At 44.3% G+C, this 144179-nt stretch overlaps 2 protein-coding genes and 1 long non-coding RNA gene across 4 annotated transcripts in view; 1 reads left to right on the top strand and 2 right to left on the bottom strand.

Annotated features, from left to right (window-relative positions):
- Positions 1-17940, bottom strand: part of GDAP1 (ganglioside induced differentiation associated protein 1) — a 20328-nt gene extending 2388 nt beyond the window's left edge. Inside the window, exons 1-6 of the mRNA XM_036263988.1 lie at positions 17784-17940; positions 16307-16499; positions 4202-4375; positions 2923-3017; positions 1690-1804; positions 1-720 (exon numbers count right to left, since the gene is read on the bottom strand). The exon at positions 1-720 is cut by the window's left edge and continues 2388 nt beyond it. Of these exons, the coding sequence (XP_036119881.1) occupies positions 338-720; positions 1690-1804; positions 2923-3017; positions 4202-4375; positions 16307-16499; positions 17784-17900 (1077 nt within the window). The 5' untranslated portion in view covers positions 17901-17940 and the 3' untranslated portion in view covers positions 1-337. The remainder of the gene's footprint in view (positions 721-1689; positions 1805-2922; positions 3018-4201; positions 4376-16306; positions 16500-17783) is intronic.
- Positions 17941-37928: 19988 nt separating this feature from the next.
- On the bottom strand, positions 37929-45472 carry LOC118631605. The gene is made up of 3 exons (XR_004959866.1): positions 45417-45472; positions 40957-41181; positions 37929-39214 (listed from the first exon to the last, which is right to left on the bottom strand). It is a non-coding gene; the product is annotated as an uncharacterized LOC118631605 (long non-coding RNA).
- A 2817-nt stretch (positions 45473-48289) lies between these two features.
- JPH1 (junctophilin 1) lies at positions 48290-130099 on the top strand. 2 transcript variants are annotated; one of them, XM_036264379.1, is made up of 6 exons: positions 48290-48928; positions 55185-55944; positions 109568-109686; positions 119654-120297; positions 127546-127641; positions 128096-130099. In XM_036264379.1, the coding sequence occupies exons 1-5, from the start codon at positions 48550-48552 to the stop codon at positions 127624-127626; spliced, it is 1983 nt and encodes a 660-aa protein (XP_036120272.1). In that variant the 5' UTR covers positions 48290-48549; the 3' UTR covers positions 127627-127641; positions 128096-130099. The 2 variants fall into 2 exon arrangements, with proteins under 2 accessions (XP_036120272.1, XP_036120273.1); XM_036264380.1 differs by having other exon boundaries at positions 48474-48928; positions 128093-130099.
- The last annotated feature ends 14080 nt before the right edge of the window (positions 130100-144179 follow it).

Genomic DNA, 144179 nt, shown 5'->3' with positions numbered 1-144179 from the left:
TGCTTATAATAGTAACCTCCCCCACAACAAAATCCGGAACTTGAACTGGCATTTTGAGTTCAAGGGCTATTCTCCACCTATCAGCCTCGACATACCTCGACCTTGGCGTGTGTTTGAAGGACGGATTAGTTCAGGTTTGCAAATCAGGAATCTCAGTGTTACCAGCCCATAAAAAAAAAAAAAAATGTCATTGCCTCCTCTCCCCACATAAACTACTCGAAGAGTAAAGTAAAATATGGTTTTTGCTAGTTTCCCAGGGACATTCTTCCCTGGCCTGGCAGAGTGGACAAGGTCGAGCTAAAGGTAGGATGAGTTCCTCCACTGGATCCCCGCAAGCCTAGAAATAATGCCGTCTGGGTCTAAGTGCTAATATCATGCTTCCAAGTCTCTTTCTGAACAGCGTAAAAGCAAAATACCCCACGCCCGCAAGCACGCCGAGCACGAGGGTGGTGCCCAGCACTTTGGGCGCCCTCTTCCGGGCCACCCGGAGCGCCGTGGGCAGCACCGCGGAGATTAATATATTGTTGACATGCCCTAAAACCTTGTTGAACGTTTTCCTCTTCAAGACACGCTCGTAATAGGTTTCCAAGTTGGGTCGCTTTCCATTTCCCCAGTTCCTCCTGGCAAACCCCAGGAACTTCAGTCGATGCAGCGTGACGGCCAGCGAGACGTCGGCCAGGGTGAAGGACGCTCCGCAGAGCCAGGGCGGGCGGCCCTCGTCTGGTCAGAGAAAAGGACACGGAGTTAGGGCCAGGCCGGCACAGACCGGCTCAGTCTGGAGGGCCGGTGTGAGTGCCCCAGAAGGCCAGGCCGAGGTACACTTTCTCGATCGTCACGCTCAGAGAGTCATTTTAGGCTAAACACAAAGTCCATGCAAACGTACCCCAAGCTAATGGAGACTTGACATCTGCCAGCCACCCAGGTCCCTAAGTGAAACCGGGGTCGCTGGAGCTGGGAGCCTGTCTATCATTTTGTAAACAGTTCTGAGAAGCTGAGAGCCTCCAAACCGGAGGAGTTAGCAGATATTTCCTTCTGGTTTATGAAAACAACAGGTGAGCTTTAGGAATATCCATGAAGTTGGGCCCAAAATGCCACTTAGTGAGTGCTCTCGGTTACTTATTGAAAGCACAGCAGAGTCGCTATTGTGAAGCAAGTTCCTGGTAACACGCTCTTGGACTTGGTTGTCCATTGGAACAGTGCAAGGGGACGTGGCTTTGCCCCCGGGCCTGGGCTGCACCGGGACGTCAGGTCCACAGGCACAGAGCGCGGATGCTCACCGCCGGCCTGCACGTCTCTGCCTGCTGGCCCCCCTATATACTTGACTGCAGGTGACACGTGGTCTCCCTGCCTAAGGAAAAAATCAGAGGGAGCAGTCAAGCAATGACTCGGGTTATTCAAGTTATTCAACCAAATTAACTACTGTAACTACACATTCGTGGAACAGGCTAGGTTGGAACTTTGCAACCAGAATTTAAATTGTGCAGAAACATTCTTCATCAGCCATATTTCACATAGGAGCAGACTGACTGACAATTAGACATCTGGGTTTTGCTGCATTCAATGTTGCTGTTGTTTTCCTAACTCAGACTGCCCATGGAAACAACACTTACAGAACATTTTTATTGACGTTTAAGACTGCTTCCATAAATACTCCTGGGAAAGAGAAAAAGAATACAAACAAGAACCTACCTGGGGTTTCTTCATTTCTTCTTTGCAACTCAGTTTCAACCTGATCCAAGACTTTCTCCAACTCATCAAGAATTTTCTTCAAATATTTGACATTGTCGTGGTCAAGTAGCTTGGACTAATTAACAGAAATAACTCAATAGATTATTGACGCCTATCCAAACAAGCGATGTAGAGCAAAGCAGATATAAGCTATTGCAGAGTTGGGAACTGTTTATTCTAGACAACGAGAAGAATCAGAATAACTTCGTTAAAGCAAGAACACAGTTGGGGGAAATGCCCTGGCTGTGGAAATACCCAGGGACCGAAGACTCTGAGGGGCGCAAAGAGACTGCTGTCAGCCCTACTCAGCATGGAATTCCGGCAGGGCCCCCTGAAGGAGTAAGCCGAGCAAGGGGAGGCTCGGGGAAAGGGAGAGACCTGGATGCAGCGAGGGAAGGAGCTAGAGGGAAGTGAGGAGCGCTGTGTGTGCGGGTTTAGTTTTTTCTGAGAAGCTCATCTAGCTAAAGGAGGTGGCTGAGGGAGGGTGGAGGTGTTGCTGTTTGCTTCATCTTTAATATGGAGGAAGCCCTGGCCGATTTGGCTCCGTGATTAGAGTGTCAGCCCGTGGACCAAAGATTTGCAGGTTTGAGTCCAGCCAAGGGCTTGCACCTCAGTTGTGGTTTGTCCCCAGCCCTGGGCAGGGTCGTGCAGGAGGCAACCAATCAATGTGTCTCTCTCGAATCAATGTTTCTCTCCCCCCACCCCCACTCTATCTGAAGATACTTGAAAAAATATCCTCAGGTGAGGATTAAATATATATGTACATGGGGGAAGCTCGCAGGCATTACTGGGCCATAGGAAAGGATCAACAGAAAGAGAGGCTGACAGTAACTGATGAAGCGAAGCCCCGCCCCCTAGGAGGCCGCCGAGCCTCACACAGAGCTCCGCCTAGGCCTGAATGTGGCAGAGTACCTGAAATGACAGATTCCTCGAATATTTTATTAACCTGCTTTTACCTTTTATAAATTTCCTTGGCCACCAGCACGCTCAATACCTGCTTCAGAAGCAATTGCCATCAGGTTTGAATAGCAAACCTAACAAAGAGAACTTATTTCTAGAAGCACGGCATAAGCAGAGGCAAACAGTGGCTGGTGACTTGCGATGGGTAACAGGTGCTCTGGCAATAGTGGTGCTGGGCAAAGACAGAAGGTCAGCGCGCAGTGCGGGTCAGGTGAGGACACCTGGTCTACTTACTTTGAGTCGCTTCTGTTTTGCGATGTAGGCCTCTTGTAAGTCTGGGTTTTCTTCAGCAAGTTTCCTCAGTTCAGACTCCGTGTTACCAATTTGGCCTGATAATGAAATCACGTTTGAAACAAAATTATTTCCTCCCTTCTGTGTGAGAAACCAGGGGAAGCGGGAAATCCGATGGTAAGAGCGTGAACTCGGGGTTCCTGCCCTGCCTCGGGCTTCCCCTCCCTGGGCCTCGCTTGCTCACCTGGAGCTGGGACTGGCAGAGCATCTGCCGCTCCGAGGCGCCATGGGAAGCACCATGGACAGCAGCCAGGGCGAGGCCAGCACCCCCTACTGCTTGGTGCGTGGCACTTGGTCAACTTTCAATACCTTTCAAGTTTTCTGTAAGGAACTTCGAGATGAAGAGAAGGAAAAAGCCTCATTTAAAAAATATATAAACTCTAGGTGATAAAATCCTATCTATCGGGATACTTGTTTCAAACCATATGTGAGTGCTTATAAAGAGAAGGAAGGGACCCGAAGAAGGTGAGGATCGGGGAGAGAGAGGAGAGGAGTGGAGACGAGGAGGGGAGGGAGAGAAGACCAGGAGGAGAGGTATCAGAAAGAAAGAGAACAACATGAGCGTGATCAGGCTGAGGCATGGTTTTGGAAAGAATGTAGTTTCTAGATTTAGAAGATCTAGGTGTGTGGTCCTCACAGGGTCTAACCACAGCCACCATCCCAACCTTCCTGTCCCCAGTGATGGTGCCACCGAGCACCCCTCCCTCTTCTCCACACCCTCCTCTATCCTCAGGACAGGACAGGAGAGAGCTGGATATCTCAACTCAAGCTCTGTAATTCTGCAGTCGCTGACTCTGGAGGTAAAGGGTAGACAGCTGTAGTTCAGCTCCCTCACACAACGAACAGAAGGGAAGAACCAGATGTGCACTCAGCTGCCTATACTCCCCACGGATCCCAGCTTTCCTGATCCCCAGTCCATCTGTCCCTAAGAACATGCTATGGTCTTTACTTTTCCACAGGCCACTCTTCTGAATTTTATTCAAACGTGGCCCTCAAAACCAAGAGCTGAAAAATCAGGACCTATAGACAATAAAGGTCCAGTTGGACAGCTGAAGCACAGATTCATCTGGGTGCAAGGACCGGCCTGTACCATGCACGCCCGTGAAGCAACCTCAACAACTCTCTTCCTATCCTCTCTCACTGGTTATGAAATATGCTAGGTCTCAAAATGAATTAAAAGAAACTCAAGACCGAATTGCAGGTCTTTAAGATGTTTACATACTGCGAATCCTTGTTGTTGCATAAGCTGGGATCATGGAGTCCACAGTCAGCTCAGGATGTAAAATGCAGCCGTGGGTATAGGCATCCATCGGCAAGGAGTCGAGCAGTTCCCGATAGTGCTGTACCCGTGGGTAATACATGCTTCCTTTATCAGGCATTAACCTGGGTGTTTTTTCTAAAGTTCATATAAAAAAAAACACATACACAAACATTGAAGGAAAAGTTACAAATGAAATATTACATCGAAAGCAAAAACCAAAAACCCAACCATCTCATCATTAAAATCTTCAATATTACATCAAGGCATTTAGAAGATATATCCCCAGCCCAGACATTCGAATTTCAAAATGGCCTGATGTACCAGACCGGATCCCAAATCATGATCATGATTCTCGCACTTCCCGCCTTACAAATTACTACTCAACCCTCAAGGTCTGGTTGTTAATGCCAGCCTCCCCGCCCTGAGCATTCCCTGACCCCCTGCAGCTACCTGCACCGGACAGGGGCAGGTGTGCCTTCCTCTGTACACACAAAAGGCCTTGTACATACTCCGTCAGAGCCCTTATCACCTAATTACTTGTATCTTTTTGCCCCATGAAGCTCTTCAGGGTAAGGGAACTGTGGCCTGGGGCCCAGCACAGTGCCTCACACAATTTGAGCCCTTGGTAAAGGTTGGTTAAGAATGAACACTCATCATTAAAAGATGTGCAAGGGCTACTCTTCTCTGGGTTCCAATTAATACCAAGAGCAACCCTGTTGGTGCTGATGTGAATGTGAAATGACAGTCTCACGGAATTTCTAATATTTTATCTCTGGAATGTGGGTTCTACCGAAATCCTCATTTGCTGGTTAAAATCTAGACTGTAGACTCCTTGAGGGCAGGGACCATGTTCTTCGTCGCACCCTCAGTACCTAATACCATATTTGGCTCATAGTAGGAGTACAGTAAATTTTAATAAATGAATTAACATACAGTCCCAAATTTCTAGTTATTATAGAATACAGCAGACCCACATATCCAGTCCAAAAATATTAAATGAAAAGTTCCAGAAATAAACAATTTATACATTTTAAATTGCATGCCATTCTGAGCAACATGATGAAATTTCAGGCTGTCCCCTCCTGTTAGTCACCTAGTGGCCATCTCAGTTACTGGATCAACTGTCCTAGCATCACAGTGCTTGTGTTCAAGTCACCCTTTTTATTTCAAAATGGTCCCAAAGTCATTCACATAATGTTTCTTATAGTATATTGTTAGAACTGTTCTATTTTATTATTTTTATTGTTGTCAGTCTCTTTCTGTGCCTCATTTATAAACTTTATTGTAGATAGGTTTATATAGGAAAAAACATGGTATATAGGGTTTGGCACTACCCACAGTTTCAGGCACCTGCTGGGGGGGGGGGGGTCTTGTATCTATCTCCCAAAGAAAGGGGACTAGTGTATTTGAGCTGGAGAAGCTCTGTAGTATGAAGATACTGAGATATAGAAACCAAGAAATTCTCCCAAGATCCCACAGCTAATTAGAGGCAGAACAAGAACTAAAGTCATCTATCCCTTAATACAGTGTTCTGTTTTATTACATCATCAAAAGGCTCATGTTTCAGAGACTAGCCAAGAATGATAAAGATGAACCAAATGACCCAAAGGCCAGGGCAATGCCCCTTCAGAATCACTTTACACTTCTGCCTCTCAAACTGCCCTAAAAAAAAAAAAATGCCAACTACCTTATTTCAGCAAGTGAAAAGAACAGCCTCAACTTTATTGATTGATTTCTTTGTTTGGGTTACTTATTGAATTTAGAATCTTTTTGAGGGTCGCTCATTCATTCATAAATGTTGACAATACGAAGTCGATTACAGAGCATTTCTGGCAAGATCTCATAATGCCAGACCAAGTAGAAGAAACTTTTGAAGCCAATAGGCTATTTCTAACTCTCTAAGAAAATAGAAGATGTATCACTCTTCAAACCTGCTGGGTTGTCCAGTTCTGAAGTTCGCATTAGAATCATCAGGAATGAAGTGTCAACTACACACTGCCTGTCAACAGTGGATTTACCCAACTAGGGCACATTTCCTTGCTGACCTTTCAAGATCTCTTGATCTCAATGTAGCCCCAGGATGCCAACCAATGCGTGGTAGACACATCTTGCTTCCACGAGGACAACATGCTGAAGGCCTTCTGAGGTCCTTGAAATTCTGAGTTCTTAACTTTTCATGTGCCTCTGCCCTCTTCTCAAAATATTGTTCTTAAGTATATAAAAGGCAAGCTGTGTTAGTACTCCTTGTGGTCAAGCAATCCACTAGGAAAAGAACTAATTCTGAGCAGATGCTCCCCCTTGATTCTGAGCCCCAGTAAAAGAAGACCTGAACTGACCCTACTGTCCGGGGCTAAGGCCAGGCTGTATGAGGCAAACTCCAGCAAATCTACAAGATGTGGGATCATGAGAATAAATTCTTGTTGTTAAAAAGAATGTATAAAATACAAACATGGGATTATATAGGAAATTGATTATATTAAAATATAGTTATGAAAGTAATTTTAAATGATGAAATACTAATATGTTTGTTAATACACAACAGTGGGTCTACCATATTTCAAAATACTATGAGCATAAAGGATACTTTAAAATAGCTGCAACAGCCCTGACCAGTTTGACTCAGCAGTAGAACATCGGCCTGTGGACCAATGTTGCAGGTTCAGTTCCTGCTAAGGGCATGTACGTTGGTTGCAGTTTATCCCCAGCCCTGGTTGGGGTCATGAGGGAGGCAACCAGTCAATGTGTTCCTCTCAGATAGATGTTTCTCTCTCTCTCTCCCTCTCACTCTATCTAAAGATAAATAGAAAAATATACCCAGGTGAGGATTAAAAATAAATAAATTAAAATAACTGCAATAACTTGATATCCTATGAGCCCATCCGTGATTTCTTTTGGTAACAAAGTTGCAGGCACTCCTGCTATTGCTGTGGATTATGCCTACACTAGAAATGAAAGGAAATAATATATTTCTACTGGAAATTAGTGAAAATAAGACACACTATTTCCCCCATCCAAGTCCTCAAATCTCCTGAAATCTAGTCATCGACCACGAAGGGCAAGGTGTGGTCTGAGCCTCCCTGAGCTTCCCCAAGATGCTCTCAGGGGCTCCACAAAGTCCAGCTGTTTTTATAGTAATTCCAAGATGTTGGTTGCTTTTCACTCTCCTCTCTGGAGTGTACAGCAGTGTTGTCCAGAGGCTACTGGACACACACTGACTCCTTCCTCCCACAGTTCCTGGCATGCAAATGCTTGTGCATTCTTGTGTTTTAAACTTTTCTCCACTTGAATTTCCAATATGGTAGATATTTATAGATTTGGTCCACATAAACTAATGCCCTCAGGTATTCTCAATAATCTTTAACACAAAGGAGTCCAGAAACAAAAACGTGTAAGAACCACTGCTGAGGAATCTAAGAACTTCAGGTTAATAACATAAATGGTCCAGGATTATAAAAATTCCAAACGGTTCAATTTCTGGCCCCAGGCACTGGCTGCCTCCCGGAACCAGGCCTGAGGCTCGTGTCCAGCACAGCCTGCCAAGGTACCCAGGAAAGGGACCGAGGGCAGGAAAAAGAAGTCTGGCTGCTTTCTGGGGAGGTTCCATGTGGCCAGGCCTAAACTCTTCCAAAAAGAACATAGGTTGAAATGCATGAAAATAACGTTCTTCTACTCGGAACAGCATTGCTAGGTAACTATCTCCAGAAATGCTGTGTCAGAGCAGAAAACAGCCAGGGTCCCGGGTTCTCTTCCAGTCCCAGCCTCTCCTGAGGAGGCCCTGTCCAGCCCCACAAGCGCCACCGTCCTCCTCCCACCAGAGCACAGTAGTGTCCGCTGCCTCCGGAAACAGTTTGTCAAATCACGACTGGGAATTTTCTTTGAACCATACAGATCTTCCCTCCCACTCTCATCATATTTCCTTTTCCAGTCCGTTCATCTTTGTTATACTGTGAAAGGTAATAAACAGAACCCTCATTTAAATGCAGTCAGGAGGCCCTGGCCGGTTTGGCTCAGCGGTTAGAGCGTCAGCCTGCGGTCCTGAGAGACCCGGGTTCGATTCCCGCTAAGGGCGCGTATCTCAGTTGCAGTTTGTCCCCGGCCCTGGTTGGTTGTGCGGGTGGCAGCCACTCGATGTGTTCCTTTCACATCGATGTTTCTCTCTCTCTCTCTGTTCCTCTCTCTCCCTCCCACTCTACCTGAACAAGAAATGGAAAAATGCCCTCGGGTGAGGATAAAAAAATAAATAAATAAATAAATAAATGCAGTCAGGAGACTAGAGGAGAGAACTCTCCTGCATGTGTCTCTCAGTGCTCACTACTGACCCTAATGGGAAGAGATGTACCTGCACCTCCAACAGGAAGTGACACTACTACCTCAGCTGGAGGAGGGAGTGGTAACAGCTTGGCCAATGAAAGGCTACCAGCACTCAGCCAATGAGAAGTCACTATACTCTGAACTTTCAGTTTCCTCCAATGGATTCTTTGTTTACAACAGCCCCTCCTACGTCCATCCAAGAGTGTTCCTCTTCTTTTGTTTCTCTGGTCTTGTACATGGTTCACCATTAGCCCACACATCCCGAATTGCAATTCTTTGCTGTTCCCAAGTAAACATATTGTGCTGGAAAAATATCTGGCTATTTGTTAAAGGTCAATAATATTTTTTTTTTTAAAGGAAAATATTTTCTTGGAATTGTACTCAGTCAGGAGTGGGAAAGCAATAGAAGGCTTACAAGGACAGGACAGGGAATAGGGGCTTTTAAGAAGCGGGCAGTGAGCCCTGGCCGGTTTGGCTCAGTGATTGGACCATTGGCCTGTGGACCAGAGAGTCCCGGATTTGGTTCCCACTAGGAGCACGTACCAAAAAAATTAAAAAGAAAAAAAAGAAGCAGGCAGTGAGAAGAGTCCCAGGCACTGAGGATAGGGTTGCAGCAGTGGAAGCCACCATTAGTAGTCAGTGGACGAACAAATAAGGAGAAATAAATAGTTGGCATAAGATCTGACTCCCTAAAAAATTGAGTAGAGGACAAGACAGGTCTTGTATTGCATCTAAATTTAGGCAGCAACTTAGAAACAGGCAAGAGAGAAACGAATTTTCAAAAAAAAAAAAATCAGGAGGAAACAATAAAAGCATTCTGCAGTCATTTAATAGGGCCAAACAACTCTGTACATTCTCAAGTCCTTGTATTGCTGGTTAGAACAAAGGCCTTGAGCTATTTTTTAAAATTACATTTAGTTCCCCCAAGAGCAAAATATTAAAGGGATCTAAGGGTTTAAAGGTATAAGCTCCCATTATTTTACTGAATTCACTACTCTGATTTCCTCCATTCCCTGGTGATGGCAGATAAAAGAGGCATTATTATGACTGTTTTCAAGAAAGACTCCCCTAGGTCTATTTGAATAACTTTTAGGTCTTCTTAATTAGCTCAGTGAAAACAGATTAGACTTCATTTATAACTTGGTCCTTTTGTTGATTTTTTTATTCTACTTAGATCATTTAGTGATGATATAAGCACATAAGATGATATGCATCAAGTAGCTAAACAAGATTGTACCTTTCAACTCGTTATACACTCAGCCATTTGAAAATATACTAACAGTAAACAATTAAGTTATGACCCGAAGCAAAAGGTATGGTTAAAAACTAACTGTAATTCAAAGCTATTTTAACTTTGGTGCTAGAAAGATCAAATCTGGCCCTGGCCGGTTTGGCTCAGCGGTTAGAGCATTGACCTGCGGTCCAGAGAGACCCGGGTTCGGTTCCCGCTAAGGGCATGTACGTTGGTTGCAGTTTGTCCTCGGCCCTGGTTGGTCGTGTGGGTGGCAACCACTCGATGTGTCCCTTTCACGTCTATGTTTCTCTCTCTCTCTCTCTCTTCCTCTCTCTCCCTCCAACTCTATCTGAACAAAAAATAGAAAAATGTCCTCGAGTGAGGATAAAAAAAAGAAAGATCAAATCTGAACACAAACAAGAAAAATTACATGGTGTCAAATTATACAAATTCACTCTATGCACCTAGGATTTTCTGAGACGGCCAAATTTAGAGCATTATTTTCAAAAACTGTACACATTAAATGTTTAACTACTTTGTTTAATTGGTATTCTAGTTAAGACTTTTAACAAAACATTCATAATTGAGGGCAAAGATTCTTTTATCAGACAGTTTGTTCTGATTATAAGGTACACATAACACAGAAGTAGGACCTCTGCATTTAATACCCACACCTGTCCACAAAAACTGGACAAATCACAGAGTTAAAAAAAAAAAAAAAGTTACTTTTTAAAACCACTTTCATTGGCACAATCATGAGTTTTAAATTCATTTTCTTTTTCTGACCATATGCTATATTTTCTCCACCCTGAGTTAGAACCTTGCTGCTAAGTCTGCAATTTCAGTGATGGGCTAAAAGGCGCACACAGTTGTTCAGCTATATGTGAGAGCTTTATATGGATAGGAATACAATTTTTTATTCTATGACTCTTAAACAACAATTTGAAATTCCTTACATAATTAATTGTATTTTCTTTAATGTGGCAGTAACTTCAGGATTAATGTTCTTTCAAAAATCTGATACAGTTGATTTTCAACATATATTGATAAACCTGTATCTATAATATTATATTTCCAAAATTATATTTCCTATAAAATTATATTTCCTGTGATGCTTTACTATCATACCACTGTTAAAGTACAAAACTCAACTGAGTAAATTTGAAAATATAATTGGCTTTATTAAGCAGTTCATGAATCGGGCAGCATCTGAACTAGCAACGGCTAGAAGGGCTCTTGGAGAGATTGTACAAAATGGAAGGTGTTCATAAGAATAAGGGTGGGCAAGGGAGCTATTATCAAAAGAAAAGGAAGGATTATTTTAGGCCAGCACCTCTCCTTTTGGGGATAATGGACTGGCAAGGGTTTTATCCTGCAGATTTCTCTTCTTCCTTTGGAGGATGGAGAGGGCGCATGTGACAGATTACCTTACTGGTGCTTAACCAGAAAATTCTAGGCTGGCCGATCAAATGTATATATATACATTTCTGGTGAAGGTTGGGACAGCAATTAGGCAGATACTGAATATCATGGGCTTTACAACAAGTGACACCATCTTAGACATGTACTTTTCTCTTTAATACCAGAATACTTTGATTATTTTCAAACCAAATCCTATTTCCTAATCATACTTTATTTTTTTACTTTTTATCCTCACTGGAGGACATTTTTGCATTTTTATCCTCAGATAGAGTGGGAGGGAAAGAGGGAGAAAGAGAGAGAGAGAAACATCGATGCAAGAGAGACACACTGAGTGGCTGCCACCCACACAACCCCAACCTAGGCTGGGGACACACTGAAACCAAGGTATGTGCCCTTAGCGGGAGCTGAACCCAGGACTCGCTGGTCCGTGGGCCGACGCACCAACCGCTGAGTCAAACCAGCCAGGGCCCTAATCATACTTTAAATGATATATATAGACATAAGGTATGGGACATAATCTTCAGAGAACTGTTATATATTAAATTACCAAAATTCAATATTCACCATATCACATCCTTGTTTCCAGGTTATCACTGGCAGTAATAAATAATATATGTTCTAGTATTTTGTAGTTATTTCATGCCCAAATCTTATTATCTAGTGGCCAAATTAAAGTTCACTGAAAGAGATTATGAATAGTATAAGAAATATTTAGATTTTTAAATCCATATTATGAGTGTATATTTCCCTTGTCATACCCATTGTTCCTGAGTTCTCCTAGTTCCTTACTATCATACCTCGTCTAGATTAATAAATTTCTTGCTTTACTATACCTACTCTTCATTACCTGCCCAGGCGGGAAAAGCTGCCACTCACATGAAAAAGCCTACAGAACTGAGTGGTAGTAATAGCACATGTATGCACTGCAGACAGGTTTGGCATTATCGTCAAGTTTACAGAATGAAATTATCTTTGATGATTAGTTAGGTTTTTAATGATTTGGGTGTTTTAACTTGGGACCTTGTACCAATTAATACCCAATAAACATCTACTGAAAGAACGAACGAAGAGATTGCTCTTGGCCAGCCCTTGATTGAGCAGCCACAACGGAGTCCTTCTAAATTCTTCCTTTGACCCAAGTTCTGACCCCCGGAACATCACTGATGTCTACACCAGTCTTCCATGTAACTGCTTTTTAAAAAATCAAGCATAGCCATCACTCAACTTAATATTCACTATCTTCGGCTAAGACTTGGAAAGAATTGTCTTGGCAATCAAATTTTTCTCCCCAAAGTAGCAGTTATTTAATGGATTTATCCCATAAGAATGTAAATATGGAAATACTGATTACATAGACAGGTTTTCAGGTCAGCAAGTCATCATTTTTAGTGCTATAATCCCCAACTAATAGACTAATACATGATAGCAAGTAGTAACAGTGAAGGAGGTTCCAGTTCACTACACTCTGTTCTTTAGATGAATGGATACACTTAAGTAAAGTCTCCTATTATAACCATGGGCAACTATATACCTCATGAAATCCATTTACTTATTATCATTCTAATTTGCCAACTCCTTCAGAGTTCCATCCATAATTGAACAAAATGCTACATATTCTAGCCAGTTAAGAATATAGCAAGTTACAATTCACCATATTCTGGATAGAACCTATACTTTTGAAACAATTTGAGATTACACTAGCCTTTTGTTTTATTATTGGCTTTTATCAGTAAATTATTAACCAGCCTGGTCTCCCATCCTTCTTCAAGAAGATGATTTTTAAAAACAAAATTCGCATACTATATTTAGCCTTGTTACACTTTATCATAGCTATTCTTCCATTTTATTGTTCCATTAGAAACATTTCAAAGTTAGTCATATTAACCATTCTGTCATCTACAAATGTAATAGTGTTTCTGCTATGTCTTTATTCGGGTCATTTATGGAATGTCATGCTCCTCGGAGAACAGAAGCCTGTAAGAATACCAGTAGAGATCCCTGTCCAGGTTGACATCTCTTTTCAATAATTCATTTATTTTAATCATTCAAATGTATTCATTAAGTTCCTATTAAAGAACAATCACCATAGAAAGCAGTGGGAATACAGTTGTTAATGAGACAGACACTGTCCCTGACCTTATGGTGCTTACAGTGGTCTATAAGCAATTGAAATAATTAAAATAAAGTGAGATAAACTTATTATAGGATAAGTAAAATGACATTCTATAGCTAAAGGAGCAACCTGGCATAAGAAATCTAAAATGAATATCCTTCAATTTGGTGGTTTATTCATCTGAAATGTACATTTTATCTAGACATATTTCCTCCTTTGATCCATAAGGGTATCATATGAAGTCGTCATAAATGCTCTACTTAAGTCAAGATCCACTATATCTAGAATTATGCCTGGCACATAATAGACTCGTTTTTTTAAGTGTTAGTTAATGACATTTTCCAGTAATGTAAATTTAAGCTGCTTCCTTTTAACTTATTCAAAATTTATATATATATATATATATATATTTCTTTAAATTTTTGACAATCCATTTTAGAACTCTGCCACCATTAAAGATAGTTATTTCTAGCACTGCTTAAAGCTTTAAAAATTATTTACTGCACATTAATTTGTACCAGTGTTTCTCAAACTTTGATATAAATTTGAATCACTTGGGAATCATGGTAAAATACAGATTCTGAGATTTGCATTTAAGTCTAGGACTCTGCTTTTCTAATGAGCTCCCAGTGATACCAGTGCTGCTGGTCAATGGAACACACCTCTGGCAAGAACTGGTAGAGTTCCCCTCCCCCTTCCTTGACAATTGGAATAAAATTTGTCTACCACTTGTCTGGCTCTTTTCCTAATCTCCTTGAGTTCCTAATGATAAATAAAATATCTTAATGATGACTGTGATAACACTTACATGTTTTTTGTTTTTTTAATTTAATACTTTGGGATAAACTTCATCTGTAGACTAGACTGGCCTTTTTATGAAACTAATTGTTCTCATGCTGTTTTGATATCTACTATGGGTTTTAGGTCCTTTAATCTTAATCTTTTTCAACCCTTTCCAATTAAATGACTCCTCTCCTAGGAAAAAGGAAGGAGTAAAATAGGAACCAACTGAAATGTTTTATGTTTGCATTGATAAAACTACATCACCCAATCCAAGAGAACAAACAGAAGTCAAGTCACCGAGAACATAAGTCAGGGCCAGCTTCAGACTCAAAGCTAGGATTCTTGATTGCTTACTTATTCTGTTGGTACAACCAGAATTAAAGTCCTTAGTTTCCATATTTTTTATCTTAACACTTAATCCACAATTCTTTCTCCTCTGATTCAATAAATAGTAATAAGAACCTAGTATTTCCCTCGTTACAGCAGGACTCGGAATGTTTTAGTTTTGTTGTTATACAGTCAAAGGAAAGGGAAAAGCCTAAGGAAATTTTTAAGAAAGGCTAATAATCATTAACATTACTATGTTATAAAGTAACATATTTCATGTTACTCAATATCTTAGAGGAGAAACAATGTAAGAGGAAAGCAATAAGGAGAGAGAAGAAGAGGGGAGAATGGTAATAGTAGTAGTTCAAGAGATACTAACAAAATATTTATATATGATTTTTCATTTACTATATCTTTTGAAAGTTTGTGATTATTTAAAACAGAATTCTCATACAATTATTTTTGTTTCATTCACATTATTATAATCACTTCTCCCAAGAAATACAAATTATTATTTAACAGACTTGTCCATTTCCAGAAAGCTCAAAGTTGAGGAAAAAATGTATTAAGTCAATTAGCCACCATTTTCAGTACAATCCCCAGTATATAGACTCAGAGGGATTGCAAGTAATGGTGGAGAAAGTTGTTCATTAAGTTATTTGGTTTTGGTCAATGGCCACCTTTAATGAAACCTTCCATCAGAATCCCACAGAACCAAACACTTGGGTTAAGAGCAGAAGTAGCCCATTACTCATCTACTTCCCTGGGATCCCTGCTCCATTCAGGCCCCATGTCTATTTTCCTCCAAAGTAATACCTTGGACATTTTTCTGGCTAATTTCGTTTCTCAGTTTCCAGTGATTTAAGGTTATTTTCTGGTTTTAATCTGCCCAGTTAATATCAACACAGCTGGTGGGAGATGAAGAGTAACTGGATCTCACACAACTTTTTTTGCAGAAGAGTACTCAGCTGAGAGCTAGGAGCCCTGTGTTCTCTCTCAGTCCTGCCAGTGGTCAGCTGTGGAATCTTGGGCAAATCAGCGAAGCCACAATTCACCTCAAAGGGTTGTCATGAAGAACAAGCAACACATGTATAAATGGCAATGACTATGGGAGACAGTTGGTAAACTATGAAGGTCTGGATCTGACAGACTTGCATTTCAGCCCTACCCTGGAATACAGCTATGTTGCCTTAAGTAAGCTTTCATGTACAAAATGGGCATAACTAAACTACCACACCTGTCTCAGGTGGGTTCTTTGATGACTGAATAGAACAAAAATTATTAAATGTCTGATATAAAACAGGCTATTAATAAGTGATTAGTACTTAAATGCAGTATATAAATTTAAGCACTATAATTCCTTACAAAAGAATGTGAACTATACAGGAGTAACAGGAGCCAAGAACTCAAAATATACCAACATTCTGTTCTCCCTTGTCTGTACGTTATTCCTCTTTTTCCCTCTTATTGTTTTTAAGGTGGAACCATTTGGTAGAACAGATAAAACTGATTTTCATAGTCTACATTTAGAATCAACATTATGAATGTCACTTCAAGGCAACTAAATTACCACCACAAGCCACCTACCTGCAGGGTTTTTTGCAAGTAAATTTGAAACATTAAAATTTGTCATTTACATGAAATTCTTTTAAATGGAGTTATACTGGTTTATACAAAATGTATGTCATTGACCCATTTTATTTTTGTATGCTTATGGAAATGGAAAAGTTTTTAATCACTAAACTATCATCATGAAATCAAAAAGAAGGAAAGAAGGGAAGGAGGGAGAAAAGAAGGAAGGGAAGAAGGGATGGAGGAAACAAATACATTTGTGTTAAAAGTAAATCTAAGAAATCACAAATAGCCTTAACATTACCATCCAGGAAAGTCTGTTCAAGATAATCAATGATCTGAGTGGCCTCACAAATAATGTTTTCCCCGTGGATAAGGACAGGCACTTCTCCGGTTGAGTTCAAACGCATAAACCAAGGCTCATTGTGCTCACTCAGGGGCAGACTTACATCATGTTCCTCGCACTTCAATGCCTTTTCAGCAATTACCAAGCGCACCTGGAAGAGTTCACATTGGTTACCACAGCACATGTAGGCTTTCAATTAAATGACATCCCTGGATACCACTAAGCAGCTTTTCTGTGCTTACCTGAGCTATCAGTATTTTCAATATCCTTTTTAACTATAGTCATGCTCAGTATAGCTACCTTTAGGTCAACAACAGACTGCATATAAGATGGTGGTCCCATAAGATTATAATAAAGCTGAAAAATTCCTGTGGCTTAGTGATGTCACAGACCGATACATCACCATCATAGCATAACACATTACCCAGGTGTTTGTGGTGATGCTGATATAAACAAACCTATTGTGCTGCCAGTCATATACAATTATGTACATACTATTATGAACAGTAATGATACTTGATAATGATAATGACTCTGTTACTGCTTTATGTATGTACTATACTGTACTTTTTACCATTATTTTAGAGTACACTTGTTGTAAAACAGCATGTCATGTTAACACCAGCAGCAGCCGTGTATATTTTGTTTTTACATATCTCTGATGGCATCATTTTCTCTTGCACTTGATTTAATCTTGTGTAGTTTTGTGCAGCAACATGCTGTACAGGCTCATAGCCTAGGAGCAGTAGGCTATCCCATACAGCCTGGGTGTGCGGTAGGCGAGATTTTCTAGGTTTGTGTACATGCATTCTGTAATGATCACAGAGCAACAAAATCGCCTAATGATGCATTTCTCAGAGTGTCCCTGTTGTTAAGCTCTGAATAACTGTATTCCTATTCTAGAATTAACAAATCAGATATACTCTAGCATCTTGTTCTTATAAATTAAAAAAGATAAGTAATGAAAATTATTCTGGCTACAGTAATTTACAGTCACCTTCCCCATCACTAGTACTTTCTTGTTCCCTAATCCTAATCATATCCTCCCTAGACAAGAACCTGAAATACAGATATGCTCGGCCTTGTGAAAGACAGTAAATGGGAACAAAATAGAATAAAATCAGCAAATGTAGATGCTTCGGCTGTTGGAAGGAGCTTTCCTCTGCCTCACTCTGCAAGGCCCAGGGCACAAGGCCTCCAGCCCAAACACCGAAAAGTGATGCTTTTGGTCTTATTTCATGAGTGGCAATGCCTAGGTCATAGCTTTTTCATCTCAGGCTGATTCTCCCTGCTCCCCCTACCCTCCTGGGAGCGCCGGTGAGGCTGGGGCCTTGGAGTCACTTTCCAGGTGGGCTGGCGGCTGGCTGGCCGGGAGGGAGCTGTCCGGGTGCTGAAACCCGATCCTCACCGACCGACCGCCGCCAAGGCCTTTTACCTTTTGGGAGCTGAAGGAATGCGTCCAGTGGTACAGAATGAGCTTAACCTCCGCCTGCGACTTGCCTTCCGCCATCAAGGGCGCGCCCCCTCTCTGCTCGTCCTGCATCTGAGCCATTTCGAGGAGCGCCCTGTACCTCTCCCACCCGCTCAGCCCAGTAGAGCGTGGGTAGTTTTTCCGCGATGCCTCCTGGAGCCCGGAAAGCGAGTTTGGCGGACGAAAGGGCGGCTGGGAAGTGTAGTTTCTGCGGCCAGGAAGCTGCAGCAGCCCCGCAAAGACTGGGTGTCCGTGCGCCAGGAAGTCTCTGAGAGGTGCAAGTGGACGTTTGTTAGGGGAAACAATCTCAAACGAATTCCTAATTATTAAAGTGAGTAATGAATAATGTTGATAGCAAATTACTCGTTGGTTTTGATGTGAAGTAGAGGTTGCTTAGGCATAAAAACAGCAATTTTCCGGGATACTTAGGGTTCCTCTGGAACAGCCGGTACCTTTGGCGGAGGGGAAATGCCAGTTGTCAGACAAAGCAACAGGCTAAGGATCTGTGTGTTGTCATTAGAAGAGGCTACTATGGAGTCATGCAAAATAATGATAATAATTATTATTATTACTATTATTATCATAAACAATATACACAATGGTGAGGAAAAATAGCTTAGTTGTTAAACACAGAGATTTTAGAACAGATCTGCCTGTATTCTTGTCCTGGCTTTTCAATTTTTCCCATTTTTGTAGTAGAGATCATAGATTACCCTAATAAGGTTTTTGTGACAATTAAGTTGCAAAATTCAATGTTGAACACTTAAAACATCCTGGCATGTTGTAGGCACTCAATATTATTCACAGGTTGAGTTGCCTTATATACATTCTCTTTATAGCCATGGTCAGAATCATAATTTTATACTAGTCTAGTTATTATTGTACACCTCTTAAAATTTGGTCTCAGTAAATTAATAAAAGTCCTCTCTTAGTAAATAGTATTAATATTACCATGGATGCTTGTATAATGCATTCAGCAAATATTTATTGAGTACCTACTATGTTCTAAGCATCATGCTGGGCCCTGGGAATAATACAAAGATGTGCAAGACCTGATACAAGTCTGGCGACAAGACAACAAAACAACCATAGCAGCTAAAAGACCTATATGTCTTTGAGTGTGAACAGATGTACTATGAGAAAAGAGGCAGGGATCCAACTCAAGTCAAAAGAAGGCCCCTTCCAAGAGAAAAATTTCCTATGGTCCTTCTCCCTTTTACACTTCATACCCTTAAGTTAACTCAAATGCTACAGCAAAAGTGTTTCTTACCAAATTTGTTTTTTATCAGTTTATGCTTCAGAATAGAAGGGGAAAAAGCAAAACTTTGAAATCAGACAAAGTGTGATTAAGTTCTAGCTCCATCCAATGACCTCTCTTGAGCCTTCACTCCATCGTGTGTGAAATATGGATTCGTAGAAATAAGTGACTGTGGGGGAAGTTGGATGAGAGCCTATGTAAAGCACTTAGGACATTGCCTCCGCTGTGGCGGTTGATGAAAGCACACGGGGACAGCCCCCGGGGACATTAAGAGGATATCATATTACACTCGCTCTTCTCTCTTAGGCCTCAAAATGTTTGCAGCTACTTACATAATCCCCCACTCCATTGCTGTTCAGAAGAACTTCATTTTTAATTTTCCAGCTTCAGGTTACAACAGATACTATACCTCAATGTCTGAATAAACTCAACATTTTTTATAGGTTATCTGTTACTCGCAGCTCAAAGAGTTCTGAAAATAAAGCCTAGGTCTGTCAAACACAGCACTTTCTCTGTCACATCTTCCCCCCAGCAAAGCCGTATAGTAACCATCAAATGAATTGATTGATTCCTGTGTAGGTGTTTAATATGAAACGTTCATATATATCCTTGGGAGTGTAAATGTATACAGAGCTTCTGAAGGGAAATTTATCATTATGCATCAAAAACCTTGAAAATGGTTATACATAACTTTTAACTTTCTAATTTCTCTATTTGCACTTCAACTATGAAATAACTGTAGCAAATTGTTGACCCTAAAAATCCATTTCTCCTTCAATGGTAATAGAAATTTTAGCTAAGCATTTGGCTGCTAAGACTAAAGACTGCATTTCCCAGGCCCCATTGCAGCTAAAGGTGGCCCTGTGACTCTGTTCTAGCAAATAGGATGTAATGGATGTGCCAAAGGGCAAGTTCTAGGAAGCCTCCTTAAAGAGACAGCTGTCCCTGTGCCTCTTTTGCATCCCATTCTTCATCCCAGGAGGGCGAATGCTGACCTGGACCATGAGGAATAGGCTCAACCCTAGGAATGGGCAAGCCCTGAGCTGGAGGGAAATTGAACCCCTGAAGACAGGACACTGTGGACATTACTCATTCATAGGGTCACCAGGAGTCAGAGCTGACTCAATGGCATGTAACACACACAGGGGCATTGGGAAGCAGAGCCACCACATCCACTTGAGTCTGCATACCTCCTAACTTTTACTTGAAGAAATGAAGCACCTTGGTGGGTAAACCACTGCTATTTGGTACTTTCTAAGTGCTATTATCTTAACCTAACTTCATTAAGATATCAACCTTGTAAATATCTGTGGCTTTTGTTTCTTTATGCTTCTCTATGTTGCATTTTTATAGTGAATATGTACTATTTTTACATCTTAAAGATTCAAACATCCAAAGAATATCAGTAAACAGATGAGGCTTTAATCACAACAGGGGCAGAAAAGAACTGAGCATCTATTTGCATTGATCCATAATCCCTGGTATTTTCCATCCCACTGAAAGCCACTGGTAGGTAATAGAAAAACCTTATTATACATACACATGTTTGTTCAGAGCTACTACTAAACCATGCATGTATTCTGCTGCTGTGAGTCTTGGTACATCACATTAGATTGTGGGTTCCTGGAGAATAGGAGCCAGAGCCAGGTCAGTTTATTTCTTCAGTGTGCACTTGCTGAGCTTTTCCTGGATCAGTGCTAGATACAGAAGAGATGGTGTTAAAAGTCACAGTAACTGGCCTCAGGAAACGCAAGTGTGGAGGGAGAGAAGTGAGCTTATAACATGGTGTGGTAATTGCCTAGACATCTAGGAGCTTATGATAAGAGTATGTAGAAAGGCTCCTTACATAGTGTCTTGACTTTTACCGTAACTAGTACCATACCAGTGCAATTACAAACATGTCTAGTGTTGGGCCACCACTGGCTCACACAGGATTATAAGAGCTGATTGCTAAATTTTCAGGAATTTTGCAAGCTGGATGTTCAATATAGCCAATATTAAAAATCAAATAAAATTGAATTGCATTTAAATAATTTTAAAATAGAGCTAGTAAAGACTTATAACTGATTACTTCCTGATCATTTTGCTATGTTTATTATTGTCTATACTCTTGAGATTATTTATGTCTATTATTGTCATCTGATGGAAATCATATATAAGGGTGTGCTGCTCTGCATCTCTTCCTAACTCCTGTTCAGTGATGTCACGTTAGTAGCCTGAAATTGGCCATGATAGGAGTATTTACATTACAGAAATTGGCCAGTGCTATCTATCATGTTTATTTTTCTCCAGAGAGTTGGTTGTTAAAGATTTACCCACACACCATGGAATGTATGACTTTCATTTAATGTTCAGTAAATTATTGTGATGATGATGATGATCAGAATCAGGAGAACTCTGGGTAAAATTGTGAATGAGTGAGTTTGTATGTGAATCTGCTTTTGGTACCTTTTCCTGTCCTGATCAGCTTAGTTCTGCTTCATTCTCCATTACTACGACACCCACTACCCTTATGATGTTTTCGTTCTCTTCACTGTACTTAGGGAGAAAGTGGGTATGTACACAACTATGTGCTCACCATCAAACACGGCACATTCTCCAGCACTTCTTCCCAGCAGCAAACAGCCAGAAACCCAGAAACACTGAGTAAATTGATTATTACATTGGTGTTTATTATTTATAACACCCTATAAACAAAGTATAATGTAGAACTTTATCTCAAGATCACAGACCAGTTTCTTACAGTCTCATTTGATCCCATGATAACCTGAGGTATCTACCATCTCTAATTTATAATTGAGGAAAATAAGGTTTCATGACGGAAAGACTGGTTCAAAATCCTAGAGCTGATAAGTGGAAGAGCCATATCTCAAACACGACTTTTCTGACTACTAGTCAAGTATTATTTTCTACTACGCTATGCTAGCTTTAAAAACCAAAGAGAAAAAGTTGTGGACTTTCTAGCTGTACACAGTATGGGGTAGACTTTGAGGAAAATACAGCCACCTTCTTGAAAATCAGTCCACAGAGGTATACACGCTTCTATGAAAGCACAAACGACCGTATCAAAAACTACTGTTTATATGTCTTTCTTGTACATTAGACTCAGAGCTCTCTTTTTTTGTATTTTTTATTGTTGAAAGTATTACAGATGTCCCCCCTTTTTCCTCCATTGACCCCTTCCTCCCCACTCCCACCTCCCTCCTGCTTTCTACAACCTAATGTCTGTGTCCATTGGTTGTGCATATATGCATATAAGCTCTTTGGTTTATCTCTTCCCACCCCCCTACCCCCATCCCTCTGAGGTCTATCAGTCTGTTCCCCACTTGCATGACTCTGGCTCTCTTTTGATCAACAGCTTATGTTGTTCATGATGTTGACTTAGAGCTTCTTAAGGTCAAGGCCCAGTATTATTCATTTTATTATCCCCAGGAATCCAAAGTAGTGCCTGGTATGCAAAAGGTGCTCTACACGGTTTATTAATTAATGGAGAGAAAGAGTAGATCACCAACAACAACAGCGACACCAAACAATGACAAACAACAACTAACAATAATAATAAATTACAGCCTGTGTAGTCTACTGCCCTCAAAATTCTATGTGCAGAAGTATTTTCATTAGACAGAATTTGGTATTTACAGATCTGGGCCAAGGATCATGGCTCTGTAAATTGACTGCCTTTTATATTAATATTTATTGAAATTCTTTATTTAAATATTTCTACATAAAGTTAAAATTGATTTGATTTGTGTTATGAAATAGCAGACACATAATTTCTCTGATCCTAAGCCATCTTACCTATAAAATTAAAATTAAAAAGTCTATCAGATATACTGGCTACACAGAGAGATCCAGTTTGGGAAAATTCTTTGAGCTAAACAATTAGGATTTGTTTACTTTTCTTTATGTCTTGTGCTTCAATCAGCTTTTTTTTTTCGTACATGCCCCTAGTGGGAACCGAACCAGGGACTCTGGTCCACAGGCTGATGTTCCAACTGCTGAGCCAAACCGGCCAGGGCTTTTTTTTTTTTTAGTTTTTAAATAATAATATAGAAGTGTTATGGGTGACGGATGTAAAGTCCTAAAATCTTATTACTGATCTTCTTATCTATTTTTACAGGTATTAGGATATATACACATATATAATTTTTAAATGTATTTCAACGAAGTGGGAGATCTAGAAACCTCTTGACAAACTGCAATACTCTGGGTTTCATTTTTTTTTTTTTTTTAAGTACTTTTATGAATGACCACAAGAGGTCTCTATTTATTTTTTAAAGAAAAATCAATCCCCTGTTATTTTCTCTCTTGACAATTAGAAAGTAGAAATGTCTGTCTCTAAAGAATATATTTAATTAAGCTATCTAGTTCAAAATCAAATTTTTCAAAAATTAAAAAAAATATATTTTTTATATATGTAAAAAGAATAGAATTTCCACTTTCTCCTGAGAGTAGCAACATTAACACTAAGCACCCAGAAGCTACTTTGCCTGTTCCGTCCTGACCCATGCTAGTTATGTGATTCGAAGGATTTGGAATTGGTACACGTATGCGTAAGAACAAAAGAAGGGTGCTATTTAGGAATTATTTTTTAGAGTTTCTGTCTCAAAGATGAAGAGTTCTTACTATCTGATGTTCTCAAGCATCTACAAAATTCTAAGTATTACTGAGTGGATGCGGCAGTTCACGGCTCACCTGAGGACACCGATTTATTGGTAGAAGAGTTGTGATGACTCACGCTGGCTGACAGGAGCTGTAATCGGCTTGACTCCCTGTTCGATGTATCGCAGTGGTTTTCAAAGTGTGGTCGCTGAACAAACAGCAGCAACCAGGAACTTGTTCCAAATGCACATTCTACTGAATTGGAAACTTTAGAGGTGGACCAGCAACTGGTGTTTTAAAAAGCTCTCCAGCTTTTTAAACTGATGGGGAAAACATCCATCAGTGTTTCAGATGCATATTAAGCTTGAGAATTAGCACTGTAGGGTAGAATTTATGAATCATCCCAATCCTCAGTCCCTAGTTTGCCCCATCGATAAAATCTGTGGAGCAGAATGGTGTATGGAGGTCAAAGTCTGGCTTATGGTACATGAAAGAAAAGGTCAAATAATTTTCAACCACTTCCATTAAACAGCCTGCTAAAACCTGTGGTGCCAAGCCACCAGCATGCAGGCTCAAGATGCCAAGGCTCCTCCCCTTTTCTCTCCAAAAAAAATGTAGATTACCCCCTGCAGGCTTCTAAGCAAAAGCCTCATGACCTTAGAGTAGCCCAGACTTGCTTCTGAGACTCAAATATTTCCTCTGGTCTTTCTCCCACCTCAGAGCAAATAACCATGCGTACTACCGAGTGCAACGTATTAATTCAGGAGGCACTGTAGATTTACAGTCATTTGATTAACTTTCTAGTTTCTCAAAGAATGGCTGCTAATGGTAATAGTGCACTAAATTCTTTATTTTTTGGTAGGGAATTCATGTATTTCTGGTGGAGAGGATTGTACGTACTGTCCACCTTCTCTCATTCATCTCTGCTATGAGGAAGGGTGTCCATTTCAGAGTACGGAACCGTAAACAGTTCCAAGATGTGCTTGTGCTACAGGGTTGCTAATGTTTTTTGGAGTGTTTAGTGTGCGCCAGGAACTATTTGGAGGAGTTTATATGGATATTGTATTTAACACTTGCAAAATCTCCTTAGGCAGGGAGAAATATCCCCATTTTATAAATGAGGCTATTGAGATATAGAAAGGTCAGGAAATCTCCCAAACTCACACTATTATTTTTAGGTATCAAAACTGGGACTGAACCCCAGAGCCTGGTTCAGAGGTCACGTTCTCACCACTGCCAGAGCCAGCCTCAGTCTGAGGGACAACCACAGGGCTGTCAGCGGGGATGTCACTGGTCACGGGCAAATGTTACCGATTTCCTCCCGTCCACTCGTTGTTCTCCTTGAGGGATCTTTTTGCCCAAGGTTGTTTAGAATTTGTAGGGAAAAAAGCCAGGAGGAACACAGTGGAAAAAATATCCTCCTAAAACCAAACCAACATTTACTACAAATTTGTACCGACAATCCCCTAATGATATCTAATTTCCTACTAAAAGTTTGCAGATGTTTTAAAAAACAGTCCTCATTTGCCCTGGCCAGTTTGGCTCAGTAATTAGAGCGTCAGGCCACGAACCAGAGAGTCCGGGTTTGGTTTCCACTAAGGGCATGAACCTAGGTTGTGGTTTGTCCCCTGCCCCTGTTGGGGTCATGTGGGTGGCAGCCATTTGATGTGTCGCTCTCACATTGATGTTTCTCTCTCTCTCCCTCCTGCTCTATCTGAAGATAAATGCACTGAGATATGACGTCAACTGCCGTACTAGTAATCGGTAGAGAGGGAACCAAAGCACCAGGCTTCTCGCTGCGCGTTCTGTGCGCCTTCCACCGCATCCCACGGCTTCTGCGTGGCCTACCAGTTGCGGGAGCGTAGATCTGAGCTAACTCTAGAGCCTTCTATTGTTTATGTATTGCATTGCAGTCTGACTTCTGTTCAGTTTCTTGACTTTACAACTACAATTTGCACACGATGACCCAGTCCTGCGGGATCATGTCACCATCTGAGAGCAGGGCTGGGCATTGTACTTCCCGTTCGGTTCCTCCACGTAACTTAGCCTTACCCTCCACTCCAGGGCATGCAGCCGTAAGCGCTCAGGCTCCAAAGGCAGAACTGCATTCATGTTACCTAGAGGAAGAAGTCAGTCTGCATAGGCTACATACTGAATGATTCCAACTGTATGACATTCTGGAAAAGACAGACTGGGGACAATAAAAAGGTCAGGGGCTGTGGGCAGGGAGGGATGAACAGTCAGAGCACAGAGGATTTTTAGGTCAAGGAAACTACTCTGTGACAGTACAATGGTAGATGTGTGGGATTATACATTTGTCAAAACACAGAGTGCACAAGCGAGCACTCTATTTTAGACTATGGACTTTGGGTGATTATGATGAGTTATGCCGGTTCGTCAGTTGTAACAAATGTACCACTCTGCGCGGGCTGGTGAGAGAGGAGGCCATGCATGTGTGGGGGTGGGGGTCTGGGCACTCTCTGTACCTTCCACTAAATTCTGCTGTAGTCCTAAAACTGCTCTTAAAGAGGTCTGTTGAGTATTCACAGAAAGAGAAGTCACACTGCATTCAAACACTGGCTCACTGATGAGCGGCCATGAGGTCAAGGGCACAGCCTGCTCACCTACAAACCTGGTCAAATGATCCTACCACTGTCATTGGGACATAGACTTAGTGACCCTTGAACAACATGGGGGTTAGGGGCAATCAAAAATCCACATATAACTTTGACTCCCCCAAAAGTTAGCTAACGCTGTCCCTCACTGTGTGTGTAGGATTGGTTCCAGAACCTCACAAACCCTTCTCACCCGCCAGATACCAGAACTCATAGATGCTCACGTCCCTTTTATAAAATTGCATAGAACAATACATGCAGTCCACCCTCCACATCTGCAGACTTTCCACCACAGATCAATAATACTAGTTTCCATCCTCCACTGGCTGAATCTGCAGATGCAAATCCGTGGATGCAGGAGGCCAACTGTATTGAAAAAGAAATCCAAGGATAAGTAGACCTGCACAGTTTCAAACTGTGTTGCTCAAGGGTCAGTCATATCAAGGATTAATCATGATTTTTTTTTTAAGGCCATCAAATTTATGGTTGCCTCCCACACAAAAAAAATGGGATAGAGAATATTAATCATGATTTTTTTTAATGTCAAGTATCTTACACAATGTTTAGCACAAGGTATATATAACAATTATAAAAGATAACAATAGAACAGTAAAAATAATTAGTATTTTTTAACACTCTGGGTAAATGAAAACTACTAATATAACAAGTTCTATAGTCAGAGGAGCTTGGCTGTACTTTGGTACGTTGTTTCAGCAATTCTAATAACATAATGTGAATTTTAGCCATTTATACTTCAAAAATACACATGAAATAATCAGTACTAGATAGAACTCGACTATTTCTAAAGAAAGAACTAATAAACTAATAAAAATCCTCAGACTCTACTCATAGCTGTGTTCAGGTTCATTTCTGGACTTCATGCTGTACCCACTGGAGTAGATCACTAAAAGAACATTTGGTGATTATGTAAATAGTATGCAAATATCACTTCAAATATGAAGGTTGGAGAAGTCAAGGAGAAAAAGAAGAGACCTTTCCCAGTGTGCTCTCCTGGTATATGAATAATATCACTTGGTCTTCTTTCATTAATGTAACAATAATGAAGAGGTCTACTAATAAGCGATTGCAACCATAAAAGCCTCTAGGATAGATTTAGATTCAATCTTGGAAAAAGCAAATTCCATATAAGATACTTAATGCCTAGGTCTGAAATTGCAGCTTTTTTTAAGTTATATTTCCTAAAGTTAAGTGCTTTCTTAAATTAAATGTGCTTGTTTACAGTTCATCCTTTACCATAACCACAGAATGCCATCCTCAGAGCAGAAGGTGACTTTTTCTTCTTGTTTCTCAATAAATGACTCGGGTAGTCTTTTCTGTTCCTCTTCAAAGGAATCATTCCATGGATTTAAGAGCATCTTTGTGATTCAAATTAGAATATTTAAGTATACACTGGAATTTGTTTTTCCGACGCCCTTATTTTTGTTTTCTTTTAGTCACTAAATAACGAGTGGAGAAGCTAATTTATTGTCTGCGGTGTCTTTGGGCATCTGAGAAAAACGGCATAAAAACTCAGAGACGTAAGTTTTGAAGAAAGAAACACTAATGTTGCAAGGGTTGCTCTGAGGAAGAGTCTGCTTTGTGGATGTATAAATAGGACAAGATAAGGTTCTGGGCAGCAGCAAGTCCCGGGCACTGAATAGTCATCTGTGTCCCTTTGGCACCAACTTCAACACACTGGCATGGCTTTTTTCTTAACCATCCAAAGTCACCAGGGACGTGTGGAGAACGAACATGAGAGCTAGTGCTATAAAATCTACTTCCTTTATCTCAGTGGTCTCAATAAGATCCTGAAGAAGTGAATGGTGAGAGGAGAAGAGAGTGCTAACTTTTACACTGAGATACCAGTCGAAAGCAACATTTGCTTTCATTTTTTACATAACGCCACTTTTTAAATAAGAGCAATGTTGTGGTTCATAGAGAAGAGTCATTTTGTATGTAACGAAGACATGTAACTGAGACAAATGAAAATGTGGGGTTGAATCCGCGCCTGTTCAAGCTACAGGATAGAAATGGGTGACGTCTGGCCCCCATGAACCTGTTTCCAGTGGCTTTATGCGTGACATGGGGACCAGTGGGAGAGACCAGTGATCCACAAAGATAGGAGAGAGGAGGAGCTTGGCTTTGTAAGGAATTCTATTCTTTTAGAGTAGGGACATTTCACAGGAAAAGGGACACTGGCCACATTCAGGTAAAATACCCACAAGGAAATCATATATTAGCTTGAGAACGGTTCATCCTGCACTGCGACTGCTGTGTGCAAGTTCTGTAGATGGAAAAGCCCAGTCTGCCAATTCCGGGCGGCAAGAGAATGTAAAGATGCTAAAACCAGGCCTGGCCGGTTTGGCTCAGTGGTTGGAGCATCAGCCTGCGGTACAGAGAGACCCAGGTTCGGTTCCCACTAAGGGCACGTACCTAGGTTGCAGTTTGTCCCCGGCCCTGGTTGGTCATGCGGGTGGCAGCCACTCGATGTGTCCCTTTCACATCGATGTTTCTCTCTCTCTCTCTCTTCCTCTCTCTCCCTCCCGCCCTATCTGAACAAAAAATGGAAAAATGTCCTCGGGTGAGGTTAAAAAAAAAAAAAAAAGATGCTAAAACCACCACCACCCAGAGACGTGGCCATGCCTTCGATGAAATTGAGATATGGAGGGAAAGGCACAAAAGAAAGAGCCCAGGAGGCTCCAGTCCAGTGGCTCGGTGTGCAAAGGAGACTTGCAGAGTTCCGAGGGGAGAGGGATGCCCCTTTGTCCAGAACCTTCCAGATCAAACGTGCTGATGCTGTACACCGAGGGGCTGGAATCCAATGACCCCCCTTTAAATAACCAGTGACCGTGGAGAGCCTCCGTTCACCTCCCTCACTACGCATGTGCCGTGATGGCCGTAGCAGCTGCAACCAACAAGTTCTAGGCAGATGTGCGGGGAACTTCTCGGCCCAGCTCCCAGGAGCCCGAGCCAGCTGTCCCAAAGCTGATTTGGGGCGTGCTCCCTGTGGCCAGAAGGGTGCCGAGCACCCCCAGCTCTACGGAGGGTCCTGGGCAGTCCCCCTCTTTGCTCGCTTAGTCACAGCTCCGGAATCAAGCGTGTCCTCTCTGTCAGCATGACTTTTGTACGTGTTTCCTCCAAACTCCCGAGCCAGGAGGCCTGTCGGGTGCCACCAATGTGATCCTGTCTGTCGTCTCAGCCTCAGCAGAAGAGCTCCATGACCATATTTATTGCTGTTGCTATTCTGGGGGCTGGATGACGTTTTTCTCCCCTTGTGGCTGAGCACTGCCCGTTCATCTTTCACCACCCCCTCCAAGTCTGCAAGGCTAAAACCAGGGATACAAATAGATTCTACCAGGAGGAAAGTTAAAATGAGCAGTTCTTAAGTATTCTCAAGTCGGTTTGCTGCATGGCATTAAAAGCTTTGAATTCTGCAGTCCTGTATTTGAAATGCGTGCTGTTAGCATCCCGCTATTATCACCCACAGCGGTGGATGGTAACTTTGCTCAGGAAAGAAAACAGGATAAAAGGAGGGAGAAAAACAGCCTGACTGATCATCACAGCTTGGAAATTTGGCAAATGTTGCGTTTTCCACTGCCCAGTGTGGGGAGTGTCCACGAAGATGCCTGACTCACCTCTGTCCCTTCACTTTTCCTTACTAAGGCACTCCTCCTCTGTGACGTCAAGGGGACTCTGACAAGCTGCAGAAAGTCCTACTAAGGATACAATGATTCAGGGCACAGGCGACAGCTCCTGGAAAGGCACTATGTGTAGGTTTTCTAAATGGAGGCCTTGGACACATAAATAACTACTTACCACATGCATTACACCATACACCAACCGAGTGACCGGCTTTACCACTGACCCCTGTTCATTACCCATCAGCCGCCCCAGCTCCTAATCCCTCCATGTCTGTACTCACCTGGTGATCATTCCCGCTCGGCAATACTGACGTCTCTGGCTTGGCTGAAAGGACTCCTCAGGTTTCAAGGGCACTGACACAGTCCCGTGTGCAATGTGCGCGGAAGCCGCGTGTAGGGAGGCAGCGGGGGGCAGGCGGCATGCGAGGCTCTGGAGCCAGTGGCCCGGCTTGGAACCCCTGCTCAGCCGTGGCCCAGGCTGGGACCTCTCTGTGTCCTCTGCACACCTCGGGCCATCACAGGGACCCCTCGTAGGGTAGCTGTGAGACTCACACGAGAAAACTGCACGCAAGTGCCCTCGGAAAGGCAGAGCACAGACTGGAGCCTCACTTCGCTCCGGGGGGTCCCTCTGCGGCCTGTCTGCTGCTCTTACAAGGACAGGGCACAGGGGCTGTGCTTCCGTCCGGATGCTCCTGGCTGCCTGCTGGGAAAATGCCTTTTCAGAAACCGGGGTGGTACTTGACTATCAGCGAGCTCCCGGGCTGCTTGGCTAATTTTCACCCCAAATGTCCATAAACGACAAAACTACTTAAATAAAAGCCCTTAGAACAAGGCCTGGTTCTTAGTGTGAGGAAAGTGATATTTATAAACATATATCACATATGTGGCTCTTTTTTTACCCCAACCGGTTTGTGTTCCTGTCTTTCCTCCCTCTTTGCGGTGGCCCATTTCTACACCCATTTCCGCTGATGGTGGGCACGCTCTTCGTTTGGTTCCTTTCATGGTAACTCAGCCACCTTCCATATAACACAGATGCTTTGGGGTCGATATTCAGTCTCCCTTCTCCCTCCCCTTGGTGGTAGAAAGGATGGTGGGACAGGGGTCCGTGGGCTGAGTATTTGCCAGACCTTAGGAGGCGACATCTCGTGTGATAACCAGCCTCTGGTCCTCACTGGCCTCCCCCGGGTGTCTTGCCCACCTAGGTCTTTGGGGCTTGACCTCTGGCCTCTCTGCAGGAACTGAGGGGTTCATAGCTGCAGTCCCTTGTGGCTGGTCCTTCTGTCATGGTCAGGCGTGGTCAACATGTGGCTCTCTGCCCGCCCCCATCAGTGCTCTAACCGATCCTCTGAAATTCAGCCACATCGTCCACCCTTTGCGACATCCACTCTAAGCCTTGCCTCTCACCACATGACACAACCCACCGCCAGCTCGGGATTCTCATCGACGTCGGGGCAGGAGAACTCATCCCAGGGTTCCTTCACACTTCAAGCCCCAACACCAGAGCAGGGAGACCAAGGAGGCATAGCTCGTGTTCCTAGCTCGTGTTCCCCAGGAAACTGGCTTTAAGATTGGCCTATACAACATGTACTGGGCCCCGGCCAGTTTGGCTCAGCGGTTGAGTGTCAGCCTGCGGATCAGAGAGCCCCAGGTTCAGTTCCCGCTAGGGGCACGTACCACAAAAAGAAAAAACAACATTTATTGGCGAATGTTCTCTGGAACACCTGTTAGAGCGAGGGGAGCCGGTGCAGAAGTTAGAACTGCAGGACAGTCGCAGAGCAGCTGATGGGGCAGTCGCTCTGGAGCTGGCAGACTTTCCCCGTTGTCCCAGGTGAGGCGACGGGAGTGGGCCTGGACACCCCTTGCAGTGCGCAGTCTTGGCACATGGGCTACACCCGGAGTCCGTGTGACCTGGGGCCAGGAGGTCTTCTTCGGTTAAGGGCACAGCCTGGAGAAGGGCATTGGCTGCAGGGCACCAGCTGCCAGCACTCACAGCAGCTGGGGGTGCGAGGGCAGGGTCCAGAGGGGACTGGGCAGCGTGTCACTACCCACTGCATGGCCATCTCCGGCTCTGCCTACATACCCTCCACATCCCTCTGTCCTGCAGGGCTGTCCTAATGATCTAATGAGGCTGCTGCTCTCTGTCTCCTCAGATGTACGGGGCAGAAATGGAATATGTGACTCTTCTCCCCTCGGATTCTCAATATATCTGGGAATTGTTCTCCCTGCTCAACCTCTCAAGGGTGCGGATGTCCTATCCCACACCCTCTCTAACCCGTGGTTCACAGAACAAAGCCTCCGTTCGATTCTCCAATCATGGATTTGGGGAACCACACAGATGATCTTATTTCTCCCAGCAAAGCCCAAGTCTTACAAATGCTAGCTGTGATCTGTTGTGTATCGTTTCTCCTAAAGTAAAAATGTGATTTCAGGTTGGAAGTTTCAAGTTTACTCCTTTGTACCTTCCCCACCCCTCTCCCTGAAGTAAAGGACTGCATGGTTGGACAGGAAGACCAGTGACACTTTGGAACAGTCACACGCGACTTCAGTTGACATTTCATATACGTTATGATCAGCTCACAGTTGTAGACAACATCATGTCCTGTCTTGTGAGGAAATGTACCTCTCTTTCCCTGGCCGCTCTGTGCTCTTGACATGTTATAGAAAGTGTTGAGAGCCCTGGCCTGTTTGGCTCAGCGGTTAGAGTGTCCACCTGCGGTCCTGAAAGACCCGGGTTCGGTTCCCGCTAAGGGCGCGTACCTCCGTTGCAGTTTGTCCCCGGCCCTGGTCGGTTGTGCGGGTGGCAGCCACTCGATGTGTTCTTTTCACATTGATGTTTCTCTCTCTCTCTCTGTTCCTCTCTCTCCCTCCCACTCTACCTGAACAAAAAATGGAAAAATGTTCTCGGGTGAGGATTAAAAAAAAGAAAGAAAGAAAGAAAAGAAAGTGTTGAGAGCTATCGGATTTTCAGAGCCCCATGCACACTTCTGGGGGCTGTTCTCTGTGTGCCTGGGGGCAGGGCTCAGCTCTCCAGGGCCCAGAGTATTTTCTTCCCACGCTCCAGTGGTTGGGAGGCTGGTAGTGCTCTAAGTTTTTTTCAGCCGCATGGCCAGGGAGGCAGAGACACCTCAGTGGCCTGAGTCCCACATGCAGGCACCACAGGGACTTGTGACCACACCCAAGTTGGCCTCTCCTTACATTCAAACCTTAGTGATCCCTCTTGACCTTCCCAAACCTTCGATTCCAAGAATCTCTGTTTAGAATGTTAGAAGGATTGATGTACCGTCCCCATGGCACTATGTGAGAAGGCATCGTTGCCGTTTTTGGCTCTAGGAAGTCCCTGGGAATAATGCACTCTCATATATGTACACATATACATAGTTGTTAATCCTCACCTGAGGATATTTTTCCATTGATTTTTAGATAGAGTGGAAGGGAGGGAGGGATAGAAAGAGAGAGAAACATGAATTGATTGCCTCTCGCATGACCCCTGACCGGGGCTGAGAATCAAACCTGCAACCCAGGTACGTGCCCTTGACTGGGAATCCAACCTGTGACGCTTCAGTCTGGGCCAGAGCTCCAGCTGCCGAGCCAAACCGGCCAGGGCCACGCTCATATTTAGAACTGTTGTGCAAACAGAAGTCTCTGCGCCCATTAGGATTTGCCCACGTATTCCAAGGGGTCTGGTAATTCTAGATTTTTCATCTCCATGGATGGTGACTTGCTTTGGGGGCTATCTTGTGTTTACATGTAGGCTGACTTTGGCACTGAGTCTTTCTCCTTTGTTTCTGACTAATGAGGAGAGAAGCAGACCTGCTATTTAGATGATGTGTCTCCGTCAAGCAGTAGTCGAATAGTGCCAGCTCCCTGTACACAGAAAGGCGTCCTAGTCAATGCACAGAGGAGTCCTCAGGGCATCGGCGGGCACTGACCCAGGGAAGCCACACCTCCGTGGGCAGTGCTGTGGCTTCTTAAAATGCAAGCAGAGATTTCATTTCATCCAAACATCATCTGTCACGTTAAATTCAGGTTATTAATTTCGGTGTCACTTGTTTTCAATTTGTATTGGGTTTATGTTGTAAATAAACTATAAGCATAGGGAGGATACCTTATTTTATAGTTTACATATTTAACTATACATAAATAGTGATAATATATTCAAATTAAATCAAAATTATTTAAATAACTATGGAGAGAGGTCTGAATAAGTTTTTGTTTCCCTTCAGAAACTATTAGTACATTTCTCAAGTTTGAAAAAACACTGTTCTGTAGCGGGGGTGGGGGGGGTCAGAATCAACAGGGAGAGGCTGACATTAGCACCCTTTTCATGTTTTCTTTCCAAAACTGCCCTTCCTCCTCTCCTCCTGCCTCTGCATTAACCCGGGCATGGCGGCAGTGACGAGAGTCATCATTTCTTACGGAGCTCTTAGAATAAGTTCACAAATAGGTCTGGATGGATGGATGGATGGATGGATGGATGGATGGACGGACGGATGGATGAATAAATGGTGAATGGAGGAGGGATGGAGATGACTTTCCTGAGCTTGAAATCTAAATGAAAGAGCCCCCTTGATATTATTTTTATAGCAGTACTTTTTCTTATGTAACACAGCAATTTTCAATGATATTTTGATTTAGTACATATCCTCCCCAACCCAGTGGACTGTACGTTCCCTGAGAGCAGGTGATGAATGAATGGCTTCCTACCCGGTAGAGCGCATCCCATTTAGAAGATATCCACTGTATCTACACTGAGTAATGAACAGAAGGGAACCTGAGGATTACATCTGCATCACTAAAATAGCTGTAAAGAGGGGTAAGAATTTTTCTAATCAATGGATTTCATTAATGGTTTCATTGGGAACAATCCAAAATAATGACATATTCCGAGAAGTAACATGTGGCCCTTGAGTCGAAGGAGAATCACCAACTGAAACGGCCTTTTATACAGCCTCAGAGACACAAACCAAGGATAAAACATTCACTAGCATCAGTATCAAAGTGCCTAGACAGGCTACAGATATTTTTAGCAAAATTCGGTTTTTACTTGGACAGGACAGCTCTTGAGATACATGTGATTCAGCAGTCAACACACCATTTGCTCAAAACAATAGGAGAGAAATATTTTATATCTATCTGACATAATTATTCTTTTTTTGTAATATGGAAGAGGTGGTCCCAGGATCATTTGGACACATTCCCTTCCTGTATGTCCAAACTTAAGCCCCTCTGATCTTAACACTGCTCTAAATCCCAGGAGTGATGGACAGAACAGCCAGCCAATCCAGGTGCCCATAATCAGGAGTGGGGCGTGAGCTAGTGTGCCAGGCTGCCACAGTGCCCAGCCAGTCCAGGGCTGTGGGGAATTTGCCAGCAGGATCAAGGCTACAATTCTAAACTAGCGGGAAACCGCAGGAGCTGAGGCTTGGGGTACTCTGCTGTGTGGTTGCCCTAAGCTCTCCCCAGCATAGCCCAGGCCCTGGGCCCTGGGGAGAGGAGACAGACCTCTCAAGTCCAGAGATCCCTAAAGACAGCACACCTCCCTGAACCCACGCTCAAGACGCTGGGCACGGAACAGGGAGACCCCCTATGTCCACCAGCTTGTCTAGAGTTGTCAGTTTCATCCAGGTCTAGAGGTAAGACCAGCCCCTTGATGGTTTTAGTTTGTAAGTATCACTCTCTATTGTACATCATCCTGAGGAGCATGCTCTTACTTGGTACTTTTGAATTTCGCTTTTAAAATGAGGAGGAGGATATGATTTATAATTATCAAAGAACTCAGAGAGAATTCATTCACGAGAAATGAACTCATTGGGATCACTAGTATCAGGCCACTTGGGATTTATTTTGTGTTAGTGGACTCTAAGGTAGTCCACACGGGAACACTCAGAGTCATTATTTAAAATAAGATTCCTGAGCTCAAACCTGGTGAATCAGGATTCATCAAGGGAGTGACTGGGACACGTGTCTATTTAACAAGTGTCCCGAGTGACTGTCATCAGGGGAGTCTTAGAAATTGCCCTACAGGCCCTGGCCGGTTTGGCTCAGCGGTTAGAGCGTCGACCTGTGGTCCTGAGAGACCCGGGTTCGGTTCCCGCTAAGGGCGCGTACCTCGGTTGCAGTTTGTCCCCGGCCCTGGTCGGTCGTGCGGGTGGCAGCCACTCGATGTGTTCCTTTCACATCGATGTTTCTCTCTCTCTCTCTGTTCCTCTCTCTCCCTCCCACTCTACCTGAACAAAAAAATGGGAAAATGTCCTCGGGTGAGGATAAAAAAAAAAAAAAATTGCCCTACAGAAATGATTCTTCATCAGAGACACACCTTCGGGTCACTGGAGAGGTCCTAGAATTTACGTGACGAGGCCTCTCAGAAGTGCTTCTAAGGGAGGGTGTAGCCTGGATGAGCATCTTTTGAAAATACTCACCGAGGGCTTCTCACCTGCACGTTGATGAAGTATCAGCCCTAGAGGAAACTTCATATGGATGTGAGGTGTGGAAATGAGGCGTAACGGAGCCCAGGCAGAAACACCGAAGAAGGAGGCGGTGGTGCCTACTTTTCTCTATCAGTAGCCAAACTTTTCAGAGCAGCAGACAGCAGGACCGACACGCTGGTGCACAGCGGGAGTTCTGAAATGCCCACTCCGTCCCCGGCAGGCAGACAGTGGACGAGTGACTCGGTCGGCTGGTGAGTCCGAAATCATTCATGCCGTCTGGATTTCTCAGAAAGTCCTTCTCCAGCCAGGAAGCACAATTTTCTAGGGTCCTAAAATTCCTGAGGTCCACTCACTGCTGTACCCATGTTACTGAATCATATGCCAACTGGCAGTTCTAGTCATTCACATATAAAGTATTGATTTTTAAAATAACATCTAAACACTAAGCTGTACATCCGAAACTAATATAAAATTGAGCATTGACTATAACTGAAAAAAAAATTAAAGTTAAAAAAATGATATTTATCCACCCAAGACCTGTGAACTCAAATATTAAGAGGCACAAAGAGAAATACTTTAGGTCCTCTAGGAGCCCCCAATGCCTGCGCATTCACAGGAATTACTGTCCGTACTAACCATTGAACCCAGGAAAACCCAACCACCTCTCCATTCAACTCAGTTCAGGGCGTAAACCAGTGAATTTCCATTGTGTGTCTATCTGCGTAATTCTCCCAGTGTTTTGATTTGCGCTGTGAATTTGGTTTGTAAGTAGTACTAGCTGTATAGGGCTGTTTGTACCAAACAGTAACAATGAACTAGGTGCTGTGTAAATAGAAAAATAAAACGAGGTAACACCATATTGTTTTCCATAGTGGCTGCACCAGTCTGCATTCCCACACCCAGTGATCCCACTTCTAGGAATATACCCTAAGAAGCCTGAAACACCAATCAGAAAGAATATATGTACCCCCATGTTTGGAGCAGCACTATTTACAATAGCTAAGATCTGGAAACAGCCCAAGTGTCCATTAGTAGACAAATGGATAAAAAAGCAGTGGTACATATACACAATGGAGTACTATGCAGCTGTAAGAAAGAGGGATCTCTTATCCTTTGAGACGACATGGAGGGACCTGGAAAGTATCATCCTAAGTGAAACAAGCCAAACAGAGAAAGGCAAGTATCATATGATCTCACTGATTTGTAGAATATAATGAACATAACAGTCTGAGGAAGGGGGTAGTCCCAGAGACGTGGAAGTGGGGTACAGACTGATAATCTCCTAAAGAGGGGGGTGGGGGTGGGGGCGAGATAAACCACAGAACTTATATGCATGTGTGCATGAACAGTGGACATGGACAACAAACTGGGGACAGGGCAGGGAGGGAGGGGGAGGAGGGAATCAGTGGGGGAAAAGGGAGAAACATCTGTAACAAAAAATTAATTTAAAAAAAGAAGAAAAAAAGAAAACGACACACTAAGATGCTGAAGATTGCATTTCAATTTAATTATTAATAAGCAGTACAATTTCAAGGTTTAAAATAAAAACAAATCAAAATGCTCTTTAGTGGGCATTGCTACCCTGCCCCCTTTATTTTTCTTTGTATCTTTACACGTTTTTACATACATACACATACACCATGTTACATATATTGGTCTGTGTCTTGCTTTTTTCCAGCTAATAAATCTTGGGGATTGTTTTTTGTATCAGTACATAGTTCCCTCTTTCTCTTTTGAGAGTCATGAAATCTAAATTTCCATTTGAGTATATGAAGCTCTGAATCAGTCTTTCAACTCTTTGACCAAGGCCCACCTGTAAATGTGAGTGTATGTGTGTATGTGTTTTGAAAAGGATACTGGGTGTATCCGTTCAGGGTCTCCAAAAAGCAGGTGCCAGGACAGAATTAGATATACAAACGAGTCACGGTGGGGGATGGGGGAGGCAGGCACAGGCAAAGGATAAAAGCCAAAAGAAGCAGGAGTAGTGGGGAGAACCTTTAGGTCACGGCACAGGTCAGACACCTGCAGAACGGGGAAGGAAGGAGGTGAGGTGGAGGAGCCTCAGGCTGCAGTGCAGCGAATAAATTTCAGCCAGGTCGACAGGGAGCACAGCACACATCAGCCTGCAGAGCAGGAATGGCCCGGAGTCTAGGTAGAGTGTGGCCTCGGCACTAACCCTGCCAGGTCCCAAAGGTGCAGCAGCTTGAGCCTGTTCCCCCATCTCCCTCCTCACAGCAAGTTCTCCGGAAGAGAGACCCGAGCAGGGCAGAGCCACGGCCAACACAATCTCCCCTTCCATTGCCAAGAGTGCCCCCCAACACATCTGGGGAGCAGCTCCTATCAACCTCTCTTCTTGAGGGAAAGCTTAGAAAAGGAAAGTTACTAAGCCAGCTAGGAACCCTGTCTCTGCAGTTGGTTGTGGGGCTGCAAATGCTGATCTTCTCCCTCTTCTTCTCTACATTCTACATTCCCCTCTCCCTAAGCTGTCAGAGCAGCAGGGCCATCGGGTGGCGTGACCCGGACCGTCACTCCAGCATGCCCTCCTCAGAGCGGGGCTGATGCTCTGTGCACGAGTTCACAGCTACCAGGGGTTCGTGGAGAACCAGGAAGCACCCGATGGGTCATCTGGGTTCTGGACAAGTTATTTCCTGTCCCCGTTGTCTAAAAGCCTCCTCTTGCTCACCAGGGTCAGTTATCCCTGCCAGTGGGGTGATTCTTCTCGTCTGCTAGTCCCTGAGCACAAGGAATCAATGGAACTGCCAGGCATCCACCAGAATTTGCAGTTCACCAGGGCTCTCACTTTGTCCTCTTGCAAGAGTGGGGTCCACTGGGAACCCTGAAGAGCCCAAAGCTGTGGGGATAGAAAGGAAAGAGCTGAGGTCATTTGGATGTGGTATTAAGTGGGGTGTTCTTGCTTCCACCAGTCTGTTCCCAGGTCCATATGTTCTTCCTACTGGGAACACCATGCCACCTGGAGGTCTGATTTAATGAATATACTGCATCCTGAAGGTCACACTCGCTGTGTTTGCAGATAATTACCTGCAAACTGTGCCTTTAGGAGAGCAGTCATTCCCTCCTTCTACAAGGCTGGCTTCTCGCAGATAAAGAGGGATGTGGTGAGGCAGAATGTAATAAGGCCCATGGTCAGGGCTCACTTTGGCATGGCCTTCACTGTGAACTGGGTCCCCGATCAGATGTTTTGTTGTGGGACATTCTGTGGATCAGGCATCCCATAAACCCCTGGACAGTGTTGACACAGACAGGCTCTGTGAGCAGGAAAGGCAAACCTACGCCCAGAGCAGGTGTCTGAGCCTGAAGAGGACACTGGCTGTTGCAGGCTGGGGGCCCCACACAGTCAACTTGCCACCACGGGGATGATTGGTATTCCCCAGGAGTAGTCTCTGTTGCTGGCAGGTTGGACAGAGGCAGCAGTAGCTTCACTGGCCTTGAGAACTGGGAGTCCTTCCTGTTGGGCCACGGAAGGCCCATGGTGAAGAACCTCTCTCTCTGCCACCAAGACCACAAGGTCATGTGGCCCTGTTCCAGGAGCTGGCTGACGAGGAAGAATGGCTGCCATCACCTGGCAGAGTCCTGTTGTCTACTTGTGTTTGCCTCTTCCATGGAAGCTACTGACATGCAGCACAAAACTCTTCACACGTGCTGCCCATCTCCGAATAGTCACCTACCTGTCGCTACCCCAGACCTCCACATCTCCAGTCCCCCAGTCCTGTCCCTTCCAGGCCTCTGACCAAATGGCCAGGCTCTTGGCCATTGTCCAGACATGTGTATATATTCCCACCTCAGGCCCCGTTTCCTTTCACACAAAATAGATGACCAGGTTCATGACTACAACTCTGCCCCCTGGAAAACACCTCCCCACCAGTAGCTGTAATGTAGCCTCCATTCATCTGCAGCTTCATCCACACCCCAAGCCTGCCCATCTATACACCTGGTGCAGGTTTCTCTCCCTCCTTCAGCGGGTGTACGGAACGCTGGTCTTCCTACAGTGAGAGCTGGGAAAATGGTGTTAGTTAGGGCACATGATCGTCTGGGCAACCTGTTCTTGCAGCTGACTCATGCCCTCTGGTCCTGCTCAGCTTGACCCTGGACCTCCTGTGGCTGTCTCACAATAGGCTGCTTCTGAGTCTGTCTTCGCCTTGGCAGGTTCAATGAGACCCAGCTCAGTGGGAAATTTTAGATGAATGGTCACTTGGTGTCCTATGGTCCAGTCTTCCTTTACTATCAAAGTCAAGTAACTTACCAGGAACTGCTTCTCAAAAGCTATAGAATTCTCTTTTGCAGATGTCAGGCCTTGCTTCAGATCCCCATAGACCGTCAGTGTGATTCTTTCCCTGGGGCTTGCCACACACTCATATCTTGTCTTACCGCGGACACCAAACACCAACACCGAAGCATCTGCCTGACCATAGGGCCCAAGAGGCAGGGCCGCTTACGACACGGCCCGGCCCTCCTGCAAAACCCTTCCTGCTGTGGCCCTCAGAGCAGGCAGCCTGTCTTCCATGTTGCTCAGCGCCCAGAGCGGAGCAGTTTCTACATGTGGTATGTGTTACTTCCAGAATCCAAGAGACCTACCAGGTGCCCTGGTTCCCTTTGTGTCTTGGAGGCCACCAGATGCACAGTTTGCCCCTTACTTGGAGGGGATGTCCTGGGCGGGCGTGGCCTTGACGTGAACGTGACGGCGGAGCTGAGGTCACCGCAGCTGGAGCAGGCTGCCTTGTGGGGTGCTCCGACTTCTCAGGGAGCTTTGCAAAGTGCTTGCCACGTGAAAGTAATAGTGAAATGCAAGAAACGATGAAGCTGTGCAAGGAAAGGAAGAGAGAGTTAAGCTTTGTCTGGAATGCAATCAGTGTCTGAAGAACCCAACGAGGGCTTTGAGGAGTGCTGTTAAGGGTGCTGGGACTGCGTCTCTTGGCAAGGACAGAGCATCCCCCGTGTCACTCAGAAGAAAGCCTTCTCTATTTCTGGCTGTCATTTCAAGTCCCTTTCCAGGGCCCTTGGACCCACTCCTTCCCCAGTTAGAACTGGCATGCCTTGTATGCCTGCTGATTGGGTCCGTTTTCTGTCCTTCGGCTGCTTCGCTGAGCAGCTGTTGACTCCTTCCTGGCGCTTCCCACGTGCTGTGTGCCTCCCCTCTTTATTCACCGCGCCAGAAAAAGAGGAGCTCGTCAATGCTCACAACTGTGACCATCTCACTACTGACACTCCCAAATATATTTGATGTTCCCTTGCCACCCCCAAGTTGTGCTATTTCCAATACTGAGCTGCCTCAGGCTCTTCGTATCTTCAGAATAGAGCATTCGACCTTCAGCGTCTGATGAGAGATGAGCTTGTCATCTTGCCTTCCCAGGTCGCAGGGACCTCTTTTCCAGGAGGTGTCCTCTGTCTCAGTCAGACATGGACTCCCTCGCTCTTCCCCTCTATAGGGTGCCTCCTAACCCAAGATCACTCATTTAGAGATGTCTAGAAGGATGCTCCTTCCACTTAAGCCACAAAGCTGAACAATATGCCCATGACTGCCCCCGCCCGAATGGTTTCAACCACAGCAGCCCACAAAACCACTCTGTCCTCTGAACTCTTAGGACTTTTGACACTCACCTGCTACTTGTAGTCATCCCCCATGTATTTATATTGTCTTTTTTCTCTCCTGCCTCTTTAGTGATGTTCATACCCTGAAGAGCAAGGTCTGAGCCTTATTTCTCTGTCTCCAAACCTAACTCACTAATCATATACACACGTGCCTATGTGCACATATACTCACACATTTTATGGTTTGTTTCAGGTGCCGGGTCTTCAGTACAGACACTCTGTGCCCTCAAGCTTACGGCCTCTCTTAAGCCTCCCTTCCATGTCACTTACTTTCTCGTGGTGATACTTTCCCGAAACGCTGTGAGCCTCCTTGTTGGACACATGCTGTGTGTGTGGAGCCCTGCCCACTAGGAAGAGCAGGCACACGGCCACAAGGGACGAGTCATGGGCAGAAACCAAAGCACTGCCCTTGAGGCTGAAATAAGGCCCAGCTGGTGTTTACGTTGGAATTAGACTGGCTCTAAATTAGACTGCGGGATCGCCTAGTTGTACAAGATCAGCTAGCAGGTGTGCAGCAATTCCGCAAAATTCCGGTACCGTGAAGCTAATGCCTGGAACACAAAAGCAAGCCTAAAATGAAGGAGACTAGAAAGGGATAAGGAGAAAGCTACACAGGACGTGAGCCAGCTGAAGTGGAGGGTGAGGAAGAGGCAGAGGAGATGAAACTTAACGGGTTTTACCGAAGCCAAAGGAGATACGTGCGCACAAATATCGAATCCACCGCTGCCTCTAGCAAGACAAGAACTGAAGACACGCCATTATATGTCCACGAGGGTGCTCCGACGGCTACGCCAGCTCCACTGCGCCAGAGCGGACAGGCCAGGTCGAGCGGCAGAGGGATGAGTGGCGGGGTGAACCCTCAGACGTACATACCCCCCCAGGGAGGTGTGCAGGTTTGACGGCAGAGCCAGAGGACTCGAGGTGAAAGCTGTACCCGGAAACGAGGGCTATTTTCTCACGGGGGACACAGGAGCGTGTCCGATGGATGGAAGAACAGAAATGACAGCATATTCAATGGAGGGGAGGAGGGGACCCAGAACTTGGAGAGGAAAAGGACGTCGTTCCCTCCGGGTTGGAGTGGGTGGGAGGGAAGGGAAACGGGAGCTAATGTCGTGAAGAGAGGAGAGAGAACACGTGGCCCGTGTGCTGGCCCCTTGTCTCTCCGAGGGCGGAGACAAGGCCTCTGCTCAGGAGGAAGGAGCTGGGGCTGGGAGGAACCTGGGGACAGTCCCAGGCAACTGCGAGTCACCTGGAAAGAGACTGTGATGCCACGTGGAGGGATGGCTCTGACGTCTGCAGCCATCATTTGCAATGGCACCTAGTAAATGATGTGATTTTCTCCAGAACAGGTGTCCTAGGAGTGGGGGATGAGAAATGGTGCCTTGGGGTCGGGGATTGGCCAAACACCCCAGGAGGTCACCGTGAAGAGGACAGTGTAGGAGAAATGACTCCTAGGGCCTTTGAGCAGGGCAGGGCCAGGAGGACAGGGAGGGCATCAAAGGAAAGGACACTTTGATAAGAGTCGAGGGTTTGTTTCATGGGACAGTGTTGTCAGAGTGAGGTTGTCAAGGTCCACTTCCCGAGTTGGTTTACAGAAGGGGTCAACCGTTACCATTGAACCTGAACCCTGACATCAAGGTGAGGTCCAGTCTGTGTCTGAGGATTTTAACATAGATGTCATGACGTTGAGCAAACCTCGACATCAGGATGAAGCTGCCTGAACAATGGCAGGGGACAGTGTGTGGGGGGAGGGCAATAAACCATTAGTCCTGGATGAACACAGGGGAGTGACCCGAGAAGAAGGCAACAAGATTGGCCCCTATGACTTAGTGACTAGTGCGAGTCTCAAAAGCAGGCGCCACCGAACAATGGCTGTCAGCAGAGGGAGAGAGGCAGCGATTACTTACAGGCGGACCTCGGTTCACTGTGTTTCACTTCACCGTGCTTCACAGATGTTGCGGGTTTTTTTTACAAATTAAAGGTAAGACCCTCCCCCAGCAAAAAGATTACAACTTGTGCCTTGGCCCGTTTGGAACAGTAGTGTGTCCGCCCGTGGACCAAAACGTCGCAGGTTTGATCCCAGTCAAGGGCATGAACCTCGGTTGCGGTTCAGTCCCCAGCTCTAGTCTAGTCGGGTTGTGCAGGAGGCAACCGATCAATGCATCCCTCTCACATCGATGTTTCTCTCTCTCTCTCTCTCTCTCTCTCTCTCTCTCTGTTCCCCACTTCCTCCCACTCTATCTGAAAATAAATGGAAAAATATCCCCGTGTGAGGGTTTTTAAAAAAGAAAAAAGATTGCAACTTGCTTTATTGTGGCACTCGCTTTACTGCAGTGGTCTGGAACCGAGCCCGCAACATCACCGAGGTGTGCCTGAACTTGTGGACTCATTAAATTTCAGTTCTAGACCAGCATTACCCAACCGCCTACCAAACGTCTCTGGGACATTATTTCTCGATGACCATCTCCTAAACCAACCTACCTTCCCAGCCTTTGTAATTTACTCTTTTTCCTCCATTTCTTTAATGCTAGGCAGTAGCGTTACCATTCGTCCACGCAGCTATTATGGAAAAGCAGAATTCATCTTCACCACCCCTTCTTGCTCCCCACCCAGAGGGCTTCCTCCCCATCTGACAGCTCTCACCCCTGTTCCAAAGCAGGAGGGTAAGAGAGAATCGCCTCTAGAGCCCGACAGACCTGGGTTTGAATCCCTGCTCAACCATTCCTGCCTTGAATGATCTTGGGCACATGAATGCCCTACACCTTATTTTTCTTCTCCTGGAAAATGTTTCTTTTTCTTTTTCTTTTTTTGGTACATGCCCCTAGCGGGAACCGAACCCAGGACTCTCTGGTCCATAGGCCAATACTCCAACCACTGAGCAAAACCAGCCAAGGCATGGAAAATGTTTCTAATACTAATACTAACTGCATGGGTTAATATGAGATTTCAATGAATCGATGCATGTAAAGAGCTGAGCACAGAAGCTGGCACACAGTGATGCCTTCAACATTTTGCAAACCGTTCATTTTGGAATTCTCTTCCTCTGCTGACCTCATGTTATCTGCAAATCATGTGACCATATTTCTTAATTTCTGTATTTATTACAGACAAGTTTCTTAACTATTTTGAATGTTTTGTTACAAAGGTGCAAGTAATACTCATTTCGACATATAATAAGTGACTCTCCAGTTCTCAGAGTTGGTTTACATCGCGGTCAAGGTGAGGTCCAGGCTGTGGACACACTTGGAATCACATCCTTTAAACAGTAAACACTGGCAGGTTAGCTTTTCATCATTTGTAAATTTCTTATTTAAAATTCTCCATAAGTAAGTCTAATATGTAAAATAAAGTTATTAATAAATTTTAAACACACCTCCATTAAAAAAAAGATTAAAATCTAAGTAAAACATCCTCACCACTAGAGAGTCACGCTCAGAACGGCTTACCTTCGGTTACAAGGTTGTCTAGGATGGCCGTCTCTAATAGCTGGGTTTGAAGGGAGGAAAAGAAACTGCTAGAGCGCTTGTTGGCCCCTGGGCTTTAATGGCCTCCCCCACCCCACCTGTCAAACCAACATTCACATTCTCTTCTTACTAATCCCTTCTTAAAGCTAAATTCAACTCCCCCTTATCCAGGGCAAAGGTTCAGAGGGAGAGGGAAAATCAGGACATTACTAGCCCTGACTAGTAAAGGCAACATTATCCCGGTGCCTACTCTCTGCCATCCATCATTCTTAGCACTTCCTCCCACTTCCCTTCCCCGTCTTCTCCAACCGTCGCCATTGAACCCGAACCCTGACATCAATAATCACATCAGTGCGGAGGGGGAAACATTCCATTGTGGTGGCAGCAGGAAAATGGGCGCATGGCTTGTTATTTTGCCAAGAATTGTTCAGTGAGGTACCAAGCATTCAACACTAATTTTTTTCCATGAAGAGAGTCGATGGCAGAGTCAGGTTACAATTAAGATTATTTGAAAAGTAAAAGCGGATAGCTGGTGGTGGATTCTCTCTTTTAATGAAAGTTCCTTCCAAGGACGACATTATTAGAGAGAGCAAGAGGGAAAGATTAAGAGATAAATGTCCATATCTTGTGTCCTCCCCAAATTTCCATATTCTACCCAGATGTGTGGGCACCACGATCCCGTGCCCGTCCACCACAGAAGGACTAGACATCTTTTACAGAAGCCAGAAACTTGCTCTGTGCTACATATTCCAGAAAAGTCATCATTTGCGTGAGAGCTCATTAGGAAAAGTAAAAAAAATTATTCAATGTTTCCATACTTGCTAACAAAAATGTACTCCTTAAATGTTCCTATATGGATCCAACACATATGACTAGGTCCAAAAAAACGATCAAGGGACAAAGGATACTCTGTGAAGAAAGCCAATTTTAAGAGAAAAAAAACAAATGCTGTCTTAGCAACCACACTGTTACTCCTATGAAACAGAACCCCCAACTAGATGGACGTGTGCCGGTCTCTGCTAGCTGCTGATCCTCGTGTATCCCATAGCGGAGAAGCAGTTATGGTTCAGCTGCAAAGTCCGGGGCCCTCCTTTTCCCAGTGGCCTAAATCAATGCCCAGCCCAGGGCGAGGTGCTGAGCAAGATGCGGAATTATTTCAGGCCACTGGGGTAAGCACTATCCCTGGCAGCTCTGCAGGCCGCACCACACATGAGGGTTTCCAATTCTCTTTGGTGATTTGGTTCTGTGTAAACTGAGATTTTTCTTTCAACGTTTCAGCCAGATAAGCAGGAAAGGCCCGCTCCGGTCCTGAGACGGAGGCAATCAAGGTCAATTTCAGTTCCTTTTCTGTGCAGTTTAGTCTACTTCTCCCTGCTGCCTTCCCTGACACCTGTCCTTGTATTTTTATCTGATTATCAAATACCTAGGAGAGAAACTCTGGCAGCCTCTGGTGCTCACTCGGTCATCCAAAAGCCTCTTAGCCTAAGGACTAGGTTGAATACTCCGCAAAGTGTGTCTGTGAGAGGCCAACCTCAGACCCTCGGCTATGAACCACAGAGAAGTGTCTCCCGGGGGCATATTAAGGGTGAAGTTGAGACCAATGCCTGCCCTCACCAAAGACAACATGCTTGACTAATTCAACTTGCCTGTTACCACATCTCTAAGTCCTGGCTTTGCACTGCACTGACAGTATACTCAGTTGTCATCTAACAGGGAAAGGGAAAGGCAACGCTTGTCACTTCCATAGGAAAAGCGGTAAAACCAAGTGTAAAAGTTTAAAATAGTTGTCAAAAGTGAATTCAACAAAGCAGTGTTGTAGCTGGAAGGATCAGCTGACACCTGTCCCCAGTTTTGTAGGTCACAGACTCTGTAAGTTTAGAGCAGTGTTTTACTTACCATATACCTCCTTGAAAGCTTCTGTTTACTTTCGCTCACTGGGGATACCAGCGGAGAGGTACCAGGTGTATATTCCAGACACTTAACCAATATACACAGACTGAGCCATCCACCTGCTGGGTACACAGCTCCAGGCTGAAGAATTTCTAAGGCTGTTAGAACAAAGGAGGCTTTACGGAGAGTGGGCTCTGATGTACAAGGAAATAGCCTATACCCCTGCCAAGACAGGTTGAAAACAGCCTCTCCATTATTGCAAATAAAAAACTAACCAATTGATGCTGTGCTTTTTCAAACTTCGTTGCTTTCCCCCTGCATCTTCATTAAATAAACGCAAACACAGGTGCTTTGAAATGGGTGGGTGTAGAAGAACATCCTGCACAATTATATCTAGGCTGCCACCGATTTATATCACAGGCTTACTTACATATATCTGGGGGATATAAAGTCATGGTGACAGCTGAGCATGACAAATGCAACAGAACACAAGTTGGAATGCCGAAAAAATGCAATTACAAACGCGCCACACACACACACACACACACACACACACACACACACACACACACACACGAGTTTTCCCTCTACACACACGTGGCCGCACTTAGAGGCGCTTAACCACCTTGATAAACCCCAAGCACAAACCCAGGAGGTTCCGCCGCGCCACAGCTGTCTCCACGCATGCAGCCGCGCCTTCTTCTCCAGGTGGGGATGGTCGCGCGTCCCTGGGGACACTCGCCCTCCCACCGCATCCACTTGCGCGAGCACACGCGCGTCCCGCGCCCACCTCGGGAGAAGCGACGGCCCCGGGGCTGGGGGCAGGGCCCGGTGGGGCGGGAGCGCCGCGGGGCTGGGCCTCGGCGCCCGGGGAGGGGAAAGGGGCGGGCATGGGGCGGTGCCCGGCTCACGTGGGCGGGCGGGAGCAGCTGAAGGTCCGCTCCGGAGCCGGGGCTGTCCTCTCGCGCGCGGCGCTGGCCAGGGCGGTGGCAGCGAAGGAGGAGGAGGAGGAGGAGGAGGAGGAGGAGGAAGGCGGCGGTGGCGGCGGCGAAAGAAGAGGGGAGGACGGGGGCGGCGTCGGACTGGAGCCGAGCGGCGGTGCGAGCTGCCCGGGGCGCTGTCGTGCGCTCGCCCGCCGGGCCCCCACCCCCAAGCTACACCCTGCCGTGCCCAGCTCTGCACGCGTCCGTGCCCCCGCGGGGAGCGCGCCGGGGCTGCCCCCCGAATGACGGGCGGAAGGTTCGACTTCGACGATGGCGGCACCTACTGCGGCGGCTGGGAGGAGGGCAAGGCGCACGGGCATGGCATCTGCACGGGGCCCAAGGGCCAGGGCGAGTACTCGGGCTCCTGGTCGCACGGCTTCGAGGTGGTCGGAGGCTACACCTGGCCCAGCGGCAACACCTACCAGGGCTACTGGGCGCAGGGCAAGCGGCACGGGCTGGGGGTGGAGACGAAGGGCAAGTGGATGTACCGGGGGGAGTGGTCACATGGTTTCAAGGGGCGCTACGGGGTCCGGCAGAGCCTGTGCACCCCCGCTCGCTACGAGGGTACCTGGAGTAACGGGCTGCAGGACGGGTACGGCGTGGAGACCTACGGGGACGGAGGTGAGCGGCGTCGCAGGCGGCTCGGCCAGCTGGTGCGGTGGGCTTAGCGGTGGCTGCGGGGCAGCTGGGTGGGGGACGCGAGGCGCACGTGTCCGGAAACCCGCCAAAACACCTGGGGCAGCCTCCCACCCACCTCCCGCGCCCGCCCTCCCCCACGGGGTGCGTCGGGACGCAACTGGTGCACAGGGGGTTGATCTGACCCGGTTCTGGGCGCGGGCGCTGTGTCCACGCCCGGGCAGCCAGGCGTGAATACACCTGGCCAGCGCCAGCGCAGCGCTGCCACCGGGAGGAAGCGCCGCCCGGGAGGAGTGGGCTGGAGAGAGGACGCTGTCACTTGAGCCCGTCACATTACGTTCCTGATCCCTCCCTCTCACGGCCGGGTTTGAAGTCGCCACTCCCTGGGAGTTAGAGCGAGCGCCCTGGGCTTGCGAGGCTGGCGGTCGGTGCTGACCGCTCCCGGATTGGTTTCACGAGGAGTCGTATTTCGCTGCTGGTCCTCTAGTAGCCTAAAGATAGAAGCCAGAACCCCATAACTAAGATGTGGGGGAATGGTACCTTATTTGGGGTGCATTGGGAAACCTCCTAGTTATGGGAGTGGAGGGGCCACCTGACGCAGGTGGAGTTCATAGAGTGAGGGGCTTTGTTACTAATTTTCATTCTCTTCCTTAAAGTATTGGTGTTTGGTCAAAAGAATGGTAGTCTTTGTTGACCTGGACATATATGGACAAATTACTAGGAAACATTTCAGAAATGAACAAGAAACTCTACTTTTTAAAAAATACAATCGAGAAATATAGTCCATATAGTTAAGTTAGCAGCTGCTTTGCTCCTGAGAATGACAGTGCCCAAAACTGATTTGCACGAAGGTGTGTGACCTAAACAGTATGCTGGTGAACAAAATAAGGTGACCAGAACTCACCTTATTTTAATATGTAACAATATTTGCAAAAGAGATTATCTAGTTGCATAGACTTTTTCTTTTCAATTAGGAACAGTATACATTTTTGAAACAGGTGTTAGAACCTGATGAATTTCCTTGTGTAGTAAGCTGAGAAGGATCAGTGGGTTATACTTTGGTAAAATACATTTTCTGATGATAAACATAATCATAGTTCTTTGAAAAGGTTTGTGGGAGGCGATGTCCCTTTTTGAAATTACACAGCTCAGAGTGGGAGGATATTAAAGGGATCCAATTAAAAGTTTCTCCAGTCCAGTGCAACCCCAGTTACGCCACTGCCTATATAAAAGCTTATACAATTTGTACACTTCACTTACTCAGAACACAGGCCATGTTTCAAATGCAAAACGGCAGAATGGTAGGATTTGCTTTAAAATGACATTTTTAAGTCCTAAATAAAGGATATGGTTCTTGTGAATTAAAGGGAAGAAGAAAAAAAACTTTCTTGAATACTTTATATGGGCCGCTTGAATCCCAGGTTCCACAGTAGTTAATTAGGGCTCTTAAATGTTTTGAATGGGCACAGGGTGCCTTGGTTGGCAGCCCCATCAATATGTTAGCTTGTGATTGGATTTTCCTGGAGGCCCCAGCTTTTCATCATAACTAATTTCCACACTCAAAAGTGGAATGCGATATTTATTTTTTAAATGTGTGCATCATTTTGTAACCTTTTAGGAAGGCTGTGGATCTCTTCAGTTTGGGAAGGTTAAAAATAAATTGGTCTTCTTTAAAGTTACTACTTATTAAACAAAAATCTCTTGGTTTAGAGTATTCAGTATACCTAGTAATCAAAAAATATATATAGCACAGTGAAGGTTGTCTCTGTATGTTTTGTGAAAGCTCAAATAAGTGTCCAGGCTGACTTTATGGATAATCTACCTTCTGTTATAAAAAATTTTTAAATTGAAAACCTTAAAATTTGACATCACCATAGGACAGTGGTTTTCTTTTAATACCAAAATACCCTCACCCAAGGATATTTTTCCATTGATTTTTAAATGGAGAAGGAGGGAGGGAGGGAGAGAGGGAGAAAGAGAGAGAGAGAGAAACACTGATGTGAGAGAGATGGATGGATTGGTTGCCTCCCTCAGCCAGAGGTATGTGCCCTTGACTGGAAATCAAACCTGAGACTCTTCAGTCCTCAGGCTGATGGCTCTAACCACTGAGCAACCGGCCAGGGCAAAAAAAAAAACTTCTTAAAAATCACGATTGTGTTTAATCTGTGCTAGGTGGTTTCCTGCTTTCTTTCTCTTTTTTTTTTTTTATCCTCACCTGAGGACATCTTTCCATTTTTTGTTCAGATAGAGTGGGAGGGAGGGAGGGAGGGAGGGAGGGAGAGAGAGAGAAACATCAACATGAAAGGGACACTTTGAGTGGCTGCAACCTACACAACTCAACCAGGGCCAGGGACAAACTGCAGCGGAGGTACGTGCCCCTAGCGGGAACCAAACCTGGGTCTCTCTGGACCGCAGGACAACGCTCTAACTGCTGAGCCAAACTGGCCAGGGCATTTCCTGCTTTCTTTCATTTGTCACTCTGTTTAATTAGAAAGTCTTAAATACTGGTCTATGTGGATGTGTATTGCCATAACTCATTTCATGCAAAGGTTTGGCCCAAACAGGAAATATTACTGTCCCTATTACTTTTAATACCAAAGTATGAGTTAACTGGGTTTTTGTTTTGCCTCTGCACAACTGTATGTTTGTCCCTGTACACCCTCTGTGAGACTTGGAGAAAACCTGATTCCTTGTATTTTGGAGTGACATTAAGTTAGAGGAGGAAGTAGTAATTCCATGTGAGTGGTATCACGTGACTTATTAGTGATTTGTGTGTGAAGTGTTGCTGAACAGAAACTCCCTGAATATTGCATCAGAATACATTGGTACCGTACTCATGAAATCCAAGTGGAGGTACCCAGCATTTTGGTGCAAATTCTGATCTGCTGTACTTCATTTTGTTCCCACCTGTCCTAAAACTACTGGAAATGTCTAGGAAGACACATTGTTATGAACTGTATGCATACTTGCACACACCCATCTGTAGCATATAGACATAAGTATGGCATACAGAGGTCTTAATTGGACTGGGATTCATTCTTAACTGAACGCCTTCCACTACAAAATGGCTCTATCTAGAAAAATCAGCTCCCAGATGAAAAAATCATAGAACAGAATTTAAGACAAAACCCATAAAAATCAGTTTTATACTTGTGAAATCTGCATCTGTCTTTAAGGAGTTGAGAGGACCTAATTGGAGCTTTACTTGAGCAGCAAATAAAGAAGTTGGAACCAACCTGCTTCATAATGAAATAGAGCCCTCCCCCCCCCCCTTTTTTTTACGGTCACTGACTACACTAAACCTATTTTAAATTTCATATGAACTGCTAACACTTTGGCTGTAAATTGGTTTCTAGCAAGTCCACGGAGGAGTTTTTCCATATATTGTGATTTAACAGAATGGGATGGGAATGTGGCCAGCTGTTTGTCTCGCTTTCCCTACTTGACAGTTAATCAGAGACCTAAACTTTCTAATTATTGGTGTTGCCTTAAACTGCTTAGATTTTCAAGCAATACTTCTTTGGAAATTCCAAATATTAGTCTTACTTTTGGAAATAGCAATTTAAGGAAACTAGCTGTTAATGTTCTCTCAGTTCAGGATAAACATTTACTAGGATAGTATGGTTGAAGTTTAAAAATATAAATACTTATTGATTCAAACAGCACCTTTGAAAATTCTTCTAGCAAAATTAACTTGTCATTATGTAGGAAAGTCAGAAGGATATCATTTTAGCATTCCACATTTATGTAAACCAAACAAAACATTTAAAATAAGGTGATTTGTTTTCATATGTGTAAGTTAGGTTATATAACTTTTATCCTAGAATTTAAATTTTTTCTATATAGGCAAAGGAAAAGTCAAAATTGACATTTCCTAATAATTGATTCCTTCCATGTTAAGGTGGTGATGTTTGAAGATGGCTAGTATTCAGTAGGAAGTGTCTTACCCTAACATGTTCTATATGACTGTCCTGCCCTTTAAGTGTATCCCTGCCCTTTAAGTGTATCCTTTTGAGAAAGCTATGGCCCGCCTACCTCCTCAGAAGTTCACAGATGTCGGGTTAAGACTTTCAGTCTACCCAGCATATGATAATCACAGTACCAGACCTATTTAGTATTTTATTGTTGCCCTGTTATTGTCTGATTATATGATATAAATTTAGCAGAATGAACAGAAGGAGGAGATAGCCTTGAAATTAGTCAAAACTTTTGATTTGGGGGCCATTATGGTTTTAACTTTTAAGTGCAGCCCTTGTTAACACAATGACATAAAACTACTAGCATTTCTGCTCAGATTTTTTAAATGAAATGCATGCCACACAGCTGTGTGTGGCAATTTAAAATGAAAAGTGACTTCAAGGTAGATCTATAAAACCAGAAACAAAGAGGTCAAGACAGGCTGTGATAATTTCTTTTCTATGATTCTGTGAATTGTTATGAGTATAGAAGTAATTGTGTCTTAAAATTTTCACATAGCTTTGTTTAGGGAGGTACTATAATTTATTTTTTTATTTGTATAAATTAGCTATAATGTGGTACTCAAATTTTTTCCTTTTTATTTTTTAATTATTTTTTTTCTAATATAGTTTACATTTAATATTACTTTGTATTCATTTCAGGTATACAGTTAGTGGTTAGAGTGTCATATACTTTACAAAGTGTTCCTCCCCTGTATCTCCAGGGGAGATACTATACTTTAAATTTTGCTTTTAATGAAAGGAAATGGCCTTGATTTTGAAAATAAAATTTTAAGTTCCCTAATTTTAACATTCATTTCTTCCTAAGATTATTTAAAAATCTGCACCAGGTTATTTTTTTAAATGTCTTTGCTAATTTATTTAATAGACAACCTCACTGAACATAAATACTTTAGATTAGAGGTCATCCTATTCATGAAAAGGCATAATATTTATTAAAAAAGTGATCTGGTATTGTAGTTTTAAGGAACACTTCAAACACACATTTGCTCTGAGATGAATTCCATAATGTTAAGAGTGGAAGGTTTTCTCTGGCCTTATCTCAGTTTTCTTGAGAGTAAATAGTGAATTCCTTTTAGCCACCATAGCTGTTTGCTATAAAGTTATATACTAAACACCTACAGACCACAGAACACAAAAGCCATGAGTATAGAAAGTTTGTGTTCTCGGGGTAATCCCTGTCCTCAGAGTGCTGCTAGTCACAGTGAGAGTCACAGACTGGGGAAATCACAGGGCCAGGAGAAGGCTGAAATTTGGCGAGTAATAATGGGACAAATCTTTTTTTTAAGTATATATATTCTTTAGGTATAATTGACATATAAATGTGAGTTTCAGGTGTAAAACATAATGACTCAATATTTGTACATCTTATGAAATGATCACCACAATAAGTCTAGTTAACATCCATCACCAATAAGGGAGGAGTCTCAACCATTTTCCCTGGAAGTACACAGTGTTCAAAGTTTGCCCATTTTTTCATGATGGTTCACTATAGAACATATATTGTTTTTGTCAAATCACCCATAGCTCAAAAGGTCTCATCCAAACTTAAGTATTAATCCTAAATATTAAAGTTTTCTCCCCTGCCCCAAATGGTGAGCATGGTAGAAAGAAAAATTAAGACTGTTTGATGACCCATGCCTTAATAATTTAAGTCCTTGAGCTTGTTGGAATGTTATTGACAGACACAAAAGTCATTTTTAGAGTTTCTCAGCTAAATTAGAGTAATTAATAGTAAAATTAGAATAAGATGCACATGTAGAACTTCACCTTCTGCTATGGCCCTGCCTTTCTAAGAGGGGTTATTTATTTATTTATTTTTTACTTTTTAAAAATTAAAAAAAAATTTCAATTGCAATTAACATTCAATATTATATTAGTTTTAGGTATACAGCATAGTGGGTTAGACATTTATATACCTTACCTCAGGATAAGAGGGATTTCTGATATGTTAATTTCATGGGTGAAAAGTTGTCTTCCAATGATCACTCTTGGTGTTGGAAAGTAGTGGGTTCATTGAAAGTGGTATAAATTTTTAGATGAAAAGTAAAAATGACCAGACTATTGGGAAAATCCTATACAATTCCAAAAAGGCATGTAGACACAGTTTCAGGGCGGGAATTCCCAACCTCCTTAGAGCTCACTGGGAAGGCTGTAGGATTTGACCTTGGGCCAGTCTACCCTGTGTCCAAGTGCAAGGCGTGCCCTGGCAGGGATCACGCACCCTCCACCCCAGACTCATGCTGACCTTTGGTCTCTCTAAGGTACCTACCAGGGCCAGTGGGCCGGCGGCATGCGACATGGCTACGGCGTGCGCCAGAGCGTGCCCTATGGCATGGCCACGGTGATCCGCTCGCCCCTGCGCACCTCGCTGGCCTCGCTGCGCAGCGAGCAGAGCAATGGCAGCGTGCTCCACGACGCAGCGGCCGCTGCCGACACCCCAACGGGCACCCGAGGGGGCTTCGTGCTCAACTTCCAAGCCGATGCCGAGCTCGCAGGCAAAAAGAAAGGCGGCCTCTTCCGCAGGGGCTCCCTCCTCGGCAGCATGAAGATCCGCAAGTCCGAATCCAAGTCTTCCATCTCCAGCAAGCGCAGCTCAGTCCGCAGCGACGCGGCCATGAGCAGAATTAGCTCTAGCGATGCCAACTCCACTATCAGCTTCGGCGACGTCGATTGCGATTTTTGCCCCGTGGAAGACCACGTGGACGCCACCACCACAGAAACCTACATGGGCGAGTGGAGGAACGACAAGCGCAATGGCTTTGGCATCAGTGAGCGCTCCAATGGTATGAAGTACGAGGGCGAGTGGGTCAATAACAAGAGGCATGGCTACGGCTGCACCGTGTTTCCCGACGGCTCCAAGGAAGAGGGGAAATACAAAAATAATGTTCTGGTCCGTGGAATAAGGAAGCAGCTTATACCGATAAGAAACACAAAAACTAGGGAGAAGGTGGACAGAGCCATTGAAGGCGCACAAAGGGCAGCTGGCATGGCGAGAACCAAAGTGGAAATAGCCAATTCAAGGTACGTAAACCCAGGGCGGGTGGTGCTGCTGGGTCGTTCCAGACAGTGCCGTGTCAAATTGTGTTTGTCAGTCTGTTGGTGACATCGCCAGTCGGTCTTACCGCTGCCGGAATCAAAAGTGGCAAATGATTAAGCCCAACAGGATCAGAGTTCAAAGTGTACCTGCACTGTTCCTAAACTTTCCATCATCAAAAAATGTTGAAGGCACAATGAAGTCCCCTTCCTGTTATAAATTACTTCCCTAATCCTATACATGATGGAGTTCACGCAGGCCCTGTGTGCATCTTCCCAGTCCAGGAAGTTACGTTTATTTAAAAAAATACCCCCGAAATGCTTCCACGGAGAACACCGTGCATCCACATGGAAACATAGCTAGTATAGATGAGTCCCTTGATCCTAATATTTCAGTTCCAAGTGTCTACAACTCCTCCCATAGAATTATCCTAATTTATAAAATTCAGATTCTGTTTACTGATGCCTTTCCGATGAAATCGGTTTTGAGAAAGCCATTAAGATCTAGATTGGCAGATGCCTGAAAGTTGCATGACAAAATCTAGCATGCATTCCTGAAAAACAAAACTCGTGTACATGGGGAAGACAGAGGGACCACGGCTCACAGAAATTGCCTCATTCTATGCAGGAAAGCTTAGATCACTGTGTATTAAAAGGAGGGGGTTGGGGGAACCTGACAAGGACAGATGGGACTGTCAGTGCGCCAAGGTTGGAAGAAAGTGGAGCAGTAGAGAGAGGCTGGAGTAAGGAGGAGAAGGCGGGTGAATAATAGATTGAGAAGTAGGGTGTATGTGGGCACAGAAGGACTATGTACTTGAAGTTTTACCATTAATAGCTGGATTCAGGGATCCAACAAGAGGGATGGAAAAAGCTATTGGGAATAGAATTTTATTAGGGGTGGATGTCATGTTAGATACAAAAGAAAAAGGGGTGGTTATAAATGGAAATTTTTATTTTTAGGCTTAGTGGGTACTGACGGGCCACAGTTGTGTGTGACTTAAAGTAGACATTTAGCATAGAATATTAAAAATGCTTTTCCTGCTTCAGTAATCTTCTCCCATAGAAGTAAACCTCCTTTGAAACCATAAAATATTAGCATGTCTTCAGGTTTTTATTCTTAAATTGAATGAATGAAACCCCCTCCCCCCTTATTTTTTAACTTCTTACTTTGGAGTTCTACAAGGATTTTTTTAATGCCCCTGTTCTGGGTGTCTGAAACACTGCTAGGAAAATGGGAAATTTTGCATTATTTATAGGAACATATTATAATACTAAAAGTCTTCAAAGGTTTCCATTGTATCTCTGACCAATCCTCTTTTAAAGTGAGTATTTCTTGTTAATCAGCACAAACGTCAACGAAGGGTCTCTCTTGTCTTCTCTGCCAAGCATCTTCTATTTTAGATCTTAATTTTCTGGGACCACCAAGCAATGCATCTACCTACTTTTCTGTTTCCTTTGTAGATAGGATACTTGGCACGTCTAATCTTGCTGGCTTCCTTGGCCCTCAGCTAACTTGAAAGCTAGTCATATACCTCTTGTTAGACCATGGCCTCTCATTTCAAACACACTCCTGGATTCTTCCATTTTATTTTCACCTTACAACCTAGTGATATACTAAAAGCAGCTCAGTCTTGGCAGATGGAAACTAAGCCTGTGCAGGACACTCTAGCATCAAATGACTGCCTTGTGCTTGCTGTGATTACTGACTATGATTAGTCTATATTGGAGGATTCTACACCGAAAAAGGGAACAGCTTGCGATGCGAAGCTGATCTCTGATTATACTAATATCATAAAACTCTTACCCAAGTCCGAGCCACGTCCTCTCTGCTGAAAGACTTTGGGGGGTGCTATTATATAGTTTTGAAATACTATATTATAGTTTGTAATATAGTTTATAATCAAGAGTTTTTTAGCTTAAGATGTTATACTTTTAACTAGTTAACTTTATAAAGGATTTAGGTAGCTATTCAAAAAAATGCTCAGTTCATTTTGCTCACTGAGATAAGCTAGTGATGTATACTACAAATACTGCGTGATTCTACTTAAGCAAATACCAAAGGTGGTCAAACCCATAGAAACAGAGTAGAATGGTGGTTGCCAGGGCTGCGGGAAGGGGACCTGGGAAGGTGGGGTTCAGCAGGTGTAAAGTTTCACTTTGGCAAGATGAAACGTTCCAGCGAGCTGCTCCACAGCGTGTGTCTGGTTAACCATATGCTACTGTGCACTTACATTTTGTTAATAGGGTAGTTCTCATGGTCAATATTCTTACCACAGTAAAATAAAAACTCTCTGGATGACACAATAAACCAAAACCACCCACTCAGTGAACCCTTTCTGTTTTACTTTCACTGTTGGAGTCCCCGTTCCTTGCTTTAATGACTACTTGAGATACCGAGTTTTGCAACTTGTTTTCGTAGGAAGTAGCTGAAGGATTGGCATTTTCTCTATATGAGCTCTGAGTTTAGAGAGCGTCATTCTTTTAAAAACTTTTAAGTAAGTGTTGGGGGGGGGGCGATTCTGTGACGTTTTTGGAGATTGCTGTCTGGAGAGGATTTCTAGCAGTCTTACCATTATAACCCGGCTCTTTCTAATGCCTGAGTATCTGCTCAGTCCTTCTGGCCGCTCTTGTAGTTATGGTTTTTAATGTTTTTGTTTGTAAAACTATCAAAACTTGAAGAACATACACACACTCCCCCTCTCCTGCGCTGCTAATGGCAGCAGAAGGAGACAGTGGCACTCGGTTAAAATGAGTGCTGCATCCTTAGCAACAATGAGAGATGGTCACTGAATGGTTAGCGGCCATTTCAGTTTGTGCCCAGATAGTGCCAGTCATTGTCCTATCGCTGTCATTTCTTGTGCCTCAGAGCTTTTTGTTTCCGAAGTCTCCGAGAAATGGCTTTCGTGCCATCACCCCATTGTCTGGGAGCAAAGTCTCAGGTTTGTGTTGACAAATTGTGTCGTCCAGTAATGGCTCCTCTGGGAAATCAGGAGACACAGAACCACCAGCCTAGGCCCAAAGACTCTGTGGACCTTCCCTTTGCACCTGTGACGAGGGTGTGATACGTCTTCCCAGTAAACACACAGGAGGCTTATTTCCAATGGCTTTGTGTGGCTCCTGTTGAATTCTTACAGATCAGGGCGTGAGGGCATGACGGAGGTCAGTAGGGAGCAGAAATAACGTGGAGGCTGGTAGACACTGGCAGGTTAGCACTTCGAGAGTTAAAACTGGAAGGGATGCTCATAATTTGCTGACCTCCCAGCTAACTTTTCTTGAGGTTTCTGTTCCAATCCTCAAGGTACTGTGTTTTATAGGACTCAACAAAACGTTTTGTTCCCCTCATGCCTTGGTCCTAAGGGTAAAAAAAACAAAAACCATCACCTGGGATTGAGGGTCTCAGCCCTGTTTTAAGACATGTCAAGAGGGAGCAGAGCAGCGCGGGGCCTTCCCAGCCCCTCCGCTCAGAGCACAGACACTGGGGCCCTGCCCAGGGTCAGCCCACCAGCCCAGTGGCTTCCATTCCATTTCTCACATGGGCGGTTTTTAACTCCGTGAACTCTTGTCTCTAGCCATTCCTTAAGGGAGTTGTTCAAATTACTGTTCCTTGAGAAAAATACTCAAATGGAGAATTTTAAGAACTGAATTCACTTGGTTGAGATAGCAAATAAGTGGCCCTTAAGGAACCACCGTTCATGGAAAGGAATAGACAACTCAGAAAAGGGTGCAGACCAAAGGAGAGTTGTAGAATCTGAGTGTGGAGGAAATAATTATCGTGCTGGAGGACGGAAGCGGGATGGTGACAGGACGGGAGAGAGCCCGCCTACAGAGGTGACAGCCAGGGGGGCCTTTGCTCGCACTACCTTCATTTCACCAGGTTAGAAGAAAGTGGGAGAAGCCAGAGGCCAGCCTTGCTGGAGCTAGTGGGGTGCAGGGCTGCGCGCTCCCAGCACTAGGGGACGTGTTGGGGGTGGGGCAGACCAGCCCATCCAGTGGGGCTGTGCTCCTCCCACTAATCCCATTAGGCCAATGTGGGCCCCCAGTGCTCCAGCAGGTGGTAACAGCCACACCTAGGCAGGTGGTGTCAGGAGGGAGCCCTCTGCAGTCTCCTGTGCTGCTGGGCTTGGCACAGCCATCGCTGCACAGGGGGGCGGAAGCAGCCAGGTGCAAGGTGGAGGGCCCCCAGCTCAGGAGGGCTGGTGCACAGCTGGGCTCCTTGCATCTGCTTCCAGAACTAGAGATGGGTTGCGTGTTTGCTGATCTTCGACCTCAATATAAAAATGAGTGTGAAAAAAATCCTACAGGAAAAATGTATAGTATTTTTTCTGTAAAAAGGCATAGTATTATTTCATACTGCTCTCTCCCTTCCCTCCATGCCCGGGACAACTCGGCCACCACAGCTTCCCTTTGGTTCTCGGTGTAGCTTTGCTGAGCCCTTCCCTCTGCCTGGTGCCCTCGCCCGGCTCGCCTGCCCCAGGCTGCTCCAAACTCAGGTTTTAGCAGAGTCTCTTCTTCACTGAGGGGCTCCCTAACCCCCCAGTCCAACACCCCCGTCTAAATCCCCCACTAGTCTACACTGTCATTTTATTTCAGCCTATTTGTTTACTGTATCTTTCTCCAACTCGATTGGAAAGCCAGACCTGTAGGCCGCTTTGCTCTTATGCCCGGCAGCCAGCTTGGACCAGGGCACTTCCCCAAGGCCTCGAGTAAATATTTGACGAATGAGTGAATTAAATTCTCACTGCTTAGGGTGTGAACATGGCCAGTGCTTTTAATTCCCTTCTGTGCACATTTATAAACCACAGTTTTAATAAAAGCATAGCTCTCATAATTCATCGTGCTGTCGTCTAACAATAGTCAAGGAAGTGCGGAAAATGCAGAAGTACACTGCAGGGACCCTTTTCTTTAATTAAGTCAACATCATTCACGTGTCCCAACTTGAATGGCAGGGCCAGGAAGACCTTCAGGTTAAGCCAAATGGGTACACCATTCCCCACAGGTGTGAGCTGGTCCAGGGGCAGACGTGAATGCTCCCCGTGAGCAGACACGGGAATTCCGGGAAGTCACCTTACTTCCCTGTAACAACATTAGCTCACCCTCCATATCGAATGTCACCAACAGAGGTGAGAACTCAGAACATAGGAGCTCACTGCCTCTTTAACGGCAAAGTTTGCTGAGCGTTCAGCTGGTTTCTTTTTCCTCTTGAAAGATTTTCTCACCTTGCCAATTTGGGGTCTTTTTTTCAATCTCAAATAATGACATTCAGTAGACCAGTCGCTCAAAAAATGACTTGACTTGGTTCCTACTTCATTTATTTGGTCCCTAAAACCCAAGGCCAGCCCGAGCCAGTACACATCATGGGTCCCGGGTGAACTCACTACCACTAGTTTTAGGTAAAAGCTTAACCTCTGCCAAGTTGTTGTAAAGGGATAGGAATTTGAAATCTCTTCAGTTCCGTTGGACAAAAGAGATTCTCTTTCTCTCCTGCAAATGAAAATTACAGTTACATTCTCCCTTTATTTCTTTTCTGTATTGGGGGTCATAGCATATCTTTGAAAACAATTTTAGATGACCTCTTCCGTGAACTTTCTGTTTCTTCTACTGGGGCTCTGGTTCAATTTCAGTTATTACCATAAGGACTGCTTGCAGGAAGGTGACATCCTTGTAATTCCTAACCCAACAAGTCATTTTAATGAAGGAGCTGTTAAATGGGTAAAGAAATTTGGGGAAGAAATTCCCTAAAATGTGGGGGTCTACAGTATTAATTATTTTCGGTAGCTATGCTCCCTGGGTCCATCCTTCTCTGACTTTCTGCCTGTCGCCGTTTCCACCTGTTACCACCAGCCCTTCTACAGACTAACTCCAGAGGCTTGGTGAAAACACCCAGGCGCTGAGTTGCAGAAAAGTTACCATGAACGAGGACTGAGATTTGCCTCTTTCTCCAGGGGAGGGTTGTTGTAAGAGTTGAATGAGAGAGTGGGTGTCACAGGGCTTCGTAAACTGTAAATTACTCTATAGCGTTTGTGTTTCTGAAAGCATGTCGACCTGCAAGTACCGTTCCCCAGCGTGAAAGCTGATAGGAGACCAAGAAGTCGGCCTGGGATGGAGGTAAGGGGAGAGGAAGGGAGAGGAAAGGGTAATCCCCCGCGCTTGACCACTGTGTGCAGACCTGAGCGAGTTCAGGTCTCGTCTCCTTCCCAGACTCAGACCTGGGTGAAGTCAGACCGTCAACAGGCAGTCGTACTTTTTAAGACAAAAGGAAATTATATATATGTGTGTGTGTGTGTGTGTGTGTGTGTGTGTGTATATATATATTTCAATCTACACTGGACATGATTCTGAAGACAGTATAGGAAAATCAAGATTTCATCTTCAGAGTGTTTGGGTTTATTAATGTAGGTCACCAATATTCTTTCTGTGTATTATCCATTTTGTATTGCACATGGAAATCTTAAATACATATTTCTCCTCTTTACCCAAGAACATTCCCTTCCCAGGGGTGAAGTGAGGATGCCCTCACTTTCTTCTCCAAGCTGGGGGAAAAAAGTCCCGCTTCTCTGTACCGAGGGGCCCGGGACATCTTCACGGCCGAGCAGTCCCTGAGAATTCTCTGTGTGGGTGTGCGGAGGGAGCAGCTGAAACCAGAAGGATAACCTGGGTGGCAGCGCTGCCCTGCCCCCAGCAGGGGGGAAGCTGGGAGGTCCTGGTCCCCAGAGGCCTGGCTGGGGAACACAGAGAAACTCCTGGCCCCGGCCCTTGTCCTTCAACTCTGATCTCTATCACCTCATCGTTTCGCTGGTCACTGCACAGTACATGGGAACATACTGTGTTAGGGGAACTTTGTAAAACATCCTGAGGCTATCTTGTTTCTAAATATCTTTCTTTAGAAAACTCTTCATCCGGCCCTTCCAAGCCCAGGCCCATTCAGAAACTGTGCAGCCCTGAGGTGGGCGTGTGTTTGAGTGATTAATAAGTAGGTAGGTTCAAGCAGTACAGGTTGCGTGAAAATTCGTCTTAGGCCATAATAGCAGGAGGGTCATACCTTTTTCCAGACGCCGGGGCCACAATAAACATACTTTTTTGAACCCTGAGTCATGTAGGCATGGCTCTCCACTTCGATTAAACTGGGGCAAGAAGACACTGTGTGGTGTGGATGGGATATGAGGTCATGTTCAGTTCTATGAGAGCTACTTGGTGGAAACTGGAAGGAAAAAAAACGACAACCCATGGTGATGATAAGCTAGGTTTGGGGACACGAGTTGGCCTTGTTTTAACTGAAGAAATCTGAGTTGACTTCAACAGTCCGAACTCCATCGGAACATCTCGGTTAGCTCTGAAACGTGACGTTTTCGGGATTCTGTGAATACGAAGCATGAAAGCAGCAATTACATTGTAGTGTGACTGCATCTGTCATGTTTTCCGGGACGCCAGAGGTGTAACAGCATTTGCGGTCCATCCCGAGTGCTCCATATGAACTGAGCTGTGGCCCGGAGACCCTCGTTTGGGGGCACATGGCGAGTTCCGGGCGCACCTAATGGAGCCGGTAGCTGCCTCCTCCAAGCAGCTGCCGGGCGGCCAAGCAGCCCGCTCACAACTTTCCATTATGGATTAAGCTGACTGCCAACCTCACTTCACTCAAGACACCAAACTGGACACTTGCAAGACCAGTGCCTTGCAAATCTTTGAGATGCTTTTCTTATTATAGATGAAATATGAACATTGTGTTTAGGAACAGGATCCAACAAATGCCAAAGGTATTTATGTAAGTCATTCAGCTTTAGTTCAACAGCCTCTTGAGAATTAACCAAATAAGCTTTTAATAATGTTGCCCTTCTGTCTTAGTTGGTGTTTCGCACTTGTTTGGATAACAGACTCGATTCAAAATAAGCTGCTTTATCAGAAATTTAATTAACGTGTAAGGAATCAAGGCTGTCTCCAAAACAGTGCAACTCTTTGAAGTCCAGTCTTCTTAGCATTTCCCTGTGTGCCAAAAGAAACTTACTCAGGCCAAGGAAAACACGTCCACTTTCTAGCGTCTTTAAAACAATCACTTATGCCAGAGATTAACAAATTTTGTTAGTTTTTTAAAACTTTTAATTAAGGTTGAAATTTGGCTGAATTTTACTGTAGCAAGTCAGTCAAATTTTTCTTTCGATGGCTTGGTCTAGCACTCCCTGTCTGTTTTTTAGTTTGTTTTTTTTAAATTAGTACATCAAGATTTTATACATTTACTTCCATCCATTAGGGGCGGGTCTATTAGTCCAAACACATTGAGATAGCCCATAAAGTCTTGAGTTTAGGGTTCAAGAGAGGACGGGAGGTGCACCAGGTGATGGGCTTACCTGTCACTGGTTCCCACCCCCTCCTGCTTGTCCCTGTGATTGGAGAAACAGTTCAGCTCTGGGCTGATAGATTGCCTTGTAAAGACGCAAATCCCCTGGAAAGGTGGGCACCTTTAGTCCTTGTCTGTCATCAGTTAGCATGTTAGCAAGCACTCTGGTTTGGATGCTCAGAAAGGACACTCGGTTACCAGCCCGTTTGATAAAGTTTGGTTCTTAATCTCAGTGAACTTATTGATTTTAATTGCTCTTTGTAACATGAATTGATGACATACTGTATAAATGTAAAATTACCATTGGGACCCAATCCATGAGACAGTCTGGTTGGGTCAGATAAAGCAGTTACCTGTCGGATGATGGACACCTAGCTGTGAGGTTAGGGAGCCCATAGGAGGAGCTTAATCATAGCTGGGCTGGAGGCCTGATTCTGCAGGTGGTATCCAACATGAGAACCTAAGCCCTGTGCATGTTTTTCAGAAGATGGAAAAGGATGCTGAGGACAAGGGCCCACGTGTATTTGGGGTACTGTAAAATATTGGGCATGGCTGGAAAAGACAGTGCTAGGTAGGGGTGCTGAGAGATCAGGTGGGAGAAGCAAGCTCACTGACCTATAAGGGGGAGTTTGGACATGATCCCACAAACGGGAGAGCTTTTTTGATAGTCCTAATCAGAGCAATTACATGAACAAATTTATACAGGTCACTCTGGTTACAGGTGGTACATAGATAGAGTTAGGGAAGAGCAAGAAGCAATAGAACTGGAGAAAAATGAAGTAGTGATCTGCTGACCGGTGGTCTAAGGAAGGAGTCCATGGGCTGAGCCAAGTGATGGCAGCAATGATGGATAAAAGCGATGCGTGAGAGCCTCCCAAGCAGACGCGCCCAGACTTGATGGGTGGTTGAATACGTGCGGGGAGCCTAGAAAAGGAAGAGTCAGTGTGATTCCAGATGGCCCCCTGGATGGGTGGTGGCCCCGCTGATTCACACAGGGACCCAAGAGGAAGGTACAGGTTTAGAGAGGAAGATGAGGTTGGAGTGGGTTTTTGGCTTCTTGAATTTTGAGGTACTGGCCCTAAAGACTACAGGGAACACTGGCCTGGAACACAGAAGCATTTGCACTGCACGCGTGGAGCTCAGACCAGAACTCTGAGGAGCGAAGACACTTTGGGGGCATGCCAAAAAAGGCATTGTATGTAGGTGATGTTAGAAACTGCTCTTGTTTTTTAAGAAGCACAAATAAAGCCATTCTCACATTAAGGGACTGGGAATCTGTCGCCTTTGGATAATGCGATTCCGGTATCAGAGTCTGCACTTGAATTTGTGAAATTTACGCTTTCGAAGATTTGTGCTGAAGGGACCTACCCAGTGAGCAAGATCTGCTGGCCTGTTTCTTTCTTGGCAACACTGTGGAACAGAATACCACCCTTGCAAATTATTATGCGAAAGAACATCATTTGGCAAACATTTGTTTAGTGTCAGCTCTGTCCAAACATGGCACTAGGCCCTCGGCACACAGAGATGAATCAGAAACAGAACCTGTCGTGAACAGCAAACACCCTGGCGGCTGGTAGCCCTTCTGTGCAGCTGGACAGGTGCGGTGGGGCTGTGGCTGGAGGGACCCACCCGCAGGCACCTGAGCCAGCCTGGGTGAGCTTGTCACAGACGCTGTTTGGGGCTCTTTGCGGGGGCAGCTCTCTGTGCCTGGGGTGTCCTTACCCCCACGCCCCCTTCCTCTGCCTAACCCTTGTTCGTCTTCGTGCTTACATTCAAGGTGGCGAGCAGGCACGGACTAAATTAAGAAAACCTACCAAAATGTCTCTTCAAGTAAGTCGTTTTACCCCCGACAATAGGAATGCTGTCAACAGAATATACTTAAAGCAGATAAGAATTTTAGGTAAAGGTAAGGAGGCTCTGTCTGGGAGCGGTGTTATACAGTCATATGTCATTGTGGCATTGCTTTCTTTAAGGAAAACAAGACTTAAATTTTTAATAATTAAATCATTTTCTTTTAAATCACATTTTAATTTAAAATTATTTCTGCATAGAGGCTATAAGATAGGATTTTTGATGGTCGTGGGATCTCATTAGCAGTACTTGCATACAGAAACATCAAAGTTAGCTATTCTGCACTATGCTTTGGCACTGTTTTGGATGTGGAAGTGGTGTAGACACTGCTACATGTTTCCCTGTGTACATCATGCCCCGGGCACGGCCCCTCCCCCTTGGCCTTGGGATTGAGATGGGGTGACACTTTGGCCAGGTGCAAACAGCCAGTGTGTCTTGAGTACTTGCCTGGTGCCTGGATCTGTGCTGTGAACTCAACATCTGTCCTTTCATCTAATCCCCATGGCAACCCTGTGGGTCAGTAGGAATCTGAGGCACAGAAAGATCACAAAACAAGTAGAAGATCCATCCAAGGGTAGTTTCCAGGTAGCATAACATCAGGTAGGCATTTCCTGTAACCCACATCCTCTCCTTCAGTGCGTGAAGGAGGCTCTGTCTGGGAGTAGGATCATACACTCATCTGTATCATTGTGCCTCTGTTTCATTGAACAGACATTGTTCACTCAGCAGCCACAAATCTAGTGGGAGTGTCAAACATAAACAGATAATGTCAGTGTAGCGTGGTAAATTTTAAGAAGAAACTATGAAAATGCAAAGGAAGGAGGACCACGTAAGCTGAGCCGTGGAGAGTGAGCTGCGACTAGGCTGGAAAGAAGAAAGTGGGGTAGGAGTGTCGGTGAGCCCCAGGCAGGGGGAGGGTAGACAGTACCTCTCCAGGTGCAGCCCGTGCACCCCCTGCAGCTCATCTCAGGGGGTGCTTTAAAAGTCCTGGTCCCCCACCCAGTGCTAAATTAACCTTTCTTTGGACAAGACCCAGAAGCTTCCCAGGTGATTCTCAGGCACACTAAAGGTCAGTATGTATAGGATGAACTTAATAAGAATGAGATGGTGAAGGTTTGGGAACTGAATTTTCTCCTGATGGCCTTGGGGAGTCTTTGAAGGGATTTGAAGGGAGTCATCAGCCTGTGAAATGGAATTAACGGGGCCAAGACCCAAGGCGTGGTCTAGAGGAGAGGATACAGACCCAGTCAAGGGCAGGGAGGTAGACACACAAAGGATAGAATTCACAGGAACTGATGGACCAGAAGTGGTAGGTCAGGAGCAGAGGCAAATCTCCGATGCTGGTGTCTGATACTGTGGTGCCCTCTGTAATGTTAGTGAAAAGGTTCACTTATTCCAGAGCACGGGGGATTTTTGTCAAACAATTAAATGAGTAATTTTTCTGGGTCTCTTACTCTCGTCGATGAAATGGGGTTGAGAAAGTGGGTGACGGGACCCGACCATCACAGCGCAGATCCGGGCCACCGGTGCGTGGGACTTCCCTCCGGTGGCCTGGTTTTGAACCTGACGTCCCATGCTGCTCCAGCAATGTTTCCTATAGAGATTACTCAGCTAGTAAACATAGGGACATCACTGACAATTTACCTTTTTCGTTTCCAGTGTGTTCTCCATCAGAGGATGGGGACTGAAAGGGACAGTGTCCCACTGTGTACACTGTCAGGAACATCCAACCCAAGGACTCGGAAGGAGCACATGTCACAGAGCAATTACCCCGATCTTCTCCGAGTTACTGTTACACACTTACACTCTCAGACTGCCCGGGCCTGGAGGGGGCGGAGGGGAGCTCGGGCCTGACGCCTCGGGAGCTGGTTGCAGAGAACTTAAATAACACGGAGCAGTTCGATGTCCACTTGGCTTCTTGGTGCTCGGCCTCCTTCCATGCAGGTTTCCCAGCAGTTTCTATAATTGTCTAAATGGTCAATATTATAGAAATTAAAAAAGAATAGGTGGACTTGGTCCGAAAGCGCTTCCAAAGCACTTTTTACTTGGCTACATAGCCTGGTAATACTTGGAGGTGTTCTGTTGTTGTTGTTGTTTTCATGTTATTGCACAAAGTTGATAGTAAAAGCATTCTCCAAAATTACCTTATTCTTCTTACTCTTCACTGAACCAGAGTGACGTTCAACCTATTGTTGGAATGATGCTGTTGGCATGAAAATCTGATTGAGAAGTGAGCAGTCACTCATGTTTAGTTTCATAAATGGAAAGGAGGCATATTTAGGGATTTTCTTTTTTCCTTCAGAATCTTCAGTGATGTGTTAATTTTGCCGTGTTAAAGTTGTTACGAAACTTGATTGTTGAGACGTTTTCCTTAATTACAGTTGCTATACTGGTAACAGTTATAACCGTTACAGGGCCTCTGCTGTATTTGGTACCCAGTAAGATCTTAAAGATATTTCAAGGGACATAGAAGGCGTAAGCCAGCAAAGCAAGAAAGATAAAGTCCCAAACAGCCATCCCCCACGCACAGGGTCTGAGAACATGTGAGCAGACGAAGTCTGTGTAAACGTGTATGCATGAACGCTGGCCCCAGAGAAATACCGAGTACTGGGGAAAAAGGAGAAAAATTAGAGACAGCATGACTATGAAGGGATTCCTAGGATAATTGGTGTGCCTGGTGCCAGATGGAATTGGTCTGGAATGATTTCATAAGGAATTGGAGCCTTGAGCAATACTTTGAAGGGAAGCGAAGGCATGGTTTTGTCACAGGGGCGCGCGGACACTTTGCCGGGTGGGGGAAGGAAGGGTGTCTGGTGACTCACAGCCTGAAGAGAATGAAAACCACTCACCCAAAGGCAGGAGAGCTCAGCAGTGCTCGCTGTCCGGGGGCAGGACTGTCCTTGCTGGAGGAGATCTTACTTCGAGCTTCACAGCCTTATTTCTTCTCCCAGTGTTCCGGGTGGAGGTTCCTGGTGACTCCCATTGCCAATAGAACCTGGAAACAAGGGGCTTTCATGTGCGGGCACCCCCATCCCACCACAGGATATGATCCAGAAAGTTAGGAAATTTGTGGAGGGCAGTGCCAGTCTGAAAATCCTGAAAACAAATGCTGTGGGTGTGTAGAAAAGGATAAACAGAACAGGGCAGTAGGAGGCCAGAGATGCTGGATATGATGCTTCTGTCCGAGTTAGACTCTCGGGCTTCATCCTCGTTTGAAAAGTCCTGCAAACGCGTGCTCAGAAGTGGACTCAGCCCCCCGTGGACTGTGCACCCCCCTGCTGGTGCGTGTCATCGAAGACTCACAGCGTTGCGCTTGCAGGGGCGTGAGCTCAGCTGAGTCATGGGGAGAGAAGAGGACAATTAGAGAAGGGTACTGACTGCTCAAGGAGCTGAACAGCACTATCAGGTGTTATGCAACACGCCAGTGGAAGCCGCCTCAGTTCCCGGCGAGTCAGTAACATGAGCAAAACAACATCTGAGGAGAATGGTTGTCACTGCTCGGCACCCCAGAGGATGGATTGCAAGCCACAGAAGTTGGGACAGAACCATCAAGGACAGGAATAAATCGAGCCAGCCATAAAGAACCGGACTCCTGAAATTTACAAGGGGGAACTACTCTTGTAGACAATGGGGTTGTGTCCAAGGGAGTTAAAATGCTAAGGATCTGAGCATCGTTAGCTAAGAGCACGAGGGGTCATGAATGACGGTGGGGACGTGTGGGGGAGTAGGGTAATGAATCTTTTGAGTCATGGACATTTAAAGGAGGAACAGAACAAGGAGACATGAGAATCCTGTAAGAATGGTAACTCTCAAGGCTTGTGCATTTAAGAGCTTCCAAAGGAAATGAAAATGTCAAAATCCAAGATTTAAGCGTCATCCATAATAAAAGAGTTGTTAGGAAAGAGAGTGGAGAGAGCTGGGGTAGAGAAACTTATAAAGACTCGTCCAAAGTGGTGACCCTCGTGTGGAAAGAAGCAGGGAGTTATTTTATCCTGAGATAAGCTAAACGAATGTAAGGTTAAGGGACTGTAGTGGTTATAACTAACATATCTGTGTGCCTAATTCCATGACCTAAAATCAAACCAAATTTAGCAAATCCCCCCTTTTTTAAAATTTACTTTATTAATAGAGTAGCCATTGCAGTATCTAGCTGGTCAGCCAAAGAGTACTGAGAGCTTCCGTTAAATCCACACACTTGCTATTTTTTACTAAATCCATATAAACAAATGAAACAGATATCTCGACTTCCTTTGCCTTCGAAAAGACAACTTCCATTTTTATTAGCTGCTGTGTGTGCCAAATAGACCAAGAGAATGAGCACATGGCTTGCATGGAGATACCCGTCTTACTAGCTCAATAAAGAATGTGAAAACTGCTCAGGGCTGTACCTGCAGGAGGACATTTGCATGCACCTGCGTGGGGTAGGTATCGTGGAGAATGGTGAGTTAGAAGGCTTGCAAAGAGCACTCGGGATCAGCTTCAGATCCAAACCAAGAGGGTGCTGGGGGTCTGTTTAGTGTATTATGTTCCACAACACCATCAACATCCATTTTTCCCCTGGTCCCAGCTCTAGCTTGTCCCTGTTCTGGAACCTCCTCTCTGGAGTGTAACAGAATCCACCTAGCCTCCAAGACCCGATGAGTCCTGCTAACGGTCCGGTTTCCCTGCAAATCCTCAGTGGCAAGGCCCTGCTCGAAAGGACCCCCTTGCTCTGCTGGGTCTGAGAAGTCACCCTCTCTGCTAGGAAACAGGCAGGGGTGGGGTGTGGATGAGGTACAGGGGTCTCTGTTGAGCAGTCTGATTTTTCTATCAAGAGGAATCCGGTTACATGTATATTCTATTCTAGACCATCTACAGTGTTCTTATTGCCTATCAAATAGGAAAATATGTAAAGAAAAATTACTTTTACTAAATGATTCTTAAATGAATCAAAATATAACATTGTTGATATTATATGCTCTTGAGGTATAAATTGCTCTTTCAAAATTATGGGTTATAGTGAGTCCCCTTTACATGTTTGTCTTAGGAGAACTCTGAATCAGCCAGAGATGTAAAGCTTACGTTTTCAAGCCATGGAGATTAAGAAGGGATTTCTTTGTAGGAAAAACAAAATGAAATTTTTAGGCAAATTGATACACTTACAATCCTTGCACCAAATAGGCATAAAGATCTTTAGGAACTTAAAACAGACTGTGTGTAACTGGATTTTCTCATGACATTTGCAGGAATTTTTTTCTCTTTTCTGTTCTTCTTTTCCCTCTCCAGTCTCTGTGATAAGTATGAAATTCTGCTTGTTTAAATTCTAAATAATTTTTAGAACTTGGAATTAATAATACTGAACTAATGAGCTGTAAAGCATTACAGACTTACTAAAAGTTTCCCCTGATAATTAAGTATCGGTCTAAAGCTAGCTAAAATCATTTTCAGTAATAATAAAATGTTTACTTAGGCAACACCTGGAAGGACAAGGATACCCAGGTTGTGGGCCTGACCCCCCAGTGGGAGGCATGCAGGAGGCAGCCAATCGATGGTCTCTCATCAGTGTTTCTCCCTCTCCCTCTCCCTCTCCCTCCCTCTCTATCTAAAACCAATCAAGAAAAATATTAAAATAAAAAAAATAAAAAACCAGTTCTGTTTGTTATACCTTGCGTGGAACCTAGCATAGGTGTCAAGACATTATAGGTACTTTAAATACTTGGTTTTTATTAATTTGTCATATTTGAGTTGGTATTCTTTCTTAGAGATTTCAAATCTGTAGTACAAGGCTAAGATCTAATCGGATTTCTCAGTTCATATATCGGTTCACTATTTCATATTATATATTTTTATATATATTTAAAATCTCTATATAGAGGTCACTGTGTAAGAGTTACTCAGTTTAATGGAAATGTTCACTCATTATGGAAAGTCCTCTGTGACACTGATTTCCAAACCCTCGGCCAAGACATACACAAGAAACCTGAGTGACCGGAGGCGGGGAGACGAATGAGTTGCAGTTGGAGAGGTCCAGTGACTCGTGACCTGGAGTCTGTACCCTCTTCCTGAGCAGGCTCAGGTCAGGGCCCATCTGCAAGTGACCTGAAGGAGGACAACCCGCTCTTCGTCATGGGACTGTCCCCACCCTGTGTTTGGTGATGAGGGTGCTAGAAAGACTGGGAACTTACTAGACTGAACTAAGGTGGGAAATTTCATTCAAATATTGTCTAATTAAATATTGTTTAAGCCTGAGGTGTCTCATCCCCAAAATTGGATAACTTGGTACCTGGCAGCTCACAGGAGGTTGGGAGAATTAAGTGAGATTAGTATATGTGAATGCCCCTAACACAATAAGTAGCACTTAATAGTTACTAAATAAACTGATAGGGCCCACTGTTGAGTACTTCCATGCTGCGTAGTATGAAAAGCCTGCCCTTGCCCTCCTGTGCTGGGGAGGACATTGAGGAGAAAATCAGCAGGTGTTATATGATGTGACCTAGCAAAGGACTGTGTATATAAGAGCCCAGAGGGTCCCTAAACACCTGGAGGAACCATGAGAGACTTCAAGGGGTGACTCGTGAGCAGTCTTGAGGACACAGTAGGTGTTTCCAGGAATAGGAAGGGAAGGAAGGGCTCTCCAAGCAGAGGTAGCTGCCAGGGCAAAGCTGGAGGATTAAGAGCTCTTACTGGTTTCTTCCCTGCTGAAACACCATTGTCATTTATATTCGCGTAGTCCCAGGGCACGCAGAGGCCGTCCTAGCGGTTAGTGGTTGGGACCATGCAGTATCCTCCCCTCATCTGATTTCCACAGTTTTAGTTATTTGCAGTCAACGGCGGTCCAACAATGTTAAACGGAAAATTCCAGAAATAAACAATTCATACGTTTTAAATTACGTGCCATTCTGAGTAGTGTGATGAAACCTTGCGCTGTCCAGCTCTGTCCTGCCCGGGTCATGACTCATCCCTTCATCCAGCATCTCTGCGCTGTCCATGACTCCCAGCCCATCAGTCACTTGGGAGCCATCTGGGGTGTCACAAAGCGTGTGCTCAAGTAGCTTGACTTAATAATGGCCCCAAAGCACAAGAGAAGTGAGGCTGGCAATTCAGATGTGCCAGAGAGAGCACCAAGTTCTTCCTTCAAGTGGAAAGACAGGCATGTATAGGAAAAAATACAGTACGTGTGTATAGGGTTCGGTGCTGTCCGCAGTTTCAGACGTCCCCTGGGGATCTTGGTTCATGTCCCCATGGACGGGGGATTCCTGTGTACCGCAGCCCCAGGCGGGGTTCAGATCCCAATGCTGCCAGTGCTGTGACTCAGGCAAATGGCTTAATCCATCCACGTCTCATGCTGCACCATGGGAAAGGAACGGTAATAGTTCCTCACAGGATTATTTTGGGGTCCAACCGGTTAACGCATTTGAAGTGGGATGTGGATGCTGCTCCGGGTGAGAATGAATTCTGTAGTCATTTCAGCCACGTCCTGAATGAATGCCTGCTCTGCGCAAAGGAAGTAGTCGGCTTGGGAGAGACCAAAATGAGAACGATCTGGCCTCCAGGAAAGGTATAACCGAGGGACAGAGATGGATACATATGCAAGTAGCAGTGCAGCTAGAAATTAACCGCGAGCCGCGTGGAGGTGGAGGCAGTGTGTGGGAGCATCACTAGAAGAAAGGTTTGTTTCGGGGACAAGGAGGAACCCTTGCGGGGAGGGGTCGGTGCCTGTGGAGTCCTCTGGCTCTGTGGTGTTTGAGTTGGGGCAGGTCCGTCCAGGCTGCTGTTGGCCTGTGTCATTCCCTGTGGCTGACTTCATCTTGGCTCCTGTCCGTCTACCTTGCCAGCACCCACAGGCTCCCCTTTGAGCTGAAGCTGGAGAAGTAGATCAGGGGGTCTCTGTTATTAGCTTGAAAGAGGTGCAGTGGAGAGAAGTCGGGTCACAGACAGGTCCCCAGGCCTGCGCTTTGGGGCCCACTCACATAAGTCCCCTCCCAGCCACCTCGCTGCTCCCGTCCTGTGGTCTCGGTTCCCATGGCCCCACCTGACTGCCACTGTGAAGAGCACTCCCTCAGACCTCTGGGTGGCACCCCATGCTCCCCCGGCCAGACCAGAGTCCCGCTTTGTGTTGCCGAAGCGGAGAAAGCAAAGAGGTTAGTGCAGCCCTGACCCGCAGTGCCCACTCTGTGCCCTACTGAGTGCCCGTGTCTCCCAACCCCTGGCCCTGGCGAGACCGTGATGGCTGCCCATGGCCCCCAGTGTCCCAACAGTTAGGTCCAAACGATCCTATTTCTGGCAAAAATATGTCACACGTGTTGGCGCCTGGCTGCCCCATAGTTTCAGCTGTGATAAGTACGGTCCCTTCTCTTTGGCCAGTCTGGTCCTTAGTCAACTCTAATTCAGTGTTGTTGTGGGAAAATCAGGCAAGAAGTGATCACAAGCAGACTCCATCGCAAAGAATTTCAGGGAGAAAACTCACATAATCTTTAACATGACAGCCTGATCTTTGCCCAGAAAGGTTTCAGGGATTTTTTGGAAATCTTTCTGTACCACAGTAGAGTAGTTAAGGGTCTTGGCACCATCACTTTTTAGCTGAGCGGACTTACGCCAATAGCTTGACCTCTGAGCCTTAGCTTCCTCATCTGTGAAATGGGCGTGATGGTTCACAGTGCCTCCTCGCCGGGTTAGAATGAGTACTTCGTGGATTGGCATGTGTTGTGTTTGGTGGTACCTGGCACCAGTAAGCACTGTGTGGCTGTGAGCTCTGACTCTGATTGCGGGCAGAGAGAAATGTGGGGTGAAGTTGTTCCCCACCGCCTCACTGGACATATCTGAGGGCATGGTCATGCCTGTGAGGCACTATCCAAGGCTTTTATGAAGTTCAGATAATATCTAGGTCCAGTTACTGAGCTGAAGTTCATTGGCACTCACAGGTCTCTGAGGAGGAGCTGTAGAGATTCCCGCCTGAATTCTGGAATAGGATGAAGGGTTTTCTCCTAACACATGCCATACAAATGGAAGAGAAGACCGGGCCTGCAGTGAACACGGCCACGCCTCTGTCTGAAGGGCCTGATGGTTGGGATGTAGGTTTCCCACTGAGGCACACCCGCCCGGGGCGCCCCGTGTGCCGTCAGCTCCGAAGTTTGAACAGCTGTGAGCTGAACATCTGTGCCTTCGTCCTGGGTCTTGCCTTGCGTAGCAGGATTTGATCGGGCTCCTCTTTTCAACACAACTGCTCCCCTAGATCCCTGTGTGTCTGCATTCCTACCTTGTTCCAGTCAGCTTGTTCAGCAGAAACAGCCGGACTTAACAGTGTGAGAAAAGAACATTCACGTTAGATAGGAAATTCTCCTTAAAATTAACTCTTCTAGCCAATTAATGAAAAAAAAGTGTGAAATGTGTACCGTAGATTATCAGTGCCTTCTTGTATGCTTTCCTCAGTGTGTCTGTCTAGGCTTTGAGGACATACCTGAAACCAGCCTTTTCCCAGATATGGTTAAGTCAATTGCCATTTGCAAAATGACATCAGAAGAATAGAGTAAAAATAGGGAGTCAGTCCTCAGACCCCCATGCCGTGTGTACGGTGACAGTTCGTGGGAGCCCTATTCCGCTGTCCTCTATCACAGTGAACTTGCCGATGCTTCGTGAGTGAGCAAGCTAGTGCAGGGGTGAGAAAGACATAGTCCCAGCTGCCCAGCACCTTGTTCTCCAGGAGGGGACGCAGCAAGTCCCTGTGATCCAAGGTGAGGTGTGGGCAAGTCACTTGTGTTTCTCAGAATCTTCTTGGGTCTGGATAAAGTTTGAAAAGCGAAGGGCTGTATCCTTGCAGGAGCATCGGAAAAGGTCTCCTGGGAGGGGGCTAGAGCTGGCTCTTGAACCCTGAGAAGGATCTGCCAGGCACAAATGGAGGAGGCAGAGGTGTTCTAAGCAGAGCAAAAAGCCTGAGAAAAGAGGTCCAAAGCAGGTGTAGGCTCAATAGCAGTTACAACGGGGAGCATCTCATGACATATTCAAGGCCCAGAGAGCTTTGTGATTAGTGTATAGTTTTTAATTAAATACCTTTGGGGTTAGCTCCTTTTCTAAAACAAATCAAAGCTTGGACTACCATTACAAACCTGTGAGACCATCTTGCTATTCCTGCTGAGCAGATGGACGTTGCCATCTCTCTCTAAAGAGGGCCACACCATGGCTGGTGGCATCTTTGTGGTGGACGCTCACTGCCCTGACGCACTTACGCTGTTAAGTAGTTATTTCCTTTTAATCCGGTAAAGAAATGAACATCGGGTGTAACTCAGCTGTTGCACCATCTTCTCAAATAAGGTTTCTGTGGGAAATGTGCTTTCCCCTCATGGCAGATAGTGTGGCGGAATGGAGCCCGAGGTTCAGTGGGGTGTGTTTCCTCGGACTGGTCTGTTGGGTCGTTCAGAGTTGATGGGCAGCCTCCTTTTGATGGCTCATCACTCCCATCACAGGTGCCTGAGTCCATGTTGGCCAAGCAGCAAACTTTCAGGAAATGTCCTCACTCCATGTTCAAAAGAAGTTTGAGGCCAAGTCAGCTCTGCACAATTGAAATATGTACTAGCTCTTGCCCTGGCTGGTGTGCTCAGTGGTTAGAGCACCAGCCCAAACACTGGAGCATCTCGGGTTTGATTCCGAATCAAGAGCATGTACCTGCGTTGCAGGTTCAGTGCCCAGCCCAGGTCAGGGTCCATGGGAGGCAACTAATCAGTGTCTCTTTCTCTCTCTCCCTCCCCTCCTTCTCTCTAAAAAAATTGTGGGGGAAAAAATCCTCTGATGAGGATTAACAAAAATAATAAAATATGTACTAATTCTTATCAGAAGTATGTGAACCAAAGATTATTGAAATAACCTAGGACTATTATTACAGCTATGGAAGTCTGTCGCCGCGTGACCTCTGTTTATTCAGTATTGGCCAAGAAGGACACGCACTCATCTGTCCTCGAGAAAGTGTCCACAGGCTCAGCTTTCTGCTTCACTTTCCTCGGAAAGCACGTTCTTGAAATCTCACGTGCTCCCTGTCTCTTGACTTCTGTCTCTTGCCTTTTCTGCTCGCATCCCTCAACCCCGTTTCTACTCTTCCTGCTTCCAGACCCGCCATCCACTCTCCTGGATGTCTGACTCTACTTGACCCGTTTGTACCCTAAAGTCATTTGTTGATCCAGTTCCTGTAATGGGTGTTGACGCGATGTTATTTATGCACATTTGAGAAATGGGTTTTCGAAGACAGAGCTCGCCCTTTGGGTGAGACAGACAAGTAAACAGCCGACTACAGGACAGAATTGCTGGTGCAGCTGAAATCCTGCTGGAGAGGATTCAGAAAGCTTAGCAGCCCACAAGGAAGGAGGCAGGAAGATGAACCTGTCTCTGCCAAAGCCTCCCAGGACGCCCCCTCCACCTCCCTCCATCTTCCTGTGCTCCGAGGTGTTGGGTGCATATATACATATGCATATACGTATCCAGCCAGTTCTTATTAATAATTGTACACGTCACAGTGCAGAGTAGATAGAACACAGACAATAAACTGTGACTTCCCTGGACATGGGTTTTTTCATCTGTAAAGTAAGAAGGATGACTTAGAATTCTTGCTAATATTAAAAAAAAAAAAAAAAGCCTGTGATTATCAACTAAAACAAGTATATATTTGTTTTGAAAACTATGTATAAATGGTTTGCCTTTATTTTGTGATTTTTATCAACAGGGTTTATAAGTGAATTTCTTTACTAGGATTAATTTTCAAAGATAATAAAGGGAGAGAATGTAGTTTTTATTTTTGGTGGCTTTGTTTTAATGGTTTTGAACACCAAGATGGTTACCAATACCAGAAGAGTGGGATTGAACGAAATGGAGTCAGAGGGAAATTTTACTGCACAGGATGGAATTTCACCCTTCAGAAGTCTCTGCATTCTGCCTTAAAAAGGAGAAACTGGACTAATTGTGAAGTCGAATGTGTGTGACCTTTTCAAAAATCATTTGGAAGTGATTTCAAGGATTCTAAGAAAGATAAGGATTGCATTATTTCTAAATTTAGTAGCCCGTGATTTTTTAAGATTTTGACTCTTAGCTGAGGTTTTGAGGATTCATTACAATTCCTAAATAACTTGCTTGTTTAATATCACAGGGAACAAATGCGATTTTTTTAACTCCCAGTAATTCTTACTCAACTACTTCTTGTGGGTACCAGAGCACCGAAGGTAACTGGGTTTCCCCACCATCCATGCAACAGCCATTACATGGGAATTGGCCCCACAGAGCAGCCCCCCGGCCTGGGGCTCGGCGGCTCATTGCCATCACAGGTGGCATGTGAGTCTTCAAACACCTGCCTTGATTATTTTTTTCATTTCCTTTTCATTATAAAGCCTCCCTGGGAACTGAGTTTTGTTTTACGGGCTTAATTCAATTTAGCTTATATTTATCACTTACTCCTTGGGCCGGCCCTGGAGGCTCATTAGAGAGACCAGATATGCACACGGTATAATTAACCAGCGATGTAAGAAAACCTGTGCCAAGTAAAAAATTTAAAGTTAGGTTATTTTATCTGTACTTTCCATGACATTCCAGTGACATCGGAAAGATCGAACACACGAGGAAGCATGTATCTGGCCAGTTACGTGAGTTTTACAGCATTTCAGACATAATCGAAGAAGCCACGTGTGGTTAGGGAGACAGAAGCTTTGTTTAAGATACAAACCGTCAACAGTACAGCAGAACCTGGAGTAATGTCGTTTCATTGTGACACGGATGAGACGCTGTGAGAACTTCAATTAACTTTGTTCATATCAATGAGCCCACGGCAAAATGGGTTGTTACACATCATTTGGCTAAAAGGCGCAGAACCGCCCTGGCCGGTTTGGCTCAGCGGTTGGAGCGTCGATCTGTGGTCCAGAGAGACCCGGGTTCGGTTCCCACTAAGGGCAATTTGTCCCCGGCCCTGGTTGGTCGTGCGGGTGGCAGCCACTCGATGTGTCCCTTTCACGTCGATGTTTCTCTCTCTCTCCCACTCTGTCTGAACAAAAAATGGAAAAATGTCCTTGGGTGAGGGGGAAAAAAAAGTTGCAGAACCTGTCAATGACATTAAGTGAGGACTTTCTGTAGTTTGAAGAAAAAGAGAGCAGTGTTGGGAAGACCTGGACGTGGTTAAATGAGTCAAGAGGAACTGAAATTCACAGATGCTCAGGAAGGCTGGTCAGGGCCCATTGGCAGTGGATGTGAAGCACCACTTACTGAAGACTTCTTAGCAGGACACACTTCAAATAGATTAAGCTCTTGTCCTGTGCTTAGAATTGACTTTTTTAAAAATCCTCACCCAAGGATATGTTTTTATTGATTTTTAGAGAGAGAGAGGAAGGGGGAGAGAGAAACATCAATCAGTTGCCTCCCATGTGTTCCCCAAAGGGGATGGAAGCTGCAACCTAAGTATGCTCCGTGACTGGGAATCAAACCCAAAACCGTTCGGTGTATGGGATGACACTCCAACCAACTGAGCCACACAGCTGGGGCAGAATTGGTGATGTTTTAAACTTTGTTTATGTGTTAATAGATGATACGTTTATGGTTCAAAATTTTAAAGTTGCAAAATGGTATGGACTGAGTGATAACTCTCCCCCACTCCTGGCTCCAGCTAATCTTGTTTTTTCTCTGAAGACAGCAATGTTATTATCTGTATAAAGTTTTTCTGATGTGTATACATACAAATTGCCATTTTGTCCCCTTTGACGCAGATGGTCACATACCACAAGCGCATAATTGCTTTCTAAACCCTTTGGGTCCAGATATGTTTTAGAATGTACCATATTGGATTTCAGAAACGTAACACGGTGCTTATAGCATAAATTGCACAGTACCCCCGGGGCATCTGAGCAGAACCCAGTAATCAGGCACATTAATTCTCCAGGGGAACAGGATTCACACACAGTGGGATAAATAAGGACCATAAATAGCCTCCTTCTAGTTACCCTCGAGTGTCGTTGTCAAATTAGTTTGGGCACTAAGCTTATAAAAAATTTTGGTTTTTAAAGCTTTTTAGATGTTGAAATTGCACACAAAAGATTGTCGTCCAGAACATATTGTTCGGTATACTATTGTGTTGTTGTTGTTTTTTAATTAGCAATATATATTAGAATGCATTCCATATCAGTATTTAGAGAGCTTCCTCAAATATAAACAATTACACATGGCTTATATGCTAGCCTTCTTGTAAAAAATAATTTATATACATACAGCGGTTTGTGTGCCTATACATATGTGTGTATATATGTTTGCATGTAAGTATAGATGTATAAGATTCATATATGTTGGTTCTGTTAAGAGCAGGGTCAGGTCTATATCAAATTATTAATCTGTTAGGCTGTCTTCATTACTATAATGCCTGTTTTTTAAATAATAACAATCGAGTTAGAAATGGTAATAGTAGTAGTTTATAAAGAAAATATGACCTTTAGCCAAAGCAATAGATTATATAGATGTATGACATTATAATTTATTCAAAGTTGGAGGTAAGAAGCCCTTGAGAACTAGCCTTTAATTTTCAGTATTCCTTATGAGAATGTGTTGCCAAGTAGACATATTTAGATTGATTTGTAATATCATTATTCTTTGGAGAAAAGTTGCTGCTTGGAAAGGCGAGAGGCTGTTTAAATCCCGGAGAGCCTTTTTTTAATTGGTGTGTCAGCACCAGTGACTGGGAGGAGAGAGCCGGTCACAGCTTACGCAGTTGTCACGGTGCCCGGGTTCGGGCAGAGCAGCCTGACTAAATAAGGCAATGCCCAAGTGAGCCTTATCAGCATTTGACCAAGGACGCTGGGCTCACCACCGGGGCCGTGCGCTCTGCAAGTCCTTCACCTCTTGGCAGGTGTGCCCTTATCACCTACATCAAAAGTTACTGCCGGCGGGGCTCCACGTGGTTGCGCCTGCACTTTATTTTCTCTGTAAAGCCGAATATGAAGCGTCCAGTCTCTAGAGAGGGTAAAGGAGAGAGTTCAGTTTACGGGTCCAAAAATGTGTTGTGCATGTAAGCAGACTTATTTTTAGTGATGTGTCAGGGGAGACTTTGTTTAGGAATTCATTCACCGCTCCTGGCTCAACAGCTTTCTCCCCACCAGCCCAGGTCAGCGCCTCCCCAGCAGCCTGAGCTTGAGGCTGGGGCCCAAGCAAGGAGACCATGATCATCACCACCCCCGCAACCCCGGGGGTGGAGGGGAGGAAGGAGGAAAAGTCGGGCTTTTCATCACGTGTGCTCATTAACTTTCCTCTCGTCTTTCATTTCCTTGGTCTCTGTGCTCTGCGTGTTTAAAGTCTGCCGGCTTGTGGACGTATTTTAAAAAATTGGAACATCTTTCGCCCTGGCCGGTTTGGCTCAGCGGTTAGAGCGTCAGCCCGCAGACCAGAGAGTCCCGGGTTCGGTTTCTGCTAAGGGCACGTACCTCGGATGCAGTTTGTCCCCGGGGGTCGTGTGGGTGGCAACCAGTCGATGTTTCTCTCTTACTCCCCCCCCCCCCCACTGTATCTGAAGATAAATGCAAAATATGTCCTCGGATAAGGATAAAAAAAAAATGGAGCATCTTTTATCAGAATCGATCCAAGTGTTCCATTCTAATACCCACAAGTACTCTTCTGGGCATCTGTTAGTCTTCGAGCCTGCAAACGGGGCTCTAACCCAGGTGGGGCATGTGGGGCGTGGGGGTGCGGGGTGAGAGTGTGCCCATTGCACGTCCACTGGACATGCCAAAGCCAAGGATTGTGTGCGCTGACGCCAGAAGGTAGGACAAAGGATAGCAATGGATGTGTGGACACAGCTGTGAGTGGATTCATAGCTTGTGTCCATCCTCCATCAAGTCCTCTATCTTCTCTCCTCCCCGACTTTCCCTTCCCTGAGCTCTCCTTCCCTCCTGCCTTTTCTTAACCCTTCAGTGTAGAAGGTTGAGGTAGCACACCCCTCGAGTCCTGCCTCCTGTGTGCAGCCATGGCGGCCAGGCCCCTCTCTGCTGCTCTCTCCCGCTCTCTCCATTTCCCCAGGTCCCTTCCTTCCCGTGTAAGCAACTCAGCGATCGACAGTTATTGTAGCTGATGCATTCTGTATCAACGGAAGTACACGTTGTGTTTTCTGTGTATTTTTAGTTTATGTGAATGGCACTGTGTCACACAGCTCATTGTCTTTTATTTATGTTACATTTAATGCATTAATAACATTTTACATTTTGTGTATAACTTTTTGGTTTTGTTTCTTTTTATTTATTTTTTTGCCACTCCAGGCTATTTTCAGATTGACCCACGCTGGGCCGCTGGTCTGATGGCTGCAAACTGCAGACTGCATGGCCCCCGCTGGGGGTACCTCGCTGGGGGAAACCTGGCTGGGGGATACCTCCTGGGGGATACCTCGCTGGGGGAAACCTCGCTGGGGGGTACCTCGCTGGGGGATACCTCGCTGGGGGAAACCTCGCTGGGGGATACCTCGCTGGGGGATACCTCGCTGGGGGATACCTCCTGGGGGAAACCTCGCTGGGGGAAACCTCGCTGGGGGGTACCTCGCTGGGGGAAACCTGGCTGGGGGATACCTGCTGGGGGATACCTCGCTGGGGGAAACCTGCTGGGGGATACCTGCTGGGGGATACCTGCTGGGGGGGTACCTCGCTGGGGGAAACCTGCTGGGGGATACCTGCTGGGGGATACCTGGCTGGGGGATACCTGCTGGGGGATACCTCGCTGGGGGATACCTCGCTGGGCTCTGACATGCTGCTATCACAGGCAGCCCTGTAGTAAACACCATGTTCAACTCGCTTTTAAAAACCGAGACGCAGCCCTTCAAGTACCTCTTGTAAAACCTCATGGTACCTACTTGACTTCAAAAGTACATGTTCTCCGGTTCTCAATTCAAAATGTCCTACAGTTTAGGCTACTTGCTAGCACCCACCACAGCATAGGCATTTGAGCTTCCCTGCCCTAACGGCACTGGAAGAAACGGAAACTTCCTGACGGGCGTGGGAAGGCCTGTGGTTGTGCACACAGCCCCTGGGTCTGCTGTTTCCGACTGAACATTCACACATCTGTCCTCCTGATGTCACACATCTGTCTTTGGTGGGCGAAACCGGGAGGAAGATTCTAGACTAGAAAGGGGGGGCTGATCTTGTCCACACACTGTAATCTAAGGTTGTGGGGTGTGGGAAGAACACGTGCTCTTAGGCACAACTTTGAACCTCTCTGGGCCTTGGTGTCTTCGCCGATGGAATTAGGGTAATTCTAGAATCCACGTCAGGGGCACCGAGAGTTCACGTGCGAGGTGGACCTTGTACGATGCCTGACACAGTAAGCGTCCGGTAAAGGGTAACCACGGAGCGTTGGCAGCGTCTCCTCACTCAGGGTGGAGCAGAGAACTCTGCAGGCGTGTTTCCCGGGGTTTCCAGGAGCCATGTCGGTGCAGCCTCTCACCGTCTTCCAGTCCATCATACTGGCAGAGCTGCGCTCAGCTCCCCTCGGAAGGGCGAGGGTGGCAGAGATTGGCATCAGTGGTTATAAGAAAAGAGCAGGATGGAGGAGGGGGAAATCTGTCCATGTTTAAGATTTATCCTATGACCTAAGATCATCAAAGTGTGAATGTGAGGGGCTAATTGTGGGCTGAGTTTGGGTCAGGGTTGAGGTAGTTCCCACTATCCACAGAGGGCAGATGAGAACGGGTCTGGATGTGTCATGTGCGCCAGGGCTTGGGTACGTGGATTCCAGCCATCACGGGAACACTGAGCATCACTCACCCACTCCCACGAACCTGGAATGTCCTTATCAAACTCCAGTTCGGACTTGTCCATAGACACTTGCTTTCAAAGAAGAACGGGGTTATTTCGGTGTGTTGGACACCAGATCTGGGTCTGCGCCCCTGAAATAATTGGATACACACGTCTGTCCATTTAGTATGTTTGGGTTTTCTTAACAAGATTGGCTCATGGTAGGATCAGGAGGGGTTTGCTCCTTCTATATCAAGGCAAGGCTTAAATGCCCAGGTGACCACTGCTAACATTCTGAGGGGACGGGGGATTAGTAAGCAGAGTTGGTTTAGCAATGCTACTTAATTTCCAGTTGATTCTTAGTTTCATCTGCAGCTTACAGAATTGATAAGAACCTTTATCCGAATGATCACCTTTAGTGAAAGTTCATTTTATCAGGATTATGTTCGACTTAAATGCAGAAACCAGTATACTAAGCAAACAGTTATCACAAGTTGGCAGATTTCCCCTGTAACAATTACTTCCAGCTGATGGGTGGCATAATGGGGAAGAAAAAGTGTGGACTTGATCATTAAAAGTCCCCAGAGTTGCCCTGGCCAGTTTGGTTCAGCAGTAGCGCGTCAGCCTGCAGACCAGTGAGTCCTGGGTTTGATTCCAGCCAAGGGCACGTACCTCAGTTGGGGTTTGTCCCCAGCCCTGGTCGGGTCATACGGGAGGCAGCCAGTCAATGTGTCCCTCTCATGTCGATATTGCTCGCTCTCTCCCTTTCTCTCCCTCTCCCTCCCTCTCCCTCCCTCTCCCTCTCTCTCCCTCCCTCTTTCTCTCCCTCTCTCTCCCTCTCCCTGAAGATAAATAGAAAAATATGCTCAGGTGAGGATGGATAAATAAAAAAATAAAGGCCTCAGGGCCCATTTGATTCCATATTTTCTTATATCTCCTTATAACAACAAGAAGGACAACCTTGAAGATTTGTTGGGAGAGCTCAGTGTAATAATTTTGATACTGAAGTGCTTAGAGTTCCTGGAATAGAGACGCTCAGCAAGTATTACATATTTCTGTATCTTTAGACTGTGTGTGTAGCTGCATACACATTATGGGGTATTATATAAATATTAAAATTGTAGATTTCATATTTCTCTTAGGGACTTAAGAGAGCTTTTCTCTGTTAGACTTAACTTCTAGTGTATCTACCGGTCGGTTCCCTGGGCTGTGTGGAACCCACAGTAGTCAAGGTGCCGTCTTCCCTTTCCTTCTCCCTCTCCCCATCACCCCCTTTCTCTGGGTCTTCCTCCCCCCGACGCCCGCTCCTTCCTCCCACACCTTTTCTCACTAATAAGTGTAAATACATTAGTAGTTTAATAAATTTAAAAAAAATATTTGGAAAACACCTGTCACCTTGCTGAAGAGTAGACCAATCCTTGGCCGTCACATTAAAGGCATCCCTGTACCTGACGTGTCCTGACAGCCCCCTGAGGATGACAAGACCCCCACATTTCATCACCTCATGGTTGGTGCAGGGATACCTTTAGCCCACCTCGTAGGACTGCTAGTACTTTGCATCCCATATGGCTCTGTTACTGTGCCTCCCACCACGCTGTCTCTGCTGAGGCTGGGCCCTGTCACGTAGACGCTTCCAGTGTGCACATGCGTGTGAGCAAATGTGATACAACCGTAACTGCTCTGGGCCGGAGCTGATCTACATAAGTGAGTCCGAACTCGGTGATCTCTGAGGTCTTTCTCAGTGTCCAGATTTTGTGAAATAGGTTGATATCATATGAATTAATTTCAGGTTTAATTAGCAGATTGCATGATGTTTAAAGACTGGTTAATGTTAGAGATCCACTTATCAAAATAATCAGCCATGGCCCTGGCTGGATGACTCGGTTGGGGTGTCGCTCCATGCACCAAAAGTTGGCGGGTTCAGTTACCAGTCAGGGCACGTATCCGGGTTGCAGGTTCAATCCTCGATTGGAGTGCATATGGGAGGCAATCAATTTTTCTCTCTCACACTGATGTCTCCCTCCCCCTGCCCCTTTCTCTCCCTCCCCCCTCTCTCTCCCTCTCCCTCCCTTAGTCTCTCTAAACATCAATAGAGGGCATATCCTCAAGTGAGGATTAAAAAATAATTGTGATGATGATCAGCCATGAATCCCTGAGGATGTCTCTGCTCTGTGCTCACATGTGTACACATTTATTGCTAGACATTCTGATCTGCATTGTTATGAAATACATACAACTTCCTGTTTCACCTTCTTCAGGGGATTTGATTGCTTTGTACAGGGTGTTATTTAGGGCTCTTTACCACTCAAATTGCAGGAAAGTGTTAGCTAGAAGGTATAATCTTTCCTACTTAAATCCGATACCTCTATCTTTATTTACTAGAGCAAAATAACTCACTATAGTAGGAAGACTATTATCCCTTTTTAAAGATAGTAAAGGTCTAGTTTTTATACATAATAAGCAAACTTCCTTAGAAACAGAAAAGTAGCTGCCAGAGTTGCTGAATATTCAAGTGGAAGGGAACCTGAGAACTCTCTACTTTTCCAGGAATCTTCAAACTGTGTTTCGAGCATCGCGGGAGTTCTCGGTTTTGTGGAAGGCCTGTTGGAGGGGGCGGGAAGCCGAGAGATGGAGGGGGTCCCAGAGAGCCAGAGCATGCGCACTTCTGTCTCCGTGGGGGGGGGGGGGGCGGGCGCGTTAAATTTTGTTACAGGAATGAATTAGAATTCTCATTTGAACCCCTTCATTTTAAAGATAAGGAAGTTAACGAATCACAGGGAGGTGAGAGCTGGTCATAGGCAGTGAGCAGTCCGCAGAAGGGCCCAGATCTCTGAAACCCACACACGGCTTCCCTGGGGCAGCGCGCAGGCCGGGCGCAGTGCGGGGCAGCGCCAGGGTGGGGCACCGGGCACGGCCGCGAGGACCCAGTGGTCGGCTGCCCGTGAGGGAGGGAGCCCCTCGAGCCTGGTAGTCGTCCCCTGTCCTTCCCGTCTGACTCTCCCTTATTTTCTCACCTCGGCCTCATGTCAGATAAGCTTTCCGCGGACGCAGCCTGGGGTCAGCTCTCAAAGCAGCTGGGCCCACGTTGGTCCCACGGTGAGAAGCTGAGCGCGCGGGTGAGGGCGTGGAGCGCACCCCACGCCGCCGTGGCCCTCGGCGAGGAAGGTCGCAGGCTGGTCACGAATGGAGGCTGTGTCCCCACCACCCACACACTGTGTTTCCAGGGGAGCGTGGCCTCGTGGGCTGCTGTGGCTTCTCACTGATGACACCACTTGGTATGTGTCTTCAGTTTACAGAACCCTTGTACCCAGATCTCTCTATATCCCCGCAAAAAACATGACGACGACCAACGGCGCACCTCCAGCACTTTGAAGTACTCTGCCCACGCTGCACAGCTTGCAAGCGCCAGGCGCAGGGCCCAAACCGAGGTCTTCTGACTAGAGCCCCCCCCTTGCTGCCGCCCCCCCCCCCCCGGGCCTTCCAGCACCGCACCTCTCGAAAGGGCAAGGGCTGCAGGAGTTGCCACAACATAAGGGCTGTGCTCCGGTCGGTCGCTGTCTCCTGGTTGTACTTTACAAAGGAACAGAAACGTTGTATATATTGTGTTCTTTTGTGTAGAAAAGGAGAAAACAGGAACTTTATTTTCTTGTGTATACTTAAAAAAAATTCAGGAAGAAAATATTTTTACAAAATAGCAGCACTGGTTGGCTGTGGCTGGGTTAGGACCAGGGTGAGTCAGGGACGAGGTAAAAAGGAGATTTTTTTCCTATATATATATATTGTTGAACCATTTGAATATATTATTCAGAAACTTAATATATATTTTTAATATGTTTTTATTGATTTTAGAGAAAAGGGGAGGAGAAAAAGAGAGAGAGAAACATCGATGTGAGAGAGCAACATTGATTGGTTGCCGCCTGTATGCACCCTGATCGAGGATCAAACCTGTGATCTGGGTATGTGCCCTGACCAGAAATGGGACCAGCAGCCTTTCAGTGCGTGGGACGATCCTCAACCAACAGAGCCACACTAGCCGGGGCAAAACTTAATATATGTTTAAGTTATTGAGTTAATTAAATGGATAAATATTACCTGTCGTGATGTTGAGTGTTCTGTGGCCAGCTTTATGGGCATTATTTGTTCTTGAGGTTTCCATGTATCATCGGTGGTCCTCATAATAACCCCACAAGGGGGGTTCTAGCCCCGTTCTTGAAAGGGGGGCCTGGCCAGCTGAGGGAACTTCCCTGGGATACAGGCTGTGAGGGTGAGAGCGATTTGTACCCAGGCAGTCTGATTCTAGAACTCATGCTCCTAAGCACTCTGGGAAGGGACTAGGCAAACAGCAAGAAACTCGGAGCATTTCCAGTGTGATCGAAGAAAGATTTTCAGGCTGGCACTTCTGAAGTCTCTGAATCCTCAGTAACTTGTGTCCATCAATAGTGGAAGTCCAGGGCGACCATGAAAGTTCCATTCTGCTACTGGAATCCAAGGATAACGTGTATGCTGTGGCTGGAACAATATGCCATAGATTGAAGTATCAGGTTTTCTGTGCCAAATATTACAAATGCTGAGACACCTAAGGACATGCCGAGAGCAGTAGGTGGGAGGGAACAGTCAGAGCCTCCAGATGGAGGAGACAGCAGGGACCAGGGTGGATGGCAAGGTGGCCTCGGGGTGGCCCAGCAGGCACAGGGCTTCGTGTGCCAGTGCCACAGGCATGAAGTGCCTGCCATAGAGGGTTTGCTGTGTATCACTGCGAAATCCCAGTGACAGACAGCAACACATCAACCTCTTAGTTACAGAGGTCTGAGGAGATGTTGCAACCTGATTTTTTTTAAACCCCTTATTTTGGAGTAGATCGTTTGAAAAGATATTGTGGCTAATAATCACTTATCACTTGATAGCATCAATCATGCTTTTATTTAAATTAAACTTTGGTTCCTAAAAGATTATTATATGCAAGAATCAACTCATGCAAAAAGAAATATATATATGTTAATTTAAGAAAAACGTTCATCTTTATTAATTCAGACGATGAGGAAAACCCAGTATTTATGGCTAAAATGAAAAGGAATACAACCCTAGGAAGAGTCTATATAGCTTGACTAGAACTTGGGGTGGGGGGCAGTGTACATGCACAATTCTGACATTCAATTCAAATTAGCTCCCACCACTCTCTAGCTCCAGAGTCGGGGTGGCTCATAGGAGGTGATACACATTAAGTTTTTAGAAGAGATAATGCAAGTTAAATTTGGCCTATAGAAAGCTCCCAGTCAATGTTAACAGTAATTATCATCATCATCAATACTTGCTTAACTTAATACAGTAAATATATCCCGGGTGTTTATATTTTTCTAATGGTGATAAGCAGATCCTTGAATAAAGTCATTTCGTTAAAATGTTGGTGAAATGCTCTAGGAACTTAACTGTTGTTTCTATCAATTAGCCTGAGACGGAGTTGGTTTCCTCGTCCGTTTTTCTTGAAGTCACAGAACCTATCACGCCGTTAGGTGAGGACTTACCGTACTTTGTAGATTACAGGTCATGGTTTGGACTAGGGAGAGTCTGCACCTCTCCTTCGTATGTTGTCCTGCCAGTGCCATGTAATGACCAGAGGCAAGGGCTGCCCCCCGGGCCAGTGAGCACAGACACAGGCCACCTCCCTGCTCACACCTTCGCAGCCTGGGGTCAGCCTGTCCAGCTGTGTGAAGCACCGGCTGTGGGTGGTGTGAACTCCTGGGACCTGTCCCATCCAGTCACACCTCTTTACCACCCCCCAGATCCAGAAATTTGGCTTGTGCTCCTTTGTTTTCAGCAACCTGTGGTTTTATTTGTGTGTTTAATGTTCCTCTCCTGGACTCCTTAAGAAATGTGCTGTAATTTCTCTTAACTTCTCCTTTATCCTATCTTTCCTAGAAGTCATGAGACATCAGCCCTTTATTATAACCTTGGAGTATATGATACGTGTGTGGGTGAGCTAATAATAATCACAGAAGCACATAATATAATAAAATTGAAATAATAATCTAAGTTGTTAGAAATATGTCTTTAAAAACACTAGTAATCATTTAAATTACCCTTCTTTTTTTGCAATTTTTATTAATTTATTTTTGTTACAGATGTTTCTCCTTTTTCCCCCCAGACACCCTCCTCCCGATCCCCTCCTTCCCACCCCCAACATTTTTGTCTATATCCATTGGTTACGCATACATGCATATAAGTCCTTTGGTTTATCTCATCCCTCACCCCTGTCCTCCTCCTCTGAGGTTTGTCAGTCTGAACCGTACTCCTTTCTGGGTCTATTTTGTTCATTATATTCCACAAATAAGTGAGAGCATGTGGTATTTGGCTTTCTCTGACTGGCTTATTTCGCTTAGGATATTGCTCTCCAGGTCCCTCCATGTCGTCTCAAAGAATAAGAGATCTTTCTTTCTTACAGTTGCATAGTGTTCCATTGTGTATATGTACCACCACTTTTTTTATCCAATCATCTACTGATGGACACTTGCGCTGTTTTCAGATCTTAGCAATAAAATTTCAGACATCACATGCAGCAGAATTTTCACTGATACAATGTATAAGGCAAGCGAACAAAGGAAAAAATAAATACATGGGACTACATCAAACTAAAAAGCTTCTGCACAGCAAAAGAAGCATCAAAATGGAAAGCATCAATTTTGGCCTTAGTTGGTCTCTCTTCTGCTTGATTCTTTCCTTACCTCATATGACTTTTCTGTCCCTTGGGTCTCAGAGCAGGGAGTGCAAGAGAGCCCACCGCATGTCCTTGTTATGTAGGAAGGTCAGGATGATTGTCAGAGCAGTGACTGAGGGGATTCGACATTCCTTTAAGGGACATGATGCTGTAGCACAGTTGCCCCCGGTTTCCAGCATTTCTGTGGCAGGTTCTTGTTCCAGACCTCTAATTACACAATTTATTCTAAACAGTTATGCAGAGCTGTGGTGAAAGAGGCCCTCACGTGTGTCCTTGTCATTTAAGAATGGGTTTAAACTGTATCTTGGGAGACAAACTAGGAAGACCTCGGGTAATTTTCTTACCTACAAGAATATCGGGGAGTCTGGGAAAACATTTGGGAAAGAAGGTGGCATGTTTTTTCCTTAAAATCTGGAATTAGCTCTGTGAAAGCTTAGAGCACTAGGACAACATGGGATTTATTTCGAGTTTCGTTTTCATTATACTCAGAACATAATGATATTCAGTACCACTTGCATGCCTTCTAGTGAAATCGGTCATCTCTGTTTCCATCCATTCTCTTCATCTCTGTTTTGCTACTATGTAGAGAAATTTGAAAGCTTGTAGCCCTGGCTACATGTAACCAAATAATCTACTAATGGGCCCTCCTTTGTTAGGGACATTTAAAAGTGGTTTCATATGAATTGACTAGTGAATACTCTTTTTTAGCAGAACAATTTTAAGAGGATTTTCTTGCTCAGCCCAGAAAACAAAAGCCCAGTCTTATTTACTACCTGCTTGGGTATAAAGTTTATTCAGCAATTAAAAAAAAAAATCAACTCAAAGCTTGCCTGACAGAGGTAAAATCTAATAGCCCAAGCAGTCAAAGTAAATACCTCGAAAGGCCTACGTAGGCAGAAATCCTGGTTTCTGTACTTCAGCGAGGTGAGTAGGATGCTATAACCAGTCTGAATTTTAACCCCACTGCCAGCAAAATGAACATGTCAGTATTAGTATTTGCACAATAAAGTCTCAAGGTGAAAGCCCTGGACTTCGAAAAACAATTTTTTCAAGTTGACTGTCTTCTGATTCTTCATGATCGAGTCTGGCTTGAGGCTTGCTTAGAGCTGTGGATGTTGACGAGATCTCTTCTTTATGTTGTATCTGACTTTGAATGCTGAGGGGCATTTCGATGTGTTTGAATATCTTCTCTGAAAGGACAGCTCACATCCAGGTGAGCACTTACACCGTCTTCCCAGCACAGAAGTGGATGAACTGCTGGCCGATGAGCCAGGTGGGGTCAGGGAAGGGCAGGTTAGAACCAAGTGATTCTTCGCATGCCCACGTCTCAAAGCTGGCTCTGTGTGTGTGCAGTTTCTCTTAAGACTCCCTCGGTTGATGCCTTACATTTTACAACATTCGTATCTGGTAATTAGTCCCTGGAAAATAACTGCGAATACTCCAGTAGCACTCAGCCGGAAGCTAGAAGCATCATTACTTTTCTTCCCATGGTGCTTCCTGCTTCTCCCTTTACTCTCTAGTTTTTGGTGACTGCTCTGGGGTCCCTGCCCTGGGTCGTCCCTCCCAGAAAACCACCCCACCCCACCCAATGGGCAGTGAACACCTGGATACAGCGGGAGCTAAGCCAGTGTGTGGGTCAGCATCTCACACAGCTTGACTCAAAGCCAGAGCACAACTGGATTCTGTCAAAAAGGGAACGGTGCCGCCAGCATTTGCCGTGTTTCTGCACCGTGCAGGCCAATTTAAATATAGCTGCTGCCACAATTTGTCCAGAATTAAAATAGCCCAGAACAAGTGGCAAATGGCAGGGAGGAGGGCTCTGGGCCAGGAGATGGGCGAAGGGACGGGGAAAACGTGCAGTGGAGGTGGACTGTGCAGGCTCGAAGGGCAGCAGCAGGCAGGCCACCCGTGGTCCAGCGTCAGCACCTGCCTGTCAGGTCATGTAGATTCCCGGAGAAGACTGGTTACAACGCTCAGAAGCTTGGAAGGCTATTTTAAAAACGGAGGAAAATGATGTGCTGTTATTTTTTAAATTATGATCTGGTTACTGAATTCCAGTTTAATGACTTCTTATCAGAAGGCAAAGACAGTACCGTTGCAGTTCGGTTTGCCAGACATAGGAGACCTTTTAAACCCCTCAGCTGGGTTACGTAATAGCCCGGTAACAAAGCCTCTTTTGACCAGGGAGCCTGGTACCGTGCGTAATGAAATTCTAGTTTAAGAATACGAGCAGCCCTGCCGTAACTAGTTGCCCAGGCAGGGGTAGTGATCAGTACTAGAGTTTTAGCTAATATTTCACTTAAAGTGTTTATTCCTGACGTTTTTTGGTTGGTTGGTTGTGTTTTAGTTTTTCTTGATTTCAATTCTGTCACGTTCCCTGAGATTCAACAAAATTGTCCCCGCCCCCCCAAAAAAGTTATTAGAGGGCAGCATGTAGAGTTAATATTTGCCCCAAAAGAGAACAAACAAAAAAAAAAACCCTTCAGACACACATAACAGTGGTTCACATTGGTTGGTTCACATCTATACAGGGGTGGGCTAAATTAGGTTAATAATAATAAATGATAATAATATAAGAATAAACTCTGTTTTGCATACTCACAACCATAAACCTACATTTGCCCACCTGTATTTCAATCATATATGACATCCATGCATCAAAGTGTATGTACATTGCATATTTACATATATTGATGTATTTTTTCCCCAAAGTTCACCATCAGATTAAGCCTACCAAGCAAACATTTCGTACTACTGTAGAAATGTTAATCATATAGGAGATTCATCTAATAGCATTGAAGTTAGCAGTTACAATTGATAGTTACTTTTAAGATGACAAAGCAGATTTTTTAAAAACAGTAATCCTACGCCTTTTCATTACATTTAGGCTAAAAAAAGGTTTGCTTCAAAAATTAATTTCAGACTTTTAGAACTGACATAGATACACCATTTTCTGGAATTAAGCTGGCACCAAAGAGAAGAAATTTTAGCAAGTAAACTGCAAGAAGTTATTTATCGTATTAAAATACGTCACTTCTGGTGACTTGTTCAGGTCTCGGAGCCCAGGGTGTGACAGGCCCCTCTCTCAGGCCAGTGTCGGAACCTGCTGCATGTCACTTTGCCCTGCAAGATCCCTCCTGCTGTTGCTGTGGCATCTCAGAAACACACTGCAGAGAAATGTCATCCTTACAAATCGACTTGTCAGCAGTGATCATCTGCCAGAGAGAAAGTCGGGGAAAAGGCGCTTCCGCTCCACCGCCAGCACGGCAGAGAGCTCCGCAGGCGGGTCACGCGTGCACTATAAACATTAAGACGTAGGGAAAGAAAAATGAGCATGATCAGAACGAAGTAGAATTAATTACGTGTGTCCAGAGTAACCAATAATTTAAAAGGACTTCTAGCCCTTTGTGAATCATGAAGTAGGTTGAGGTTTTTGTTTGAGATAGAAACCATTAGGAGTTGATCATGAAATGAGGGCTTAAACAGCACTGCAAAGATGTCAGGAGAGAGGCCAGTGGAGATTATTTTAGGGAAGCAAATTCAAAAGTATCTGAAAGCCGGAGAAGTATTCAGAGGGCAACAGGACTTTCATGACATTAGTAAGCGCTTCTGATAGCATAGATGCCCGCAGCCAGCTGCTCCCAGCCCCACGCTTCCAGGCACTGTCTCCTGCTCCTTGTCTTGCTCCTTACTCTGTGGAACAAATGCCACTTTCCAAGGCACTCCAGTTTCCCCTGGAAGAAGCTCTGCCTACAGGACAGTGGCGTCCCCTACACCTGAAGGAATGGAGGCCTCCGCAAGATGGGCTTATTCTTCTATTATTTCCCCCAGTGGATTTTGAAAATGAGACACAGACATCTTTCTTTTCACTTGAAAGTAAGCTTTATTTATATATTATTATTGCACTCATTCGCCCAACCCCTCATCTTTGGCAACCAGTTTGTTCTCTATCATCTGTGGTTATTTCTATTTTGTTTATTTGTTTTGTTTTTTAGATTCCATATATAGGTAAAGTCATATGTTATTTGTCTTTCTCTGGCTAGCTTATTTCACTTAGTATAATACCCTCTAGGTCCATTCATGCTATTGCAAATGATAAGATTTTATTCTTTTTTATTGCTGAGTAATGTTCCATTATATATATACCACATCTTCTTTATCTACTCATCTGTCGATGGACACCTCAGTTGCTTCGATAGCTTGGCTATTGTAAATAATGCTGTAATGAACATAGGGGTGCATATAGCTTTTTAAATTTGTGTGTTTTCTCCTAATAAACACCTAGAGTAGACTTGCTGGGTCATATAGCAGCTCTAGTTTTAATTTTTTTGAGCAGTTTCTGTACTGTTTTCCATAGTGGCTGCACCAATTACAATCTCACGGACAATGCACAAGGGTTCCCTTTTCTCTAACTGTCCAACAACACATTATTTATTGATTTATTGATTTATTGATGATAGCCATTCTGACAGGTATGAAGTTGTTTTTATTTGCATTTCCCTGATGAATAGTGATGTTGAGCCTCTTTTTATATGTCTATTGGCCATCTGTATGTCATCTTTGGAGAAATGTCTATTCAGGTTCTCTGCCCATTTTTTAATCAAACTGTATTTTTGGTGTTAAATTTTATGAGTTCCTCAGATATTTTGGATATTAACTACTTAATGGATGTATCATTGCCAAATATCTTCTTCCATTCAGTAGGTTGTCTGTTCATTTGTTAATGGTTTCCTTTTCTGTGCAAAAAACATTTTAGTTTGATGTAGTCCCATTAGTTTATTTTCTCTTTTGTTGCTGCCCAAAGAGACATATATAAAAAGATATTGCTAAGACCCATGTCAAAGAGTTTACTGCCTGTGTTTTCTTCTAGAAGTTTTATGGTTTCAAGTATTATGTTTAAGTCTTTACTCCATTTTGAGTTTATTTTCATATAAGATGTAAGAAAGTAGTCCAGTTTTGTTTATTTTTTTGCATGTATCTGTCCTGTTTTCCCAACACCACTTATCTTCAATGAGACTATCTTTACCCCATTATATATCCTTGTCTCCTTTATTGTAGATTAATTGACTATATGTGAGGATTTATTTCTGGTCTCTCTATTCCATTCCATTGATTTATATATATCTGCTTTTATGCCAGTGCCATACTGTTTTGATTATTGTAATTTTGTAGTATAGTTTGAATCAGGGAGCATGATGCCTTCCACTTTGTTTTTTTTCTCAAGGCTTCTTTGGCTATTTGGGGTATTTTGTGGTTCCATATAAAATTTAAGATTATTCTAGTTCTGAGAAGAATGTTGCTGGTATTTTAATAGAGATTACAGTGAATTTTACATTGCTTTAGGTAGTAAGGGTATTTTAACAATATTAAAGCTTCCATCTGTCTGTATCCTCTTCAGCCTTTTTCTTCAGTGTTCTGTAGTTTTCAGAGACTAGGTCTTTCACCTCTTTGGATAATTTTATTCCTAAGTACTTTATGCTTTTTGGAACAATCATAAATAGAATTGTTTTTGGAATCTCACTTCTGATTGTTCATTACTGGTGGATAGAAACACAACAGATTTCTGTATATTGATTTTGTCTCCTGCAGCTTTACTGAATTTATTTATTAGTTCTAATAGTTTTTGGTGGATTTTTTAGGGTTTTCTATGCATAGTATCATGTTATCTGCAAACAGTGAGAGTTTTACTTCTTCCTTTCCAATTTGGATGTTTTAATTTATTTTTTTTATTTGATTGCTGTGGCTAGGACTTTTAATACTATGCTGAGAAGTGGTGATAGTGGGCATCCTTCTCTTGTTCCTTATCTGAGGGGAAAAGTTCTGAGCTTTTCACCACTGAGTGTGACATTAGCTGTAGGTTTGTCATATATAACCTTTATTATGTTGAAGTGTGTTTCTTTTGTACCCACTTTGTTGAGAGTTTTTATCATAAAAGGATGTTGCATTTTTTCAAATGCTTTTTCTGCATCTGTTGAGATGAACATGATTTTTTTTTCCCCCTTCGTTTTGTTGATGCAGTGTGTCACATTGATATTGAACCATCCTTGCATCCTGGGATAACTCCCACTTCGTCATGATGTATGATATTTTTAATGTTGTTGAATCCGGTTTGCTAATATTTTGTTGAGAATGTTTGTATCCATGCTAATCAAGGATACTGGCCTGTAATTTTCTTTTTGTGTCATGTCTCTGTCTGGTTTTGGTATGAGGGTAATTCTGGCTTTGCAGAATGAGCTTCGAAGTGTCCCTCTTCAATTTTTTGAAATAGTTTGAGGACGGAAGAATGGGCTTGTTCTAGACATTATGATTGACTCTCATACACCTCCCCTGTCCTTAATGTCCCTCATGTTCAGGGTAACGAGGCAACCCGAAGTGAGTCCACATGCAGCTGTAAGAGAGTTTTCTCTGCCCGCCTTCATTTATGCCAGAACAATATGAAGAATGTGAAGTATCATACTCTCTCATGTCCATCTCAGCATTATTTGGGTCCAAAATTGTATACAAAAACATTTTACAGTTTCTGCTAGACTCCTACCAAGCCTCTCATGGCTCCAGGGTTCTTTCCTGAGTGCAAGGATATTTTCATGTTCCTACTTCAGAGAGCGCAGAGTGGCTGTGAAGTGAGGGCACACCCTTTTGTCGTCAAATCTGTTGTCATTTGGGTAGATGCTAGGTAGTATTGAAAAGGAAGGAAGAGCTGTTTCCAGCACTCATGTCCCTGGCTAAAATGTAGCACATTCAGGAAACATAACTTGGAAAGTAGCCCAATGCTCAGTAGCAGACCTGGAGGCTTCTAGGCAGCTGTGAGAAGTCAGCAAGCAGTAGCTCTTGACACCCTCACTGGACAACTCCCAAGCCAGCCGGGGCAGGTTTTGGTTCGGCAGGAAACTCTCCTGTCCCTCCTGAGTTCAGCCTGACATCCCCCCAGTTACAAGATAGCAGTCCGTAGATTTTGAATTCCTGGGCCTCATGGGAAATTGTTACCTAGTGTCAGTCGTCTCCCCATTGTTTGGGAGGTTGTGGCATTCCCTCTCTGCCTGGGATTCTTCTGGAGGCTCTTTGGACTCAGCGTGGATCTGACTGGTAAGGGCTAGTTCCATCCCTGTGAATGCATCTGTCGCTAAGGAATGGAGTCTCAGAAGGCAGACCCCGCATTCCCCAGTGACTGCAGCAGGCGTCTGTCCATCCTGCCCACAGGCTCACATCCCAGGCCCTGGAGTCAGTTATTTCCACCATGAAAAAAAAAAACAAAGGTTAAAAGTTCATCAAAATGTGTCTAGATACCCAGGCAGACATCAGACTCCTGGTCAAGAAAATTCCAAGTATTTTAAGCGCCATAAGGATGTAGTATTGAAGCAGATCACTGATAATTTCTCAGGACCAGAAGGAAAATATTTCTATTATTTAAGCCAGAATTTAACATGATTCTTTTACTTACTTTATTTGAATCCCGCCTTGCATTTCTACCGTCATCTTTAATGAAGGAGAAAGTAAGTATGCATTTTTACCTCAACATACACATATTCATCTTCAAAACCACCTTGCCCTCCCCAAATTGTACCAAGTGTTATTCTTATTTAAAGACACTAAACAGAAAACTAGTCACCTGCTTTATATATTTGTTTCTGCCTGCATTTTTCTCAGTGTCCCTGGATAAGCTGTTATTTTACCTGTTGAGTATTGGTATGAAAATTTCTTGTTCTCAGTTTAACACAGCAAAGACTAAAAACAAGTAAAATCACAACAGAAGTTTTCAAGATTCTCAGGAGAAAGAAGAAAACTTTTTAGGCATTCAGGAAAAACTGGATGGTCTTCTCATATTTCCTTTTAAATTTGGAGGTGTTAATTACTAATTTGGTGATTTGGGGAAAGCACTGAGTTGGATGAATCTGCAGTATTTTTAATACCACCTAAAAATGTTCCTGCTAAAGAATAACCTTGATGAAAACCAAATCTTTTCTATAGTTTTCAGTAAGATGTTTTCTAAGCTGTGTTATTTCATTTGAAAGTCAGCCAAAACTGATTTTTTAAAAATATATATATAGGAGAAGAAAGCTCAAAATTTGCATTTTTAATGGGAATCGTAAATTTATTAAAATTAAAGAATTGGATAGAGAGCCCTGGCCAGTTTGGCTCAGCGGTTAGAGCGTCGGCCTGCAGACCAGAGAGTCTCGGGTTCGGTTCCCACTATGGATGGACATGTACCTTGCTTGCAGTTCGTCCCCAGCTCCTGTTGGGGTTGTGTGGGTGGCAGCCAGTCAATGTGTCTCTCTCACATCACTGTGTCTCTCTCTTCCTCCCTCTCTCCCTCCCGCTCTATCTGAAGATAAATGCAAAAATGTCCTCGGGTGAGGATGAAAAAAAAAAAAGAATTGGATAGAGAAATAAAGTGGGTTACAGACTCAAAGAGAAAATACGAATATAAGAAGATAGAACTATGGCTATGAATGAATTCTTATAACAGAAAAAAAGTACAGATGAAATAATTAAATGACAACATGTTTGCTAAAGTAAAATCCAGAAGACAGTAGTATAGAAATCTCTTTTCACAGCACATTCACCCAGATTTGCCCTAAATTTAGGAGACCTGGGTTCTGCCCATTCAGCCCATCGAACTGCTGTGTGACTTTGACTATGTTCCTTAACCTCTCTGAGTCTCAAACCCCTACAGAAAGAAAACGAATTGACCATAGGGCTCTCAGAGGCCCTTCCAGTCCTAATTGTGGCTTTTAATCTGTCTGGGAAAGCAGAACTTTCAAGAATCACTTCCTGAAAACCAGAAGGTTACCACAAATCAAAGCAAATCTTTTTGTGCTCATTAGATTGTTGTCCCCAGCATCTGTTGCAACAAAAGACTGCTGATTTAAAGTGAAAATGGTCAAGGACTTCTTGGTTGAAATATTGAGTGATTTCTTCTTACAGACCAGGCACGAAATAAACAGAGATTATAATGAATTAGAATTTCTACGAGGAAACAAGAAGTGAATAAAACCAGTTAGCTGAGACGTACATCCTACTCTGTCATTGCTCACCAAGCGGTCTTCTCATAACCTCATCAACTTCAAAGCGTGTATGTTGACTGTGATGGAGCTTAGGCAGGATGGTTTTGCATAGCCAGTCCCAAGCAAGTTCTTGTTCGGACAGTCCAGCATCAAATGTCTGATAGAAAGATCCTTTTATTATTGTTCACCATTTAGGCTTATCGAGACAGGACAAAGGGAAATGGTTAACCAGTAGATTCAGTACTTTTAGAGAGCCTTTTTTTTTAAGATTATAATGTTAATTTTATTCTTTTTATAATTTATGGTTATTGAGGTATAATTGACATATATTATGTTAGTTTCCGGTATACAATGCAGTGATTCGATCTTTGTGTCTTTTGTGAAATGATCACCACCATAAATCTAGTTAACATCTGTCGCCGTACATAGATACAGAATTTAGAAAACCATTTTAGGTAATATAAGATCGAAAATGGGTATTACCTAAGAGAATGTGTCTCAACTGTGAGTTGAAGGAGGAATTCTAAAAGATCTCTGTCATTTTTAAGGAGTGAGTGATGTTTGCTTAATTTTTTTTAATGTATAAGGATTTAGACAATGACGAGTTTGAGCACCCCAGAGCGTGCATTTAGCAGGCGTTGGCCGCAGTAAGTGGAGATTAGACCCGCCTCGCTGAGCGCCACTACCTGCAATGATGCGTTTGGACCATTAGATAGTCTTAGACCATTGGTAAAGGACAGGAGCATCACAGCAATGGTGTGCAAACAAAACAGCCCTGACATGATATCATTCCTTCCTTGTTACCCAGAAGGTCTTCTCAGCTTCCCAAGGTTGCAAAGTTCTTACCTGGAACATCTAGATGTTTCTGTTACAGCAGAAACCGTAGTCATGATTCCGTCTGGTTTCGTTTTATAGAATATGCATCCATTTTTAAATGATTTGATGACTCCCCCCCCCCATTTGTTACCAAAAGCCTACTAGCTGATCATTTGAACTAGAGAAATACGCTTTAGTAGTAAGCTGAATTTAGTGAGAATAAGGCAGTTTCTATAGAATTTGCCATGGGAAAGACAAAGCTTTATTTTCAATTAATTTAAAAGCACCTAAAACTACAAAAATAGCTTGCATGTTTAGACTTCAGTTATCAGATTGCCTCCCCATTTTTCATTTGAGTCTAACCTAATCCTTTCTACTTCTGGTCTCGAGTCCACGGTTGGCCATGTGCCCGTCCTCCCCGCCGATAGCCCCGCAGCGGGGACATCCCATCCACACACCAGTCCCGACCCTGCGTCAGAGCCCCCTTCTGCCTCTTCTGCTTGTCCCAGAGCGAGAGCCGTGCTGGAGAACAAGGCAGAACCATATAGACCTGAAGTCAGGTCCCCCTGGTCGCATCCAGCAATTCTCACACTCCTGCCTGCATCCCTCAGCTCTTTTGTACGGTGCTGATTCCAAATCGTCACCTCTTTAAGCCCCTGGATTCTTCCTCCCAGCCCTAAGTTTCAGCAGCAGACTTAAAATGGCCATTTATATGAAGTTAGTGCTAAGTACATCACATAAATAAGTTCTGATGCAGAGCAATTCTGTAAGATAATAGCATCTCCATTTGACCGGTAAGGAAATTGAGGCTAAGGTGATAAGGCCAGTGATAAACTGGGGATTGAACCCAGAGCCTATAGCTCTGTCTCTCTCAAGCTTAGGATACTTAAAATAACCTTAAAACATTGGATCATCACTGTTCTTAAATTTTTTTTTTTCCATTTTCTTTCTTTTGCTTCATCGAGGACCCAACTCCAACAATTGTCACCTTCTCAAAGCTTCATTTTCTTCTCTTCTTGGGGCATCTTTCTTCCCAATTTCCAACGGGATCAGCTCTTATCTTGTTAAGCTACGAGTAAAATGTCTTTTCCCTTGGCCCACTTAATCCTTCTGGTTACTGTCCAAATGTCCTCCTTCCTTTCTGGGTCAGAAGTCTCCAGTATGTGGCCGACACCTGCTTCCTGTGCTTCCCCTGCCCCGTTCCTCACCGACCCCCTTCCGCCTGGCTCCTAGGTAGCCTTCGGGTTAGAACTGCCCTCTCAAAGCTTCTTAGAAAATCCGGCGACCTCCACAGCTTCTCCCCACACGGCAGAATTGATGAGCCTCTCCTTCCTCAGGTTCTAACAGCGTGTCAGTGACTGCTGCCCAGGGAGGGACCCAGTCTGATCTGGCCCACTTACCTCCTCACAGGAGCACAGACTTGTGCAAGAGCAAGAACTTCGAATGGTTCTGTTGCAAGTCCACCTTCCACCTATACCTGCTGCCTCTCAGTTCACGTATGTCCTTCACCACGTCCCCGTGGGCACCTTTGTTTCTGTCTTCAGTCCTTTGCTTTTTTTTTTTTTTTGACTCACTGACTTGATGAGTTCATCCGCCTGTTGTGAACGCATCCTCTGGGATCATGATGCCCACCTTCCTGCTTTTAACCTTGACCTTTACTTTGCCTTGCAGCCCTAGGAATGCCTGTGTCATGTAAGACCCTACTTGTCTAAAACCAAACTTATCATCACCTTCAGACTGTCTCCCGTTCCCACCTGCACAGTTTCTATCTGGAGCAAAGCCATTCATCTGGATTCCAAGCTAGAAATCTTGGAGTTTTCCCTTATGTTTCGATCCTTCTTACCCATTGCACCAGTATTTGTTGAGGGCAGCCTCTGTGCCAGTCTTTATGTTAAGAGCTGGAAACAGAGACCTGGAGGCTGCCCTGGTGTTTCACAATTCTCATAGTTCTTCCCTTTAATGGCCCTTGGTTATCCCTTTTCTTACGGCTGTTCCCCTGGACACCGCACGCCCTGGCTGGGATTCGTGCAACGTCCCATCTGAGCCCAACCTCGGGCCTTGGCTTTTCACTCTCTGGACACGTAGGATGCTTTAGAAATACTTATACATTGGTAACTATGATTTCTTTATTTTAAAAAATATACCTAGCCTAAAATGTACCATCTTAACCATCTTTAAGTGTGTAGTTCAGTTGCGGTAAGTGATTCACATTGTGCAAGCAATCTCCAGGGCTTTTGCATCTTGCACAGCTAAACCTCTACCCCCATTAAACAATACTGTTCTCCCTCCCCATTCCCTGGCAACCACCCTTTTACTCTCAATTCTATGAATTTGACTATTCTCGGTACCCCATATGAATGGAATCATACAATCTTTGTTGTTTTGTGCCTGGCTTATTTCATGAAACATAATGTCCTCAAGGTTCATTCATATTGAAACAGGTGTCAGAATTTCCTGTCTTTTTAAGGTTGAATAATATTCCATTGGTACAGTCATGGGCCATTTAATGTTGAGGATGCATTCTAAGGCATGTGTCATTGGATGATTCCGTGGTCGTACTCAAATCTAGATGGTCCAACCCAGTACTATAATTGTATGTGCTACACTTTCATATGATGGGCAGCACAGTAGGTATGTTTACACCAGCACAAACATGTGAGCAATGCCTTTTGATGCAACGTCACAGCAGCTGAGGTCACTAGGCTGTAGGAAATTTTTAGCGCCACTGTAATCTTATGGGGTCACCATCGTATATGTGGTCCACCACTGACCAGAACGTCATTATGCAGCAAGTAACCACCTTTTGTTTATCCATTCTTTCATTAATGGACACAGCTTGTTTCTACCTTTAGACCATTGTGACAAATGCTTCTTGAACATAGTGTACAGTTAACTCTTGGAGACTCTGTTTTCCATTCTTTTTTGTAAATACCCAGGAATTGGCAGATCATATAGTAATTCTATTTTTAATTTTGGGAAACCACCATCCTGTTTTCTACAACAGCTGCAACATTTTACATTTTCACCAACAGTGCAAAGGTTTTTAATTTCTCCACATACTCACCAACACTTGTAATTTTCTAGGGGATGTTTTTATAGTAACCATCCTAATGGAGGTGAAGTAGTATCTCATTGTGATTTTGATTTGTATTTCCCTTAATATAAGTGATGTTGAGACATTTTTTACGTGTTTATTGACCATTTGTATTTCATCTTTGCAGACCTGTCTATTCAAGTCCTTTGCCTATTTTTAACTGGGTCTTTTGTTGGTATTGAATTGTAGTGTGTATATATATTCATTCTGCATAATAACCCATTGTCAGATATGTGGTCAGCAAATATTTTCTTCTATTCAATGGGTTGCAGGTGATTCTATTTCAAAGTGAAGTTTTAATATTATTTAGTGGTAATGGTTTTGAACTTCAGAATCACCCTCATTTTAAAAAAAAGGGCTTTTCTCTAAAAATTATTTCAAGAATAAAACATTTCTGAAATTATTTTTTACATCCAATTTTTCTCGGTGCATAAATTACATGTGAAAGTACATTTTAGATAAATTCTATAAACCTCAGAATAAAGTAAAAGAGAGCTAATTATTCAGCCTATTTCAACTGAGGATTAGAAATGTGCTTTTGATCCAGCCTGTCCAGAGAATATAGCCTTTAAGCTTATTAAATTTGATCAAATATTAGGGAATAAAGTCCTTAAAATACTTAACAATGAGGACTTATTTTCCAGGCTTGGAAATGTTCTGGATATAGAAAAAAAAAAAGTCCTATACAGGATGTTGACTGTACGTTCAGCTCTCCCCAAGTTATCACGTATGTCCCTGAGCATTAACGCACTGAGGGGGCTAGAGTTCAGAAAACAGAGAACTTTATTGAGCCAGTAATTGTTTTTTCCCAATATTCTGCCAGTTTCCAAAAAGGATTTGCAAGGGCATTATGCTGAGTCACGCATACAGTAGCACTCCTGACCTTGGGGAATGTTAAAGCCCTGTCGTTAGGGAGGATAACCATACACATAAATTGAGGGTGAATTTGCTCCCAGTTTCCCAGCAGCCTTAACAAAAAGAGAAATAAAAAGTATGTAGTCCTTATGTCTGATAACAAGGAAGCACACCGGTTTATCATCAGAGACCAAAGTTTCCTGGCACTAAACTTGAAGAGGAATGACTTGCCTAGATCTATATAAACATAACAGGGATACACACAATCAGCTGCATTTTACCAACAGTATAGAAACATTCTTCATATGCGTCTTGGCTCCTCCCGTCTCCCCATATAAAAAGCCAAGGGTGTGATATGAATCATGATTCTATGAAGACATTTCTGTGGTAAAGGAACATGGTTTAACTTTTGATCTCATGGACAAGGATTATCTGTCCTGAGCCCAGTCTCTGAGTATTAGTGCTTTCAAAGCTGTATCATCATACCTCTGCGAGTTTAGGCCTTTAAAAGAGAAAATACCAAACTTCAATGGGGATCTCAAGCCCCTTAGTTTACCATTTATGTCACTTTCAGGAAAGGAAGACATGAATTCCTGCCCTGGCAAGAAAGACACATTTTTGCTGATGATGTAACAAGTTTTTAACCAGGACCTAAGACTTCTACCCTGAAGTTACTATTCTAGGCCTTTAAGGGGGAAAAGAAGCAACCCCAGGAGATTATTAACATTCAAGAACTAATAAATGTAAAGACTGACCCATAAGAAATTGTCTTCTCAACCCAAATTTAGCAGAAACATGGCCCTTTCTAGAGTATTAAAATCATTATCAGCTGTGTCAGTGAGTAAATGTATAACAGATTGAAAGTGAGAAGTTGGGACAAACATCTAAGAGACACCATGAACCTTGGCAGGAGGAGGGCATCTTGAGCCTTGCGTGGTCGGTCTTACCAGAGAACCAAATCCAGACGGAAAGACCTGTGACTTAGAAATGAGACTCTGGTTTTTGGCTGAGATCTATGGATCTATGTTAATATCAAGAACATTCCTTGCTTAGACTGATTTCTTCTTAAACAGGGCTATAACTGTACACGTGAGATCACTGGTTTTCACAAATCTAGGTCTCTCATAAATGAACAATGTCGCTGTCTAAATGGAAGGCTAACAGGTCATATTTTTTGCATTTTCTTACTGTGATGCCATAACCCAGGAAGGAATTTTGGTTATTGTCAGGCATTTTCAAGAGAACTGGGAGGGAAATGGGACAGTCAGCAGCAAGGAGAAAAGCAGGGATGTCACTTTGGCCTTTGTAACGACCTGGTGAGACATGACAGTGGTGTGACCAGGGCAGGTGCAGTGACGAGAACGAGGAATGGTTGGATTGGGGGTATATTTTGAAGGAAGTACCAACTGGATTTGCCGACTATGGATGTGGCGTGGGGGGGGGGGGGCATCAAGGATGACTCGAGAGTTTTGGTGTTGCCATCAGCTGAGATTTGGATTCTTAATGTACAATTTCTCTTCTCTTTAATTTTTGCTGAATTTTTTTTAATATTTAGACTTCAGATCCATGTACAGCACCCGACCCAGATATGTGATAGCCTTCACCATCAAAGAGATCAGTAAACTTTGACTTAATATATAACAACTTTAGAAAGACATCAAAATCAGCATGTTTTTGGAAGCAGCTTATTGTTGGGAAAAGAATGTGTAAAAAGCAGAAATAGCAAAAGGTGTAAATATTGTGTGCAGATTTACCTTGAGCAGAATCACCGTCCTTTCTAGAGTGGGGTCGTTGTCACTGTCGGTGAACAGATGTATAAAAGAGGAAAAGTTGTTGGGAAAAGTTGTTGGACTCACATGTTACCTTAGCTGGGCATGTTCAGTGTATTGTTTACATGCTTTTTTTGGTAAAAGTATTATTATGTTTAAGAAATATTGGGAAAGCCAGGCTAGTTTGTTTTGAGTAGGGTTACATGAAACACTATTTCAGTCATTAAAGAGAAAAAAAAGCTCAGATTCTCATAAAATGACTGATTGGAAAAATAAGTTGTAATTAAGTCTTAAGTACAGGTGATGCCTAGTGTTCAGGAATTCCACATGGACTGTTTTGGCCGTTCACAGGTGACCCGGGCAGGGCTCCTGTCCAGCAGGGAGTCACCCAGCTGTCGTGTGAGTTTCCCCAGCTGCCCAGGTGTCTGCACTCCCATGTAGTAACTCTCCACTGGTCAAAACTGGCTTATTTCCAGAAATACGACCGTGAGAGAAAGTCAACGGCCAGTGCCCGAGAGAAGTGCCTCTTCGCTTTCTCTTGACTGCGAGAGATGGAAGGAGGTGTGCGTGATGCTGGTGCGCGGAGCCTGTGAGGGTCTGAAGATTCATGGGTATCAGCAGTCTTTTGATTGAACGACAGGTTCTGGGGCACCCATGCTCCTCCTGTGCGTTTTCCATATGACCAGCGACAGTAGCACTGTGAGTTGTTTGAGCCCATTTCCCCCGACGGGCCAGCCTGAACCCCCAGCGCGTGAACCGTGCTGGGTCTACCAGTTGGCTGATGAAAGAGGCTGCGTTGCTCTGAACTGTGCCCGGGGTGTGAACACGTGAATTCACTACCATGAGCCAGGGTCGAGCCTGATCTTCCCCCGGCAAAGCCTAGACATAGCAGTGGTCTGGCCACACAAAGCTGGGGGTTACAGCACAGTCGGTGGGTCCCTGTTCGCTCCTACTTCTCGTGATCAGATCCAGGGCTACGGAAAGCTCCCAGGCAGACCGCCGGTATCAGGGTCGACTGTGGTCCTGACTCCTCTCCCCAGCGGAGCACTGACACAGGGGTGGGCACTAGATGGAAAGGCTCCCCCCTCTCTGTTTCGTCTTACAGGAAGGAGCGAGTAAAACAGGAAAAGAGTTAAGGCTTGACTGACACTCTGCTTCCAAAATATATTTGCAGAAAGGTTAAGCCGTATTTGTCTGTGTTCCAGTTTTGCATATTGTAAAACTGAACTAATACCTCCATTTTATTTGATGCTGTGGTGCTGGGTTATGATTGTATCAGAATAAGCTGTTGGCACTTGAGTTTTGTAAGTTTGTCATTGAAGGGCCAGCAGGTTATATTACAGGGCCGCAGAACTGTACTCGTATGGTTTCATTCCTGATGATACCTGGACATGATTAGGCTCAAGATAAGAACAGCCAATAACATGAAAAATAATTCTGGGAGAACAGACTTGAGATTCTGGGAAACTGAAAGGACATAACAGGGCCCCGCAGATGCTCAGGCACCGCGCGAGGGACTGAAGCGTCCCTGCCATCAGCCATGGCGGCCCTACGGGGTGACGAATCTGGTTGCTTAGGAATGTGTGCTAAATCCTCTTGATTTTTGTCTCCATTTCATGATACCCTTTAGACAGAGATCATCTAAACCATCCTCCAGGGGTCATCCATAACACTTTTGAGGACTGGTTGTTGACCTACACCTTTTTAATTAAAAGAATTTATCTCTTAGAGCAATATTAAGTTTACAGAAAAATTAAGTAGAGAGTACAGAGAGTTCCCATGTCCCTCCTCTCCACACACCATGTCCCCTGTTGTTATTTAACATCTTATCAGGTACATTTGGTACAGTTGATGAACCAGTGTGATACATTAGTATGAACTAGAGTCCGTGGTTTACAGGAGGGGTCACTCTTTGTACAGTTCGGTGAGCTTTTATGAATGCATAATGCCATGTACCCCGCCACTGCAAGTGTTGCACAGAATAGTCCCACTGTCCTAAAATCCTGTTATCCACTTTCAACTGGACCCTTGGCAACCACTCATCTTGTCACTGTCTCTCTGGTTTTGTCAACCCATTCGTGTGTAATAACTACTCAGCTGTTTCTAAAGAAGCGTCATTCATTCATTTATTTATAAAGTGAGCCCTCAGTGAAGACTGTGTGCCAGACAGTGTTTTGTGCCTTGGGCATATAGCCAAGGACCAGAACTTTAACATCCCAGTCTTCGTGAAGCTCACGTCTAGTACATCAAGCCTCCAGACTGGGTCATGAGTAGGAGTGAAAAGGCCCCGTGAGAGCACAGGATGAGAGGACGTAATTGGAGAACGAGGCCTCCTACCAGTTCGCCCCATGGTCTCAGGTCAGACCTCAGCCTCCTGTGTCTTCTTCCTGGGGCTCGGGCTGCTGGCCTCCTCCAGCTGCCATCTGTCTTCTCTCCTACGACCCGCTAGGGCACATTGCCACCTCCCAACTCCTCTCTCTGAAATAGGTCCAAGCACCTTTTAGACTTAATTTTGTATTAGTAGTTATCTATAGTCCTGCCTGGCACTTATGAAACAGAATGGAAAGTTTACAAAGTTATAAGAAATAGGAACTTCTGATCATCACCCAAGTACTCACTGAACAGGGTCTTCCCCTTTGGAAGTGGATGACCTAGAGTCCTCGGTCACACCCTCCAAAGTCCTCTTCTCGGACGGGCAGAAATCAAGCCAACAACAAATCCCTGTTGCTTCCATAAGAAGTTCCACTGTTCTCCCTCCTGCCTTCTCCCTAGCCCTCTGGAAACATAAGAGGCCTCACTGAGGGAGAATGGGCTGGGGAGAGGGCAGAAGACAGAAACAGGTACATTTCTCCTCTCCTCTTCACCTGTCTCCTTTTCGTTTTACCCAAGAAATGTGCTTACAGAACAACTAAATGGACTCCTTGGGACATGGACACACACACCCTGCCGAGCACATTCTTAGAATAGGCCTGGAGATTCGGTCCTACAGCCTGGTGAGGACCACACATCACACTCAGCCTGAAATTGGCCATGGTGGGAGTATTTACACCATAGAAATTGGTCAGTGCTACAAATCAATGTTTTACTTTTTGCCCCCCAGAGAGCTATTTTAACTACATAGCACTGGGCAGATTCTTCTTAAATCAAATTCCACCACAGGAGTTAAATCTGCAAACACCATGTTGATTTATATGCTCTCCAGGGTTGGCCACCAAAGTGAACAGGAGATTCTATCCAGTGAGTTTGCATCAAGCTGTACAGAATGTGACCATCCATTATGCCTCCTGCAGGAAGGATTGAGGCCTGTTTCTGGTAGTTTTGTTCATGTTGCCTGTATTGAAATGTCACGGCACTAGGACTGTAAGTCCTGCGGGTGCAGGGCCAGATCACAGTGAGCGTTTCGTTTCGGCTGCAGCCAGTTTGCTTGTCCACGTGTAATTAACAAGGTGCCACCCTGATGACTGGCCCTTTGTGCTCCCCGCAGGACTGCACACGCTAGAGCCAAAGCTGACGCCGCGGACCAGGCCGCGCTGGCCGCCCGCCAGGAGTGTGACATCGCGAGAGCAGTGGCCAGGGAGCTGTCGCCCGACTTCTATCAACCAGGTAAGCCTGCATTAGCCTGTGGTGGAAAAGATAAGAGCATCACTTCTGAGTTCCTTTTTTGATTCTTTCCCATTGAACTGAAAGGTCTGTGCTTCATGAATCCCAGAAATGCTAGAAACCAAGTGGGAGCATAGTTAGAATATCTGAAGTCTGAGGGTTAGCGCTGGAGAGCCGGCTTAGTCCCCAGTGTCTCTCCATTCCTGCCTTCCCAACCCCAGCAACAAACTTGGAGCTGATAGCAGTAAAGGAGGCGGGAATCCAAAAGAAGTATCTGATTCTAAGAACGTGTATGTTTAGTGACAAACGCAGATGCTGTAACAAATACCCCCAAATCAGAGGCAGTAAGAGAAGAGCTAACACAAACTGTGTTTAAAAGATACCTGAACTAAGACTTCCAAGAATGTGTGGGTAGGAGGGATAGAAACAGACCACTTAAAGACCGGTTACTCCACACAGGTTGGGATGACAATGTATGTCTGTGAGAGTGGCCACCTCAGAAAACAGAAATCAGCCCTGATTACCTGCCTTTCAAATGTTACAAAGGAGCAATAAGCAAATACTTGCAGTAGGTTTGAATATCAAAGTCACTTCCCAGTGGTTTCCAACTAGACTGTCTCCATCCCTTGCTACAATATACTGCTGTTAATAAAATGGCAGTAGCCATTTTTATGTATGTTTCTGGTGATCGGCTGAGGGATCAGAGGATGTCTAGGTGACAAGACCCAAAATGTTGTAAATTTCTAAACATCAAAATTTGTATTTTCTTGGTAAAGAATTTTTCCACATTGGTTTCTATTAAATCAAGCTGTATAACTAGCACCCTGCATGGCGTGTGTGTTCAATCCACATTGGTTCCAATGAAGGTGATAGAATATTAGAACCCACGGGGCATCGCTGTGACTAAATGAACAAGGTAGGTCGAAGGGAACAGGATAGCAAGATCCCTAGAAAAGTTAGAAAGTTGGCTGTAATAAAGGATGGAGGAAAGAGAAATAACATGGTGCTTTTCTGTGAAGAATGAAGACAGTAAAAGGCCAGCTTAGGACGACTCAGTTTTTATGAGAGAGGCTGGGTAAGGCCCAGTCTGATTCTGGTAAAGTGATGAACTTGTCACACAGGCTTCTGTCACAGTTCAGTAGCTGGTGATAAGGGTTGTTTTTTTCTTCACGTGCATTAGTTTAACCCTGTGGCTGAGATTAAATCATTTAATACATATGTGTGTTTTGTCAGGAGAGGGAAACTTCATAATTTTTATGGGGACCTCAGGTGGAAAGAAACTATTTTCTGGTGTGAAATGAACTCCCTTCCCTGGCACCTGCTGTAAGGTGTGAGAGCTGGGAGCCAGGTCCAGTCGCCCAGGAGGGACCGGCCCATGCCTCCTGCAGGGCTGACTGTCAGGAGACCCCTGCGCTTCACGCGTCAGCGCTGGTTGAGCGGCTCAGAAAGCAGACAAGCTGCCCACTGTTTCTGCAGATGGGAATTTCTGGGTTCTGTTGGGGAAGGGGGTCCCTATAGATTTCTATTAGGTGCGACCAAGAGGTAAATGATATGGAAGGTCGTCTCAGTTTCCCACACTAAATGGTTTTTTAAAAGCCTTTTATGATGTAAAAGCATTTGAGTGGAAAAAAATATTGTGGGAAAATGTAATTCCACCCTTTCTGAGTGAAGGCGGGTTCATGGAAGCTGGTGATCGGTCAGGAATGAATAGATCCCATAGCAGGGGATGACGACAGTGGGTCTGCGCGAGACGGGAGCCCAGGGAGGCTGCAGTGCCCTTTGACCCGCAGCCAGTACTTCCTTCGGCAACTGTCTAGAAGGTCTTTCTGTACCGAGTGTTACTGATCTCCCCCAGGGAGCATAACTCATGCTTCCCCCATGTCGCAGGGTGAGCAAATCAGACACATCTAAAAGGGTTTTCAAGTCCTTTTTCTAAGTCAGGCCCTGCGTTCAATTTTTATGGCTCAGCTATAAATGTTTCCACTGTTGGGAGTGCAGGCGTCGTGGGGAGAGGTGGTTAACCCCGGGAAAGGAGGTCAGGCAGGGCTGACATTTTGATCACTTTCATCATCAGTTACCTGCTCCAGGAGCTGGCAGTATTTTTACATATTTACCATCTTTGTTAAACCCTATGCTTTTAGTTCAAAACTGTATGATTCTGCAGTTCAGTTAGAAACTAGAGGGGAAAAGTCTAGCCCTGTGGGGTGGCTTTAAGCAAAGGGTTAAATTGTAAGAAATCATACAAACAGGTGTGTAGGTGACTGCCTGCATACGCAGTATACATGACACAGCCCCCAAGGTTGCTCTCTGGGAGTTTAATTTTAAAATGAGCTCGTGATCCTGCACAGAGATATATAAAGTACTCCTAAGTGATCGCCTGGGTTTCAATGTTGCCAGATTGCCTTAAAACATCTAAAGACAGAATTGGTCGCCCAAAGAGTATAGAAAAAAAAGGGGGGGTCACAGAGGAAAATGTTGGCAGCACCCATCCAGACACTATCCAAAGGAGAGAGGAGCCTTGGCCAAGACGTAAGCTCGAGTATAGCGGTTGCATTAGAAGGACATTGCTATTACGGGGAAGGATGCAGGAACTGTCGCCAATGGTGTGTGGCTTTATTGGCAAGATGACCCCACTGAGGAATTGGCTACATCAGGCGAGCTGAGTCCTGGACCTTCAGAAATTTGATTCATCTCATGCTCCGTGTCCACCAGCAACCTTCTCATGTTGATTGGGCTTCTGGTGGAGACCATGCTCTGGGGTGTCAGGGCCGGTCCCATGTGACACTGGTTGTTGGAAAACAATGAGTCGGCCTCCTGCATCCGTTTTGTGAGCGTTGGTGGCCATGTGAGTCTGCCCCCAAGGAGTCGCTGTGCTTCAAGTGAAATCAGGTTGCTAAGCCAGGAAAGGTCAAATGAGACTCCAGGGGTCACTAAGGAAGGGGGTGTGGGACGTGGGGAGAGTATGATTGAGAAGTCATGTACGTGTTGTCTGTCCCACTGTTACCGTTTCCTTTTAGTCAAGATATGTTTTTACTATTAAGTGACATAAGTAGAGTGTAAAGCTTTTATGTTCATCAGGGTGACAGGGTATGGGTTATAAAAGACTAAGAAACACTGCCCTCGAATGTGGCACATGTATCACAGTGCGCCCAGTACAGATAGGAGGGGGTAGCCTTCTCCCACTATTCTCAAGGGCAACAGGCAGCTAGGGAAAGATAAGTTGTGATGGGGGCCTTCTCCTCCCTTGTCATGATGCTGGTATTGACAGGGAGAAGACGACTTTTACCAGAACATGAGTTCTCTCTGCCTCTCCTGCTTGCATACAAGGGGAGCGACGGAGCTCTGCTGTCTTCTTTGTGTTAGGACATCAATTCCATCATAAGGGTCTCACACTCACGATATAATCTAATCCTACTTACCTCCCAATACCATCACAGTGCAGGTTACAACTTCAACCTATAAATTTTGGAAACACATTAAGTCCATAGTGGCATGTATGTGCACACACAGTAAATTATTTTAAGTAAAAAGTGAGGTCTTTGGCATAGGTTATTGTGGGCCCGCGTTCACATTTGTTAGGAAGTAGAAGTCTTTAGAGGAGAATCGAAGATGGCAGCAGAGTAAGCGAATGACACACTCACCTCCTCCCTGTACCCAGCTGGAATTACAACTAAAATATAGAGCAAGCAACCTGAAGAACCTCTGAAGAGTAGCTGGAGAGAAGTTGTATAACCAAGGCTTTAGAGAAGAAGGGTGGAGATACCAAAAGGCTGGCCCAGCTGTAGGATTCCCCCTGAGAAGCGTGGGCCCTGGCTGGTTTGGCTCAGCAGTTACAGCGTCGGCCTGCGGTCCAGAGAGAAGCGTGGGGTCTCAACCCCAAGCTGGGTTCCCCATACTATCCCACTGTGAAAATCAGTGGGGATTCTGTCTACCAGGGCAGGACACCCCTGCTAGAGACTCAGGTGCTCTCCTAAAGCGCCAATGCACAACTCTCATTTGCAGCCACTCACCCTGGACTCCATCGAAGGGAGGACAGAGCAGACTAGAATCACATAAGAAGACACTGGGGTTGGTGGCTCTGGGGAGACAGATGAAGTGCCAGCCACCAGGATCCCTGTGCTGAGTCATTCTCACATTACAGACACCATCTTTCTGGGGTGGAGCACTCACTCCCCTTTGTGTGGCTCTGGGGCAAGGGCCATTCCCCCCAAGCCTGACCAGCACCTCCCCCTCAAGGAGATCCATCTTCCCAACACCTGGCAGAAGCTGGGACAGACTGCATTGTGTGACTCTAGCACGGGCACAGTGTTCCCTCACACCCCACCTCAGGGGGGTGTGAGCTGGACTTGGTGTACCCTGGGACATTTGCTAAGTGGCCTCAGACCCAGCACTGAGTTTGAATCTGTATCAATCTGGTGACTCACTGAGAACTTACCTTATGCAATTCAAGTACTGCCAAAGGCTTTCAGTGACTGAGCCTAACAGGCAGCCAGCAGGTGGATCTTGGGACTTTTGCTAACCTGCCCCCCAGACCCTGTGCTGGTAATAACAAGCCTTGGTGCACAGCTTGGTCCTTCCCACGCGCACCCAGGGCCAGTCACAGGCAGTGTCCAACATTGGCCTGCACCGGAGTCCCTCCCAAGAGGCCCCAGAACCCGCACACCCAGTGGCCAGCTTCAGACAACATCAGAACAGGAGCCAACTAGCTTCACAAGCGGCATATCCAAAGGGAGATTACAGCAGGCACCAGACCTGCTGAGGCGAATTCTGCTTTGTATGGTCAGCACCTGCAGTATTTTTTCTGACACATCTGCTCAGGCAAGTTAAACAAATGGAACTACATCAAACTAAAAGGTTTTTGCACAACAAAGGAAACCATCAATAAAATGAGAAGACAGCCCACTAAGTGGGAGAACCTATTTTCCAACGATACATCCAAGAAGGGGTTAATTTCCAAGATATATAAAGAACTTACACAACTTGACACCAGGAAGACAAACAACCCAATTAAGAAATGGGCAAAGGACCTAAATAGACACCCTCCAAAGAGGACATACAGATGGTCAATAGACATGAAAAGATGCTCGACATCACTAATCATCAGAGACATGCAAAGTACAGCCACAATGAGATTATCACCTCACACCTGTCAGTATGGCTATCATCAAATCAACAAACAACAAGTGTTGGCGAGGATGTGGAGAAAAGGGAACCCTAGTGCACTGTTGGTGGGAATTCAGATTGGTGCAGCCACTGTGGAAAGCACTATGGAATTACCTCAAAAAATAAAAAATGGACCTGCCTTATGACCCAGCGATTCCACTTTTGGGAATGTATGCACCCCCATGTTCACTGCAGCATTATTTACAATTATCAAGATTTGGAAGCAGCTCAAGTGCCCATCACTAGATGAGTGGATTAAAAAAAAAAAAAAACTGGTACATTTACACAATGGAATATTACTCAACCATAAAAAAGAAGGAAATCTTACCTTTTGTGACAGCATGGATGGACCTGGAGAACATTATGCTAAGTGAAATAAGCCATTCAGAGAAAGACAAGTACCATATGATTTCACTCATTTGTGGAATCTAATGAACAAAATAGAAACAGATTCATAGATACAGAAAACAGACTGACAAGAGAGGGGTTAGGGGGCTGGGTGGAAAAGGTGGAGGTATTAAACAACCACAAAAAACCTCAGACAACAGTATAGTAATTACCAGAGGGAAAGGAGGAGTAGGAGGAGTCAGTTGAGGGGGGATAAATTGTGATGGGAGGAGACTTGACTTGGGTGGTGAATACACAATACAATACACAGATGATGTCTCCAGAATTGTATTCCTGAAACCTATATAATTTTATTAACCAATAAATTCAATAAAAATTTTTAAAACTTCATAAAAGTCCTTAGAGATAAAGCACATTTTCATTATGTAATTTTCTATGCCTGTCATTAATATGTAAATTTTATGGTTAAGACAAGGGAAGCATTCTGGAAGAGACGCTTTCTCAACTCACTTGCCAAAACCCAACCAATTTTTTCATGGGAAATGGAATAATCGACTAGTTGATTTGATATGTAATGAATAATTCATGATTTTGCTGGCTATTCTTACCACTCATTTATTCATTCAGTCCACAACTATGTACTGTGCAAGGGACAGGAGTGGACATCCCTCGGACAGGACTGCTCTGGCTGTGTTCAGACAGGCAGTATCAGCAGTGATGGGCCTCAATCCAGCTATGGAATCTTTTCGGTGTGGTCTGAGGAGGCAGTCTCCATAGAAGACACCTCACTGCCGTTTCGTGACTTCTGATGTTGCTACGGAGCGTTTGCTGTCAAGCACCGCCCTGGTAGATACTTGTTTCGGGGGGATCTTCACAGTGCTGCTTCCTCCCAGAGCCAGGCCACCCAGGCTCACCTGTGAGGACTCGCTGGGCACCCTGCCATTACCACCTGCCATCGCTGTTCAGAGTGTCCTGCCCACTGTAACCAGTAACCGCTCAGTGTCGGTGGGTGACATTTGCTGAGTGTTCTCGTTTCATGATGTGTGGCATGTCAGGGAGCATGTGACCTAGATCCCAGCAGGAATCCTCAGGGGATCAACCCCTTAGGAGTCATAGATCCTGTCTGTAAAAACAGATGAAAATACCCTTGTGCAACAGCAGCCGCCGTCCTCTCTGTCCCTGGCACTGTCCTGCCTGGTCTTTTCATGAACCGCCGTATCTCATCCGCCTCACGCTGCTGGCCGGGCGACGCTGACACAGGCCCGGGCGCCCTCCCGGAAGGCAGTCAGGGCAACTTCTGTGCTGTGCCTTAGAGAAAATGTCTTGTCTCAAAAGCAGCCGATCTTATTCTGGACATGGTTGTTTGTTTGTTTTTTTAATCCTCACCTGAGGATATTTTTCCATTTTATCTTCAAGATAGAGTTGGGGGGAGAGAGAAACATCAATTGGCTGCCTCCCACACAGCCAGGGCAACCGAGGTATGTGCCCCCAACCCAAAGAATCTAACCCACGACTCTTTGGTCCTTGGGCCGACGTTCAAACTGCTGAGCCAAACTGGCCAGGGCTTATTCTGGACATTTTAACTGTAGATCCTTGGTCAGCTGCCCTGTGCCCATACGACGGTACAATGTTGGAATCAGTGCCCACTGGATGTGGTCAGGTGGGGCTGGGGTGAGGGCCACCACCATCAACGTGGTTTTTTGCTGCTTTCAATCGCCTATGACTTGGTACGTTAGACTCTCCTGGCACATTTGTTAAACCTCAAGATTTCTAGGCTCTGCTTCATCCTCCTGAAATTGAAGTCGTTGGGAATCATACCCCAGGCACCTCTGAGAGGCAGAAGCGCTGCGGCCACGGCTGGGGAGGACACGTATCCCCTCATCCGGTTATTTTTAATGCATAATAAAGCTGGGACTTCTGAAAATCTGACAGTCAGTGCTAGAGTGTCCTTCCAACCTTCTAGTAAATTCTTTGAGCTCAACAGATTTGCATTCCATTAGAAGCCCTGTATGAAAACTGCCTCTAAGTAGAGGGACACAAGCAATTGCATAAGAAATGCCTTTCCTGCCACATTTAGGACAGAGAAACCACACATCAGATTTCTACAGATCTAAGGGAGTGATTAGACTGGAATTTGAGAGTCAGTAAACATAATGAATACATTCAATGGAGTCCAAAATAGAGCTTCATGAATCCATGAAGACATATTCCTCCAGTGACCAGGGCATTGCCAATGTGGCCTGTTCATGGGAATATACGTTAGGAAGCGGAGAGAGTTCTATTTACAAAAAGCACTAGAAAATGCGCATTGCATTCAAGGACTACAGCTTTGTGCTCTTTCTCCAGATAACGAAAGCATATTTATTCCTTAGCCTGCTAACTTTTAAAAATAATTACATTTTCTTTGGACCCACGATGACGGGATTACCTGAATTTCCCCCTAAATAGTCTCTTGTCTCTGCTGTTAGTGCTTTGTCATCTCCTTGCTGTCTGCAGCTGCTTTGACAAGGAGGGGTCACTCTGTGGAAGATCAGGGGAGGTGACCTGTTTGGGCTCTAAAGCACAGGGCCAGCCTGCGGGTGAAGCCTGCCCTCGCGGTGCTATGTCCCCGTCCCCGCACCAAGAACAAATTCAGAAAAGATATCCCCTTTTGAGTAATGGTGGTTTCTCCTTTTCTTCACTCACATGAGAGGCCTTTCTTGGTGCCAACAATTTATACTGCCATTGTGGATGGAGGATTTAAAATTGCTGAGTTTTAAAAAGAGGGCGCATGTACTGAATTTAGACGTGCGATGGTGACCTGTCTGGGAAGTTTGAACCCTCCGGGGTGAATTTGTCTTCTGGAGATGGATGGTGGGATAATGCTATTATGTTTTTGGCCCTGAGTACAAGTTATAATTGTGGGCCCTTAGGAATTCTCATTTGTGGGCTTAAAATATTATGCATTGCATTCTATTTTATCTTAAGGATACGCAGGGGCTCTGTGACATTTGGTTTTTCAGCTGCTACAGCTGTTTCCACATCAGTCAAATCAGGGTAACGCCCATTTCCTAAGATTTTGGCAAGGCTTAGAAATTCAGAAAATACCTTGTATAATAAATGTCGGTCTCCTAACAAATGATTACTCACTCAGACCACCACGGGAAGAGCAACTCAAAGTGTAAGTAGGCAGTGTGTATTTTTAACCATTTAACCAGTTGCTCTTTGGCCCCTCGAGGTTGGGGTGCCAGAGGAAAATGAACATTAGGATGCGGTGGGGTTGACGAGAGCTGGGCAAGTCCTGTCAGCAGTTGGGTGGTTTCTCCCTTGTACACAGGAGGGATGGCATTGTCAGCTCCCACCCCTGGGCAGAGCAGAGGGCCAACTGCCTCACTGTGTGACCTTGGCTTCACCTTGTGACCTGAAAAGTGGCTGATGTGGCCAGAGGATGTAGATGACCTGGTTCCAGGGGAGGGGCTGAGAGGTGAAGTCCCTAGCAGGAGGGCACCGTTGCCCCTTGCCTGGAGCACTGACATCTTCAGCTTTCACCGCTGGTACCATCTTCTGCCGAACTTTGTTTCTTTACACCTCAGCACCCCCATCTCCCATATGAAATAATGCACCAGAGGCCTTTTTTTTTAATGAAAGGTTTCCCATTGATAAAAATAACATGTTTACAACAACTCTGAAGTGTTCATAAAAAAAACAATTCTGAGCCCTGACGGCCAGAGACCACTGTCTCGACTTGCGTGCCTGCAGAGCAAACCCATGCTGGGGAGGACTCCGGGCCAGTTCCTTTGTAAAGTGCAGCCTAAACCACAGACGTGGTTCCTAACTAGGACCTTGAAATGACCCTTTGAAGGAGGATCATTAAAAACATGTTATCTGCAGGTTCACCTTATACAGTGTGTAGATAATTCATTAAATATTAAACACACGAGTCGGTTCCACTGATAGGAGTGTGCGATCTGAGCTGTGCCCCTCGTTTGAACGTGCAGGGCTCCGTCACCCGAATTCCTCCTCAGTGTTCCGCCAGCAGGCGCGAACTGCGGTTAATTAGGGAAGTCACAACGGTTTCAGTTTTATGGTCATCAAAGTGGTATAAATAACTGTGTGTAAAAACGTTAAGAACACTTTTTCAGCAGTAAGTGATCTTTCATCCCGGGGAATGAAATGTGCTCATGCTTAGTCAGAGCCTCGTAAGTATATTTAGAAGAAATGCTAAGCTGACTTACTGTATATTTTTGCTGAGTCCTCTCTTAACCCTGTCCATAGGTTCTGTGACTTGAAGTGAAGCGCGTACAACAGGCTAAGCATGGGCGAGAGTCGCTCTCCTAGGGCATCTCCCCAGCACGATCATGAAATGACGTTGCCCTAAACGCTGTTATCGAGGACCTGCTGTATATACATAGTGTGAGGAACAAGCCTTTATTCTTCTTACTTTATCACCTTCCTTTCTGTTGTCACTTTTCCCTCCCAGGCCCAGATTATATCAAACAGAGATTTCAGGAAGGTGTAGATGCTAAAGAAAATCCCGAAGAAAAGGTACCAGAAAAGCCACCTACACCAAAGGAATCTCCTCACTTTTATCGCAAAGGCACAACACCCCCACAGTCTCCTGAGACAAGTCCCAAACATGGCCACTCTCCCGAGCCTTCCCCCCCGCCCACGAGGAAGCAGAACCCCAGCTCAGGGGCCAGACTCAACCGAGACAAAAGGAGTGTGGCTGATGAGCAGGTGACAGCCATCGTCAACAAGCCCTTGATGTCAAAGGCTCCCTCCAAGGAGATGGGAGCCGTCGTGCCCCAGTCCAAGTACTCTGGCCGCCACCATGTCCCCAACCCCAGTAACGGGGAGCTGCACTCTCAGTACCACGGCTACTACGTGAAACTGAACGCCCCCAAGCACCCCCCGGAAGACGTGCAGGAAGGTGAAGGATCCGGCCACGCTTCCTCAGCGCGGGGGCACAAGCCGTCACCCAACAAGTGGAGTCCCCCTAAATCTGTGACAAAACCAGTTGCCAAAGAAAGCAAAGCTGAGCCAAAAGCTAAGAAGTCTGAACTTGCTATACCAAAGAATCCAGCAAGCAACGATTCGTGCCCTTCGGAAAAAGAAGCCAATTCAGTAAGTTGTCTCAGGCGTGTGCTCTCCTCCTTCCTTCACTCTGGTTCTTGCAGGTAGCAGCGTGGGGTGACTCGCACCTTGATGGCAGCTAGGCTCGGAAAAGCCCTGACACACACACGGGCTGTTTAGCGTAGATGTGGGCACATTTGTACCTGGAGACAGGAAGGAGCTCTCCGGGCAGAAATTCCTCCGTGTTCACTCAGCCACCACCTTAGACACCAGTCAGGTAGGTTAAAACACGACCGGCTTGGACAGCATCACTTCCTGGTGGCTGTCTTAGTTCACACTGCTATAATAAAAATCCCACAGATTCGGTGGCTGAAACAACACACCATTCTGGAGACTGGTGTCCCAAAGTCAAGTCCCAGCAGCTCTGGCATCTGGTGAGAACCCACTTCCTGCTTCAGAGACCATAAGCCATCTCTCTGTGTCCTCACACAGCTGAGAGAGAAAGCAATCTCTCCCTGCCTCCTCTTTGTAATGGTCCTAACCCATCATGAGGGGTCCACCCTCATAACCTCCCAAAGACCCCCATCTGCAAATACCACCACATTGTTCATCAGGGTTTCAACATGTGAATTCTGGAGGGCTGTAAGCATGCAGTCCATGCCAATAGCTAACTCCTTCATGGCTATGAAGGATTCATGGCCCCTCTCGGGGCTCTACCACCATTTGCAAAGTTGTTTTTGTTTTTTTTTGTTGTTTTTTTTTAACAAAGAATGTGTTTTTATTGATTCAGAGAGAGGAAAGGAGAGGGAGAAAGGAAGAAACATTGATCAACTGCCTCCTGCACGCCACAACCTGGTCATGTGCCCACCTTTTGACTCACCGAAACAGTCAGTACCTTTAAACAAAAGAACATCTTTTCTAGCTATTATGAATTCTTATAAATAATAATTAGCTTGGATTTTACTTAATTAAAGCCAAGCTTTGCAGCTAGAACACTTCTCTTTCCCACGTGAGAACTAAAACATTTCTCCGGACCGCATGCGGACACTCTAACCGCTGAGCCAAACCAGCCAGGGCCTAAAACATTTCTAAACTGTTTTAGAAAATGACCTTGGTCTTCTCACCCCTCAGAGTGTTAGTACTCCTAACATTTCAGGTTGCTGGTAGCTGCTGGTTTTATTATCAGTCCTGAGCATTTAAGGTTTTTGTTATTCAACCAGAAAGCTTTCAGTTCCTGATAAATGTATCCTCATTCAAATGAGACTGATTTGTTAATGATAGATGGAATTCATCTTTTATCAAATTCTGTAGACATAATAAAACCTGAAGCTGAGTAATTTTTGATAAACAATTGACCGGCCCACCCATATGCTTTTGGAATGAAGGTGTTGCATGTTTATCCTAGCTTAGGAAAGAAGCCACAGCCAACCCAATGTTTACTAGTAATTTCAGAGACATATTTACATAAAGGTGTGGGTAATATCTTGGCCAGCAAGAATATAATACAATCATCAGTTTCTTTTGTCTGTTTAATTTATTCACAGGGTTAAACCATTGAAATTCATCTTTTCAATTAACTTGTGTTTGAAATTTCTTAGGTTTGTTGACTTTGCAAATATCTATGAACGTTGGTTCCCATCCTTTTCAAATACTCATCTTTTTAATCATCTAAATATACATTAATCAGATTAACTGGATTGACTTTCTAAGACTCAGCTCTTAAGCAGATAGATGGTTTTCAAAATAGAATAATGTTGAGACTCTGACTATTCAGTAAGCATTCATTTTCTTCAAGTTTTAACACTCATATTTCAGCATCCTGATATTACACCTAGAATATACATGATATTATCACCACTGAAGTTGTTAAATGTAATAATTCACTTCGCATTTGGCTTTCAGCATTTTTATCCACAGATTAATAAGGCCTCACATTTATATTAGTTTGTCTAATTTACAAGGGGGAAACTCAAACAATACAAGGCCCTATAACTTACATTGGGTTCCCGGCAGTAGGGTTCAGTCGACTTCCAGAACTGCCCAAAGGGAAGCATATGCCCCAGCGTCCTACGATGGGGTGAGTTACCTAGCTCTTATCTGCAATCATTTTTCCATAAACTTCAGTCTTCTTGTTTAGAAAAAGCAGCCGTTTGACTTATCTGCAGAACTATGGGATTTCTGGAGGTAGCCAAGCACCTCCCAGCTCAGTGGGTTGGTCTCCTGGGTTCCCTCCCACAGCCCGATGGGAGAGGAGGCCAAGCAGCTCTCACACCTGCCCGCCAAGGGAACGGGAAGTCAGGTTTGACATGGCCCCTTTGTGGGAAGATTTTGTAACCGGAAGCCACCCTGACCACTGTTCTCTTCAGAGTTAGGAAGACAACATCACCATCAAGGTCGTTAGTGAACAACCTTTAGAACCAGGGAGTACTGCATACAATTTTGAGATTAAAAGACACTGTGTAAGTCCGGCCAATGTGGCTCAGTGGTTGAGCATCGACCCAGGCACCAAGAGGTCGCCGGTTCGATTCCCGGTCAGGGTACATGCCCAGGTTGTGGGTGGGTCTGATCCCCAGTGGGGGGCATGCGGGAGGCAGCCAATCTATGTTCTCTCTCATCAATGTTTCTATCTCTCCCTCTCACTTCTTCTCTCTCTGAAATTAATAGAGGGGAAAATTTTTTTTAAAAAGACACTGTGTAAGAGATAGATAAATGACAACTTGAAAATGCATAGGAACATTCACACTGAAGCAGGCATTTGAGGGAAAAACCAGACTGACTCAGCCACTGCTCCTTGTGGGCGGCTCACCGAGCCGAATTTAGATTTTCAACCAGCTTATCGAGACAGTAGAGGCGAGTGGCTGAGGGTGTGAACTGTGGTGCCAGACGTCCTAGGTTCAGATCCCTGCTGTGTGGCCTGGGGAACGTGTCCTAACTGCTCTGTGACTGGGTTTCTTCAGCCTCCATCATACAGTTGTGAGGATTAAATGAGTTAATGCGTATAAAGTTCTGAGTGTGGTAACCCAGCACATCGTAAGTGCTCAAAAACTATTGGCTGTTATTAAGTTGGCTTCAACACTTTACTAGTTGAATATAAATAGTTGATAAATACAGTATATCCTCACTTAACATCATTAATACACAGATAGATTCTTGGAACGGCGACTTTAAGAGAAATGATGGGTAATGAAACCAGTTTACCACAGGCTAACTGATATAAACAAGAGTTAAGTTCCTACGGTACATTTCTGGTCACAAAACTATCACCAAACTACTAAATAAAGACCCAAAACACTTCTACTATTCAACACTGAAATAAATGTGAGCTGTACACATATTTAAGAAAGATGAAAAAAAGCAAGTACTGGAATTCTTTTCCAACCCACTTATTTCAGTTCAGGGTGGGGGGTGGCCAGAGCCTGTCCAGTAGCTCAGGGCACATGCGGGACCCACCCTGGACAAGATGCCCTTCTATTATAGATCCACTGACGCACACCCCACACCCCCAGATTGGGACATGGAGACACACCCATGCACCTCATGTGCTCATCTTTGGGATGTAGGAGAAAACCCAGGCAGACATGGGGGAAACGGGGAAACGCCACACAGACAGTGGCCCTGGCCAGGAATCAAATTTTTTTCTTCTCTATCTAATAACAAAACCATGTTAAACGAAACGACCTTATTCGAGAACTTGCTATACTCGGAGACTCTGACCTGTCTTCAGGATCACCCTGGTGATCGATCTCCCAGAAATCTAGACAATCTTCTGGGACACAGGCTAACACGGAGAGCCAGTCAGTTACTTGAACCTGAGACGTGGGAGAAGGAAGTCGTGTCAGGGATCACTCTGCAACCCTGACGAAGTCTGTGGCTCCTGTGGGCAGGGGTTGCCATGTAGACTCATGATACCACAGCTTGGGGAGGAGTTTGCTACCTGGCGACTCCAGCAGGAGCCAGTGGAGGCATATTTAGAACCTTGTCAGATAGACCAGTGAGGGGTCTTCCAATTCAGAGCCACGACCCCTTCTGGAAACGTCTTGCACTTTTCCTAGCCAGTCCTCTGATCAGCTTCCAAGGGTTTTGGTTTTTTTTTTATTTACCTGTTATTTTGAACTGGAAAACTTCAAGCATTTTTTCCAGGTTGTGTTTGAACCATACACACACAATAAAAGCAGCCAATTCGTATCATTCAATTTTACCATTAATACTAAAGTAAACTTTGGTCTTTCATGTTTTTGGAGAAGTTTTCCATTTAACATAACTAGACTCTTTGGCGGGGGAGCCTCACCCCTTCCAATGAGCGCATAATCTCTTAAAGATCGTGCTCTTCGGTTGTTGCAACCTCCCGTGTTTTGACTTCCTGCACTTTATTTTCTGACTGCCTGGAATTTCTTCCCAATCAAGACTTGCACTTTGCCCCAAAACAGCTTCCTTCGTGACACCTGTCCCCGTCAGTCTTGAAAAGCCAGACTGATTTTTTTTTTTTTCATTTTGCTATTTTAAGCTACAACTGGCCACCAGTCGTATTTGTGAAACTTCACCTTAAAGCTTTCCACCCCGAGGAGCACAGAGGTTACATCCTGACATCTGCCCCTTCCACAGTGTCCCAGAACTCACTCTCCACCTGGTTGCTGTGTGAACCTTTTATTGCTGGTTCACCCTCATCTTTTCTGAGTCAACCTTTCTTAACATATGTTTTTCCTGATTTTGGAGAGAGAGAAAGGAAAGGAGAGGGAGAAACATCGATGAGCTGAAACCATCGATTGCTGCCTCCTGCAAACCTCCTACTGGGCATCGAGCCCACAACCCAGTCATGTGCCCTGGGACGACACTCAACCATCTGAGCCACACTGGCTGGCCTGAGTCATCTTTAAAGATCATTTTATAAATGGTAGAACAAATGGGTGTGTATATTAGAAAATATACAGGATAACCATATGCTCAATAGAAAAATTGCCTCATCTTCTTTCATATTACTGTCTTTGGGAATCAAATCCACTGACCCAGGAGAGTTGACACGATCCCAATATTCTTAACACATTGGTGAACAAAATCTAATCAGGGTGTGTAGTATTCATAGCATTTCCTTACTCTCCATGCTATTGTGATGTTACAAGACCATCTGAATTATTTGCGTTATAAGCGTTTCCCATGTCATGTGTTCTGAGTTCACCATGGCTGAGAAGGTGCCTGGTACGTACACTCCTAATGGTTTACAACACAAACGTTCTACGAGGAGCACGGTGGTTCTCAAAGTCTGATGTTGTTCTGACACCACAGAATCATAGGGTCTAGATGAAAACACCATTGTAAAGAAGTTTATGAGAAATTATTATTTTTAAACAGGCCTGTGGCTTTCATGGGGATGTAGAGAAAAGGACATGAGCCCTGAAGGGAGCAGAATAAAGTTTAATTCTAGTTCTAATTTGTTCAAACTGGCTGACTCAACCTTGGGCAACACACCCTCTCAGCTCTGTAAAATAGAACTAATAATCACTTGTGAAGAATTTTTAAAAATAATCTACACAGGAATCTTAGCCCACTGCGTAGCATATGAAGACCTGCAGTAAATGTGTTTTTGTTTTGTTTTTTTTTTCCTTTCATTTACTTAGGGATTAGGAACTAGGTTGGATTTAGTTTCTTCCTAACGATCTATCCCTCTGTCAAGGGCACCCATTTGTACTTCCTCCTTCCCCCACCCTGATTTCACTAGATACCCTCTTCTTGTAATGCAGTGAATTAGTCTGTTCACCACATTGATGTCACTGGGAAAGGTGCCAAAGATAGTAGGACTTCATTGAACATTGGTTGCCTGAATGAATCTGGCAATTCCTATATGTGGGTGCACCGTGGTGAACAAGGCAGGGCTCCTGCTGAGAACGCAGTCTAGGGGGGACAACAGCAATGACCAAATATGACAACAAAGTGTGAAGTATTAGAATAGAGAAAAATGGCACATGCACTCTGACCTCTACCAGGGAGACCACCTCCTTGAAGGATGTGTGACCCAAGCCCTAGACCCTGCGAGGTGAGCACTGGACCAATGGCAGTCCCAGTCTCACTCTCCCCATCCCCCCAAATTATGACAAGACAACATTTGAGGACCAACAGTTCAATGTGATCTCGCTGGATATTCAAGCATACAACTCTTTCCTCGTCTTTAAGAACAGAACCTCCTCCCCACCTGGGTCATGAGGCCAGCTTGAGAATACTTTTAATGCTACTTAAGAATAAGACACTGTTTTAATAGGAAACACTCAGATCATGTCTTTGTGATAAAGATGGCCGGGCTTGAGTAGATCTGAAAAGGTAGGTCATATAAGGCTGATTTGGCTTTTGTTTTGTTTTTTATCCTCACCTGAAGATATTTTTCCATGTATCTTCAGATAGAGTGGGAGGGAGCAGGGGGCGGGGAGGGGAGGACAGAGAAACACCCATGTGAGAGAGACACATGGACCAGCTGCCTCCCGCACAACGCCGACCAGGGAGAGAGACGAACCGCAATCGAGGTACGTGTCCTTGACCGGAATCGAACCCGGGACTCAGTCCGAGGACTGATGCTCTAACCACTGAGCCAAACCAGCCAGTGCTCGTTTTTTAAACAAGTCAGCAAAGAGTGGACGCCTTGGGCTCTATGGTATTTGTTACTGCAGTATTTACCAAAATAGGATATTGCGAATTCTTAAGTGTGCCTTGACTTCCGAAAGGGTAGGGTTATGAGCAAAGAAACAACACAATGAAACCTGTACAATAATTTCTGAAAGTGTTCCACTTCCCACTTGCACTTTTTACTTGAAGGAAGGGTCGTGTCCAAAAACAGCCAGAGAAAGTAAGAGTCAGAGAACCTCATTTTGAGTTTCCCCGAAATTTTTCCTGGGAAGCCTCACTGCCCTACAGATTTCACTCCCACAGTCCGACCGCCCTGCCGAGAACATAGCGCCCCCTCGTCCGGGCTGCGCCTTAACAGACCACATCTGATCCGCAGTCGTTCCTGACCTTGTCAGGTGGACTGTGTCCCGTGTGTCGAGGTGAATGCAGCAGGTGATTTTTTAAGTCGTATTTTAGATTTAATCACGGTTGGATTCATTTTTAAGTGAAAGTTCAGAGATGGCTCCGTCTAAATTGGGCATTGCTATTTTTAGCGGATACCTTTTGTAACTGCCGTCATTATTCATGCCTTATTTACCGCAACTCGCGTTGGGTATTTTTATATTTTCAGTAATGGCTTTTTGTGAGCTAATTTATGTCCTGATATTGAAATGGAAAAGTTATGCTTGTTTTGTTCTGTTTTATTTCCAGGGCCCTAATTCAGTCATGATTGTCCTTGTCATGCTGTTGAATATCGGGCTGGCCATTCTCTTCGTTCACTTTCTAACTTGATTGGAGTTAGAAAAGGTAAGACTAGCCTGACTTTCTATATTGGGGGGAGAAAAAAAATCACAAACTAGAACATTCTTTTCCCGTAGTCAAAGTCGCGTTCTTTCTAACAACTCCGTGCTGTCCTTCACTCTCACTGTGGCTGTGCCCGAATGTGATTCCGCATAGTCAATGATAGAAGGCTTTGACCCTTGTGAAACCATGACAAGTAGTAGTGTTGGCCCACAGTTCTCCCCAGCGGTGTCGTCAGCCCTTTAAAGGGCACGCCCCGGTCACACTCAGACCCAGGGAAGGCGGCTTGGAATGAGGATGGGCTCTCGAGCGAAACAAAACTTGGAAAATGCAGCCAAAGGCCCCGTTCGGTGCCCCTGGGAGGGCTTGGTGGCTCCGGGGTCCTCTGGGAGCTTGAGCAAGCCGCCGTGCTGGAGCGCAAAACTTAATAATCCTTCTTTTTAAAAATCTGCTGAAGCAGCCCCGTCCAGCGAGGTTCCTGGCACTGGCGACTCCATCTGTCCTAGCAGTGTGACTCAACTGGAAATGTATGGAGCTGCGTGTTTGTTGTTGATGGACGTCAACAGCTGCCTTACTATTTTACCATCTGACGTGTGCAGTAGGGAGCTGGGGAAACAAAAGACCCGAGGAATGCGGCTGGAGGATTGTGTTGCTGCCGCCGCCTTTCCAACACTCACTCCTGTCTCGGTACAAGAACTAGGCAGCAGCATCACTCAGCAGTCTTAGGCCATGACCTGCTGCTTTTACGGCTCCCGGGCGTTCCGGGAGAGGACGCTGCGTTTGCTTGTGCACGACTATTTTTGCTGTTTGTTTAAATATGATGTATGGTCACCCACCACGTGTGGTCCTGGCCAGATGAAACATACACGTTGCATCTCAAGGAAAAGCAACAACAAAATTCTAGAGAAAATGTGTTGATTTCGACAGCAATACATCATTTTTTTTTTTTTTTATGTCATGTAGTCTTCCTAAACCTTTGGTGAAAGGCTGTTTATCTTTAAATTTTAGCAATTTGAAAGCGTTGTACCTTCCTAAGAAATTCGAAATATTTTTAACGTTACTGGGATGAATTATTTATGCACTTGGGGAGGTGCTAAATTCTAAAAGCTGAAAGACAACAGAATTCGAAGAAGAATGTTGCATGGGTTGCAGTAATCGGTGTCTAAAGGATTCAGTTTCATTGCTGACGTACTTTACAACCAAATAAAATCTTGTCAGTGGCTATGTTAATTCCCATGAAAGTTAAGCAAGATGCTATTAATAACTGCTCTTCTCTTTTCCTTTTTTTTTCCCAACTGAAAATTTTTGTTGAATACATTCAGGTAGAGCATAAAGCTTTGTAAAATCACTGCTTCTCAATTTTATGCCTTTCGTGTTTTCCAAAGTCCTTTTTTAATTTTAGTTCACATCTTAAAGGCTTAGATGTTTTTGTTTAAATATGTCTTTCCCACCCTTTGTTATTCTGACATAATCTGATTTTTTTTTTTTTTTTTGCTGTTTTATAATTTATCCTTTCTTACTCAGAAGCATGCTTACTTCAAGAAACTACATGGTCTTTTTAAAAGTAATTATTTAAAAACAAATCAAGAGGAAAGGTTTCTGTTAGATCTATATGAAACATGACATTGTGGAGAGGGAGCTATTCCTGAATATGTTCACCCATCTGCATGGTTTAATCCAATTCTCTTTGCCTTATTTGCTACCTTTTCAATGCAGAAGAGACGACCCACGTGCTAGCACAGGTGTGGGCTGGCTGCTTTGTCACCTGCAGGGCAGTAACCCAGTGGTGTTTTTTGCAGAAGTACAATATGCTGAGAATCCTGGGTGTGACCAATACGGAATAAAGCAGAAAGAGAGCAAATGAAAATCGCAACTTGTATATTTATTTATTTTTTACATTTTGCTTTGACTTTTCGATTTAGGAAGTACATTTTTACCCAAGAAACGTTCAAGTTCTTGTGTCGGTCTCAATACTCTCACTTCTCCTTCCTAACCCCATAGCTCTTTATGCTGGGAAAGCAGATTTTTTTAAAAAAAAATAAATTAAATATTTAATCTTAAGTTTATTTAAAACGTGTAATGCTTTGAAATAATGGGTAACAAGATAACGAAAGGATATGTTTATACAGTGAGCATGTTGGTTCCATTTATAAATATATGTATGATTTATAAGCTTTTTTAAAACAAAGCCCAAATTGTTGGTATTTTTCTAAAATGTGCACCGCTGTATTTTCCATGAAAGGCTCTTTCTAATGGGTTGTTATACTGTACTCTACATTTTGGACAGCACGTAAAGTCTGCCAGTGTACTTAATAAAACATGACTTTGTTTATTTAAAGTTTCTTGCTGTGAAAAAGAACTCCCTACCTGTGAGTTCCTTTATTTATAATCCTTGAAACCAAAATGTATAATGTACAGTTTTCACAACTGTATCAGCGCTAATAAAAACAAAAAGTTGGTTATTTAAAAAGCTGCAGGTGTATTTCCTTCGCGAGTAAGTTGCTGTCTCGAGTTCTGTGGAATGTGGGGAGTGGGAGAGGAAGAGCTGCTGAAAGAGCAACACTCCACATGGGCGGGTGCTCAGAGAAGCCCCTGGCAGAGGGACCTGCACTACACCCTTGCTTCTTTCTCCGTCCGCTTCATTCTGGGCCTTCCAGATAATTTTGCAAAATGAGATTCGCTACTCCAGTTGCCGCCTTCGTTAATCGGATTAGTTCTGGGCGCAGGCTTGCGGGTCTGCTCCCGTTTTTTAAGGAAGATTCGAGGTTGGAGTCACGTCTTTCCTGCGCGGGTACAGTTGATTATTTTTTGGACCCTTGTGCCCCAAATGCTTCCGTATGTTGCTATGGCCCCTACTGCTTACACACACTTCTGGAAGCTCAGGCCAAGGTGCAGCTACATGGGCCTGCTGTCACTAGAACTCCCAGCCACTGGCCACCCTGCGAAGCCGCCCCCGGTGCTGACCTAGGCAAGCTGCCTCAGAGGCAACCGCAGGGACCCCCCAGCACCGCTTCCCACAGTGCCTTCAACTGCCCGGATCTGTCACTGCTGTTGAGGGCCCATCTATTGGAAACCTCCATATAAATAATGCACGAAGTTATCACCTCCAGGTACTAACAGATTTCTCAACTTCAACAATGAATCTCCTAGCAAATCCTAAAGGTACACAACACCGAACAGACTATTTGGAGCAGGCAGGAAAAGCACAGGGTGCTAGAAAGACTATTGATTCCAGATTCATGTCCAAACCACGTCTTGATGGTTGAAGCCAAGGCTCGGGAGAAGATTGCGTGGTTGGGAAAAATCTGGAAAAAATTCTGCGTGCCCAGTTCATGCAATCACTATTTCAAGAGTCGGTGTGAGCCAGGCCCCACCCCCACCCCCCAGCTCACACTCAGTGCAACTTGCTGCCCTCCTCTCCTGCCACGGGAAGCTGTGTGGCCTCATCTTTCCAACGTCACATGGAGCTGTAGATGTGGCACAGTCTGCCCGTCCATGGGAGCAGTTCATGAGGCTGTGTTTGATTATCCCAGGTTTGTGAACGATGTCCAACATTTCATTCTTACTCCTAAAGTACTGAAAAGTACTTCAGTATTCTCTAACAACCTTGATAGGGGTCGGACTAATGGGAGTAGGAGAAATAACAAAATACATATAACCTAATGAATATGGATGAATGCCACGATTATGGATGAACGTCTGGCTGTGGGCTGTTGATCCTCCTCTAATCTGTCCCCCTGGTTTTCTCTCTGTAAAGCAGTGTGACCACAGCTGACATCACAGGCTGGTTGTGAGGATGAAATGAGCTCATTTACGTTCAGTGCTTGGTACAGTGCCTGGCACAGAGTTACTGCTTTGCTTGTGTCAGCTTTTACCAATTTTACTAAGAAAAAAAAATGTTGTATGCCTGTAAGTGTCTCAAATGCACCAAAAAAATATAGTGAGATCCCACTAAAAGCCTCTTTGTAAGGGTTAATTATGCCACAGGCCATCGGATGTTCTTTCTTCAAAGCTGATCAGCTAGTCTTTCTCACTGTGCAAACCAAACGCCAGTTACAGACTTCCTTCTTGGCACGTGTGCTCTTCAGTATAGAATATGAGACATTTGCTTTACAAAGAACGTTCACATCAGTGTCTCATGAGATGCATATAAAATTCCTATGAAAGATTCCCTGGAGTTAACAGACTTGTCCAAGGTCCTATAGCCAAAAATTATAAAAATCTGTGATTTTGATTGGACTCTAAATGTTGGGCTTTTTTATTTCATATATTGGCTAGCATTATTCCACACTGTCACCCTCATCGGCCATGAAAAGGTAGAAAATAGGAAATTCAAGTTTACATTGTGGGTTGAATGAGCTCATTTCTGTAGGTTCCTTAATGCCACTTGGTTGATGTCACTATAATAGAGTCTATTCAAAGGTCTGAACGATGTACTTACAATCCTTCTATTTCATGCCTCTCAGTAATGTATTTATCTATCATACTGATTTTTGAACCTTATAACATACTAATTATTAATGACAGTTTAGCATGTAAGTTATATCTTGGTATTTTGGACAAAGGGGTACTTTTATATGAATGTGGGGGGGGGGTGTTTGAACTTGATCTCTAGGATGAACCCAGAAATTACACACAGCACCTACGAGGCCTAAGGATTTGGACGGATATCATGGTGTTCTTTTCACAGTTCGTCTGTGTTCTATAAAATGTCCTTGGCATTCTCTTCAATCCCAACTCTGATATAAATAAACTAATAGAATTATCACAGAAGTGAGGGCCTGAGATTTGTTCAGCTAGTTGATTGATAAAGTTGTTCCCGTACTATGGTAAAGAGTACAGTACATCAACTTCCAGTCAACATGGTGGAGGAGGTAAGCACTGTGCTCACCTCCTCCGATGACCACATCAAAATTTTGACTAGATTAAAGAGCAACCATTGTTGAGAACCGCCTGAGGACTAGCTGAACAGAGTTCCTATAACTAAGGCTATAAAGAAGCCACATGGAGACCAGTAGGAGGGGCAGAGACGTGGAACAGGTAGGGCCCATACCAGTGATGTGGTGATTAAGAATTAGGACGGACATCTTGGCTGCATAGGTCCCCCCTATACAGTGAGGGGTCTGAGCCCCACACTGGGCTCCCCTGTCTAGGGTTCCAGTGCCAGAAGGACGATTTTCCCTGAGAATCTGGTTGTGAAAACCACAAGGGATTGCGGCTGAACGAGACAAGGTGCTGCAGAGCAGGTGCTGAGGGTCTGCAGACCTGAGCACAGTCTCACACACTCTGTGCTCCAGTGCTGGGGCAGCAGCTGCAAAGCCCCAGGGACATGTAGGGAGGAACTGTCATTGACTAGCTTCAGGGCAAGGGCTAGAGGGCAGGGGTCAGGACAGATCTCTCCAGGACAGAAGTGCTGGCAGACAGCCTTGTTCCTCTGTTGAATTACCACCATCACCAACCCCATACCCCGGTCAAGAGTCTACAGTGGCAGGTAGGTGCCAGTCTGAGCTCTCCATTAACTTGGATAATATCACTCGTTCTGCCATGGTGATTCCCTGAGACTGCCCCCCCACCCCCACCCCGCCTCAACTCATATGCCTGGTCCAAAACTCTAGCTGAGGCTCTCCTTGTCTCAGATTACAGACCTCCTTAAAATCTCTCAAAGGTCCACAAACACCCACCAAGCAGTGGCAGCCCGCCCTGCCCCATTCCTCTGCTAAATGGCCCCAGCCCTGGGGGAAGCCAACCTCAGTTCAGAGCCTAGTCTCTCTCAGGTGCCTCCAAGCCCAGCACAGGTGACAACTCACTTTGTAGCTTCTACCAGGTAGTCCTGGACCAGGTATAGGCAGCAGCTAACCTTGGCCTATACCCTCTAAAGAGGACCCAAAGCAACATACCCTGTGGCCAGCTTCATACCACACCTGAGCACACCCAACCAGCTTCACAAAGGACACACCCAAGGGGCAGACCCAGCAGGCACCACAGCCCCACTAAAACAAAGCCCACTCCACGGAGGCGGCCCACACACATCCACTGTAGTCATGGCAAGACCTTACAACCAGTCAGTCTGAGGGTTAATCCCACCACTGATGTGCAATACAGACCTATCTCAAGAAACAAACAAACACAAAAATCTTAAACAATCTAACCTTACACTAGGAACTAGAAAAATATGAGCAAAGTCCAAGTGAGTAGAAAGAAGAAAAAATAGAGTGGAAATGATTTTTTATAAAACAATATGAAAGGTCAATGAGACCAAGCTGGGTTTTTTTAAATAAATAAAATTGATAATCCCTTGGCCAGACTCATAAAGAAAAAAGTGAGATAGGGTCCAAATAAATAAAATCAGACATGAAAAAGAAGTGACAACCAACACAACAGAAACCCACAAAGGATTATAAGGAAATACTGTGAATAGTTATATGCCAACAAATTGGACAATCTGGAAGAATGAATAAATTCTTAGAAATATACAGTTTTCTAAGGCTGATTCAGGAAGAAACAGAAAATCTGAAAAGACCAATAACTGTTCATAAGATCTAATCAGTAATTAAAAACTCTAGACCAGATGAATTTTGCCAAACATTCAAAGAAGAATTAATACTCATTCTTCTCAAACTATTGCAAAAAATTGTAGAGGAGGGAAGTCTCTCACTCACTTTATGAGGCCAGCATTTCTGTGATACCAAAACCAGACAAAGACACTACAAAAATAATCTATAGGCCAATATCCCTGATGAACATAGATGCAAAAATTCTCAACAAAATATTAACTAACAGAATTTAGCAATATATTTAAAAGATCATACACAGTGATCAAGTGGGATTTACTCCTAAGATGCAAGGTTAGTTCAATATCTGCAAATTAATGTGATACACCACATAAACAAAATGAAGGATAAAAATCACATGATCATATCAATAGGTACAGAAAAACCATTTGAAAAATTCAGCATCCATTTATGATTAAAAACTCAATGGGGACAGAGAGAACATACCTCAACATAATAAAGGCCATGTATGACAAACCCACAACTGACGTTATACTCAATGGTGAAAAGCTGAAAGCTTTCTTTAGCATCAGCAATAAGACAAGGATGTCCATTTCCAACACTTTTAATCAATACAGTTTTGGAAGTCCTAGCCGCAGTAATCAGACAAGGAAAAGAAATAAAAAGGCAACATGGAAGTAGGGCACAGACTGACATTCATCAGAGGAGGGGATGGGGAGGTGGGAAGAGATAAACCACAGAACTTATATGCATGTATACATAACCAATAGACATGGACAACAAAGCCGGGGATGGGGCGGGTGTGGGGTGGGGAGAGGGGTGCCAATGGTGTAAAAAAGGAGAAACATCTGTAACAAAAATATAAATAAATAATTTTTTTAAAAAAAGAAATAAAAAGGCATCCAAACTGAAAAGGAAGACATAAAACCATCATTATTTGCAGAGAACATTATATTATATATAGATATTATATATAGAAAATCCTAACAAATTCACCATAAAGCTATTACAACAGATGAATTCAGTAAAGTAGCAGGATACAATATTAACTTCAGAAATTGGTTGCATTTTTATATACCAATAACAAACTATCAAAAAGAGAAATTAAGAAATCAAATCCATTTATAATTACATCAAAAATAATAAAATAACTAAGAACAAATTTAATCAAGGAGGTAAAAAACCTGTACTGGAAAAACTATAAGACATTGAAGAAAGAAATTGAAGAAGATATAAATAAATGGAAAGATAAACCGTGCTAGTGGATAGGAAGACTTAACATTATTAAAATGTCTATACCACCCAACATTATCTACATATTCAATTTCTATCTAAATACCAATGGTATTTTTCACAGAACTAGAATAACTCTAAAATTTATATAAAACCACAAAAGACTCCAAATCGTCAAAGCAATCTTGAGAAAGAACAAAATTAGAGATATCACGTGACTTGATAAATTATACTACAAGGCTATAGTAATCAAAACAGCATGGTACTGGCATTAAAAACAGATACATAGATCAATGGAACAGGGAATCCAGAAATAAGCCTATGCCGATATGGTTGTTTAATTTATGACAAAGGAGGCAAGAATATACAATATAGTAAAGACAAACTCATAGATACAAAGAACAAATTGATAGTTGCCAGATGGGAGGGGTATTGGGAGGCTGGGTCAAAAAGTGGAAGTGATTAAGATGTACAAAAAGCCAGTTAGAAAAACAATCACAGGGATGTAAAGTATATCATAGCGAATATAGTCAGTAATATTGTAACAACTATGTATGGTATCAGATGGGTGCTAGATTAATCACATTGTAAGTTATATAAATGTCTAATCACTATATTGTACACCTGAAACTAATCCAGTGTGTCAATTGTAATGAAAAATATATATATTTTTTTAAAGTATACAGTATATCAATATTTGAAAAGAATTTTAGAGGATTTGAAGGCAGAAATCAATTCAGTAAAGATGATTATAATATTTACGTATAAATCTTTTCTTGTCCCTATACTTGCCCCAAGCAAACTCATTGGTGAAATATCAAGAACAATACCAAATATTCCATGGAATTGAAGATAAAATTTGCTTAAGGGACAGCAATGGAGATCTTTGGTTCGGTACTGGATATGTCCCATTCCTGCCATTTATGGCACACATTTGGAAGAAAAGATTCTGATAGATAAATATCACATCCCCGTGCAGAAAAGCAGATGCAAAGGTGAGAAGAAGCCAATGTTATCTAATTTTCTCATGTTTGGGGCATGTTGTAACAACAGTTTCTGGCCACTAGAGCAGGTACCTAGAGGTCAAGTAGCTGTGTCTGAAGTTGATAAAGGCCAAGAAGATGATCAAACATGGAATTGTTGTAGAGCTAACAAGTGGTAGAATCCTTCACCTAAGAACTAGAAATGGCAGACTTTTGGTCAAGATGGCAGGTTGTTTCTCTCTCTCTCTCTTCCACCCTCTCTCCCTCCCACTCTATCTGAAGATAAGCACAAAAATGTCCTCTGGTGAGGAGATATATATATATAAAATAATTTTGTTGTTAATCCTCACTCAAGGATATTTTCCATTTGATTTTTTTTTTTTTTTTTTTTTTTTTTTTTTTTTTTTTTTTTTTTTTAGATAGAGTAGGCCAATGTCCTAACCACTGAGAAAACTGGCCAGGGCTCCACTAATTTTTGGATAGTGGAAGGGAGGGAGGGAGGGGGGAGAGAGAGAGAAAGAGAGAAACATTGATGTGAGAGAGATACATTAATTTGGTTGCCTCCTGAACACACCCTGACCAGGGCTGGGAATCAAACCTGCACCCCAGGTGCATGCCCTTGGCCTGGAACCAAACACACAACCCTCTGGTCCATTGACCAATGCTCCAACCACCAAAATACACCAGCCAGGGCTGTGTTGACATTCTAAAGACTACCTGGGCAAATTATAAAGGAGGAACTTGAAACCCACTTTCTACCCTGCTCCAAGCTTCCAAGAATTTTAACCCTGTGAGCTCAGTACACTGCCTACTGCCTTCAAGCCTGCAAGCCCGGGTGCTCCGTCACCCCTGAGCAGAGCTCCTTGTCCAGCTCCTCAGTCTGGAAGCATGTGTAGACACACACAATTCACCACTGCAGTTTGACAAATGTCCCAGCTTAGTTGAGGAGATTATTTCAACTAGAGAAGCAGAAGGTGGCCTAAATTCAGGCATGCACTTTCTCAGATGCCATTTTTATAGAACTTCCTTTTGTTTTGTCCCCATAGCCATTGGATATGCCCGCAAGTGTCCAAACATCACATGTCCATGTTGCTACACACTAAGGATTGTTTTAAGATAGGAACAACAATATCTGCCTCTTAGTGTTTTTTAATTCAATTACAGTTTACATTCAATTATAGTCTGTAAGATAGAAACAATAATATCTGCCTCTTAGTGTTTTTTAATTCAATTACAGTTTACATTCAATACTATTCTGTATTACTTTCAGGTGCACAGCACAGTGGTTAGACAGTCATATACTTTATAAAGTGCTCCCGGCCATACATCAAGTACCCACCTGGCACCATAGTTATTACAATATTATTGACTATATTCCCTATGCTCTAATTTACATCCTCACTGCTATTTCTTAATCCCTTTACCTTTTTCACCCAGTTTCCCTTCCCCTCTGGCAGCCATCAGTTATTTCTCTGTATCTATGCCTCATAGTGTAGGGTTGGGGGTTTGGTGGGTGAACAAAATGTAACCTTGAAATATGCATTCTCGTGACCTGGCCAGCCAAGGATCAAAGTATGTGTGTAAATAGATAAGGTTTGCCTGGAGGGTAGGAACACTACCCTGTCTGAACTAAATGTATTGAATATATATGAATAGATAAGGTTTGTGTGTCAAAGCGTTGGAACATTGCCCCAGAAGAAAAAATGGGCTTTCTTTCAGGCGTGAATGGATTTGTTTTGATGTATTTCCTTTGATGGTTCTCTGCTGAAAAAAGCGAGAGACTGGTAGTATACTGGGCTTGGCTGTATGATCCGCAGAGAGGCCATCTCAAGGAAATAATTCCCTAAAACACCATGTAACCTGGGGAACCACTTTGCAAATAAATTGGGCTACATCCAGAGATCTGGAGCATTTGCTCCCTTCTGATGCTCCCCCTCACTCTTAGCAGTATCTGCTTGTAGTTCATTGTGTTGCGACGACCCGCAGCAGGCCAAGAGAGGCGGAACATAGTGTTTCCATAAGAATCAAAGTAGGTAACTTCACTCAACTTCCTGGCATGTAGTGAACTCTCAAAATATAGTAGGTACTATTTAACACTTTATAACTTCACCTTTATTAGCAATGTTTACTTATTCTTTCATCAGGTTGCATTTATTACACATAATTGATGTTTTTTTAAAATTCATTGAAATGAAATTCTATCAGCCCTTTGATTATTAAGCCTCAGGTCCTGCCCTAAGGAATGTATTCTGCATCTAGAATCCATTGTACTTTATTCAATTAAATGGGTTCCTTCTCAAAAGCAAAAGGCAGACCATTAAAATTCAAAGCTCCTAATGGCCATCAGAAGGTACACTGACAAGTATTGATGAATTCTCATAAAAGGTCTGGGAATATTTAATCATATGAAACACTTATTACATACACTAGGTACAGCTATTTATTAGTGTCTATTAGTCACAAAAATGGCATGAGAAAAAGATACAGTTAAGGTGTATGAGGAACGAGCCTGACAATGGCCTTCCACAATGACTAGACCCTTGGTTGTAAGAACCTACTTCCTGAGGTATGTAAAAAAGTCAAGATTTTTCACTGATATGCAGAAATGTGTTAATGAGCCCAGCTATTATGTTTAATCACTGTGGTTATGAACACAGGCAAATTGCTTTGTCTTTACATAAAATTAAAATGTATTTAATCAGAAATAAGAGCAAAACATCACAATGTCAGCTGCTTCAGAGCTAAGTATTCAGTGTGGAGCATTCATTAGTTGATAAATTCCACATCGATATTTTCAGAGAAATAGCAGAAATTAACTGCCCCAGTTCAGTGAAGACATCCAGATACCTGAGCTCAAATCCCACATGAAGCTAAATTCGAGGCGGGAGGGGTTGGGGGAGCTTTTCTGAAATGAGCCACTGGAAACCATCCCCCCTGCTTGAAACATATTCCATTCCCATTCTAAGGAAAACCTAACACGAGATGAAAGTCACCTCCTGGGACTTTAACTAGCTTCTGTAGCATTAAAACACACAGGTTTGCTTCCCTCCACCCCACCCCACCCCCACCCAATCTCATTCTATATTTGCCACAACAGGAAGAAGAATTTCAGAGGTTCTCAAACTCTAACCAGCACTAGGACCACCTGAGGCGGTCTGGGAATTCATTTCTAACATGTTCCCAAATGCTGCTGCTGCTGGCCAGGAAACCCCACACTGAGAACCACTGCTCTGTGTAATCAAGCAACGCCCAAGTATCAAGCACCAACTACCTTCAGGCCCTTTGCTTGGCTGCATGCCTGGTGTGGCAAAGAGAATAAAGGGGGAATAGACTCCGACTGGTTTAGCTCAGCAGTTAGAGAGTCAGCCCACAGACTGAAGGGACATGGGTTCAGTTCTGGTCAAGGGTATGTACCTGGGTTGTGGGCTCAATCCCTGGCCCATTTCCTCCCTTCCACTCTATCTAAAAATCAATTGGGAAATATCCTCAGGTAAGGATTAACAAAAAAAAAAAAAAAGAAGAAGAAGAGAGAAAAGGAACACAGATGTACCTAACATCCGTCTAGCAATCATGTATTTAGTTCTTATAACTCAGGGAAGCACTTTGCCCATTTTTAATAGGAGAAAACCACGGCCCAAAGGGGTACAGAAATTGTTTTACCAAACACAGCTGATCGTGGAGCCAAGACCACCACCCAGGGGCCTGTGGCTCCAAGTCCTGGGTGCTCCTTCCCCTACGTCTCAGCTCTGACTTTGTCCACTGGCCACCAAGAACTTAAAACACAAGGCACAGCTGGAGAGCCCTTCTGACTGCCATTAGGCCAGATAACAGAAAGGTTAAGTCCTCAGAGTTAATTGGGACAAAACATAACATCTGATGTTGAAGGCAAATATCAATGAATGAGTCATTCTCACAGCCGCTGAGCTATTATCAAACCAGATATGAAATCGGACTTCAGTCTTTAAGATTTTTGCATTAAAAAACTTTGTTTTCTCAGACGGTGCTCACACTTGCAAGCCTGCACACCACTCCCTCTGTCCATCTGTGAAGTCTTTCTGCCTAGCTTTGACCGGACAGGAAACAGCTAAGCAATTAAAGGTGACGACAGTGTCCGCACGTCCAGATTCCATCACGTCCCACTGACCTCCCTCAATGACTGCCAGGCCGTCAGAGGAAGCCTGGTTATCAGGGAGAAGACAGAGAGGGGCAGGAAGCAAGGGGCTTCTAGGAAAACATCCTAACCCTTATTTTTGTCAGGAGCTGTGTGTAGGGCTAGGAAACCAATCCTTCCCAGGGCATCAGACCAGTGCCCTATCTGCCTCAGAGAGTTTATGTTCAACATTGAGGTTTTCCACGAACAGCAGAAGATAATACACATGGTCAATAAACATGAGAAGATGCTCAACAACACTGGTGGCCAGGAAAATGCAAATTAAAATGAACTTACATGCATGTATGTGTAACCAGTGGACATAGACAACAATGCTTGAGGGGTGGGGTGGGGGACAGGATAGGGAGGAGGGTGTCTGGGGGGAAGGAGAAACATCTGTAACAAATTAATTAATTTATTAAAAATAAATAAAATTAGCCCTAGCCAGTTTGGCTCAGTAGTTAGAGCATCGGCCCACGGACCAGAGAGTCCTGGGTTCAGTTCCTGCTAAGGGCACGTACCTCAGTTGCAGTTTGTCCCTGGCCGAGGCTGGGATTCTGTGAGTGGCAACCACTCTATGTGTCTCTCTCGCATCAATGTTTCTCTCTCTCTTCCTCCCTCTCTCCCTTTCACTCTATGTGAAGATAAATGCAAACATGTCCTCGGGTGAGGATAAAAATTAATTAATTAAAACTTTTTTTTAAATGAGATCTTCAAACTCTTGTGCCTGCCACCCTGGTGACATTCTTGGCTGAAATGGAAACCAGGCTTGATCGGGAATCAGCACTGGGTCTCAAATTTAGATCATCTTTACTTTCCAGAACTGGGGAGTCAATGGAACAACCTCCCTTCTCAGTGACTCCAGGCCACCTTGCTTAATTCTGAACACTTTGCGGTGTAAGTCATGTTTTCAAGTCTGTCTCCACCACTGAGCTGTGTGCTCCTTGCAAATGGGGGCTTGGTCCCACCTCTCTACCCCAATAGAGCCTGGAACATGCATATGTGCAATAAGACTAATGAGTGATAAACACAACTGGAATATCCTTGCCCTGAACGGCTCACACACTAGTGTAAGAGCCATCTTTCACAACAGGCCCTGAGGACATGACACCCCAATTCTTCAGTCTTTGGGTGTTACCATTACCATGTTAAATGGGAAGTGGGGGGTTAATACTTTGTAGAAGGGGAGGAAGTTTTAAATATAGGTAGAAATTCTACTGAGATATCACTCATTTCCATTTGGCAAAAATTATGGCTGAGTGCCTTTGTAAAACTGGTTTGCTAAGCAATTTGATAACATATCCAAGAAAGCCAGCAGTTCATTGATCTTGGTTGAGAAAGTGATTTCTGACCAACAGGTATAACACTTCAGTGAAGCACGATGAGTAAGTTCTAAAGGTCTGCTGTACACCATTGTGTCTACAGGCAACCATACTGTATTGTGCACTTAAAATCTAAGAGGGAAAACCTCATGTGAAGTGATCTTACTGCAATAATTTTTTTAAATTTTTTAATCCTGATCAGAGGACGTTTATTGATTTTAGAGAGAGAGGAAGGGAGGAGGAGGTGGGGAGAGGGGGGAGAGAGGGAGACATCGATTGTTTGCCTCCCATGCTCACCCCGACCAGGTATCAAACCAGCAACCCAACACCTTTGGTGCATGGGACAAGGCTCCAACCAACTGAACCAACCAGCCAGGGCAAATAAAAAGTTTGTTAAATTATTTCTTAGCACTGTGACATTTTTTGAGGCATTTAAGATTAGGGGGTGGCAGAATGGAGCTAGGAGTTCATTCAGAGATCAACTCCTTATTCCATACTTACCTTAGAGGGGCAACTGTGGAGATGAAGAGAAATGAACAGACTAGAGCCACACTGAGGAGACAGAATGACCCCGAGGTGGTGAATGACTTGGGGTGGAGTGTGAGAGAAACATAGAACTCAAGAATGATGTCCAGGTCTGAGGCCCTCAACCAAGATAGGGAAGGGGGGAGGAGGTGTGCACAGGTGAACTGGAGACACCAAATTCAGTGGGAGACATCGTGGACCTGAGGTATTTGTGAGCTGGCCAAGTGGATAGGAAGTCGCTGGGTATACAGGTCCAAGTTCAAGAGGGTGCTCCATGATCAGGACGTATAGTGTAGAATGAAAAACACTACCGCCCACTTGTATGCAGTTATCTGCTCTTCTCTTTACATATTATTCTATCCATTTATTAGGGCAGGTCCCTCAAAAGAACTACATTTAGATTGTTTTATTGTGCTAAAGTATCCATGACATAAATGTACTATTCTAACCATGAAACGTCCAGTTCGGTGGCATTACGTACATTCACATCGCTGTGCAACCATTACCACGATTCATCTTCAGTAGATTTTTAAAAATTGCCTCGTTTTAAAAACATAATGATTTTGTAATGAATTTCACTTATTCGGGATTTTTTTTTTTTTTTTTTACTATTGCAGAGGTATTTGAAGTTATTATAGTAAGTTGTTTTTTCACTGAGTCTGAAGTCACTGAGTAAATAGCACATCAAATATACAGTTTTTCTACTTCATTTCAGAACAAGGGATTTGATGAGTAAGCTACTATAAATATCTGGGAATCCTTGAGCTGTCTTCAAATCAAGGAAGTTTTTCTTCGCAAGGCGCCCAGCCCTGCCATCAGGCCCGAGGGCAGAGGCCGGTGGCTGCAGAGCCCCTTCCTGCAGGGGTGAACCGGCCTTCCCTGGTCTTTCCTGTTGTCTTAGTTTCCTGTGGAAAGGAGCCTACTGCTGAACTCAGAAATTTAAAAAGCAACAAGTTTAATCTTGAAGTCCATCAGTATTTTTTGTCATGATCTAGTTGGAGAGATCATTATTTATTTATTGAAATTGGGGGAGGGGGCAGAATTAAAGCTTCCAGGAAAGGGAAGGGCAATTAAAGCTTTTGCCCCAGGAAACCAAAAACATCACAGGCTACCTACTCATCCATGACGATGTCCACTTATCTACAGTTAAATGGTAAGTCGCTAGAGAAACCTGGATTCTCAGTTGCCAAAATCTCAGCTGCTTAAAATCTCAGCTTTGAGTAGGGCACCATTGTCAGGCAATTCCATTCCATTTTGCCAGATTTTTGCTTTCTTGGCTTTTTTTTTAACCCTTGGAGATAACTATGTGACCAAAGTCTGGCCAATGAAACTGCTGAGTCTTCTAGAATACTTTCTGCTTTCCTGATAAAAGCAATAGATAGCATAGAACTCAATAGTGCTGCACCTTCCTCTTTTTCTGTCTTGAATATAGATGTGATGCTTTATGCAGTGGCAACCATTTTGCAACCATGAGACCAAAGAATGGGGGAGCAGAAAGTTGGAAAAAAGCTAAGATTTTTAATAACATTGTTCAACTTTTCATGTTAAACAAATAATGCATTTCATTATGGTTTAATCTCCTTTTTAAAAATATTTCAGCTGGTATTAAAATGATAATAAAAGGAAGAAAATAACTTCAACATTATCTAAGTATGAAAAAGATTATCAACAGTACTCATGCTTGTCATTCACAGCTACCCTGTAAAATAAAAGACTATTTTATAAATCAGTTTATTTCTGTGCTTGGCAGAGTTAAGACTTCTAAAACCTCAAAGGCCTGAAGAGAGAGCAGCACAAAGTCTTGACTCCTCAGTGTGGT

This window comes from Molossus molossus, unplaced genomic scaffold (genome assembly GCF_014108415.1).
Source record: "Molossus molossus isolate mMolMol1 unplaced genomic scaffold, mMolMol1.p scaffold_m16_p_16, whole genome shotgun sequence".
In the NCBI taxonomy this organism is placed as follows: domain Eukaryota; kingdom Metazoa; phylum Chordata; class Mammalia; order Chiroptera; family Molossidae; genus Molossus; species Molossus molossus.
This window is presented reverse-complemented; position numbering and strand designations above follow the sequence as displayed.

Bases quoted from the DNA above. Each gene is read 5' to 3' on its own strand.
- JPH1 (XM_036264379.1), top strand. From the start codon at position 48,550: ATGACGGGCGGAAGGTTCGACTTCGACGATGGCGGCACCTACTGCGGC. The intron at 48,929-55,184 runs GTGAGCGGCGTC...GGTCTCTCTAAG, and splicing joins GGAGACCTACGGGGACGGAG to GTACCTACCAGGGCCAGTGG. The intron at 55,945-109,567 runs GTACGTAAACCC...TGCTCCCCGCAG, and splicing joins GTGGAAATAGCCAATTCAAG to GACTGCACACGCTAGAGCCA.